The following is a 144,179-nucleotide window of genomic DNA, read 5'->3' as shown; positions in this document are numbered from 1 at the left end:
TTTAAGTAACATCAAGATAGACGGGGCAGAATCAGATTTGCAGCAATCAAACTATTTACATAACTACTGTATAATGAGACTTTGTTTTTATTCCTTTGTTATTGACCTTATTTGTATCTTCTAATGAGACCTTTATTTCAAATTTCTAAATCATGAAACTATATAAGCCCTCTTTTCGCGCTTAATGCGCGATTTTGTTTTTGTTTTGTTTGTTTCCTCGGAGAACAATTCCGTACGGATAATGTCCCGTACTTTAATGCTATTCACACCTCAATTCATTCATGTTGTTTCTCTAGCCTTTTATTTATCGTGTTGGAGGACAGTCTGGATGTATCACTGCCAAAGTAGGATTGTTTTCCTAGATTAATCTTCCTGCTAATAGTTCCGATATATATATCGTGTTTTTAAATTGAAAAATGATTCTTTCTTTGAAAAAACAGAAACGAATCAAAAGTTAAGTTACTTTTCTTTTTTGAAACTGTTTTTTCCAAAAAAATCGGCCGCAAAAAGAAAAATAAAATGCTACCGTTTCTGGTTTTGGAGCATTTAGCTACCCAGAGAACTCGAATGAAAAAAAAAAAATGCTACTTTCACAGAATCGAGGATAATTTCTGGATCCTGAAAAGACATCGATCCTCTTCCTCAAACGTGGAATGAAGATCAATGCTTCAAGTTAATGCCAAAGGATGTCTCGACTCAGATATTGTTGCAAACCTGGCAGGGATTTTTGTAATCATTACAAAACGTTCTCTTGTGAAGGCAATCGTCTTCTTTCTTTTAATGGTCGTATATTTACTGTTCTTATTCACTGTTTTTACGTCATCTTGTTTCAAAAAGGCAAAAGCGAAATTATTTTTTAGTTTAAATGACCTACGAATGGCCTACAAATAGAGGGAACCCACGAAATTCAAGTACAGAGTACCGCATGCACACACATCCCCATGTTCATACATACTTAGTTAACTCCGCAGGCGTCCCTTTCTTTAAGCAATAAATTTGTTCCACAAGATCGTCTAAGACGAAATCGCATAAAGTGAGTAGAATTTAACACGGGTAAGATAGAGAGATAGAGGTTTTCTTCAGAAGGATAAGGAAAAAAAAAACCCAACTTCTCCATTAGCAAAATAATTTTTTCTGAATAAATTAATTATTCAAACTTATAACTAAATCTCGTCAATTTAAGCATTGTGCATAAATAAATTTAATATTTTTCACTTCTGCTTTCACTACTTCTGATCGATTACAGTGAATGAGGATGTTTTCTTTCCTGAGAAGAGCCTGATAACTTTTTTAATGAAAGCAGACGAGAGTGAGAGTCGATCTCTCTTCGTCTCTTTATAAAAACTTTAGGAGCAGTTGGAGAATTCTGAATGTCCCTCGCAAATATGACAATTATAATAGATTCATTGGGATTGTTTTTTTTGGATTAAAAGTCTGATGGCAAGTCGATGTGTTACCAAAAAAAAAAGATGCTCATTAGTGAAATCCGGTGAGATGAATTTGAACGTTTCTTCTCTAGATATGTTTCATCTGCATCAATAAATTCCAACGGATTTTGACATTTTGATTATGTCATACCTCTAATTTGCAGTCCCAGTTTTAGGACCAAAATCAAATTACTGATCAAATTTTGCGAGTCGCAATTTCTAAAATCAACTTTTCAAAATCGTGTTATAGCGAAATCGCGTAAAGCGAGGGATACCTGTAAGTACTACTCTCTAATACTGTACTAAGTTTCAACTACCTGGTCAACTCCAGCGCAATGATATGCGAGGAAGGGTAAAAAAGTTTATTGAGTTGTTTTGAGGAAAGGGTGCTACGGCAGTGCCGTTGATCGATTAGTTATGGTGATGTCCCGATTCGTCCTTTCCCGTTTCATCCTTTTAGCAAAATGGTGCGTTTCATCCGAGGTGATAACGTGATTTTATCCGCTCTTATATCCCCTCTTTGTCATCGTGATTATACCTTGACGGGGGAGGTAGGAGGGTTGTTTCTCTTTTCCATAACATACCAAGTAGTCGAGAGCACTGCCGTGAACCCCCTACCCAAACCAAATTAAAAATAAATGAGGACACGTGTTTACCTTAAACACCGTGTATACGCTGTAGATAATCTAGCATTGCATGCCACTCGAGCTCTGAAGAGCCCAACTTCACCTCCCGCCTAATATTACACTCATGTCCATAAATTAAAGATAATTCAGAATTACACGGAAATTGAAATCTAAGTAAAAACTAATCTAAGTAAATCTAAGAAGTAAAAATTTCACCTGTAGAATTATCACACACATCTGCAAGAATGATATGCAAATTTCAAGAAGCCATTAGATCATAGTCTCACAAACTTTTTGTTCCATCACCCCCTTCATCAGAAATGTTTTCCTCTCATCGCCCCCAACTCACGTAAACCCATAGGATCCTATGTTAAATCAGTAGGTTCTATCGCCCCCTTGGATCATTCCATCGCCCACCAGGGGGCGATATTGCCCACTTTGGTAAACACTGCATTAGATGATGCCGATAGTACGTCACAATGACGAGAGTGTAAGAGGGGGGTATATAAGGAATGGTGGCAAAGAAGTGAAATTGCTCACAAGAGTTCTGCAAGGCGCTCAGTGCCATAAGCGAATAGTTATGAGACAGAGGACGCATGTGGATGATTTTTTACGTGGTAGAATTATCGGTCGCCTGGAATGTGGGCGTACTCAGATGGAAGTATCCGAGGAACTTGGAATTGCCCAAAGTGTCATCTCTAGGCTTTGGCAACGATTCCAAGATAACGGAAATGTCAGTAGACGTTACAGTACAGGTCGCCCCCGAGTTACAACGCCGAATGAAGGCCGGTATTTGGCAGTAACTGCCAAAAGAAGCAGACGGAGCACAGCATCCGACCTGTCTCGTCAGCTATCTGCAGCCACGGGTACCACAGTTTCAAGGCAAACCGTGTACAGACGTTTGGGAGATATTGGTCTATATGCTCGCAGGCCTGTCAGATGTGTTCCGCTCACGGCAACTCACTGTCGGCAGCGAGTAGCCTGGACTAGAGAACATGCACTGTGGACATCGTCACAGTGGGTTTGTGTGATGCTTTCCGACGAGTCCAGGTTTAGCTTGCAGTCTGATTCACGTCGGACTTTCATATGGGGAACGCCAGGTACCCGTTACCACCAAGACAACATCATTGAACGACACCGTTACGGTGGTGCAGCATTGCTTGTTTGGGGTGGAATTATACTGGGTTCCAGAACAGATCTGCATGTTCAAACCGGAACCATGAAAGCCCAAATTTATCGGGACATCATTCTGGAACAACATGTACGTTTGTTTAGGGGTGCCATGGGCGCAGAATTTGTGTTTATGGATGACAACGCCCGTCCTCACCGAGCAAACATCGTAAACGAATGCCTTGAATCTGAGGATATAACCCGTATGGAATGGCCAGCATTCTCACCTGACTTGAATCCGATAGAGCATGTGTGGGACATGCTTGGACGACGAGTTGCAGCCAGTCAACCACCTCCTACATGTGTACCGGAACTTCGGAGAGCATTGCTTGCTGAGTGGAGTGATCTTCCCCAAGATCAGATCGATAATTTGATACTCAGCATGCCTAGGCGTTGTACGGACTGTATTTCATCGCATGGGAGACATACAATGTATTAACCATCATACCAACCATGTAATAGTAAGTTTTTGTAAAGGAGATATTTTGTACAATTGCTCGAGGGAGTAAAAATCGTAGTTTTTATGAATGGTATCATACATACACCATCGTTTTTGTTCTTTATCTTTTGTTTATTAAACATATATGGGCTTTATGAATAAGTAACGTTTGTTTTGTTTCTGAACCTTTATTTGCCGGAGCTGGCATTATCCTTAATTTATGGACATGAGTGTAGATTGAATATGCAGGTTTAAGCTAAATCAACCTGCATATATAGAAGTAAGCCATGCAGTATTAATTTCTGAAATTTGAATTTTGCCGATTTCTTTCACTGCGAAAAATTGCTGATCAAATGTTAAACTCGTTTCGGAATTTTTTCTCGCATGATTATGAAGATAATTATGAAAAGATGGAATTCAAAAATGATAACATGTACAAAAGTCATCTTGTCCCGGCGGAGGAAAGATGACTTTTTTTCCGAGTTCACCTCAGCATAATATCCAGAAAATATCTGTTTCCTCGATATCTTGGGCTGAGAAAAAGCTTTCTATCTCTCTCTACCGTCCCACCTGGGGGCCATTTTCTGAAGTTAAGAGAGGATACTAATGTCTCTGCTTCAGTGCCTCATGCAACAGCGCGTGAAATAAGGAAGGCAGGGTCGTGTCTCCAGTGATGTAGATGGTAGCATGCTTGCCCAGAGTGCAAGAGGGCCCCGGCAAAGTAAATATGACTTTTTTTTCCCGAGTTCACCTCAGCATAATATCCAGAAAATATCTGTTTCCTTGACATCATGTACTGTTGTGAAACATTTTTTTTTCTGATCTCTTGTTTTTTAATTGTTTGATGAATATTATTATTTTGTTGCCAATTGCTACATTTCACCAAAGTATAATCTTAGGAGGATTATGACTTTAAGACACTGGTTCTTAAACTTTTGTTAACTTCGGCTCCCTTGACCTAGTCATCGTATTACTGCGGCGTTTGCGGAACAGTCTAATACAGTGGTTCTCAACTTTTGGAAGCCCTGTTTATTTATTTCTTTTTTATGGGCGGAAGACCCGATCATACACACGACTGATGTAAAATAGGAAATAAATGGTTAAAAAGAAAAGGTGAGCAACTCACGGCCCGGTTTCACTTATGTCAGGGCCCAGAAACACTGGTCTAATAGATATTGAGCATTCATAAGAGAAGCACTGAACAGATAGACCTACACATCATCCGGACGCCCCTGACAATGGTTGGAGCAAATATCAGCGAATAATTATGCCGTTGGTAACATCAATTGCAGCTACCTATAATTCATGTAATCTGTGTACTTTATTGCGCTCAGTATTGGGATTCATCTATTTTTCTAGGTCAGTTATTTTCAACCACTTCTTTATCTAACGGCTCAGTTGCACCTACACTTAAACTTCAGCGTCATAGGCGGAGATTGACTTGGAAGTCGGGGGAGTGCAAGGTCATTATTGTTGGGGGGGGGGGGCACGATGATGATGATGTCAATTCATATATACATATATACATTAGATCAGTCGTTGACGGATCCACCGTTGACGCTGAGGGGGGGGGGGCTACCGCCCATGTTCAGCGGCACAATGAAATTAAGATTTTTTAAAAGCACAGTTTCATTTATTCATTCCCTTAACACAGACAAAATAATTTATTGTTATTTATAATAAAAAGATGATTGACATTTTCTTCAAACAAAACTTTTATTTATGCAACTGTTTATTTCGACATTTAATTAGATATCTAAGATTGAAACTTTTGTAGAATAAATACTATATTTTCTTCTCTGCAAAGTAAAATTTTTGACTGACATCTACCTATACATATAAAATTAATTTTCTGTGCGCACGCGCTCTCTAAACAAATGTACAATTTTAAACCGATATCTCGGGCGTCGCACGTAATTCACGATGCCCGAGTGGAGGTAAGATGCTCGTCTACCACCGTGAAGGTTGCTTTAACTGTCCCGGGTTCGAATCCAACGGAGGATATATAGATAATTTTTTCCCCTAACGAACTGGAGGTGAGACCACTGATAGACATCGTCTTCATTTCCAACGCATTTCATTAATGGCAATAAATACAATATGGCCAGAGTTGGTGAAATAGTATGATAGTTTATTCCTTTATAATTATATAGCTCTTGTCACTTTTTCGATCCTCCCATTAACTGAAAAAGCCCAGGCAGCCCAGATACTATTAGCCAGCTTATATCTATATATATAAAATTGATTTTCTGTCTGTGTGTGTGTGTGTGTATGTTCTCTATACAAATCTATAATTTTAGATCGATCGTCACCAAATTTTGCATATATACCAAATGGGACCCGACTTGAACGACAGGCTACTTTAAAATTCCGTCAGAGCAGGGCAAATGCCCCAAATGGGCAAGAAACGGTTGGGCAACAACGGTTTTTGGGTCTCAACAATCACTTTCCGAACGTTTATACTTTGGTTCCCTAGCAATGTGTTTCAGACGTGATTTATGCCTTTACAATGGTTTATCACTTCTCTAATCCTGTTAGCACATGTATATGTACAATATATAACATGAATGTCGCTCTCCACTTGTTAATACAAGATATACAGAAGACTGGATGTTGTGAAGATATTTATTATTTGAGATGTTAATTAATTTTTTTAAGGTAGGAAAAAACCCATCTCTGCCTCTACCGGGAGTCGAACCCGGGTCCCTCAATTGCCGGACGAGTGCTCTGACCACTAAGCTACAGAGGAGATAGAGATTTTCCTTCGCTAGAGCGTATATATGCCGAGCAAAATTAATTAACATCTCAAATAATAAATATCTTCACAACATCCAGTCTTCTGTATATCTTGTATATGTACAATAGTTTATGCCTTTATAATGGTTGGCCACATTTTCAATACTCTCAGTAATGAGGCTTTTTGAATAGACGTCATAATCATCATCAGCATCGCTTTGAGGGTCAGGAAAAGGGTAATTCTCATAGAAATCAGTGTTAAAATTGCCGATTTTACTGTAGAAATGCTGAACTTTGGCGGGGTTTTCCGCCACACATCAATAATTTTAAATTTTTTTATTGAATTCTAGATTTCTAGAGTTCTAGATATACGAAGCCCAGGAGATTAAATGTGAAATGATTAGCCAGACTTACTTTTGAGTTGAGATCCATGCAATAACATTGATTTCAACTCTTTATTTATATTTTCTCAAGCATGAAAATTAATGTATCCTTATTGTCCAACTGCATAAATTCATATAGTTTAGATTGTTTTAAAATTAATTATGAGCTCATAAAGTACATCGAAGAAATTCCGCAGTTTTAATATATTTTGAAGCAGAAACCGGCAGATGAATAACTAGAACTTCAGGGGGGGGGGGGGGAATCAAAATACTTGACACCCCTTGAAAAAGAAAAAATATATATATATTCATTTCTACGTTTCTTTAAATCTAGATTTTTGTTTATTTCATGAGTCGTGCAGTAAGTCGCCATATTGGTTCATGTCCCTCTCAAAGAAAGAGGGAGATATCACGTGATCCAAGAAGCCTCATTGAAGAAAGCCCGTGCAACGCCGGTTATTATAGCTAGTATTTATATAAAATTGATTTTCTGTATGTGTGTATGTTCTGCATACAAATTTTAGATCGATCGTCACCAAATTTTGCATATATACCAAATGGGACCCGACTTAACGATAGGCTGCTTTCAAAGTTCGTTAGAGCAGGGCAAATGCCCAAAATTGGCAAAAAAAACTAGGCAACAATGGTTTCTGGGCCTCAAAAATCACTTTCGGAATGTTTATTTCACCGTGGTTCCCTAGCAATGCGTTTTAGACGAGTATATGCCGTTGCAATGGTTTGTCACTTCTTTAATGCTGCCAGTGTATATGTTGTTCCAGACTCTGCCACGAAGCTGTGCTGGAAGAGATCTCGGCAACGGGATAAGTCCAGTGGCAAAGTTCTGGCGTTCATTCATGCCAGTGTATATGTGTAACAGTTTATTCCTTTATAAAGGTTTGCCACTTTTTCAATCCTCCCGGTAATGAGGCTTCTTGAATAGACATCATCATCATCACTTTGAGGATCAGGCAAAGGATGATCCCCATAGAAATCGGTGTTAAAATTGCCGATTTTGCTGTAGAAATGGGGAAATTTAGTGGGATTTTCCGCCACATCAATAACTTTGAAACTTGAACTGAATTCTCGATTTTTGTAATATTGAGTTCGCTTAGAGATATACGAAGCTCAGGAGATTAAACATAAAATAATTAGCCATACTTACTTTTGAGTTGGATATCCATGCAATAGCATTAATTTCAGCTTTTTATTTATATGTTCTCAAGCATGAAAATTAATGTCTTCGTATTGTCTTTTGATATTCAACTGCATAAATTCATATAGCTTAGGATATTTTAAAATTAATTATGTCCCGTGAAAAATACATCGAAGAAATTCCCCAGCTTTAATTAAGCATTTTTTGAAGCAGAAACAGGCAGATGGATAACTTGCATGTTCAGGGGGGGGGGGATCGAAATACCTAGCGCCCCTAGAAAAAGTAAAAAATAATATTCATTTCTACGTTTCTTCAAATGCAGATTTGTTTCTTTCATGAGTCGCGCAGGAGAGAGAGAGAGAGAGAAGTCGCCATATTAACAAGGTTAACTTAGACACGGAAGAATCACCCGATTTGAAATGCGTATATTGTGCTAAAAATATTGAACACATAGACACTTACGATTAATTTTATATTACATGGCCAGTCATAAAATATTTTTTACAAACCAAATTAAAGGTGCTCAATATGTCCACCTTGGGATGCACGGCATATGTCTTCACGGTAGTCAAATTCGTCTCAAACTTTTGGAGCATGTTTGCATCCACTGTTGCTGTTAAGCGTATCTTCAGTTCCGCTAATGTAGCTGGAAGGGGAGAGACATTAATGTAATCTTTTATAAACCCCCACAAGAAGAAATCGCACACTGTGAGGTCCGGCGATCTTGGAGGCCAGTGATGTTTAACTGAATCGTCAGGTCTCGTACGACCGATCCATCGTTTAGGATTGCGATATCAGGGAGGGCCCCCCCCCCCCCCCCGCAAGAGACATGCAAATATGATAATATTTCATATTCAATAAATCCGTTGAAAATATCTCCAGTCTTTCATTTTTTTGGTCAAAGTTTTCTTGAATTTGCTATTTAATCAAAAACATTAATACAGATAAACTTTGACCAAAAATAGAAAAATTAAGACAGGATATTTTTTTCAAAAGAAAGAACAGTCTGAACAAAGAAAAAACCTTTTAACTGTCCCGGAAAATACGTATTCACTGTGTATATAATAATATATTTTTCCATTATATAAACACCGCAACAAAAACACCTTAAATCTAGATTTGTTTATTTCATGAGTCGCGTGGAAGGCGCCATATTGGTTAATTGTCAAAAGAGAGAAATACCACGTGATCCAAAAAGCCTCATTGAAAATAACCCGGGCAGCGCTAGGTATTATAGCTATAGTCTATAACAGTGATTCTCAACTGGAAGTTATATGCTTCCCCACACCACCCCTTTGAGTCCTGGAGGCTTCAACACCTATTTTAGGGTATGATGAAGCATGAAGAGCAGCGCCGTCTTAAGTTGCCGCTGTGAGATTGTGTGCGCAGGCATCGTGCTGGGCTCACATCATGAGGATTCAGGTTCGAACCCCGTTGATACACAGTGATGGTCAGCTGAGGATCCGGGTTCGAAGCTCATCGCCGCCGCAGTGGTGGTCGGCTGAAGTTTCCTGTGGTTCCCAACTTCGCGCAAATGCGAGCCGATCTCCGCATTGGAAAGTCTCGCCACATAGAGCAACAGGCCTACAACGATACAATTATTCAATCATTACACTTCACTCATAGTTAGAAAAAACTGGTGGCAGATGGCAGCACTACACATAACAAGCATTACACAGAAACAAACTTGACGTCAGGTTTCACTGCACGTACACGCACATTCCAACATGTACCAATTCGTTGGAGGTTCTGCAGAGGAATATGGACGAGGTGCATGGTTTAGTAGTAGTAGTGATGTTCGGCTGCCGCAGTGGTGGTAGAGTGACCATAGTGACGGATTCGCATCGCGAGGACCCGGGTTCGAACCCCACCGTCGCCACAGTGGTGATCGGCTGAAGTTGATTTTCTGTGTCTCGCCGCAGAGAGCAACAGGTCTACAACGATATACTATTCAACCATTGCGCTTTATGCACAGTTAGAAAAATAGATGGCAGCATTATACATAACAAACATTACACAGAAACAAACTTCACGGAAAATTTCCGCAGGACGAGATGTTTGGTTTAGTAGTGGTGGTGGTGGTCGGCTGCGCAAGTGCGAGCCGATCTTCCGGTTAAAAAGTCTCGCCGCAGACAGCAACAGGCATCAACATATTATTCAATCATTACTAGAGCCCGGATCATATGAATTTGCATATTTTGGCCTTTTTTAGCATTAATGCATATAAATGCATAAAACCAAAGAGTATTCAGAATAAGCGCATATTTTTGATGGGTTATTTAAGCGCTTAATCACTTTTTTATAATTTTTCAAATAAACATCGCTCATCATACAGTAAAACCTCTCTTTTACGATTACGGCGGGACAGAAAAATCCGTTCGGTTCGTAAAAGAGGGGTGACCGTTAATCAGGGGTTTGAAATGCATACTTCTGTTATACAAGGGGGAATATTAGTTGGCCGTAAAAGAAAGGTGACCGCATGCATCATTTTTCTTCCGCAGGTGGAATTTAGTGAATTAATAGATTCGTAATTTTCCAAATATCAACCGTTCTATTTTAAAGGCTATTTCCAGAGATATGTCAAAAACGTTCAATTTTTTTAGAAATGATGTCGAAATAAATTCTTTTGTTACTAGTATTTCGTTACTGGGCACACAGCTGCAACAATCTAGAAATTTAAAAAAAAAATGTCTGAATAAAAAATATGTATGCTTGTTTTTGCATATGCAGGTATATATACATAATGTGGGTATATTTTTTGTAAATGAATATGCACTAAGAAATAGAAAATATGCATTTTAAAAACATATATAATTTTTTTTCATGGTGATATTTTAAATGCATATTTTCTCATTTTTGGTACATATTTCGTAATTTTTAACTATTTCTGGATTTTTTAGTGTGTATTTTGACATTTTAAGTGCATATTTTAGCATTTTTAAATGCCTACTTTTGCATATTTTTGGAGTATATTTCACCACTTTTTTTTAGTGCATATAATCCGGGCTCTAACAATACCGTCTAGAGTAGGTCTGCTCTAGACGGTATTGGCTCTAATCATTACACTTCACGCATGGTTAGAAAAAATGAATGGCAGATGGCAGCACCACGCATAACAAGCATTCCACAGAAACAAACTTCACGCCAGGTTTCATTACACGCAGATTCCAAAATGCACCAATTCATTAGAGGTTCCGCAGAGGAATATGGACGAAGTGCATGTGTGATATAGAAGTGGTAGTCGGCTGTTAGAAAAGTTGACGGCAGATCGCAGCACTACACATGACAAGAATTACACAAAACCAAAACTTTACATTAGGTTCACAACATGAAAACGCACATTCCGACGTGTACCAATTCGTTAGAAATTCCGCAGAAGAATATGGACGAGGTGCATGTCTGATTTAGTAGTGGTGGACGGTCGAAGTTTGTTTTCTGCGGTTTCCAGTTTCAAGGCGTGAATGCGAGCCGGTTTCTCATTTGAAATATTTTCTCTGCAGAGAGCAACCGACCTTCAACATGATACTTACATAACATAAAAATTCAAGCATTCGCCATCTTTACTTCCCAATATGGAACACAGATGGCAGCACTAGCAAGAACACGAAAAAAGCACAACTCCACAACATAAATATGTCAAGGCCAGGCGTATACATACTCATACACGTTCCGATTTGTACTGATTCATTGGAAATTCCTCAGGGGAATGTGTACGAGGTGCATGTTCGGTTAAGTAGTAGTGCTGTCTTAACGCATAGGAACGGGCCGGGGACTCAAGTGCATAAGGGGTCTCGTGATCTGGTTCTATGATTTTCGAGAGAAAGCATAGAAATTTATGATTAATTTCAGCTGATTACGAATTTTTTCACAGAATATCACATTGCCTGAGGACCCATGGTGCTGTTAAGATGGCCCTGATGAAGGGCAGTGGCGTAGTCAGGTTTTGGTCAGGGAGCGAAATTCGGAAAGCCTACATTTTTTATTCTTGCTTTGGGGGGGGGGGCATTCAAGTATTACGTAAGCAGATTTTTAGCCATTTTTGACCTCCTCCCCCCCTTGCCAGCAAAATTTCGTCAGCAGCTTAGTATATTTCATATCTTCAAAAAAGGGTGGTTGATGACGTAAGCAACCTTCAAAACCCCCCTCCCCCCTTGTTATCAAAAGTCAGCAAATCCGAAACCCCCCCCCCCCTCGATGCTGACGTATAACTTGAATGACCCCTTAGTAGAAAGAACTTGAAACACTTTTCAATTTAAAAAATCAAATTAAATTCATCTTCTGTTTTTAATTCATGTTATTTTTCAAACTAAACTAATTGATTCATTTATTTTAATTTTTTTATTAATTAAAAAAATTTAATTCTATTTTATGTTTTGCGTACTTTTACAAATGCAAACGCCAAAAACAACTGGGAAATCGCCCTAAAACTTGGTTGAAAAAAAATTTAGATTAAAATATACAAAATAATAGGAGAACAAAACAAGAAGAAACAAAAATATATTCTTTCTGTTCAAAGGTAATCCAAAATATACAAAAGTACAGAAAAATCTTCATGCTTCCATTCAATTGCTTTCATTATGTTACACTCTTATCATCATTTGATCATTTTTGTCGCAACACGGTCATTTTCTGCACACGAGGGCTAATTAGACCGGAACCTACAATTTATTGCCGATTCCGAACGGCAATCTTGTTTTTTATACTCGCCGAGAGGTTGGTGCGCTAACCCCTGGATGGGGGACTCCCTGAGGTAGCAATTTTTTTTGCTGAGGTCAAGTCGCCGTTTTTTTGCCGGTCAATTTGTCGCAATCAACTTGTCGCGCTCAACTCGTCGCGCATCAATTTGTCGCAGTGCCAATTCGTCGCGGTACAAATTCGTCGCAGAGCCAATTCGTCGCGATACAAATTCGTCGCGGTACAAATTCGTCGCGATACAAATTCGTCGCGGTACAAATTCGTCGCAGAGCCAATTCGTCGCGGTACAAATTCGTCGCAGAGCCAATTCGTCGCGGTACAAATTCGTCGCAGTGACAATTTGTCGTGTAACCAATTCGTCGGGACGTCAATTTATCGCAGAGTCAACTCGTCACGCGATCTGTATGTAGGTTTTTTTGTCTCATACGTGAAAAAATAAACATGAAGAAAAGTTTTTTTCCATCAAGAAATGCACACAGTTTACTAAATTTTTTTTTTTGTCATTTCGAAAAAAATCATCGAAATTACATCGAAATTAAAATTACAATTGATATTAATGTTTTATTATTTAATTATTGTAAATGTTAAAAAAATCATTTTTTCTATGATAAAATTTTAAAATTCTGTAAAAAAATGTCGGTGTTTATGATATTCCCCAAATTACAGTACAGCGGAGGCTGTCTTTAAGTGTAAACTTGTATCTGTCCCATGTGGAATCGAGACTCCCACCAACATTAACCACTACAGTATCTCCACAAGAACCTGAAATAATTAATAATTTAATTTAATTAATATTTCATTTTCACCGGATAAGCCACACTTGTCGCTTTCTCTCGAGATTTGCATTACTCGTAGCGAGGGGAGTTGGGGCGCACACCGAGATGATAAATTGCGATCACATACATTTTCAAAATTTAATTTGCACCGGATAAGTTGCTCAAGTTAAAAACTCAAAAAATCCAACCAATAAAGTTCATAGGTTACATTCGAGCAAATGCAACCGATAATCTTATTGGTTGAATTTTTCAAGTTTTATAAAAGGACTTTTAGAACACTTTCATAGTGTAATGCTAGCCTTAGATATATTGTCGGTAAAAAATTCCTCAAAGATGTATTCCCTACATGGCAGATACATATTCAATAGTGAATTAGGGCCATTCAAGTATTACGTGAGCAGATTTTCAGCCATTTTTGACCCCCTCCCCCTTGTCAGCAAAAATCAGCAAAACACTGACCCCCATCCCCTCCCCCGTCAGCAAAATTTCACCAGAAGCTTAGAATATTTCATATCTTCAAAAAGGGGTGGTTGATGACGTAAGCGACCTTCAACCCCCCCCCCCCCGCCATCAAAAGTCAACAAATCCGAAACTCCCTCCCCGATCCTGACGTAATACTTGAATGACCCCTTAGGCAAATTGTGCTTTGGGATGGGCATTGATCCTAATTTATCATCTTGGTGTGTTCCCGCAACACCCCTCGCTGCGAGAAATGGAGATCCCGCCAGAAAGCGGGAGTGCGGCTTATACGGTGAAAATTTAATTTTGAAAATTTATTTTATCGTAATTTATCATCTTGGTGTGTTCGCCCAACGCCACTCGCTGTGAGAAATGGAGATCCCGCCAGAAAGCGGGAGTGCGGCTTATACGGTGAAAATTTAATTTTGAAAATTTATTTTATCGTAATTTATCATCTTGGTGTGTTCGCCCAACGCCACTCGCTGCGAGAAATGGAGATCCCGCCAGAAAGCGGGAGTGCGGCTTATACGGTGAAAATTTAATTTTGAAAATTTATTTTATCGTAATTTATCATCTTGGTGTGTTCGCCCAACGCCACTCGCTGCGAGAAATGGAGATCCCGCCAGAAAGCGGGAGTGCGGCTTATACGGTGAAAATTTAATTTTGAAAATTTATTTTATCGTAATTTATCATCTTGGTGTGTTCGCCCAACGCCACTCGCTGTGAGAAATGGAGATCCCGCCAGAAAGCGGGAGTGCGGCTTATACGGTGAAAATTTAATTTTGAAAATTTATTTTATCGTAATTTATCATCTTGGTGTGTTCGCCCAACGCCACTCGCTGCGAGAAATGGAGATCCCGCCAGAAAGCGGGAGTGCGGCTTATACGGTGAAAATTTAATTTTGAAAATTTATTTTATCGTAATTTATCATCTTGGTGTGTTCGCCCAACGCCACTCGCTGTGAGAAATGGAGTTCCCGCCAGAAAGCGGGAGTGCGGCTTATACGGTGAAAATTTAATTTTGAAAATTTATTTTATCGTAATTTATCATCTTGGTGTGTTCGCCCAACGCCCCTCGCTGCGAGAAATGGAGATCCCGCCAGAAAGCGGGAGTGCGGCTTATACGGTGAAAATTTAATTTTGAAAATTTATTTGATCGGCGTACTGACTCTGCGACAAATTTGTACCGCGACGAACTGATTCTGCGACAAATTCGTACCGCGACGAACTGATTCTGCGACAAATTTGTACCGCGACGAACTGACTCTGCGACAAATTTGTACCGCGACGAAATGAGTCTGCGACAAATTTTCACCGCGACGAACTGACTCTGCGACAAATTTGTACCGCGACGAACTGACTCTGCGACAAATTTGTACCGCGACGAGTTTGTAGCACGACGAATTGACGCTGCGACAAATTGATTGCGACGAATTGTCGTGCGACAAGTTGATCGCGACGAATTGACCTAGACCCGTTTTTTTGTACCCTTGTGTCAGGAAAGTTTTCTGACAAGGACGAACCGGGTATCGAACTCGCGTCACCTCTAAACATCCTTTGGCACTTTAGGCGAGTATCTTATCGACATGGTCTACCGCGCCCTACACTCTTATCGTAAGCACATATCACATGTACACTACAACTTCTCAAGTGTACATGTACTTACAAGACATCTCTTTTACAGAATTTCTATCAAGCTGGTGCATACCGGAAAGTTCTTATATTATGCGTGACCATAACGTATCTATGATGTCAATGAGTGATTTGTGTTCGAGAAGTTTTGCTATCTCTTTTCCATATTAGAAGAAAAACTGGCAGATACCTGAAGTTTCGTGTTATGAAAATGCCACCGTGAAAGCCTGACTGCTCTCTGCGGGAAAACTTGTCAAACGAAAGATTGGTTAGCATTCGTGCCTCAAAATTGGAAAAATGAAAAAAAAAACACCACTCATTTCACACAGTCAACCACTACTATTCCGCTAGTAGAGTTCAAACTGGGATCATCGCGAAATAAGTCCATCATGATGCCCACACGATCGCACAATGGCTATGACATACTACTGGATTGCAAATGTACAAGGATACAAGGAGAGGGTGACGTGAATCCAAAAAAGTTTGGGAACCGCTTCTTCAAACGAATTGGTGTGTGCCGGAAATTATCGTATGTGTCCATAATGTATTTAAGTATGTCTAAGGCGTGTTTGAAATGCCGCGGCTCAGCTTCCGCATCGAAGTGAAAGTGGCAGGTGAATCGATTCAAATAATTTTTGTTTGATGGTCTACTGTCTACCGGCTTCCTTTGGAGGAACTGTTTGAAAGGGAGTTCTGCTCAAAGTGTTGAAAAACTTAAGCAAGCATTGTGCACAGTATATGTATATTTATTTCCAGTGAAATACCAGGGGATGAATAAAAAATAAATAAATAATTCATGGGGTGCATTTTATAACAAATCAGAGAAGAATGAAAATATATCGAGTGATAAATGGGACGGACTAGCGAAGGGGTTCTCAAACTTTTTCCCATTCACGGTGCCCCCTTATCCTAATCAACGCTTATCCGCGGCTCCCCTGAGAAGCTTAATCTCTTTGATAAAACTTCGAGTTTCTCAACGGTGCCCCCGACAAAAATTGGCGGCGCACAACTTGAGAACTCCTGAACTGGGGAGTTCTTTTCTTTTTCTCCTCGTTGTTTGACCAGAAGGCCTTCGGGTAAGTGCTGGCAAACTGCATGACAGGAAAGTTCATATTAGTTAGTGAAAAATAAAGTTAGAAAAAATATGTCCATCGTAAAAAAGACAATTATTCTGAGAAAGTCACATTTTCAACACAAAATTATGCATCATCAACATATAGAACAATATATTATCGTACAAATATAGAAGACTGTAATTTCCTCTTTCATTTTCTGCATTTCAGAGCACTATTGACCCATGATTATAAGTTTTTTATTTCACCCACCTTTAAGGAAAACTCTTCCAGAACCCTTTTGTGTTATATCTTCGGTTTTTTATGGTTCAAAAGCTCTGAGCTGTTTTCCACTTTTTCCTAGTCTTTGACACTGCCAACACCTTCTAGATCAAGTGCTGTGCTTTAGAAGGTATTGACACTACCCTATACACAAGCTAGTAGCTCTTGCCAAGGCACCTGCAGATAACGTTTCATTTCTAGGCACTATGAATCTAGCTAAGTCCCCCATACACAAAGTCGTATTTCTAGGAGCTCAAACTCTACCTAAAGCGTCCAAAGAAAAGGCGATACTTTTTAGAGCTTGAATTCTAGCCATTACTTCATAGGTTCTGTGGTCTGTCCACAATAGGTTCCCGTGCCTAATTTCTTCAGAAGGGTGGCCCTTCAGAGTGTCATATCCTCAGAGCTGAGTCACCTATGAAAGGTATTTCTAGGAGCTATACCGAGAACGACCAGTAGTGGAGGAGGGAGTCAGGGCCGTCTAAAGAGCATCATGGGCCCCGGTCCAAGTGGCTTTTCTGAGGCCCTACAATTTAAATTCTGGAAAATTTCAACCAAATCTCATTCTTGTGAGGCCCCTCTTCCCTTGAGGCCTCCAGGCCGTGCCCGAGTGGGCCCATGCATTAAGACGGCACTGGGGATGGTTAAAACACGAAGCGGGCAAGATTCTGTCCTTTAATAAAGGTGGGAACAGAGGCTGATCTGAATGAACATGCTTCCAGATGAAGAGCTTGAGAGCAATTTTCAAAAATGGTAATGAAAACCTCCACTTTCTTTTTTTTCCCCTTCTTTTAAGGATTAGTACAAACCCAATAACTATGAAACTGCAAGAGGCGCAAATATAAATGTAGATTTTTTTTTCTTACTCATCATTTTGGTCAATGAAGGTAGAAAATGAAAAAAGTCAATTTTTTTTTTCATCAAATTTTTTAAAGATCAAAAGTCATTTAGGAGAATAGGCACTAATGCAGGCAAAATTTTGCTCCTCCTCCCCCCCCCCCCAGTTACGCCACTGATGAAGGACCCTTCACAAAGGCTGAGGGTTTCTTCAGCCTAATCCCCGCCTTGGCAGAGATTGTAAGTTGTACTCGATACGAACGGTCTGCATTAGGTTCGGTCATTTCATTGTCTTCGATAAGTTTAATCACTTCAGACACCCCCCACCCCTACACACACACACACAGAAGAATTGGCTGTAATGGATCCTTTTTTGTTCCATTTTAAGAGTGAATCACATGCCGAAGTTTGAAGGATGTGAGAGTTCGAAATAAGTTAACCGAGAGACACGGCTGAGAAAAGTAAGAAAACTCACGATATACAGGGTGTCCCATCAAGACCGACCATATTCTGCAGAGCCAGATTCCTCGCTTGGAATACATAAAAAAATGTCCAAAGAACTGTACCTGTACGACCATTGTTTTCGAGAAAAATGCGCAAGAAAAGTATAACGTGATATCCGGTGCTATATCAAAGACTGCTTGTTGTCATTCCACGGTGCGCCGTGCAAGCCTCGACATGCGCGGTGGACATTTCGAACATCGTCCTATGTAGTATGTAAACATGCAAATACCGATGTTCTTGTTTCCAATAAAGTTTTTTTTTCCCTTGCACAGGATATGACGTCATACTTTTCTTTCGCATTTTTCTCGAAAACTATGGATCGTACAGGTACAGTTCTTTGGACATTTTTTACGTATTCCAAGCGAGGAATCTGGCTGTGCAGAGTTTGGGTGGTCTTGATGGGACACCCTGTATATGATTGAAACATACACAACAACAATAATCTTTTCTAAGGGTGATTTTTAAGTTACCCAAAACTGGTCGGATATTTGGGTAAAAATAGAAGTGATTGCAAAAAAGAGATAAACACATTGCCGTATGAGCATCTTTTGCTTCTTGAGTTCTGTATATAGATTCTTTCACAATCTGTACAAAAATTTCAAACACAGACTCTCTGTGAATAGACCTTTTTAAATGGTATTCGCTCCTCGAAGTTGGAAAACCACAGAAAACAAACTTCATCCAGGAGCCCCAGGAATAAAATGGTGCGGTGGGAGAGACATTCTAAAAATCTTTAGTCAGATTCGTTTGAAAATCCAAAAAAGTGTGTTATTTTCATCGTGCGCATTTGACATGACTTTGCAGAAATGTATTTCTGCAATACTTTGAAATCAAGTCAATCCGATAGGAAAGTGAAGGGGATCGGGGGAGCGGAGACGGGTTAAATATTGATAGAAAAGAAAATATTTTTGCTCCCGTGGATATCGATTTGTGAATCCGTCACGTAGATGATAAGCAGAGCTAATTCAAGGGATAGCCGATGCTAGACTCTCTCCATGATTTACCTCATCGTCTTAATTGAATGAAAAAATTTCACAATTGGCATAGACGGGAAGACGGAGGTAGACATTCGTCCAACCCCCCTCGCCATTCACAGTGCACAGCCTCGATTACCCTATCCGCCCCCCCCCCCGTTCGAGAAACCTGTCTCCGCTGTCTCCGTGTATGCTGATACATAAGGTGGCCAGATGTCCCGAAAAACCAAATACAGTCCGCCCCGCTTAATTGGATAACGGATAAAATCCTCTGTACAACCAAAATTTCTTCTACAAATACAATGCTGAGATTTCCTCAGCTTAATCGAATATTACAATTCTCCCGACGACAACTGTAAATCTTATATATAAATGTGAAAGTATGTATGTATGCATGCTCTTTATACAAATCCACAGTTTTAGACCGATCGTCGCCAGATTTTGCACATATACCAAACAGGTCCGGGATTGAACCGTAGGCTACTTTAAAAGTTCGTCAGAGCTGGGCAAATGCCCGAAATGGTCGAAAAACTGGCTGGCAACAATGGTTTTGGGGCCTCAACAATTACTTTCGGAACGTTTACTTTGGTTACCGTGGTTCCCAACAATGCGTTTCAGACATGTATATGCCTTTACAATAGTTTATCACATCTTTAACGCTGCCATCATAACAGTTTATTAATTTGTAACGGTTTGCCACTTTTCCAATCCTCCCAGTAATTAAAAAAAACCCGGGAAGCGCCGGGTATTTTTGCTTGCATGTATACAGGGTGTTCTGTAAGTGCTAATGTGGCCTTTATCTCATCAACCACCCATCGTTGAGGTATAGTTTCAATTTAAAAAGTGCTTAAAAGGAGTTTGAATAATATTCGCTGCAGAAGCTGGACATATGACGTCACTAACAACAGAGAACAACAACTACGACGGTAAAACAGGGAATAAAAATGTTCAACGCCAGCTGATGAACTCAATGCTTGCCTCAAATCATCAGCACTCTACTTCCCCAAACACCAACTCTGGCCAAATCGCTACATTGCAATTTACTGCCATTAGTGAGATGGGTTGGAAGTGAAGGTGCTGTCTATCGGTGGTCGCCTCGAGTTTGTTAGGACATCAACACTCTGGCACGAAGCTAAAAAATTATCATTATCCACCAACATGCGAGTTCAACTGCAAAATGACTCAGCACTGCTATCATTTTCACATCAGTTGATCAAACTTGGCAATGGAAGAATTCCCGTAGACCCAAGCACTGGACTGATAACGTTCCCTAATGGATTTTGCCAGTTATTATATATATAAACTCAGTTCAAGAACTTGCAGACAAAGTCTTCCCAAACATTCAACAAAATGACCAAAACCATGAGTGGCTTTCTGAGAGCGATTCTGGCACCGAAAAATGACAGTGTGAACAAGATCACAGACATTTAGTTCTATATCCTGCAGAATTTCTGAACTCCTTTGGATATTCCGGGTGTGCCACCACACAACTTGACCCTCAAAGCCGGAGCACCTATAATGAATTTGGAGATACCGATACAATGGCAACAGACTCTGCGTGAAGAAATTGCACACTTACATCATAGAAGCAACGATTCTAACTGGATGTGCTGGAGGAGAAGACGTCTTCATTCCACGTACCCCAATTATCACTGAAGAAATGCCATTCACTTTCAAGCAATTACAGTTCCCGATTCGTTTAGCTTTTGCCGTGACGATAAACAAAGCGCAAGGCCAGTTGTTAGTAGTGGCAGGTATCAACCTATGTTTTTCACACGGACAGCTTTACGTCGCCTGTTCGCGTGTTGATAATCCTAAAAATTTGTACATCTACACACCAGATGGACAAACAAAAATATTGTGTATCCACAAGCGATTGCCTGAAGTTTTTAATTAAAATATTTGAAAATGAAAGTAATTTTCTTTTACTTAATGCAGAAATATTTTAATTAAGAAATAATTAATAAGCTACTTATATATATGCAAATTTTTTACAGGGCGGGCAACGTCGCCGGGTATCAGCTAGTCTTATATATAAATGTGAAAGTATGTATGTATGCATGCTCTTTATACAAATCTACAGTTTTAGGCCGATCGTCGCCAGATTTTGCATATATACCAAACAGGACCGGGATTGAACCGTAGGCTACGTTAAAAGTTCGTCAGAGCTGGGCAAATGCCCGAAATGAGCGAAAAACTGTCGGGCAACAATGGTTTTGGGGCCTCAACAATTACTTTCGGAACGTTTACTTTGGTTACCGTAGTTTCCAACAATGTGTTTCAGCCGTGTGTATGTCTTTACAACGGTCTGTCACTTCTTTAATTCTGTTAGTATATGCATATGCGTAATAGTTTATGCCTTTATAATGGTTTGCCACATTTTCAATACTCTCAGTAATGAGGGTTTTTGAATAGACGTCATAATCATCATCAGCATCGCTTTGAGGGTCAAGATAAGGGTGATCCTCATAGAAATCAGTGTTAAAATTGCCGCTTTTACTGTAGAAATGCTGAAATTTGGTGGGGTTTTCTGTCACATCAATAATTTTAAAAATTGTATTGAATACTCGATTTTTGAAATATTGAGTTCGCTTAGAGATAAGCCGAAGCCCAGGAGATTGAATATGAAGTAATTAGCCGGACCTACTTTCGAGTTGGATATCCATGCAATAACATTGATTTCAACTTTTTATTTATATCTTCTCAAGCATGAAAATTAATGTCTCCGTATTGTCTTTTGATATTTCAACTGCATAAACTGATATAGTTTAGGTTGTTTTAGGTTGTGAAAGTATGTATGTATGTATGCTCTTTATACAAATCTACAGTTTTAGACCGATCGTCGCCAGATTTTGCATATATACCAAACAGGTCCGGGATTGAACCGTAGGCTACTTTAAAAGTTCGTCAGAGCTGGGCAAATGCCCGAAATGGGCGGAAAACTGCCGGACAACAATGGTTTTGGGGCCTCAACAATTACTTTCGGAACGTTTACTTTGGTTACCGTGGTTCCCTACAATGCATTTCAGACGTGTATATGTCTTTACAATGGTTTGTCACATCTTTAACGCTGCCATCATTACAGTTTATTCCTTTATAATGGTTTGGCTCTTTTCCAATACTCCCAGTAATTGAAGAAAACCCTGGAAGCGCCAGATATTTTTGCTTGCATGTATACAGGGTGTCCTGTAAGTGCTAATGTGGCCTTTATCTCATCAACCACCCATCGTTGAGGTATAGTTTCAATTTAAAAAGTGCTTAAATGGAGTTTGAATAATATTCGCTGCAGAAGCTGGACATCTGACGTCACTAACAACTACGACGATAAAACAGGGAATAAAAATGTTCTACGCCAGCTGATGAACTCAATGCTTGCCTCAAATCATCAGCACTCTACTTCACCAAACACCAACTTTGGCCATATCGCTACATTGCAATTTACTGCCATTAGTGAGATGGGTTGGAAGTGAAGGTGCTGTCTATCGGTGGTCGCCATCAACACTCTGGCACGAAGCTAAAAAATTATCATTATCCACCAACATGCGAGTTGAACTGCAGAATGACTCAGCACTGCTATCATTTTCATATCAGTTGATCAAACTTGGCAATGGAAGAATTCCCGTAGACCCAAGCACTGGACTGATAACGTTCCCAAATGGATTTTGCCAGTTATTATATATATAAACTCAGTTCAAGAACTTGCAGACAAAGTCTTCCCAAACATTCAACAAAATGACCAAAACCATGAGTGGCTTTCTGAGAGCGATTCTGGCACCGAAAAATGAGTGGGAACAAGATCAACGGAAAAATCCTAAAAATTATTCCGGGAGACTCCACATCTTAAAAATCGGTTGACACTGTCACAGACACAGCGCAGACAGTTCTGTATCCTGCAGAATTTCTAAACTCTTTGGATATTCCGGGTGTGCCACCACACAATTTGACCCTCAAAGTCGGAGCACCTGTAATGCTTTTAAGAAATTTGGAGACACCGATACTCTGCTATGGCAACAGACTCTGCGTGAAGAAATTGCACAATTGCATCATTGAAGCAACGATTCTAACTGGATGTGCTGGAGGAGAAGACGTCTTCATTCCACGTACCCCAATTATCACTGAAGAAATGCCATTCACTTTCAAGCGATTACAGTTCCCGATTCGTTTAGCTTTTGCCATGACAATCAATAGAGCGGAAGGCCAGTTGTTAGTAGTGGCAGGTATCAACCTACTTGAGCCCTGTTTTTCACACGGACAGCTTTACGTCGCCTGTTCGCGTGTTGGTAATCCTAAAAATTTGTACATGTACACACCAGATGGAAAAAGAAAAAATATTGTGTATCCACAAGCGATTGCCTGAAGTTTTTAATTAAATTATTTAAAAATGAAAGTAAATTTTTTTTTACTTAATGCAGAAATATTTTGATTAAAAAATAATTAATAAGCTATATATATATGCAAATTTTTTACAGGGCGGGCAACGTCGCCGGGTATCAGCTAGTTACACTATAAATCGAAAAAACAAATTTGCTTTTTTTAAGAAGTATTGCGAATTTGTTATACGTAGTTATCAAGACATTTTGCAGGACAGGTTCTGGACATTTTTCAAGTAAGCGAATAATATTTTGCTGATAAAAAAATCGCCCCTCTCCTGTCAATTATCACCCTAAAACATTGGTTCTTCCAATTGGCGCCTTCTGCGGCCGCGTAGTTCACAGGATTCAAGATCCGGCCCTGATATTATGTGTCATCGTAGTCATTATCTCTAAATACTTTGGAAAAATTCTGACGGTAACTTTTTTTAATAGCAATTTTTGCAACTGGCCTTATAATTTCTTCCACCACTGTATAGGTGCATGTTTTTGTAATTCTCTTCAAAACGGCCATCTGTATAAGTTTTAACTCTTTTTCTGATAGAAAACATATTGAAAGCTAAATTCAAGAGCAACGCATCTTTTCCCGTCAGTATTTTCATAGCTTTTTCTCATGAGAATAATACTGTGTAATATATACACACTCACTCTTTTCCCTCAGCTTTTCTCCTCAAAAGCTAAACACCTGGAAAAAAGCCCTGATCGGAGCCGCAACTAGGTAATTCGTCAGCCGGGGCTGCCATGAATTTTGTCTCTCCCGTGCAATGTAGAAGGAACAGTTAAAAAAGGTGAATTCGACGCCGCCTCTGTCCAGCGCCTGGGGCATCAGATCAGCCTGATTCCCCCCCCCCTCCCCCAGTTGCAGCCCTGGCCCTAATAACTAGATTTTGTTGATAGCCTCAGATGAATGGAAAGTCTCCGAGCGATTTTTTTCTCCTTTTTAAATTTGAAATGATCTTGCCATTTTTGAAGGAGCAGAAAAAAAAAAACCCCTTAATAGCTGCAACGCCGTCGGAGGACAATATGCATTTGCCGGGAAGCATGTAAAAGTTTTCCCGATTGCTTTTCGGATTTTTGATTATGAAGCTATACAGCCCACACCCATCATCATCAACGAAGACACATTTGTTGGAAAAAGTAGTATTGCGCTCCACAATACAAACTCAAATTAATAACCGCGCGGGAAGTGATGTGTCCATAATTGCAGCTCCGATACATTCACCGCTACTCCTCCCTTATCCCGATAGGTATTGAATCGAATTATCAGACCATTAAAAGTCTCTGCGAGGATCAAACAAAAGTCGAGCCCTTCATGCCGAAAATAAAGAACCAAAAAAGATTGAAAAACCCCGTGTCGGCCCCACGCGGGGCCCCACGAAAGTATGGAAATAGAGCAATCTCTGGAAGGGGTGCCGTCGATCAATAGAACAGCCAGGAAGCGGTCGCTCGGTGAGAGCGCGCCACTAGTCACGGTGACGTCACGGAAGTGGAAGATCGAGGCAGCAGCATTACTGCGGCGGATTTTTTAGCTGTGTGTGACGAAAACGCCAAAAAAAGGGGATTTTTGTAGCAGTGCCTCCGCCATTTAAAAAGTATTGTTATTGGTGTTTGTGCGCGTCTGTCGAACATCTGCGAAGTTGTGCTGTTTTGTTGAATCGATTGAAATCGAACGTGTTTTTTTCAAGTGCGCAACATCATCACCACGAAGCGTTGGAAATCATCAACGCGGTGAGGGTCGTACGACGAAAGAAAGAGGGAGCGAGCGAGAGAAACGGCCCTCTCTTTGTGTTGTGCGGGTCGAAGAAGACAAATCACGTGGTGTTATTAGTGAGTAGTCCCTGTGTGAATGGAGTTAATTGTGTGCATCTCGTTTCGCAATTGTGCGCCGTACATTTGAATGTGAAATTATGGTTTCGTTTGGATTACCGTATGCACATCTTGAAGGTTACCCGTAGCTTAAGGAGGGCTCGGTCGGGCACTTCACAAAGATGATCACGTGGCTTCGTTGTCGAAACGCGCCATTTCAAGGCGTTGACGATTAAAAAAGTAGATTTAGTGTCCGTATATCCGCGTTTCGTTACAGTTATTTGTGGTGCCGATGAGCGGCGTCCGTTGGATTACTATGTACCGCCGAGATCACCCGTTGTTTGTTGGCTGTCGGCCGTAAGTAACTGTTGCTTTACTATTATTATTATTATTTTGCTGCTCCCCCTCGTGTGTGTTTGTTCTTCCACCGGTCGATGGAATCACTTGCATGTTATCGCCGGCAATATTTAGGGTATGTTGTTTAGCCGTTATGGCACCCGCCCTTACGAAGGCGGTTAGACAGGCTGATAGTTTAACTCATCATTTGCTGATGCCCCAGAAGAAAAATTTGGCGCTTATAGCTTCCAAGATTGATCAATTGTGTGGTAGCGACGATCGCACCGCCGCCCTTAACGGCCCGGGTAGCAAGCCGCCGAGGGCGTACAAAGGTGGCGGCAGTGCAGTGAGCAACGGCAACATACTTTCAAATGGAGATCCGCTTCCTTTCAAGCAATTCGCGTACAATCGACCGCTGGAGAACATCAAGCGGCTGAGCGCGAACGGTCTCAAGAACGGCATCTTCAACTCCAAAACCGTCAACAATGTGAACGGCCACTATAGCGATGTTGGCGGTCTCTCTCCGGCTTACGAAAGTGGGGAGCTTACGAATAAAATGAACGAAAACACTGTGGGCTCTGAAGAAAGGATGGGTCTAATTAACGCTAACACGTCGCTAGAAAGCGATTTCCAGCCTAAAAACTATAACCACCAATGTTTGTCTCCTGCTAGTTCAAATATGTCACCTAGTGGATCTGAATTTGTTAAAGACATTCCGACCAAATCTCCCGTCGAGTCCATCTTAAGTCCTATGGGCAGTCCTAAGTCAGCTTCGGGAGAAAGTACCTCCACCGTCACCACTCACAATCCTCAAGTTGTCACCTTCGCAGAACTAGAAGAAGCCAAGCAAGGCCACAGAAACCTCAATAAACGGGGCGAGGAATTGATGCTCAGGCTTCGTAAGTTGCAGATGTTAAGACTAGAGGGACATATGTGTGGTCAGTTGAAGGCTCTCATCAGCCATTACCAGAGAACGTTATCTATTCCGTGCCAGCGGCAACAAAGGCAAAATGGATCCAGGCGTGTTAAAGATGCTTCGGAGCTCAAATCGAGTTTGTTGCAGAGTGAGAATGTTCGAAGTTTATCAACCGCAGCCCTCGTTAGCCTTGTACGCAGCATCGAATCGTCCGATAATATTTCTGACAAAACTTTACAGTCTGATAAGGCTCCATCTGAAACTGGAGACACTCTCTTGGCTGAGTCTGATGGAGTTAAGTTAAGAACTGAAGAATCTAAGCAAGTTAAACAAGCCATTGGCTCTTTATTGATGTGTGTCAGACACCTGGAGTCAGCTGTTGATTCTGATGCTACAGAGAGTAGTTCTGGTGGAGAGAGCTGTGATGAATTCGATGGATGTGATGAGAAGAAGACCAATTATACGCCACTGTGAGTAATATAACTCATCTCATTTGGAAAAAAAATAAATATTGCAAATTATTTTGTTTTTTGAAATTCATATAAAGCTTGTTCCCGTATATTTTCATTTTTTTTCAAATGAAACATATTTTACGAGATTAAACATCTTGAGAAACAAGAAAACCTAAATTTATCTAGCAGATTCTTACCTTTTAACCAAACCTAAGAATGTAGAATTTGTGTCAATAAAACTTAGTATTGTGACCTTGATGTTTTCAAGCATAATTTAAAACAGCTATATGCTTTTATAGTGTTTTAGCACTAAAGCAGCAGCTACAGAATTGGGAATATGTGTTACAAAGGTATGTGCTTGATAGTGGGAGGGGGGGAAGACTTACTGAAATGAAGTATTTCTACGCAGAAGTTGGAGTCCTGTTTTTCCCCCACTCTGAAAACACTACAATATGAGACGATGTTGGGATCTGATTTCGGGTGTTCAGTTTGAAGGTCCCGTTACATGTATGCTTTTACGCGCACGACAGCTGTAAACAAATTCAGAACCACTTTCAAGAGAGTGCATGTAGAGGCGAAAAAAGTGTATGGTTAGGAGTGTACGCTGGAGCTAGTCATTTCAGTGTTCAACTGCGGTCTGTAATTTGCATCTAAAGGCAAACCAATCCTACAGGCAAAAACGGGGTGAATCCCTCGTCTCCTGTGTCATCTTCCTTACACAAATACAACGCCACAACAGGCAAAATGCCTAACGAGGTGGTTGAAAAAATTTAAAAAAGATTTATACAACATTTTTTCAGCGTCAATATATTTTCACAATCTATTTGACAATTCGTATTCCTTTTTTCAACGAATTATAATTTTAAAGAAATGACAGATTAGTTTCAAGTACAGTAATTACATTTATCAGGTTATTATAATAGTTTTCGAACTTTGATTTGGTTCCTTTATCCACAGACATTATCAGATTACTATTATTATTTTGATAACTTTGGAAGCTTTCATTTAGGCTCAGGGTGTGGAAAAATTTAATATAGTTTAAGTAAGGGCTGTTATAATCTATAGTCCTAAGTTCTGTTTTGTTTTTTTTTTAATAGAAAATATTTTAAGAAAGATTAGTTTCAAAAATTTTAGATTAACTATAGAAATATGTACATAATCCATAATTAATGTAAAATAATGCATTGATAGAAATTATTACAAAATTGATAAAAATCCAAAATTGAAGAAATATAATAAATGATAGCTTTTCAATAATTTGGGGTCCCTTTTTGATTTGGGGCGCTGGTTCCATTCCCGTTCAGTCACCCCATCAAGACACCTACCACTGTCCATGGAAATTTTGAAACCAAAATATTTAATTATTTAGACTTTTATTCAATAAGCATATTTTTGAAATTGGAAATGGATCTGGGGAACACAAAGTTAATGTTGATGTTTTTTAAGTCGTGGCTTTAAAAGGTTAAGACATGGGATTTAAATTTGACTTCGACACATTAGAAAAAAAAAAACTTTAAAAGGATTGGGGGTTGGTTGTAGAAAAGAACTTCTATTATCTGAAGGTTAACAATGATACTGTTTAAAAAGAAGCACCCTATTCATTAGATCCAGCCAGCTCTGCATTCATAGCAGGTGTTCAGTGGACAATGTGCGGTACTCTTTCATGATAAGATCATAAAAGATGTCCAGGGTCAAGGGATGTTCAAAATACAAAGTAAAAGGGACATTTCGTATTATATAAGATTATCACAGATTTAATTTAAAACCAAAAACCATGCAATATCACATGAATGATATCCAACTAAAAAAATGTATTAACCTACTATTCGCACTTTTAATTTTATTGCTGTCATAAGTCTAGTTTAGTGATTAGGCCTACTAATTAGGCCTACTAAGTAGAGATGTAAAATTCTTGAGAATAATCTTTTGGAGAATATTCTCTAGAATTCTTCTCTCATCAAGAAAAAAGGAGAACATTCTCTGGAAGGAATACTATTATAAATAATTTGAGAATATCCTTATAATTCTTGATGAGAATATCCTCCTGTTATTTATGATATAGTTACATATAATATCTTTGAGAATATTCTCTGGAAGGACTACTTTCATAAATTACTGGGGAATATTCTTATAGAAAATAATAAGAATTATTCTGAAGTTATTAATAGTTGTCCTTCCAGAGAATATTCTTCAGTTACACGAAAATGGGAATATTGAAGTTTGTAGACCCCAATATTAAAGTTTGAAAACAAGAAAATTAAACCAACAGAGTTGAATTGCACAACTTTTAAAGAAATATGAGTGATACAGAATTTAAGTGCATGTACATTGAAGAAAGCAGTTCAGTATCTTTGAGCGAGTCATCTCGCTTAACACTTTATTGGTGAGCAAATGGCCCCCCCTCTGGTCCGGCGCCAGTGTCACCAGAACTCCCAAGTTCCTCCCTAGTTACGGCCCTGCCTAGAATAGTTTAGAAAAAACACCCCTTCAAAGAAGCACTAAGCAGGCAATCGGCAGCAATGTAGACAGCCGCGATGCCCTAGACAAAGGTTGGCGATGTCTCTGAGGGCTGCGACGCATGGTTTGAAAAACACTGATGTACAGTATTTCGGTTCGTTTTTTTTTCGACAACTTTTCAAAGAGTTGAACTTGATGTATTATCTGCTTTGCTTAGATATGGAAGAAGGGGAAAAAAAGCTGAAAGATTTACGTTTTTTTCTTCTAAATGCTCAGGAAAATAATATAGCAATATTTCAAGAAATAAGCAACGGTGGTGTAATGAGAATTGCAGTTATATATTTAAAAGTTATAACATGATTTTGAAAAATTTAATGTTGTGGGTAATTTTTCTCAAGACTTATTATACAACAATCAAAATGCAATTGAAACCATTGAATTTTTGCGATATTTTATTTGAGGTTTATGGAGCGGGGGATCGTTTTCAAAGAAGTTGCAATTGTTTGATGTGGCCTCTTGAACGAGGTTACATTTGTGGTAAGGAATAGGGAAATATAACCTCAGGCAAGTTAGAAAGTAAAGCTTTTCCTTTTTTTTCTGTCTTAGGATTGCTATTTAGGATTTGATATTGAGAAAAGCGATAAGAACCCAACACCATGAAATTCAATTCGGGATCCCAAGGAAAAGAGGCAGGTGGGGTAGAGGGCTCAGAATACAAAGGAACAATTTAAAAGTTCCGAATCTTTGAATGAAGACCCTCATAAAATCTGCATGTAGGTCTTGAAAGTTTAGGGAATAACAATTCCCAGGAATTCTTGACTGTTGTTGTCTGAAGGACTCGTGTGTGAGAATAGGAAGAAAGAAAAAAGCCAAAACGAATACAGTAATGTCTCCTATGTTCTCTGAATTTTTTTAGAGTACACTTTCTCAACAAGTAAGGAGAAAATTATTGAAGCTACCAGGGTTCCGTCCCCTTTAATTCCACAGAACCCCAAAAAAGGTATCACGTAACCCTACGGTTCCACGGAACACTGGTTGGAAAACCCTGGGTTAGATTGCGTTGGGGGCGATGGGAGAAAAAAATTTCTGAAGAAGGGAGCGATGCGAGACAAGAGGTTGGGAAACTATGGTCTACTTAGTACCCTTTATACTCTGGAGCCCTTTCTAAGCTCATCTTTATTAGACAACCATAAATACATTTTATGGGCATTGCATAATATTTTATCATTTATATAAATAGTTTTTAGCTTTTGTAATTACATTTTTAATTAGGGGTTGCTGTATTTTAGAAATATATGATATCCATATTTGTTGTGAGCATCTTTTTCTCAGTCACCTCGTTGGGCATTTTACCTGTTGTGGCCATGCATTTGTATTTCATGACACACAACAATGTTTTACACGCATAAGAATATGTGTATAAAGTTACAAAAATTTGAAAAAATATATATTTCAATTTATTTATCATTTTTTGTATTGTTATGCTCAACAACATTGATTTGGTAGATTGAAATGAATACGACTGAGAGAAATCTATCAAGAAAAATATCTGAAATAAAGCCCTACAAAATCACACCATGATTTCAAAAAAATACTATGAAACCTTCATGCCTTTAATTACTAATTAACCGTTTAAAGGCCAATGTTCCATAAATGGAACATAGTTTTTATTTACAAAAATATCAGATAAAAATTGATTCAAACATTTCCGGTTTTTTATCGTATATAGACCAGAGTTCAAAGTATATTTTGAAATAAATTCAGAAACTTTAGGTTGATATAAACATTTTTGACAGAATTTTGAAATTTGACATTTTCTGGGCATTTTTTCAGCATTTCAATTAAAATTTGCGAAAATTTCTATTTTGAAGTAAATCGAAAATTATTTTGTGTGTTTCTACCACTTAATATATCAATCACAGTAAATCAATTAGTTTCTTTGTACTGTTAAACGTTAAAGAGCTATTTGCGTTCAAAAATGCATGTTCCATTTATGGAACATTGGCCTTTCAAGAGAGCAGGATATCTAATGTGCAGTGCGCTGCTTCGATTTTTCCCAGGGTATTGTCATCATTCTACATGTTTATAGGGGCTAATTCTGGGTAATTTGACACACAGGAATGTGCTTTCTGGGGTGGATTGTTTATATTGGGTGAGTTCTTTTTTATTCTTGCATTCTTAGAAATGTATGTTTTTGCGAACTTCAGACTAATCAAACCGAGTTCGACAATCCTAGAGAGTCTTGTTGTGTTCAGCTGAGTGTAACCATATCAAAAACATATCTCACATTAGAAGAAGCTGTAGGATATTTAGAAACTCTTTCAGATTCCGAATTAGAGGATGTAGATGTATGCAAATTACATGCTAATGAAAATGAATATAGATGAAGATGATATTGTTGAAAATGATCTAGCATCAACAATTGCAACTGATGTATGTGAAATGCTAAATAATGTTTCAACAAAGAGGATGGGGTGTTAGAAAACTCCTAAAATGTGTTCTTCAAAAGATGTAGGGCAGAAAAAAAGGACAAAAACGTAAGTGCAACACTCAACTTTTAAGAAAAGGCAAAACAGTTTTGAGCAATCCAAAAAAAAAATATTGCATGGGATAAAAAAAGTTCTTTTTAGAATCCGATCGAAACGTTGACTCTGGATTCCATTGGGAAAGATTTGCCATATGACCATTATAGCACGTTGGATAGTTCATTCAAAGTTGCAAGAAGCGGATCATATTTCGCATTTGAAATTCCGAAGAGAAATGACAATGAACATTCTACAAACGAAGGAGAAGTTAATTATTTATCCAGGTCCACGTTGTCAACTGAAAAAAATATGTCAGTTCATTTGATGGCCGTTATATTGTGTCTGCGACGTGAGCACGGTATGCGGTTTGCCAAAAATGTGTATAAATGCTACCAATGTAACAAACGGTCCATCAAATATATGTTTTCTTTCTTTTATCACTGACATTAGTAAAAATTTTGAATTTTCTGCATTCATTTTTATGTTAAAAAAGCCAGTGTGTTGCTTCTCTCCACCTCATCTTACTGACGTTACAGTGGGACTTGGGGTTGTAAGCGTATTTGTTTGTGATCTGGAACCAGGGTTTGACAGTTTTTCTGAAATGGGAAAAGAATGGGGTGGGGATAAACCAGGCGGAAGAAACTAGTTTTCCTTCAATAATTTATCATTTAAGTTAGATTTTATGCTTTATGCAAATGCATATTTTTTTTTGTAATGTTCAGTAAATTTAATTTCACTAATTAGGTATATAGATTTAACTGCATCCGTCTTTTGCAGGGTTAGTTTTTTCTGCCAGGAAAAAACTGTCCAACCCTGCTTCTTCCTTTTGTATTCATCAAAGGCACTGTAGCTTAGGTTAAGATACTGCCCTAAAGTACCAAAGGATGTTAAGAGGTCGCGAATAGAGATATAAAATTCTCGAGAATAATCTTTCTGAGAATATTCTCATCAAGGAGAATATTCAAGAATATTCTCTGGTAGGACTATTATAAATAACTTAAGAATATTCTGATATAAAATAATAAGAATTATTCAGAAGTTATTAATAATAGTGCTTCCAGAGAATATTCTCCTCGATGAGAATATTACTTTATATTAGAGAATATTTCATTCACTCTTTTGTAAAATATTTAGGGAATGAGGGATTCAAAAAAAAAAACCAATTCTGTATAATATAAACAAATATTGAAAAACGAAATTTTTTTATTTTCCAAAAGGTATAATTCCTAATAATTTAAGATAATATTCTCCTCGATGAGAATATTCTTCAGTTACTGCAAAATCTTTCTAGAGAGTATTATCAAGAATATATGTAATAATGTGTATTATAATAAATTATCTCAATAAATAACTTAAGAATAAAATTATTTTTGATAATATATTCTCTAGTAATTTATAATAATAGTCCTTTGAGAGAATATTCTCAAGAATATTGAATATTCTCTATCCACATCTCTTCTCGTCAAGAAGATGAGAACATTGAAGTTTGTAGACCATAATATTAAAGTTTGAAAGCAAGAAAATTAAACCAACATGGCTGAATTGCACAACTTTTAAGAAATGTGAGTGATACAGAATTTAAGTGTATGTGCATTGAAGAAAACAACAGTTCTGTATCTTAGAATGAAGGTGATTTATTTAAGAATAGCTTCCTTTATCAATCAACTTTGATTTAATTTCTTTTGTTGTGAACTTATTTTAAAATTAGATAAATTTTCAGAAATAATTTTTTAAGGTTTTAATCTAAAGGTTTCTAAAATCTTTTTTATAACCAAATTTTTAAAACCTCTCATCATGACCAGGATGATTAATTTGGGGGGGGGGGTGATTATACCAAAAACTGTTTTGTTGTAATGTTTCAGGCAATGAAAACTGATTTATATTTCACAATATAAACAAAATTAGTAAAAAAATTTAAATTATTTAAAAAAAAAATGAATATTCTCGATTATTCTCCAATTTTTACATCCGAGAGAATATTCTCACCTCATATCTTTAGTCACGAATTTGATATCTGGTTTGTCCTTGTAAGAAAATTTCCTGACACAGGGATATTACCATAGACTAAAGATATAATAGACCGCGCACGCTATTCATAAAACTTGTCGAACGTGAAGAAAAGATGAGCAGTATTGTCGGGGAAAGAACAGGTTCTGCGCTATTACATTTGGCTCATTTTCGCAGAACATAGTGATTTCGTGTTAATGCTAGGATGTTGTTGTAACGAAATTTGACTCGATGGAGTTGATGAAAACTTTCCTTCATTTCTTCAATGAATTTCATTCACTCTTTTGTAAAATATTTAGGAAATGAGGGATTCGAAAAAAAACCCAATTCTATATAATATAAACAAATATTGAAAAACGAAATTTTTTTATTTTCCAAAAGGGATAATTCCTAATAATTTAAGACTTTTGAGTTTTTAAATCCTATTATATATATAACCTATCTCTTATATATATATATATATATATATAGCCTATTTCATTTATATTTTTAAATATTCTCTTCTCATTCACTTTGTCACTTTTAATTTCGGAAATGTATTTTAACTAGGGGTTATTAAAATATAAAAATTATCTTCCAAGAACATTAAAATTACTTTAATCATACATTTATTTTGAGTATATAATTATAATGCATCATATTATGTTATGTAACGTAACACATTCACACTCATACCATATTCAGTCATGAGATATTTAAATAATAAGTAAAAGTTTCATTTCCAACATTCTTGAAAAACCTTTTATAACCTTATCACACAAAAATGTAAACACTTACGTAATATTTCAGGAATAAAATGAATTTTTCAAGAAAATTGCAAAACCTCATCGTCAGTACTTTTCTAAATTATAAGAAATGAAATTTCGTGTATCGTATATATGTAATAATTTAGAGTACGTAAATATATGTTACATGTCACATATGTGTAACCTCTTCGCTCCAGAAGTATACATATGTGAATCTTTATTTTTTTTTAGGCGTTAAGTAGTTTTTAGAATGATTCTTTCATTCAATTAATGTCTGAGGTACACATAGTGACTTCAGATCTTAACTCAGATAATCATAATAAAAGTATTGACTGAAAATTAATTAATCAATTAATTAATTGATTTTTGTTGTTTGAGGGCAATTTCACATACAACAAACACAAATTAATAAAAAAATTTCTTTTCTGTAATAGTTTTATCTCAGGCGTGAAGAGAGGTAAAAATACTATTTTTAGAGGTAGTTATACATTTTTATGCAAAACTGCCATTGTCTAGAGGGTGTGTTTTCATTACATTCTATTTAAATATTTGCCATAAATTCCTCATTCTGAAAAGCATATTTTCTTCAAGTTGAGCGAAACCCGAATAAACTCACTAGCTCGCCAAATCTTGCGGAGACGTATATTTCAGTTAAAAGTTAATAAAACTCATTACTTCAATCATTTATTGCCAAAAATTATATTAAAACGTTTAATAATGGCTCATGACATTTGAATTTTACCAAAACTTGGAACTTTAATTGAATTAAATCCAAAATGGAATCGTTAAAAACTGAGTCTGCATCCGAAAGCCATTGAATTGTCAATTTAATATTCCAATTTTTAATTTATAAGAAGGGGAATAAGCAAAAAAGTATTCCCTTGTGAAAGGATGCTGGTCCCCCTTTCTTAAACCGTTCAGAACATCCGAAAGCTGCGCAAGTGTTGGCCATTCTAATCAAAAATAAGACAGCGCGTGTAGATCGTCATACGAGTAGCCATAAGGAAATCATTGAAAGCGAGATTCCCTGACCAACCTTTTGACCGGAGTGACGTGACTCCGATCTTTGCTTCACATTGTAACCCCTTGCGCGCGAACTAGAGTGTGCGCGTAAGAATAATATAGATATATTATTCTTACTCTGTGGATATTACAAAAACGGTGACGTGACCGCTACCACAGGGAGTCTCACACCAATGGGTTAGTGCACCACCCTTTCTGTCAGTATAAAAAAGCTGTTCGGAATTGGCAATAAATTGTAGGTCCCAATCTAATTATCTAATACAGCGGTTCTCAACCTTTTTTGACTCGCGGAGCCCTTTTCTGTACATATTTTTATGGCAGAACCTTGTAGGCCTTTTATTTTCTTATCTATCAAATTTACTGATTCATTTTATTTTCCTCGAGTTGCCGCGAAGCCCCGGGAGGTGCACACGGAGCACCGGTTGAGACCCGCTGATCTAATAAATGACCATGGTGCGACTAAAATGATCATATTCATCATTTACATTAAGATGTAAGCTTAGGCAAATACATTTGAACACCACTAATCAGGGTTGGTAAAAAAATGTGTTTTTGTTTTTTAGGTTTAAACCGGTTTTTTTGTTTTAAATGGTATTAACATTAAAAACAATGAAATTTCTGAAAAATCATTCAAACTTCCAATAATTAACTAAAATAAAATGTTTATTAATGTAATTAACACAGTATTCCCATGCTAATTAATCAATAAATATTTATTACATTTTAACAAAAACCACCTTTTCAAATTTAATTATTTTTTGCTCAACTCAATGGATTATTGTGTGTTTGAAAATCCTTTTAATGTTGTTATTAATCATATAATATATAAAGGTTTTTCTCCAGTTACTTTCAGTATACTTAATTAGGAAGCTATTTTGCAAAAAGTAATACAAATTAAGTGAATATAATGTATTTAATGAAGCATAAATAATGCAGATTAATTAGCAATGATTTACGATATACAGGGTGATTATAACTAAGGTTCTGATTTTAAAACACTGTAAAAAAAGAACAATTGTCAGAATGACTTGAAAATTGACATGAATATTCCTGAAACAATTCAATTTTATTTGATAAAGGGGAAAAAATACTTAAAAATGTAAAATTAATGACACATCATCCAACATGTGGGAAATTTGCTCGCAGAATGGAAACGATAGCCAGTCATGGCAGAATAATACCTTAATTATAGCATTTCACGATTTCATAATTCATGGAAACATCACAAAAAACGAAGTGATTGCACAAATAACTACAACTTACTTAAGAAATGTTAAATATGTTGTTCACCCCGTGTTCTGGCTATGAGATTGAAAGCACAAAAATTCTTGTTCGACAACAGAATCGGAGTATGCCATGGTCATAATGTGGATGTGCTTGCAATTCAGCTTTATTAAACCAAACGTGGGCCCCCCCCCCCCCCGTTAATATTCCTAAGGAACTTCTAACATATAGGGGATGTGCTGGAGATTGCTTATTCACCAAAAGTTTGCAATCTGACCACTGTTTATAACATTTTGAGGTACCCCCACAGCCAGAAGTTGCAAGGGTTAAGGTGCATCCTGTCAAAATGGGTCTTCAGCAGCTGCTATTGCAATGTGCATCTTCATAGAAGTTCTATCCACACACTGATGCTGTGGAAGTGCCGAAATGATGTGGTTGCACAAAATAGATTTATACTGCTGGCAAAGTACAGCATCATCTACTTGCGCATTTTGCACTTTTTTCTTTTGCCAAAGAAACTTCCATTGCAATTTTCAAGTCATTCTGATCAGTACTTATTGTATAGTTTTGGAATCAAAACTTAAATTATAATCACCCTGTATATAGCTGATTATTTTTCATAAATCTGTTATTACTATACAGTAGAACCTTGATTAACTGGGCTTAACAGTGTGTGTGTGTGAAAGTATAAAAAAAAAACTATTGAATATTAAGACTGGGAGATATACAGTAGGAGATATGCTACTTCTTATGGGAAAGAAAATGAAAATGTATGTGAGGTAATGTAACCACTATAGTCCGTTTCAGGTTAACTTTGCAGTGAAGAGGAAGCTACGAGGGAACCGCATCACTCGTTGCTATGACAACGAAAGCCTCTTAACCTATGTATCCATGCGCGGCCTCGGTAAGGTATGGCTGATTCTCGCCAATCTCGCAGAAAAAAATATTTTTTACGTGTAACGTAATGCTTGTAGAAAACATTGCAGTCAGTTAGTAACAAAAAATTAGCTAATGAAAAAAAAAAAAATCACTGTCGATACTTTCAGAAATCAAAGTTGCGGTTTTTGAAATCATTTTTTTTATTGAAAAGTATCTTAGTAACTCCTATTAACCCGGTTTTCACGTTTGAATTTGGGAATAGCCCCAAATAATAATGAAAATGATACAGAAAAATTTAGAATTCTTTTACTCACTTTTCTTGCCGAAATTTTCGTCGCTCACCCACCCGAACGCATATACGTCGATGCCACTTATTATCACTACAGTTTTAGTCATTTTTCACGGATTCCCATTCTATGGAATCCTCACTTGACGTTGTAGAATTATCTGATTCTTTATTACTTATTAATTGTTGTTGCTCCAACATGTGTTCCATCAGGCCACCTGCAACCCAAAATTCCTCTTCTTTTTCAATAACGTGCTTTATGCATTATTGCCAAAAAGAACGGAGAACGTTTTAGCGTGTCTATCTCTGGTGAAAAGCAAGATACAACTGTCACAGAAGAAAAAAATACACTGCAAGCCTAAACCATTGTGGGTCTCTCTCTCTCGCTTATTTATATTTATCTGGAGAGACACTGAAGGGTCATCTGGAGGAACAGCCTCTGCTGTGGGGGAGGAAGTTGGTGTGGGTGAAAAAGAGACATTACTTATGTCAACACCCTCCGCTATCGGCTATTGGAATTCAGAAACCACCCCTATCCTACGAACACGGCAAGAAATAGGTATAAAAAAAAGGGGGGGTCTGGAACCGTAACCTACCCCCATAAAGAGAGCCTCTCACAACGGTATCGGCGCTGTCGTGAAAGAGGGACACTTCCTGTAATCTATAAGTGAATATCTGAATTCGTTGGAGGTTATTTTCGCGAGAAAAAAAAAACCTGATTGAATATTCGTCTGGGTGTGTAGGCCTATAACTACATGCAAAACTGAATGAAAAATTGTATCGGAAAAAATTCAACAAAATGACGATATAATATATATATATAACTCTGTGCAATCAAAAAAAAAAAAAGCACGATAGTAATATTGGCGGGGAAAATTTCTTGGAAATCGCGCCAAAATGTTCTTGAGCTCGCCATAGATTTTTGATAATGGTAACCAATATATTTCTAATTTAAAAATTTTAAACGAATATACATTGGTTCAAAACGGTATTTTTTCAGTATCTTTTTCAAAATCATAAAAAAATTTGAAATATTCTATATAAATGATCATCAGAAACCTCCGATGTATGGGAACTATATTTTGCGCGAAGGAATACACTCTCTACCTTTTTCTCCACTGCAAAGTTAACCTGAAACAAACTATAGTACACTAGTCTTTGTCCTTTAAGGACAGCTGGTGTCTTTATTGGATTATAGGACCACCTGCCCCTAGCATGATGGTGTCACTACTGTAGCTGCTTCTTTGTGAAGGGAAAAAGAAACTCTGTGAGATAATACACCACTACATTTAGATGTGTGATGCAATCCTTATTCATGAATTTGCTAAAAATAGAGCATCAGAATGTAGCCAAAGGTTAGAAAATGTTGTAAGAATGAGAAATTGTGTCTTTTATATATAACTTTAAATGACTAAGATACTTCATATGAAAAATATATATATATATTCTGGCCACTTTTATGAGACTTTTTGAAAAGAACCACTTGTAAAATCTCATGTCATTTAAAGATATACCATCAGAATGTACCGCAAGGATATAAAATGTGGTAAAAATGAAACATTTTGGCTAATAATGAACCAATATGATATTTTTCAAGGGAAAAAATTATATTTAGGTCACTTTTATTTGATTTTTTGAAAAAAACCACTTGGTTAAAACCAAACAACCCTGCCACTAATAAATTTAAATTAGGCCTGTGACAATTTATCAATGAATTATAAAAATTATGTCAGTCCTTTGGCCAAGGTCACATATCTAGATGAAGCTCTTCATTAGACTTGGAGAAATTTCATTCAAAATCTAATTTCAATTTAGTTGACAAAATTATTTTCAACTTATATGTAAAATTTTGTGACAATAGATTTAAAATTGTAGATTTGCATAGAAAACACACACACATATATATTGAAAATCAATGTTATATATATATATATATATATATATATATATAACATTGATTTTCTATATATATATATATATATATAACATTGATTTTCAATATATATGTGTGTGTTTTCTATGCAAATCTACAATTTTAAATCTATTGTCACAAAATTTTACATATAAGTTGAAAATAATTTTGTCAACTAAATTGAAATTAGATTTTGAATGAAATTTCTCCAAGTCTAATGAAGAGCTTCATCTAGATATGTGACCTTGGCCAAAGGACTGACATAATATATATATATATATATATATATGGGTAATTCCATGTGTGACTTACTACACGACATCAATTTTTCAGCAGGGGTGCAAGAGCTGTGCTGAAACGGTTCTCTTGCTACATGGTGCGCGAAGGCACTGAATCCCTATGCATTTGCGCCAATTCTTGTTTGTGATTCGCGGAGGTACCGCTAATGCACCATAGTGTGTCAAATACCCGGAATTTAGGAAAAAGAAGCATGAAAATTTTGTTCACTGGGACCCGTTCTTTCCGAGACACGGAAAAAGATATGGAGGGAGAAACTTCAATTTTTTTTCACTTCCCACCATCTACCTCAATCGTGTTATCTCGTGACCTTGGAAAGTAGTTTTTCCAGCTTGAAGTATAGTGTCCTATACTCTGTTATTGGTTAACCGGCGGGCTATCAAAGTCCCTGAATGAATATGCCGAATTTTCCGATTTTGGAGACCGTTTTTGCTCCTGCGGGTTATATACTGAAAATAATGGTAATTTCGCGGCTGCTAACCTGCGTTCAAAGATGCATACATCGAAAAGGGGATTGGTTTACTCATTTAAATTACCGACATTTTTCGAAGATCGTTGGGGAAAAATGGGATCTGTGAAAACTCCAGCTAAAATATTCATAGTTTTTTCATCTAGCCATTATGCGGTCGTGTGGTTATCATCGACGGTTGCCGATCGTGACAATTTCACATCGCGAAAATCCGGATTTGGTGAACACGGGGCGGCTCGGGGAAAAAATTTCTACCCATTGGGAATCTGTTTTTGGCGCTACTGACTGCGTTTTTTTTTTGGTCAACAAAGCTTTTTTCACCCTTTCAACTCCATTTGGCACCCCTAGAGCGGCGCCCAATATGGCCGCACGGTCCGCCACTGCATTGGTGGGGGAGGGGCATGCTCTTAACAATAGTCAAAGGAAGGAGTTTGTACTAGGAGCATGTACTCATTTTACATAACTTCTGTGAGATACCCTTTTTATATTAATGTCCTACCTTTCCAAAACATAACTTTGGACTAACGTTTGCACTCTTTCTTGTTTTTTGCACTCCCTCTCGTGCATTGCCGGGATGGTACATTACTCCCTCACGTATTGCTGGGATGTTGCTTAACATTGTATTACCAACAGAACTATTAATTATGTGTGATGAATGAGTTGCACTACAATGCAAAGAATTACAAGAAGTGAAATCAGTTCGGAGAATAGATAGATAGATCTTGGGCAGATATATTCAAACTTTGTAACCTTGAAAGCAGCCCAAAGTTCAAAATTTTTGCTGGTTTTGGTGAAGGCTTTTTTATCTTTAGCACGTGGTAATGCAGACAGTGAAAGAGAGTTCAGTGTTAACAAAAGTCTGTTTGAACAGTGAAAAATCTGTCCATCCTATGCTTTAATGGAATAAGACACGAAATCATATGTTCAAGAGCATGAAAAATTTTTCTCGTTTTTTGCATTTTGCTTTTAAATTTAATAATTCCTTCAGATTCTGTGAGAAGCTAATTTTTTTTTTTCACGGAAACCCTTATTATATTCTGCACGCAATTTTTTTTTGCTATATCAGGATGAATAAGATCTTGGTGTTCAAGAAGCAGCAGAAATTCTTGCTGCCTCGGTTTTTAGTATGCATGTTGCTTAATTTGAAAAGAGTAATAATTTTTATTCGTCATTCCAGTAATGCATGTTTTAGTAGTTATAGTTACATAAGATAATTCAGAAAAAATTTAAATGGATTTTAATTTGTGAAGGAAATTTATTTAGACTTATTTGTTTCAACCATTTTTGGCAAAACTTTTGGCATTTCACAGAAAAATTACTCCTTATATTGCAGATATAGTTCGTTTTTAGTTCTGCTCCAAAAATTAAATTTGCTGCTCCGAAATAGATGAGGGGCGCTTGCACCCCCGTTTCAGGCATTATAGGGTGAATCAAAAATACACTCAGCAGTAAAAAAACTTTTTTGTATATCAATACTTTCCTAGGTATGCATATTATTTTTAGCAAATAAAGAGACACACTACCTGAACAGAACTCGTTTTTTAGATTTGTTTTTAAACTGATTTCTTCTGATCTCATCAATGAGAAAAATTGCTGTATCATAATTGTGCTGAAGAGTTCTACATTACAGGAAATAAAATTCAAAAGATTTTAGGAAAATTCATTTTTTAATTAAATTTATTTCATGTTACTTTCACTACAATTGAATTGTGACTTAAACTACACAATTACCATTTATAAATTAAAGCAACAACAGTGTATATAACAACTATATCAACCCATTACATAGTTGGAAAAATCAAAATTTTCAAATGTCAAGTAACATCTACGGTCAAAATTAGGTTGTGGCAGTTTTTTAATGTTCATATCAGTATCAACATCACAAATATCATCTTTTGATGGCCAAGTAAAACAGAACTGACATTTTCTGTTTGTCAACTACTTGGCCTGCAAAATACTTCATTTTGCATTTCCCTGGAAATGGAATTAAAATCCAGTTGCCAACATTTATTTCACACTTTCCTTTGGCAGGCTCATCATTATGCTGTTCTGCTTGAACTTCTCTGGTTTGCAGGTTTATTATAGTGAAATGCTTTGGTTTTGAAGACATACATTAGCTACCTTCAACACATAATCTGCAACTTTTATGAAACAATGCAGTTCCGTTGTATTAGAGTTAAAATGCAACAGCAATGTATTAGAGATTTCATGTTCTTTTTACATTCTCAAAAACGCTTCTTGTTTCACATAAATATGTTGTAGAAACCGAGGTAATTTTTCTTCCAGTTTCGTGAATGTGTCATTCAATGTTGAACAGATTTTTTGTTTCATAACATTTGTTTCATTTTTCATCCACTGAGAAAACTTGACTTCTTCCTCTAGATGTATTTCTAAATCACCAATTATACCATGAATTTTCTTTGAGCTTCCAAGGTGATCACATGATTGGTAATAAGTTTTCATTACTTTCTTCACGTATAATCAGTTTAACAAAACCAGACGTGCAGTCAGGAAAAAAACTCATTCCATCTAGTATAAGTCTTAACATTTTCATGATATATACACAAACATAAATTTGTTGGTGATTCGTGTCTCAAGCAGATGTACGCTGGACGATACTAATAAAACTTAGAAAGACCAATCTTGATGTTAGTTTTCATTTTTAAAAATTTCATGTGCTTCTACAAGAGCCATGCATAGATATCTTTTCTGTACCTTGGATTTTTACCACATGGATCTCTGATAATCAGTCTTTTGTACCAGGTGCCTGGTAAGACAAGAACCTTTTTCAAAAAAAGCTTCCACTTGCAGTTTCACATTCTCGTCAAGTCTTGCAACTTGATTTTGGAAGAGGTGGCTGTACAATACCTGGTAATAATTAATGAGCTAATTTTTAATAACTGCTTTAGATTTATTTGGACTGTTAGATAAACTTCTCTTAACTTTTGCAACAGCTTTTTCAAATGAATGCACACTCTTAGAAGCTTTTGTGGGTGAAATTGCATCAGAGCATTCAGTGTCTTGTTTTTATTGTTATATATATTTACCCTTCAAGATTTTCTTTCAAATGTTGAGCTAAATCATGCTTTCAAACTATCTAGATCAGCGTTTCTCAACTGGTGCTCCGTGTGCACTTCCCAGGGGCTCCGCAGCAGCTCGAGGAAAGTGAATAGTGTATCAAATCAGTAAATTTGATTAATAAATAAAAAAGATCGGAAGGGTTCCACCATATAAGTTATATACTAAAAGGGCTCCGCCATAGAAATTCTATGTTAAAAAGGGTTCCGCGAGTCAAAAAAGATTGAGAACCGCTGGTCTACACTGGTGTAAGAAATTAAGAGAATTTGCAGACTTGGTCGATTATCTCTAGAACTACTGTACCGATTTTAATGAAATTTGATATGTACATACATTGATACAATACAAAACAAATAACCATTCAATACTTGTAATACACACGCATGAACGTGCGTAACACTCGTTGGAGTCGGAAGGTATGCAACAGCGGTTGCAGAATAAACAAAAAATGGGTTAATAGGGGGTATGGTCCCTTTTTACAGATATACAAAAAGGCTCGCAGCGTGATATCATACTTGAAATAAGGCAGTTAATCATTTCCTGTGGCAATTGGTCCCACTCATTCAGCAACGCTGTTTTCATTCCCTGGATGGATCTTGGAGGGGGGTTGCGAGTTGCATTTCCCCTTCCCAGAGCGTCCCAGACATGTCTATAGGGTTAAGGTCTGGCTGGCCTATCCATCCGGCGAATATCCTCATTCTCTAGAAAATCGCAGAGCAGAAGAGCTCTATGTGACCTCACGTTATCGTCCATTAAAATGAACTCTGGGCCAACTGCACCCCTGAAAAGGTGAACATAGGGCTCCAAGACCTCATCCCTATACCTCACACCAGTCACAGTGCCTCTTTCAAAGACATGGAAAGGTGTGCGGCCATCCAACATGATGCCTGCCCAGACCATTAAACCTCCTCTGCCATAATGGTAGATTTCGCGGACATTGGAGGGTAGGTAGTGGGTCCCTGGTTCTCTCCATATGAACATACTGTGAGAATCTGTGCTTAGGCTGAACCGGGACTCATCAGTGAAGGGAACATTCACCCATTGATCCATACTCCAATCTCTATGCTCTCTGCACCATGATAAACGAATTCTCCTGTCCGTAGAAGTGAGCGGGACGCAAACAGCAGGTCTTGCAAACAACCCTCTCTCATGAAGTCTTTTGGAAACAGTCACCCTTGATACACGGGTTCCTGTGGCTGCATACAAGTCACGAGAGAGCTGAGAAGCTGTATCACTACTGTTACGCCTTGCTATAGTCGACAAATGACGATCTTCTCTGGCCGTCGTAGCTCTTGGACAACTTTGCCTCTAGATGGATCCAGTATCTTGGAACTGTTGCCATAAGTTACACACGACGCTGGGCGTTAAATGGAACTCTCTACAAATCTGGACTTGAGATTGGCCTGCCCACAATTCGCCACCTCATTCGATCATCTAAATGTTGGTGGTTACTCATTTTTACTGTTACAATTTGAAATTAACCAATTGCTGCAAAGTAACCCAAAAAATTCGCCGAGGTGTGCTAGCGAACGAAATGTGTCTTAACTTACGCGTGCTTATAAAGCCTCTTTCTCTACTGGCTCCGCCTACACACATGTGTACGCTTACGTATTTGACGTACAAGATTTGCATTTTTGTCTAGAAGCAGTGGTTTTACATTCAGTTTAGTTCTTTTCATGAAATTCGATAAAATATGCAAATTCTCTTAATTTATTTTACCAGTGTAGATGAAGCAGCCATTTTGGAAGCCTGGTGTTGCCACAAAATGCATACAAAAATATTGTCAATATGAAATTTTTAAGGTTTGGTTAATGTACTTTCCCCTATATAAGGCCAAAATCCTGAGAAAAATAGTTTATAAAATACCTTCCAGGCCCATAATTAATTTTAAAACATCCTAAATTATATGAATTTATGCAGTTCAATATTATTAAAAGACACTATGAAGACAAATTTTCATGCTTGAGAAGATATAAATAAAATGTTGAAAAATATATAAATAAAAAGTTGAAATCATTGTTATTGCATGAATATACAACTCAAAAGTAGGTCTGTCTAATTACTTCATATTTAATTTTGTGGGCTTCGTATGGCTAAGCAAACTCAATATTTCAAAAATCGAGAATTCAGTTCAATTTTTTTAAATTATTGATGTGTTGGAAAACCCCAACTAAATTTCCGCATTGCTAACCATAAAATTGGCAATTGTAACACTGATTTCTATGGGGATCACACTTTGTCTGGCGCTCAATGTGATACTGATGATACTGTCTATTCAAAAAGCCACATTACTCAGGATTGAAAAAGTGACAAACCATTATAAAGGCATAAACTATTATACATAATACTGGCAGCATTAAAGAAGTGACAAACTATTGTAAAACTATATGCATGTCTGAAAATTATATCAACTATTATATATGAAAATTATATACTATTATATGAAAAATATATCAAATATTATATATGAAAATACACTGCTGGCCATCCAAATTGCAACACCGAGAAAGACAAGAGATATCGCAACAATATTTATTTTGTAGATAACATGTTGACCAAGCATCAAATGATTAAATTTATAGACTTCTGTGAAGTGTGGTTCCTGCCAAAATCAGTAGCCAGAGTAGCTGCCATTGTTGGAGATCACCGCTGCCACACGCCTCGGCATCGATTCAAAGAGACTTTGGATGTGTTCTTGGGGTACAGCAGACCAAGCAGCTTCCACGCGTTGCCAAAGTTGATCTGGTGTGGCAGCTGGAGATGTAATCTCAGTCAATCGTTGAGCAACCATGGACCACATGTTTTCTATCGGAGAAAGATCCGGAGAGCGAGCTGGCCGGGGAAGCAATTCAATCTGGCGATTGACGAAGAACCTTTGGGCAATGCGTGCCACGTGTGGTCGCGCATTATCCTGTTGAAATATGGCCGTGGGCAAGCCCTGAAGGTAAGGAAGGACAACTGGCTCCAACACCTCTGAGATGTAGCGCTAGCTTTTTAAAGTACCGGCAATGCGTACTAGAGGATTGCGAGAGTGATATCCAATACCGCCCCATACCATAATACCCGGTGCAGGACCAGTGTGGTGGTGCATAACGCAGCTGTTCAGCATCCTCTCTCCACGGTGTCTCCAGACTCGAATCCGACCATCGTGGTGTTGCAGACAGAAGCGTGACTCGTCAGTAAAGACAATTTCATTCCATTGTGCCATCCACATCCTTCTTTCATCGCACCATTGGCGGCGGAGACGTCTGTGGTTCTGCGTCAAGAGTAGACGAAGCAATGGACGTCTTGCGGACAGACCACTCTGCTGTAAACGGCGTCGAATGGTACGCGCAGACACTGGATGATGCGGTACAGACTGAATGTGCTGTGCTATAGTTTGTGATGTGGCTGAGCGATCCGCCACTGCCATACGCACAATGCGCCTGTCATCACGTGAAGTGGTGCACTGAGGTGGATGCGATCGAACACGTCGGTCGTCGTACCCTCCTGCATCCAACGATCACATATCCGCATTACAGTTGTTTGGTTTCGTCCAACACGACTACCGATTTCCCTGAAAGATAATCCACAATCTCGGTAGGCCACTATCCTTCCTCTGTCGAACTCGAATACTTGATCAAAAGATGATCACTGTTTTCTACGAGGCATAATTGATCGCTTTTTTGAAAAAACCACAAGAAAAACACAATTGCCGTACTTCAAATCGTCAATCTCCAATCCTTAAATAGCGCTTTGAAGTGGCGCCACAGGCGCGCGTGATGTGCGTCTGCGCTGAAATTCTAATCATTTGCATATCTCACCTCCGCTAATGCATGTTGTAAATTTCATATTATTTGCATGCTTCCTTCAGGGTGTTGCATTTACGGTGGCCAGCAGTGTATTATCAACCACGGTAAACATTCCTAAAGTGATCGTTGAGGTCTGGGTACCATTGTTGCCTGAAAGTTTTTTGCTTATTTTGGTATTTGTTCAGCTCTGAGAAACTTTTCAAGTAGCCTATCATTCAAGTCGGGTCCCGTTTGGTATACACTATCTACCAATAAGTATTTGGACACCTGTGATAGAAAAGAAAAACTAACTTTATTCAAAATCAATAGTTGGTAGAGCCTCCGCGAGAGGCAATTATATCGTGAACCCTCCGGGGCATACTTTCCACAAGTCCTTGTGTGACGGCTAGTGGTATTTTCTTCCACTAGGCTTGGAGAAGACATGTCAGTTCCTTCACCGATTTTGGACGGGTAGGGCACCCCTTAATTCGGCGATCCAACTCGTCCCAGAGGTTCTCGATAGGGTTCAGGTCTGGGCTCTGGGCAGGCCAGTCCATTCGATGAACCCCATTGGCACCATACCAAGCCTTGGTTAACCTCGCAGTATGACAGCTGGCATTGTCGTCCTGGAAGTAACAGGGGTCCTCCCTGTAAAACTGCCACAACGTAGGAAGCACATTGTCATCCAAAATAGTGCAGTAGGCATCGGCGTTGAGCTTACCATGAATGGGGACCAAGGGTCCCAGTCCATACCAGGAGAAACACCCCCAGACCATAATTCCACCTCCGCCGAACTTGACTGTTGGCACAATGCATTTTGGCAGGAGACGTTCTCCAGGCAGACGCCAGACCCTGCCATCCGAACAGTAGGGGGGAACCTTGATTCGTCGCCCCAAAGAACCCGTTTCCACTGATCTACGGTCCAATTTCGATGTGCTTTGCACCACATTAACCGAGCAACGCGGTTGGACTTCGTGATCAAAGGCTTATGGGCAGCAGCACGACCATGAAAACCAATCAGATGTGTTTCCTTACGGATAGTATTCATTGAAACAATACTCCCGGATGCCTGTTGAAACTCCTCGCGGATGAGGGCCATCGGTTGGGTGCGGTTTTCCGAATTTCTCTGGACAGCACCCGTCGGTCTCTATCTCCCAGTTTCGTTGGTCTGCTGACTCGGGGCAAATTCCGACAATCACAGCTCACCTTCCACTTCTTAATCACATAGGCCACTTGATTTTGGGTACTTCAGCTCGCTGGATATGTCCCTTAAGGATCGGTCATTTTTGTGATACCCGATAATTGTACCTTTCTTGAAGTCAGAGAGCTCCGAACTGCGCGGCATCTTGCATGCGACTAATGCCGATGTTGTTTCCTACACTATATATACCGGCGGAGGGCGTGACGTATCTCAGGACCGCAGATATCGTCATTTGCATAGGTGTCCAAATACTTATTGGTAGATAGTGTATATGTAACATTTCTGTGTGTGTGACGACGATTGAACTAAAATTGTAGATTTGTATAGAGAACATAATTTTTTTATGAATATAAATTATAGAAGAGTTGATCCACTTTGCCCAAGAATATTTAGAAGACACCAACGAATAAGGCAAATACACAAACAATAATAAAAGTCCTAATGCATTTCAACACCAATGGGTGCCGTCTTCAGAGGAAAAATTTTAACCACTAGTTTCGCTGACCGAGTTTCCCATTTGGGTTGAATACCAAATCTTCACGCTCGGTTGCTCAGCGGAAGAAGTACGTCTGTTCACTTCAAACGTCGTGGTCAGAATGAAGCTGTGAGCCTGCGTGAGATACTAATGCAGCGTCCTGATTGGACCTTTGCAGAATAGTGCTATCCGATTGGTCCATTCGAATTTTCTTGTAATTCCCGCTCGAAATGAATTTAAGCCATGGTGTTGCGATCGGGGGTGTAGATTTATTATCGTTCACTAGTATATTTTTGAAGGCCCGAATATATGTGCCTTCGTAGAAATCTAGATCAACTGTGGACTTGACTTTGTGAAAAACTCTCGCTTCTTGAAATTTGAATTTGTGAGAGACCATTCAGAGAAAGTGTAGTCATACCCTACGATCCAATACTCTCACTAAAGATCAAACCGATTCTTAAAAAGTATCTAACAACCATAGATGTGCCCACTAAAAACTTTGGTTTCATGCCCCCTAAGGATGCTATACCGCAGAATAAACAATGGGGCATTTATTACATTCCATGTGGTGATTGCTCTCTTGATTGTATAGGACAGATAAGGAGACCCATAAAAGCAAGATTAAATGAACACGCTCGCTGTGTTAAGAATCAGGAATGTGAAAAATCGACCATCGCCGCTCACTGTTGGCAAGAAGGCCACAAATTCAAATTTCAAGAAGAGAGAGTTTTTCACAAAGTCAAGTCCACAGTTGATCTAGATTTCTACGAAGGCACATATATTCGGGCCTTCAAAAATATACTAGTGAACGATAATAAATCTACACCCCCGATCGCAACACCATGGCTTAAATTCATTTCGAGCGGGAATTACAAGAAAATTCGAATGGACCAATCGGATAGCACTATTCTGCAAAGGTCCAATCAGGACGCTGCATTAGTATCTCACGCAGGCTCACAGCTTCATTCTGACCACGACGTTTGAAGTGAACAGACGTACTTCTTCCGCTGAGCAACCGAGCGTGAAGATTTGGTATTCAACCCAAATGGGAAACTCGGTCAGCGAAACTAGTGGTTAAAATTTTTCCTCTGAAGACGGCACCCATTGGTGTTGAAATGCATTTGGACTTTTATTATTGTTTGTGTATTTGCCTTATTCGTTGGTGTCTTCTAAATAATATAAATTATGTCTGTCTCACACAGGCCAAAAATCAACCATTATTTACCTTCAACTATTAAGGCATCATAAAATTTACTAGTTATTTTCTTATTTTTCCCCCTGTAGATGTTCTTTGTCCCTTTCAGTAGCTCAATAGGTATCTTATATGAGTACATCCTTGAATTTCTGTAATTCATGCTCACACTTCCACTTTATTGCAGTAGGATTCTGTTTTAGTTTTCCTTATCTGAGAAATTCACACTGACATAACCTCTTTCAAAGAAAGGGATATACACCACACAAAATAAAACCAGTGTATTTTAAATTTATCGCAAAAATTCCAATTAATATAATTTCTTAAAATTAGTTTGTTGTGCTTAGATCTACAGATATTCGGACGACTCGAATATTCAGCAAAAGGGCCAAATACAGAATATTTGTCCCATCTCTAGCAACAATGGTTCCTTGACCTCGGGGTTGGGTTTTTGAAGTCAAAAACTCATTTTTGGCGCCAAAAATGACAGAGCCGGAAATGGGTGATCGGTGGACATCTAATCCTTTCAAAGAAGACTATTTTGAACTGGCTTTTGATTGTCGATTCCAGAAAAGGAGAAATTGCTAGAGCTCGCATCAGATACCCCTTTGAACATCCTCTTCAATGACGGGATGGTGAACCTAGTCAGTTTTTGGGCTTGCTGCAGTGACGAATATGTTGAACTTTCTAGAAAAGCCATAATATTTTTGTTGCCGTTTGTTAGCACAGAGCTTGTTGAAAGGGCGTTTTCTTCATATAACTTTTACATGAAAATGAATATAGAAGCAAATTGAACGCAGCTCTGGCTTTGAGTTTGTATTTATCCTCTTTTGGGCTTAATTTTTCAAAACTTTGTAATTCAATACAGTCCCAAACATCACATTCATTTTTTTCCCAATCTTTGCGTTAATTTGTTTGCTTACTTGAAAAATAAAAAAGCTAAATAGTGAGAGAAAAAATAGACCATTTAATTTAATTCAACATGTACCTTTTTTTTTTGGTGAAACAGATTGTGGGGGGGGGGGTTCCGGAGGATTCTGGGTTGTGGGTACGCGGAAAGGAACCGAACCAGCTGGGGGTACGCGGACTGAAAAAGGTTGGGAACCACTGGCTTAGAGGGTGGGTTGCAATGAATTTATTAAAAATAAATTTTGCGTTCACATAGCCTTCAAATAACATTAAAATTAACAAATTGATTATAATAGCATATAAAGTTATTTTCTTTCTAAATTTCAATTTAAAAGAAATATATATTTTTGCATTAAAAAAATAAATTTTTGATCGTCAAGGAGGGGGACACGAGCCCACTATCCTCTCCCCTCCCCCCCACCCCCGTACGTCTCTGATCCCATCAATATGCATTAGGATTCAGAGAAGCAGGGCTGATGGTGAAATTTTGCTGCAAAAGGGGAGAGGGGGTGAAAAATGGCAAAATATTTGCTTACGTAATACTTGAACGACCCCTCACCTATATTCTGATGATTATTTGTTTCTGGAGTACATTTATCACACAAAAGTTTCTATTTTCTACTACTAATTCAAATTTGCAACACATACCAGTTTTTTTAACACAAAAATGTTCTGTGCAGAAAGTGTGGAAGGAAAGCATCTTTAACATACCTGTTTATCACATTGGTGGCATTTATACAGTTTTTTTTTTTTTTTTTTGGAAAACTTCATACTGTCCTTACATCACAGATACAATATAATGGCATCAGATGACCTGACATCTTTTTTCAGTTGACAACATGGACCTGGATGAATAATTAACCCCTTCGTTTGTAGAAGATCCATTGTCACTTCTCTTTATAATTTCAAGTGCAAACTACAATCTGCTTCTAGCAACTCTGAATGACTTTTCCAACTTGCTATAATGGTCATATGGCAAATGTTTTCCCAATGAAATGCACAGCTGTAGCTTTGATCAGGTTCTTGAAATAATTTTTTTTATCCCATGCAATTGGTTTTTCGGATCGCTCAAAACTTTCTGGCTTTTTCTTGAAATTTTCACATTAATATTGCAATTACGTTTTGCCAATGTTTTCTGCAATACATCTTTTGAAGAACGCTTCGGGAGTTTTTAACACGTCATTGTTGCAAAATTGTCTACCATTCCTCATACATCAGTTGGAACTGTTGTCACTAGATCATTTAGGCCTACAACAATAGCCTCTTCACCCATGATGTGCCTAGGTTCATTAGCAGGTAATTGACATACATCTACATCCTGTAATTCAGAATGTGAAAGAGTTTCTAAATATAATACAACTACTTCTCATGATACCATTTTCACATGCTTGCACACAGCTTAACATAACAAGACTATGTATGATTGCCGATCCCTGTTTGATTAGTCTGCAGTTTACAAAAGCATGCATTTCTGAGACTGCAAAAATAAAAAAGTACTCACTCGATATAAACAATCAACCCCAGAAATCATTCTTCTGTGTCATATTACCCAGAATTTGCTCCTATACACATGTCGAATAATGACAACACCCTTTGGTTTGAGCAGGAAAATCGAGGCAGCTCACTACACATAAGATATCCCTAGAATCCTGCTCTCTTGAAAGGCCAATGATCCATAAATGGAACATGTATTTTTGAACACACTTAGCTTGTTCGTGTGTAACAGTACAAAGAAACTAATTGATTTACTTTGATACATTAAGAGGCAGAAACACAAAATTTTCAATTTACTTCAAAATTGAAAGTTTGGCAAATTTTAATCAAAATTATAAAAAAATGTCAAGTTTGAAAACTGTCAAAGAAATTTATATCAACCTGAAATTTTCGGAATTTACTTCAAAAAATACTTTGAACTCTTCTGTATATACAATAAAAAACTGGAAATATGTCTGTGAATTAATTTTTATCTGATATTTTCGCAAATAAAAACCATGCTTAATTTATGGAACATTGACCTTTAACAGTAGAACCGTGGCACTTTCAATATACCTAGAACCGCAGAGTGGGTCAAATTGACCTAAACTGTGAAAAAGCGTGTTTCATAGCAAAAACAGGGATTTCTTTTCGTTTCCTGTGTTTATCTCTACCCTTATCCACAGTTGTTTAATTGCATATTCATAACGGAAAAATATATTTGTTTATGAATATAAAATGGGCTTTAAAATTGATGAAAAATAATGTAATTCAGTAAAAATAAGATGCCGCTGTGGTGGTTAAGTGGTCATAGTGGCGGACTTGCATTGCGAGAATCAGGGTTCGAACCCCACTGTCACCACAGTGGTGGTCGGCTGAAGTTGGTTTCCCGTGGTTCCCAACTTCGAGGCGCAAATGCGAGCCGATCTCCCCATTAAAAAGTCTCTATAAATCATTCAATCATTATACTTCACTCATAGTTAGAAAAACTGGTGGCAGATGGCAGCACTACTACACATAACAAGCATTACACAGAATCAAACTTCACGCCAGGTTTCACTACATGCACATTCCAAAATGTACCAATTTGTTAGAGGTTCTGCAGAGGAATATAGATGAGGTGCATGTCTGGTTTAGTAGTAGTAGTAAAAATAAGATTTAGTATAAATTATTTACTCTATTCAGTCCAAAAAAAAATTTCAGTAATCACATAATATGACAAAGATGTAAAATTGGCATGTCAAATGGAGTATGAGAAAGTTTATAATGTGATTCTGTCAATAAGTATTGATTTCTTACTGTGGAATTTATGATGAGCAGTTGAGCAATTTTTTTTTTTTTTTTTTTTTTTTTTTCATTATTCTTGCTCATTCATCGCATGTTGAAGTGGCACAACCTATGCAAAAATTAAGTTTTGTTTCCACTTTTGATGTTACCTGATATTGGACTCATTTATTTTTATTTATTATTTTGATCACTCAAGAACAGTTATATGATCAAGAGCTCATGAACGTTTCCTTTGGCACAAGAGCAACACATGATGAATGCAGCTCTTCAATAAAAAGGAACTGCATTTGAAAAATAGTTCTGGCCTTCTGTACTGCTCTATACAAAATCCAGGAATATTTTTATAGTGAGATCTAGGATGTTGTAGAAAACATTTGTGATGCTACCTTCACCGAATATTTTCTTTGGGCATTTGGTCGTTACAACTATGATTGTTACATTTTGTTGAATTGTAGTGTGAAATAGTTTGTGTGCAAGCTTTTTGGGGCTACCACTGCCATTATCGACTGCCAGGTGAAGCATGCTGAGTAATGAAAAACTTATATCGCCCTTTCCTTAATAAATTGTTATTATGGCATTGTTTTCCAGTAGCGATGTTTCATACAACTGTAGTTTCACTATCTTTATTGCGTCAGATAATATTGCTCTTCGATTTTGTCTCTACTAAGCTTGTATTTTTTTCTTTTAGTATTTGAACCAGCTTCAGTGTATAGTAAAAAAAAAAGTTTCGGTTGAGGCATTTCTGGCCTTGTTCTCAAATGGCTTGATCAGTTGCATCACTATGTGCTCTGAAGGAAAGATTTGTTGGACGCGATACTTCCCAAGGTTTGGAAATTTGTGTAAAACGTATTTGGTGCCAACCAGAATTTTATTTTTCTGTGACATCATTTGCCTACAGAAATTTCAACTACACATTTTATCTAGAGTTAAGCTTTTTAGTTCTACTGCCTACCCTTTAAAAAAAAAATCTTGTTATTAAATATTAATCTTAAATTGGCCTTGACCTTGAAAGACCCTTATTTATTTAGAAATACTTTTTAGGAATAATACCTTGGGTCAAAATGACCCAAACCATGGTTCTGGGTATACGTGCTTATAGCTCTGAACCAAGAAATGGGAAGATAATAAAATTTTCGAGAATTAATATTCATATGATATCATGAAAGGTCACAATTTTTTTATCGTCTGCGTCTAAGTTTTCGAGATAAATGAAAGCGAAGTTTGATTTGGGTCAAATTGACCCACTTCGCGGTTCTAGTGTTAAACGGTTAAGGCATATATAAGCCATCACTACCAAATTAGAGGACGTTTTGGTTCTAAAATTTAGTATTTTGATTGTTAGATGTATTCCAATGTTATGCGCGCGATAAGGGCATCGTTTTAAGTATCAGGGATTATCTAAATAATTTAATAACAGAAATCAGCATTACATATATATGCTGTAAAAGAAACACCTATTCGTTATGAAAAGAGTACAGCAGATGTTTATATCTATACATGTATATGCAATTAAAGAAATTTTGGAAGGTCAAGAATCGTCTTGAATTGAAGAATATCAAATCATTCCATAGTTTTCTTCAGCTTTATGCTGTACTTTTTTCAAATTGTATATTGTATAAGAAAAAACTATGGGTCATAGCCAAAGAAGTGTACATTCCACATTTTTGAGGAGAAAAATTCAAAGTTGAATTTTTGAAACAAAATTGATCTTAAGTTATAGCCAATGACTTGAACTTTGATAAATTTCATAAATATTTTTCACTTTGATCTTGTAATATTTTATTTTTGAGGTTTTATGACTGAAAATAATGGATTTTGTCTACTCTTGTTACGAAAACAAATAATCGCTGTAAAAAAATAAATATTTCTGTTGTTTTTACCCCTTAAAATAATGAAATCAGCTTATTTCTTACACATGGACTGAAAAAAGAGTAGATTACAAAAAATTTCGACTTTTTTTTCTGTCGTTTTGATCGTTTTTCAACTATTGAAATTAAATTTTTTTATTTCTGGCAGACAATGGATTGATAACTTATAATTTAACATCTTAGTTTGAAGGGCTTTTTAATTTTTTTGCCTGTGAATTGCAAAAGTGCTTCCTGTAACAGAGTGGACACCATTGAAACAGTGGACAGAAATGCTTAACTTAGATTAAGCAATCACAATTATTCTAACTACACTTTTATTTTTACAACAATTATATTGACAATATGAAAGGTATCCCAGGGACTCCTCTATGACATCTGAAAAACATCCATGCTATGAGGAAATTTAAAAAAAAACGCCCCTCCCCCTCTTGGTTTGAATTTTGGCTCTGGCAAAATTTTTAAAATCTGGTCAAAGTGGATGTAAGAGATATCTTATAGATTAAATCAGTTTCCATTCTGTTGGGTTGGTTGAGTTTTTGGAAGATGCAACAAAGTGGACAAATTAGCCTAAATTTTTTTTTTTTTCATTAGAAATTCAAATGAATTGTGAAAACTTCTATATTTTGAAGCATATCTCCATAAGCTATCACTAGATGCTGATATAGATGAAAAAAAAGCTTAATTATTTATGATAATGACGTAACAGAGTGGACATCTGGCAGAGAAAAATCTGGTACTAAAGACATAACATGAATATTAAGTCGTTTCACAAAAGTCAAATCCCAAATTGTTGAGCAAGCATTAAAAGTGCGCCTTTCAATTTGCCATCAGATTTTATTTGGTATAAAAATATATTTCCCAAATGACCGTAACAGAGTGGACATTTTAAAATGGGAAAATTTCGGGACACAAAAAGTTTTTCATAAGAAAAAAAAAATTTTCTCAAAATTTATTGTCAGTTTTGTTCATCTATGGTACGTATATAAAAAAGTGATTCCAAGTTTTCTGAAAAAAAATTCAAGGTTAGCACCAAGTCTCTTTGTTTAACACTTTTTTTGAAGCTGGGACAGCCAGATTTTGACGTTTTGCTACAATGATTTTTTAAAAAAATTATATACCATCTGAAACAAATTAAGAAACACTGCATGACAGAGAATTAAATGAAGAACTAGAAAAAAATTAAAATTACCACCAGAGTGCTCTGAACTTTTGTAAAAAAATTAGTTCGGAAACAGTTTGTACACTTTTTTGGGAATGACCCATACAAAAAAGTAATTTGTCTGCTTTTTAATCAGTGGAAACCCAATGCCACATTGTAATGTATTGAAAATAATTAGTGTAATTATATCTAAGTTTAGCCCCCTACATTTTTCTGTAATTTTTTCCATGCACAAAATCTAGTTAAGTTTATTTAAATTGACGTACCCTGTTCAGATTCTAATATATAATTGTGTATGCACCTTGTGCACATTTCTCTGTGGAATTTAAATCCAGGTTCTACTGTTAGACCGGTATCACACTATAAAAGTTCAGAAAACTTGAAAAATGAGACCAATATGATTATTGGTTCCATTTGCTTGAACGTAACCGATAGTTATTGGTTGCATTTGTCAAGTTTTATGAAAGAATTTTTAAGCGTAGTCATACCTTACTGCAATTTTAACAACAGTTCTTATAAAAGGTGTGAAATATCTAAATGCCTATTATAACACAACATATTGTAATGGGGGGGTATAACACAACATTGTAAGGGGGGGGGGAAATTACTGTTTTAAAATACTTTCTCTGATTATGGTAGAAACAAGTTATCTCAATAAACTAACTTCCCTGTTGCCATAAAATATTCATTTCAATACTCCAAATATATGCATCAGCTGCTGAAAAATGTATTTGCCAAAAACTTGAAACTGTTGGCATGATTTAATAGTTTAGTTATCTTATTGGCTACTTTCATAAATAATTTGATAGAACACTCCCATATCTAGAGCAAACAGAGCTCAACCCATTTGGGATGCTAGTTAATATCTACATATAGCTTTAAAAGGGTTGAAATATTAGGTTTTCAAATTTACTTTCCCAGGGCTATTGTAACAGGTGCTGTTTTTTTTTTCATCCCTTTGAAGTTGTGCTTGTCACCTCAGCTTAGTGGGTGGGGTCTCAGCTGCTGTGTGACGTGATGGCCCTGATACTTCTTTTGGCAGATGGTATCAGCACGTGAAATCTGCTATAAAGATGTGGCTTATTTTAAATTTTAGTTGTTTATTTTTCTATTTTAAGTGAGATTTCTCTTTATAGTATTGTTTTAGTATCACTGATATGCACGTGTGGTTATTTTTATAATCTTTAAAATTATATATCTTAATAATTATATAAATTATTGTAATTATTTTTTATAATCTTTTTATAATCCATAAGCTAAGAAATGGATTAAATCCAAGAAATTATTGGTAAGTTGTAATGCCTTTGATATTAATTAGCACTCAAAATAATGTAAAACATTGTATATACAGTCGATGCTCAATATAACGACCCCTTCATCCTGTCTACAACAGATATTATATTGGGATGGTCGTTATATCAAAAGTTAAACATATATGATAGTTGTTCTATATGGAAACATTTGGGACTTTTCTTACTGGTTGTTGTAATGGACTGGTCACTTAAACAAGGCATCGTTATAACAAGAGTGGACTGTATTAGGCTTTTTTTATATATTTGCTTCCCATGTTTTTATGTTGGAGTTGTATTGGTAATAACGTCAACCATTCTATAAACTACATCTAATTCAAATGAAAACAAAAAATATAATCAAAAATTGTTTGTTATGAAGTTCAAAAGATAATTGAAATTATGTCTCAAGTTAGTTAACTTTTATTGAGTTGATTGAAAGCTAACATATGTGATTCAACTGAAATAGATTGGAGGAAAATATTATTGGAAGTTACCTCATAAGCAAGTGCAAAATTTCTTATTTTAAATGTTTAAATGAAACAAGCCAATAAATATACAGATACTAATGACAATCATCAAAAAGATAATTTTAGAAAGAATTTGGTAAAATGGACAGTGTACAGCAATTGCAAACTATCATAACCAACAAGGTAGCAAAAGCAGGCGCACAGCACTCGGTTCTGTCAGGGCAATGATTTCATTCATGATAGATTATATAGCTCTGATAGATCCCTTGGTTAAATGACACAAAACTGCTGGCATCAGGAACAAAAATTTCATAACTACCTCCAGGTCTTTACAAATGCTAGGTTGCCATGACAACTGAAAAATTCATGTTCCTGCCTAAATTTTTCTGTGTGAGATAACTAAATTGGAGTGTGACCAGAACACCAAATTTTCAGAATTTATGCCAGTGTCAAAATTTTGATCTTAAAACACTGGAAGGACACTGTCATGTGAAAAATTATTTTGGTAGTTGCAGAGATGAGAGGTTCAGCTGTCCTTACTGGCGTACGGAGAGGGGAGTAGATACTTGAGCTTAGATTTAAGTGTTTTTTTACAGTTAAATGTAGCAGCTTCCCGGAAGAGAAAAAAAAAATCACTCTCCCCCCCCCCCCCCCCCCCGAGTATGTCTATAGGTGCCTAACCTTTATTGGGTTGCAAACCCTAAAGCAGAATATTTCAAGATCTGTGATGTACGTCACAGAACAATCGGGGAGAATTTTAACCCTTAACTGGCGTGGTGGAGTCATCTTGATATCCCGCATTGTTCATCTTGCCACCCCTTGCAGAAGAAATGCATCTGGGCCATCTTGTTTATATGTGTTTGACAAATTTCTGATGATGTTTTTCCACTTTTTCCTCCCTCTATATCATTGATCAAAGTTTCTGTGGGGTGATAATGACCCCACTCGCATAAGGTGTTTTTTGTGTGATGACCAGAGTGTTTGCAATTGAAATGGCATCTCAGAAGAGCGGCAGTTTTTTCAATGGTTTCAAATTAATCATGAAACATTGGATATCTAAAGTTGAGCATGAGGATAGAGCTGTTAGTGAATTGTATGCAAGATCTGTGTCATCAACATGTTGTGGTGTTTTTTGAAGGACCGTGTTTCTGACTTTGAATAAGACTAATTTTGATGCTTGTAAAAATATAGTAAATATTATTTTAATTTGTAAATTTTATTTATTTTTTTATTATTTTTTTTTTAGAATAGAAATAGAAATAGTTTATTAAGAGAAAAAAAAAACAATATATATAAATATATAAATACAGTATTCTACTCAAGGGATCGCTTGATCCGTCCAGAGTATACAAACATAAATTTTTCTTAGTATATTTTAGTCATATCTGTTAATTTTTCAATCACAAAAATTGAATTGAAAAAATTTTATATATTTTTTTTAATTTTCAAAATTCAATGTATCCTTCTATTTTTTTCAAATGTGGGTCAAAATAATTAAAGAAATTTGAAAATGTTTTTAGCAGGGTTGGCAGGTTTTTGACACATGGCAGTTTTTGACGGTTTAAACCGCAGTTTGGCTGTCGCGTCAAAAACCCTCCATCAAAAACCTCAAATATTGCTTTTCGATATAAAAATTCTCATTATTGGAAATGCAGACGTTAATTGCATGTAATGTTTAAAGTGACTATGTTATACAAAGAATAAATATTTAATATGATTCTAAAATAATTTTCTACTCTCAACAGAATTATTTTGGACAATAGGCTATGTGTGTTTTTTTATATAAAATTTGAATAAAGCATAACATGAACATTGAAGGGGAAACTGTGGAACAATTTGACGTTCTTTGATTCAAGATGATTCTTGACCTTCCAAAATTTTTTCAACTGCTTATATATGTTGTATTGATATAAACCGTCTGCTGTCCTCTTTTTACAACAGATAAGTGTTTAAAAAAGTTTATTACATCATGTATGTAATGTTGATTTCTGTTATTATTAAATTATCTAGATAACCACTGATACTTAAAATGATACTCTTATTGCGCATAACATTGAAATATATCTAGCGATCAAAATGCTAAATTGTAGGACAAAAATGTCATTTAATTTGGCAATGCTAGCTTGTATGTCAAACTTAGTTATTTTTACTTTTGCACTATGATATGGTACATTTACTAGCATTTCTAGTGCAATGGTTTTCCAATTGAAGCTGTATTCAAACGTGCAAAACAAATGCTTTGGGTATCAAGTCTTGTCAGCTCTGCTTTTGTTGAAAATACTCTTTAAAACTCTGTGAATTTATACACACTGATTTAAGAAATTTTTTGGTAAAAATAAATGAGTTTAATTAGTGCATCAACAGATGCTGCGTGAGAATTTTTGTATGGAATAAAATTTTGGGCAGATCAGAAAATTTAAAATATCAAAATAGATATTTTTCCTCAGTAATTATAATTCTGAATATAAAACCCTTTAATCGAAATAAAAGTAAGTGTTTTGTTATTTAAGATGTCTATCAAGTTAAAAACTATTTGACATCATTGACAGTAAGATTTTGATAGTTAATACAGAGTTAGTTTCTGGGGTCAAAAACCAACTCTGATGCCTTATCATACATATTTTGAATAAGCAGCTCTATTCCACTTAGCAAATTGAACACAGGTAATGAGTAGCTTAGATAAATAAACCATAAAACTATATTTTATATGTTCTAGGCTCTTATGTTGAAGAAATCAAAATTGCAAATTATAATTAACATTTTGTTTTAATTATTGTAATAAATTAATGTTTAAAAATGAAACATTCTGGTATGCAAAAAAGTAAGTTTTTCATGATGTTGTATACCTATTGTGTTCAAAACATTATCAAAATTCATTCATTTAGGTTTTTGATGGTTTAAACCAGTTTTTGAAGGTTGTCATGTCAAAAACTGTTGACATCAAAAACCCAACCCTGGTTTTTAGTGACTTGATTGATATATGAATAGAGTCGTGTGAGAAACCCATTGCTGTTTTAAATGCATTAATACTTGCTGCGATCAAAACGGCACCACAATGTCAGTTGTGCACAGAATTTTCAGAACGCCAGTTAAGAAAAGTGTAGAAAACACGATGAAGGGGAGTTTTACAGCAGAACATTTCTCCTCAACGAAGAGCCTGCTGCAGAACAATGCAAAACATTCTGCTTTTGGTGTTGCAGAATGTTTTTTTTTTAAATTAATTTCTTGTGGTTTAATCCTTTTGGCCTCTCATTTATTTACTGGATGTGGTGTATTTTTCTGGAGGCACCACAGAGGTTGGAAACCTATTAAAAACTGTGACATACACCACAGAACAATCTCTGGAAGTATATTGAGAAAACTCTTCCCTCTGCGTAAAAAAACACTGTAATGGGAATTTTTGCTGCGCAGAACAATTAGTCGACTGAGGACTCATTTCAAACAATGAATGATATTCTGCTTTGGGACCTCAGACCAAAATTCAGTGATCATAAGTAGTATGTTTTACATACCTGAGTTGGGGTATAATCTAGAACAGGGCTTGACAAATCATTGGTGCCAGGTTTCCATGATGACTAAAAAATTGGTGATACCACTCCAAAATTATCATACATGATAATTAAGTTAAGCTTTAGGATACCATGTTTGCTAACTTGAAAATTAGTCTTTTTTTCCTCTCAATTTATCAAGCTCTGGATGTAATAATTTTTGTTATTTAGCAAATGTTTTTTTATTTCATTTTCAGCCACAAGCGATCATTGTGGATGTGGGCTACTGATCGTGCTCCTATTGCTAAAAGATGGACATGGCTTCAATCTCAAGTTCAAGACTTGGAATACAGAGTGCGGCAGTTTGCTGACCTGCTGCAGCAAGCCCGTGGGGCTAAAGGTGAAGTGAATTTTGAGGACTCTTTTCAGTCGGATTCTGTGTCTCGGCATACAGCACTTCCTCCTACTGCGTCATCTGTAGACCATTCTTTTTTATTGAAAAAGGCTCTACGATCAGTGAATGGCTGTTTGGGTCATACTTCTGTCACTTCTAATAACAGTAGCTTTCATCCGTTTTGTGGTGTTCCTCTCTCTGCAGAATCTTGTCTGAGTGGTGTGCCAGAATGTGGCATTGGGCATAATGTTGTTGATGATTGCAGTTCTGTGAGTAGGACACGTCCTCGTGTAGTCTCTTCGTTTAGAAAGAGGAAGCTCTTGAGAACTTCAGCACTTCATGTAATCGGAAAGAAAGCTGCTCGTTTAGCAAATGTTAAGTGTAACTGTAATTCAAGATTGGATGTGATGCCTTGTATACTGTGTGGTGGTCGTTACAATAGCACACAAAGTGTGGACCCTTGTGGGATGCCCCTCCTGGAGAGGGTGGCCTTATTGCAACCAAGTTTCCACCCTATGCTGTCATTACAAAAAGGTAAAGTTGCTTTATCTCAATATTTTTATGCATGTTTATTTTAAAATTCACAAACACCTTTTTTTGAATAATGTAAATGACTTTGAAGTAAATTCTAATTACTTGTGTGTTTAAAAATCTTATATATATATAAAATTGATTTTCTATCTGTCTGTCTGTGTATGTATGTTCTCTATACAAATCTACAATTTTAGATGAATCGTCGCCAAATTTTGCATATATACCAAATGGGACCCGACTTAAAAACGATAGGCTACTCTAAATTTTTGTCAGAGCAGGGTAAGTGCCCCAAATGGACAAAAAACTGTAGGGCAACAATGGTTTTCAGGCCTCAACAATCAGGCCTCAGAACGTTTACTTTGGTTACCGTAGTTCCCTAGCAATGTGTTTCAGACGTGTATATGCCTTTACAATGGTTTGTCACTTCTTTAATCCTGTTAGTATATGTATAATAGTTTATCCCTTTATAATGGTTTGCCAATACTACACAATACTACTATTCAATACAATTACATTTCAATACTCTCAGTAATGAGGCTTTTTGAATAGATGTCATAATCATCATCAGCATCGCTTTGAGGGTCAGGAAAAGGGTGAGACTCATAGAAATCAGTGTTAAAATTGCCGATTTTACTGTAGAAATGCTGAAATTTGGTGGGGTTTTCCGTTAAAAAATTATTGATGTATAGAATTCCAGATTTCTGAAATATTGTGTTTGCTTAGAGATATACGAAGCCCAAGAGATTGAATATGAAGTAATTAGCCGGACCTACTTTTAAGTTTGGTATTCATGTAATAACATTGATTTCAACTTTTTATTTATATCTTCTCAAGCATGAAAAATTAATGTCTCCGTATTATCTTTTGATATTCAACTGCATCAATTCATAGAGTTTAGGTTGTTTTAAAATTAATTATGGGCCCATAAAAAGTACATCGAAAAAAGTGGCAGTGGTGGGGTTCAAACCTGGGTCCTCACAATACGAGTCCGTCACTCTGACTATTTGACAACCACCATTAGAATGCCATTTGGAATATCCACCATATTTAGAATATGCTGTTATTCCCTTAAATCTGCTCAAATAAAAGTTGTATGTTAAACACTTTGAATGTTGTGATAACAACTTGGTTCAAAAGGCAAGAAACAACTTTCACCTGTAGAGCCACAGAGCAGGTAAATTGTTATTAATAAGCACAGCATTAAAAAAAAAAAAAAATTTAAGCTCAATGTGTGTGTGTGTGTGTGTGACTGGACTTGAGTGTGAAATTGTGGCATTATGTGCAAAAATAGCAGATACCTTTCAAGTCTTGTTATTCCATTTCTAAATCGTGACAAACTTGTCATCTTTATATGGGTCATTCCCAAAAAATGTGTAAAAACCCTTTCCGAGACTTTTTGTAATTTTTTGTTTAAATTTCAGAGCACTTTGGCGGCAATTTAAATTTTTTTCTAGTTCTTCATTTAATTCTTGAATTCCGCAGAAATCTTGGACTCGCATTTTATATATGTGCCATAGATGAACAAAACTGACGATAACATTTTGAGAAATATTTTTTTTCTTATGAAAAGCTGTTTTTGTTGTTGTTGTTGTTCGTATCCCGAAATTTTTCCCATTTTAAAATGTCCATGCTGTTACGGTCATTTGGGAAACATATTTTTATATCAAATAAAATCTGATAGCACATTGAAAGGAACAGTTTTAATGCTTGCTCAACAATTTTTGGTTTGACTTTTGCAAAATGACTTAATATTCATGTTATGTCTTTAGTACCAGATTTTTCCCTGTCAGATTTCATTATCATAAATAATTAAGATTTTTTTTTTTCATCCATATGAACATCAAGTGATAGTACATGGAGATATCCTTTAAAATATAAAAAAGTTTTCATCAATTCTTGAAATTTATAATGAACAAATAATAATTTAGGCTAATTTGTCCACTCTGTTGCATCTTCCAAAAACTCAAGCAATGCAACAGAATGAAAACTATGATTTAAAGTAAATTTTTCTTAGTTAAAAGGTTTTGAAGGTTCAAGTTAAATTTAATAAGTTATCTATTCAATTTTAACCCTTTACCATATTCTCCATCATGTAATTTTCTCAGTAAAACACGAAAGTAATGGAGTACAGATCCAGGGAGAGTTTCACTCTGGATCACTAATGTGAGAGACATAAATGCGAGATTTATACCAACATCAAATTGCTATTCAATTTCAACAAAAAACTTTGAAATAAAAGAAGAATCATCCTGATGGTATCATATACAGCTGAGCAACTGCAGTGGCCACTTTGACCAGATTTTAATCATTTTACCCGACTAAAATTCTAACTGGGGGGGGGGGGGGTCGCAGGATCGTCTTAAGAGCATCATAGGGCCCTAGGCCAAGTGGTTTTTTTGCAGCCCTACCTGGTAAATTCTAGAAAATTTTTCAACTGGATCTAATTTTTATGAGGCCTCTTCTCTTGAGGCCCCAGGGCCCATGCATTAAGACAGCACTGGGGAGTGGGGGTGAGCGTGTTTTTAGAATTTAGTCATGGAGTGGACATTTTTCAAAGGTTATAAGAGGAGTTTCTGAGTTACCCAGAGATGCCAGTGTACTTTAATTTACCTGGGTCCCAGGACCCATGTAAATTAGTGTTATAGTAGTTATAGATTATAAACTGAAGAGCCAAAAAAACTGGTACAGGCATGCGTATGCAAATAAATAGATATGGAACCAATCAGAGTACGGCGCTGTGGTCGGCAACGCCTATATAACACAACAAGTGTCTGGCATAGTTGTTAGATCGGTTACTGCTGCTGCAATTGCAGGTTATCGAGATTTAAGTGAGTTTGAACGTGGTGTCGGCGCACGAGAGATGGGACATAGCATCTCTGAGGTAGCGGTGAAATTTGGATTTTCACGTACGACCATTTCACGAGTGTACCGTGAATATCGAGAATCCGGTAAAAAAATTAAATCTATGACATCGCTGCGGCCGGAAAAAGATCATGCAAGAACGGGACCAACGACGACTGACGAGAATCATTAAACGTGACAGACGTGCAACCCTTCCGCAAATTGCTGCAGATTTCAATGCTGGGTCATCGACGTGCGAACCATTCAACGAAACATCATCGATATGGGCTTTCAGAGCCGAAGGCCCACTCGTGTGCCCTTGATGACTACACAACACAAAGCTTTGCGCCTCGCCTGGGCCCGACAACACAGACATTGGACTGTTGAGGACTGGAAACACGTTGCCTGGTCTGACGTGTCTCGGTTCCAATTGCTTCGAGCTGATAGACGTGTACGGTATGGAGACAACCTCATGAATCCATGGACCCTACATGTCAACAGGTGACTGTTCAAGCTGGTTAAGGCTGGTAGAGGCTCTGTGATGGTATGGGGCGTGTGCAGTTGGCGTGATATGGGACCCCTGATACGTCTAGATACGACTCTGACAGGTGACAGGTACATAAGCATCCTGTCTGATCACCTGCACCCATTCATGTCCATTGTGCATTCCGACGGACTTGGACAATTTCAGCAAGACAATACGACACCCTACACTTCCAGAATTGCTACAAAGTGGCTCCAGGAACACTCTTCTGACTTTAGACACTTCCGCTGGCCACCAAAATCCCCAGACATGAACATTATTGAACATATCTGGGATGCCTTGCAACATGCTGTTCAGAAGAGATCTCCACCCCCTCTCACTCCTACGGATTTATGGTCAGCCCTGCAGGATTCATGGTGTCAATTACCTCCAGCACTACTTCAGACATTAGTTGAGTCCATGCCACATCGTGTTACAGCACTTCTGTGAGCTCGCTGGGGCCCTACACGATATTAGGCAGGTGAACCAGTTTTTTTGGCTCTTCAGTGTATTAGTTAATCCATGACCCAGGTTATTCAAAAAATCTGGATCCTTTTTTGAGTGAAAGTGGGTCCCTCTCAAAAAAATTTATCTTGAAAAAACTTATGCCCCCCTATAATTCACTGGTATCTCCATGAATTTTCTTCCAGCATGCCCCAGGTCTTTCATTTCCTGCTTATATTTCTTCGTTGAGACTGAGCGGTGGGTCATGTTCTGGGTAGGAAAAGAAGGTATCTGTGAATCAAGTACAATTCATTTTTAAGGCCGGAATTACACTGTAAAATTTTTAGAAAAGTTCTTTTATAAAACTTGAAAAATGCAACCAAAAAGTATATTGGTTACATTTGCTCAAATGCAGCCGATGTGCTCATTGGTTCAATTTTTCAAGTTTTATGTAAGACTAAATTACACAACTATTTGTATAAAAGGACTTTTTCAAACTTTCATAGTGTAATCCAGCCTAAAAACATGTTCTATCCAAAGGTTCATTTACTTTCATTGTCTACTAGTAGGAAAAGCTTGCAAAGAAGCTCATTAGCACTGAGAATTTAATGTATGGAATTCTGCACATGTAATAAATCTAAAACAAATGTACAGTCAGGGTTGTTGATTTTTTTTATTATTATTGATTTATTTTATTTAGTATTCCATCATACCGCTGCAGGAAGACCAATGCACTTCCACCTTACACATGATACCATGCTTTTGAGAGATGATTGCAGAAGTACCTAAATATACTTGTAACATACTTTGTTACATCTGTTTTAACCAAATCTTCGGCTAACAAGTTTAAAATGTGGGCACTGTACCAATATGTACGTCCCGAAAAGCCAAGCTTTTCATACTGAGTCTTTCTGGAAGAAACCATATTTGCAATAACAAAACTTGATATGTTACATTATTTGAAGTTTTATTCTGTTGACTTCACTGAACTCCGGCTTATAGCCGGATGTGTCAATAGTATCAACATGGATGGTTTCACCACACCGTTTGATAACACAATTGATTCATTATGTATATCCATCACCATGCAATTTTTGATTTTCTAAGTCAACTTTACATCCTCTAACTTCATCATCGTATATCTTGGGTAACTATTTATTAGCTAAATTGGTACGACTATGGCATCTCTGATATTTGATATACATATTAATATATTTATTATAATATTATAAAAATATTTGAAAATATAATATTTTAATTAATTGATATTTTTAAAATAAAAATTTAAATCACTTTAGAGCTGCATAAATAATTTTATTCAATTACAATAGATAATTTTCCATATCTGAAAAAAAAAATGGATTTAAATCAACTGATATTACTGTATATACTTACTTATCACTACAACCCTGTATACAGTAGATCCCATTATAATGTTTCTCCCATTTAGAACATTTTTCCACTTGGTACAACTTATTTTCATGGTTCTAACAATAAGTAATTCTTATTAAGATGTCTCGTTTAAAGTGTTTTCCTATTTCATAAAAACGTTTTTTATGACGGTTTTTTGAAAAACGTTATAAGCAGGATCCACTTTAATTAACAGTTAAAGGCACACATTTATATATATATATACTATTAATCAATGTATAAATTCCCTTCTGATTGATTTTGCATTTCGTTAAAAATATCTTGGCATTTTCAATATCTTCTGATCACATTTAAAGCAAATTAGATTCTCTCTTCTCTCAGACACTTATCTTCTGATTCCCTATTCATACTTCGGTTTTTCTGGTGAAATGATTTTATTTTCTCTCCCTGATGGTTCACAACTCTGATTTGTCGCCATTTAACTGCCACATATTTTCACACCTGAATATGGGAGCTATGTGAGACTTGTGTTCAGTAGGTGGTGCCTTCTATCTAGCGCCACAACTAGATACTTAATCAAACGGGGCAAGCACACATGTTGGCAAACCCATGTAATTTAGAAGCAGTTATAAAGGGGGGATTTGGTGTCCCCTGTAGTCCAGTGACCGACACACTAGACCCACCTGTCCCTCTACCCTCCCAGTTGCGGCCCTGTATCTATCCTCCAAACTGGTAATGCATGCATTTGAAGTTTAATGTATACATATTTGTGTTGTAGGTCTGTGTGATTTTCATGGCAATCAGAGCTTTTTTCAAAGGAATAGCCAACTCAAAATTAGAAAACCTTAGAAAAATCATATTTTTAGCCGATTACCACTGCGCAATCACGGGTTCCAAAACCGGATTTTCACCGAAGGCAAAATCGTCCCCCCCCCCCTCCCCCCAAGAAAATGAGAAATTTAAAATATTTTTGTAGAAAATTTAAATATTGGAGGGAATAGTCTTTTTTATACTATGTTAATTTAAAATTATTTTTGAGCATTAGTGACCCACAATTTCTGTTGAAGAAATCCTTGTGCCCCTTCCCATTATTTTTGCGATGAGAAACACAGACTACCGCATAGCAGCTATGGATGACAAAACTGCAGCTATTCAAGATAGTTTTACATATTCTGGTTTTTTTTTGGAACGATCTCTGAAAATATTTTAGTTTGAACAGGCATTCCAAATCCTTTAAGATTTCCCCAAAACTGTGCATTCGCAATCTTGTAGGAACAAGGCAAATTTATGGCTCATACATGGGTCATTCCATTTCAAATCACCCGGCAAAATGCCAAAATGACACCCATAGTCTCAGATTTCAATGATTTTTTTTTATTTGTTGTATTTACCGTCCTTATTAACCGTGTGAAATATTATTTGCATATCTCTAAAACTTTTTGAGAAAAAAAAAATATTGAAATTTATCAAAAACTGATGCAGATGACTTTTCCGATGCTAAATTTTTAAGCTGCATTGTTTGAGAAAATAAATCATAACTTTTTCAATTTTCAATATATTCAAGTGAAATTTTCACTAAAGTGTTCACAAAAACGTACAGAATATGAATAAATATAATTCATACACTTACATTTGAAATTTACATGCTAAAAAATTATGTAAACTTTGTTGTAGAATTTTTCGTTAGAAAAAATACAATTTTTCAAACATATTTTTAGACCAGAGGCACAGCAGTTACCAAAACAACTTTTATTTCAAATTTCTCCTAAATATATGAAGTAAAATACTGAAGAGAAAAAATAATGGTTTTTTGACCGTTAATGTGCTTATTCTGGCTCGCAACACAAAATTCATCGAAATAAGACTGGATCGTTCCGATTTCAAATCATTCAACTAGATACTGAAATGCAATCTATCATCCCGTTATTATTTTTTATTTATTGCTTCTACCATGCTTGTTGACCATGCAAGGTTTCATGTACATATCTCAAAAACTTTTTGAGAAAAAAAATATTTTCTAACCTCACGAATGACGTCTCTTAGGCTAACCCCATTCAAGCAATATTATTTGTGAAAATATATCATAACTTTGCAGATTTTCAATATATTCAAATGAAATTTCCACTAAAATGCTCACAAAAAATGTAGATTGTGACTAGGAAAGAAAATTTAAACCTTTGCATTAAAAAATTAGATTGCAAAAAAATCGTTGAAATTTAATTTTTGATTCTTTTTATAATAAAAACACAATGGCTCACCTTTGCTTTTTCATTTACAAAAGCTCTCCTGCTTTTCGCACAGCATATTCAGTGACATTGAACTCTTCAGATTTTTTTCCTTGTTCCCCTTTCTTAAAGCAGGTCCCGGAGTTGAAATTTGCAGTTTTTCTCTTGTAGTGATAGTTAAATTAAGTCTTATTTCTAATTAACTTTATCAAAATAATCATATTTTCTTTCTGTTTAATATCTTCATTAAGTGTGCTTTGAGATTCATTTTCTGGTAATTCTTCAAAACTTTACAAACATTTGATTTTAAAGTGTTGCAAGCAGATTTAACTTTTCTTTTGGCATCGTTTGACTGGCACTGTGGAGCTACCCTATGAAGTTTAATTGGTGACTCTTCTATGTTCTGTAGAGATGAATTTATTTCTTCAAGTGCTTCTTGTTTAATAATTGACATTTTTCCAAGTTACTTCTCTACATTACTATCACTGTTCATCTCTTCACGGTATTCAGTTTCTTCACCTAATTTATTGTTGTTTATATTCACTGTCCCTACAGGCATGGCATATTTTTTGCCCTGGAATTGATTTTGTACAACCATTTATTTCATTTATACGTGAAAAATACAAGTTTACTATCCTTAAACCTTTTGTTATTTTTTTCTTATGACATTTTAAAGGATTAAAGCATGCTTTCGGATATATTTCATACTTTGAGAAAAAAGCTCTCTATGATGCTTAAACACACTGTAGATAAATGTTCAGAACATGCTCCACTCCTCAATATTGATGTCTGATGGGTCCAATGATGTAATGGGTAACAGATTTTACACTTTTGCATAATACTTTTTATGACAGTCAGATCCAGTTTTTTTTCCAACACTATAAATTTCGGTGTCTTTTCTGACATTTTACTTTGAATTCCAAAATGATGATATAAAATACTTAGCTCAAATGGAAATTGTGCTATGATAAGAAAAATTTGCTAACCCTGGAACAGGCTACTTTATGGAGCACATTTTCTGTCTTCAGCAAGATCATAATTGAGACTTGCATCATTTGATGGGGGGGGGGGGGGCAGTTTAGTTCTAACACTTTTGCTTTAGTTTTCCCAATGAAGCAGCAGCAGTTACTTTATCATCACCTGCTGGGATGATAAAGTCTTATAATTAAATAAGACACCAGCTGCCCTCTGAAGGACAAAGACCAGTGTGCCATAGTTTATATCTTCACAGAAGCTATTATTATTTTTTACAATCATCATCACAACAAGAAACATCACATCTTATACATCACCACCAGGCATTATATACATTAGGTTTTCAATTCTACTCTCTTCCATCTGCCTCAGCTACAACAATTAGGTTGTAGCTGATAATTATTTCATTATTTGTGATTTAATGCCTCATATTCTGGCTTTTTATCAGCCATTTTAAATTATTTCTTTAGAAAAATATAAATAGAGGCTTGTGTTAAATATTATAATGTAGATTTTTTTTCACACAAGTATAACCATTTCATATTTATCATATACATTAAATATATGTTTATTAAAATATATGCTGTAAAAATCAAAGTAATTAAAAAAAATTTAACACTGTTGTGGTAAAATAACTTTATAATTAAGCATCTTAAAAAACTTCAAAAATTAATATATATATATATATATATATATATATATATATATATATATATATATATATATATGATTAATATTATCTGGATTTATCAAATACAAAATAATTTTTTATGCAAAAATATATCAGATTGCAAAAGTTTGTCTTTGTTGCATCATAAGAAATATTTATAGATCAATTAAAAGTGAAATTAATTATTTGGAATTTGAACACTTCTAAGAATCTGAACATGAAGGTTTAATTTGAAAAATTATATTATTCACCCAAAACCTTTTTTTTTTCACCAACTCCCATTTGACACATTACATTAACATTTCTAATTATTTCATGAATTCATTTAATCCTAGAATTTTAAAATTTATTAATTGTTTTGAATTATTGCATTAACTACTCATGAAACTTAATTTAGTGAATACTGTAATAAATGTATAAGCGTACATGAAAAATAAAATATAAATTCCTTTTTACTAAGCATGAATCATTATATTAAGTCAAAATGTACAAATATAATTAATATAGTCATATAAGTACAATTGTGTTTTGTTACTCAAATGTATTAACTGTCAAAATAATGTTTACTTTTCTACAGTCTTCTTAATATATTAATAGGATTAAATTTGAAAAAAAATTGGAAATTCATGCTGTGCATCCAAAAAAACGTGTTTAAAAAATTGTGTTAAAAATAAAAAAAACAATAAAAAAATTAAATTTAAATGACTTTTTTCCTCTAAGGGTTACATTTTTTCTATTCATAATCTGAATTTTTTTGTGAGCATTTTAGTGGAAATTTCATTTGAATATATTGAAAATCTGCAAAGTTATGATATATTTTCACAAATAATATTGCTTGAATGGGGTTAGCCTGAGAGATGTCATTCGTGAGGTTAGAAAACATTTTTTTTTCTCAAAAAGTTTTTGAGATATGTACATGAAACTTTGCATGGTCAACAAGCATGGTAGAAGCAATAAATAAAAAATAATGATTGGAATCTGGGATAATGGGTTGCATTTCAGTATCTAGTTGAATGATTTGAAATCGGAATGATCCAGTCTTATTTCGATGAATTTTGTGTTGCGAGCCAGAATAAACATATTAATGGTCAAAAAACCATTATTTTTTTCCTCCAGTATTTTACTTCATATATTTAGGAGAAATTTAAAATAAAAGTTATTTTGGTAACTTCTGTGCCTCTGGTCTAAAAATACGTTTGAAAAATTGTATTTTTTCTAACGAAAAATTCTACAAAAACAAAGTTTACATAATTTTTTAGCATGTAAATTTCAAATGCATGTGTGTGAATTATTTTTATTCATATTCTGTATGTTTTTGTGAACACTTCAGTGAAAATTTCACTTGAATATATTGAAAATTGAAAAAGTTATGATTTATTTTCTCAAACAATGTCGCTTAAAAATTGAGCCTCGGAAAAGTCATCTACGTCAGTTTTTGATAAATTTCAACATTTTTTTTTTCTCAAAAAGTTTTAGAGATATGCAAATAATATTTCACACGGTTAATAAGGATGGTAAATACAACAAATTAAAAAAAAATCATTGAAATCTGAGACTATGGGTGTCATGGCTGGTTGATTTTACATGGAATGACCCAGATGCTGTCTTTGAATACCAGCAGATAACCGTGAATATCGTAATTTCCGGTATGTAACCGGAGGGGAGAAAATCAGCATGGAAATAGAAACTCGGAAATTTGAAAATTCTGTACACGGCCCCTTATTAAGGAAAGCAATTAAATATCTTGAACAACCCGCATGTATGTCAATACAGGACAGTATGCAAAGTAGTAAAACCACTTTCTCAAGGTCTGCGATCGTAATGGATTGTGAAAAGGGGAAAAAATTGGGGAGGTTTTTTCTCTATTTTTTTTTCTTAGAACTAGGAAAGAACACGTCCCAGAGGACGCGTGAACCAAATTTTTATGTGTCTTTTTTCCAAAATTTTGGGTATGTGATGCGATATAGCACATCAATGGCATCTCTGAAAAATATTCATTTTTCTTTTAAATAACAATTTTTTTTACTAATTCTGTTTATATTATGAAATACTAGCTATAATACCCGGTGCTGCCCAGGTTTTCTTCAATGGGGATTTTGAATCACTTGATATCTCCCTCTTTCTATGAGGGACATACAAACTGTGCCTCAGTTAACTAATATGGCTAATCCTGCACGGCTCATGAAAGAAACAAATCTAGATTAAGGAGAGAGGTATTTCGATTCTTTTCTCTCTCTCTCTCTCTCCCTCTCTCTCTCTCTCTCTCTCTCTCTCTCTCTCTCTCTCTCTCTCTCTCTCTCTCTCTCTCTCTCTCTCTCTCTCCCCCCCCCCCCCCCGAATTTCAAGTTATCCATCTGCCTGTTTCTGCTTCAAAAAATGCTTAGTTAAAGCTGTGAAATTTCTTTGATGTACTTTACGAGCCCATAATTAATTTTAAAACATCCTAAACTACATAAATTCATGTAGTTGAATATTAAAAGACAATACGGAGACATTAATTTTCATGCTTGAGAAGATATAAATAAAAAGTTGAAATCAATGTTATTGCCTGGATATCCAACTCAAAAGTAGGTCCGATTAATTACTTCATATTTAATTTTCTGGGCTTTGTATCTCTAAGCAAACACAGTATTTCCAAATACTTTTCATATAATTTTAAAATTTTTAAAATTATTGATGTTGCGGAAAATCCCACTAAATTTCCGCATTTCTACACTAAAATCTGCAATTTTAACACTGATTTCTATGGGGATCATCCTTTGTCTTACCCTCAGTGATGCTGATGATGATTCTGACATCTGTTCAAAAAGGCTCATTACTGGGAAGATTAAAAAAGTGGCAAACCGTTATATAGGCATAAGCTATTATATGTATACCAGCAGCATTAAAAAAGTGACAAACCATTTTATAAAGGCATATACACGTCTGAAACGCATTGCTAGGGAACTAGAGTAAACTTCCTGAAAGTGATTGTTGGGGGGCTCAGAAACCATTGTTGCTCGACAGTTTTTTCCCATTTGAGGCATATGCCCTGCTCTGATGAAGTTGTAAAATAGCCTATCTTTCTCAAGTCAGGTCTCATTTGGTATATATGCAAAATTTGGCAACGATAGATCTAAAATTGTAGATATGTATAAAGACACAGACAGAAAATCAATTTTATATGCATAGATAAATCAGTTTTCATTGCCTGAAACATTTAAAACAAAGTAATTTTTGGCGTAATCACCTCCCAATAACAACTTTTTGTTCGATGGGGTTATTATGAAAAGTTTATAAAGTTTGGTTATGAAGATTTTAGGAACGTTGAGATTAAAACCTTAGAAAACTTTATTTTAAAATTAGATAGATGCGGAAAGTTCAAAATACAAAAAATTAGACTAAAGTTGATTGATAAAGGGAAGCTATTTCTTACATAATCACGATCATTCTAAGAAGGTACAGAACTGTTTTTTTCTTCAATGTACATACACTTAAATTCTGTATCGCACATATTTCTCTGAAAGTTGTGCAAATTAAGCCTTGTTGGTTTCATCAATGGTTAATCAATAGTTATGAATGTACAAAGCCCTAAAGCAGAATATGCCGAAATTTGTTACGTAAGTCGCAGAACAATCTGGAAGAATTTTTTAAAAATGTCAAAGCATTATTATGGGAATTTTCACTGCAGAACACATTTCCTGTTAGCCTATTTGTTGCAGAACAATGCAAACATTCTGCTTTGGGGGATTTAAAGCCACATCATTCTTCTTTTGAACAGGGTTTAAGCTACGGTCCCATTTTTCGCAAAATGCGTAAGAAAATTTTAGAATGTGAAAGAAGTAGTAGCCGCTTCCGCAAAAATGCGTAAAGGAGGTACAAAACGAGTAGACATCAAATCATCAATCATTAGCATTGTAGCATTTTACTGAAGCTTTTCCCTCCATTTTTGTTTTTTGTTGAAGGAATTTTTTATCTAGCTTAAACTTTGCTTTGAAATGATACCAAACATGCAGAGATCGTGAAATAATATAATGGATTAAAAACATTCTTGAAGAAAGTTTTTCTTGAGTAAGATATGTAGGTGGCTGCTGCTATGAAGTGACTACACCACTCAATATTGAAGAGTTAATGGGCATGCGCGATATTTATTATTTAATGTAGACGGAAGGCATGATAGAACAGCAATGAAAATTCAGTTTCCCCATCCCCACTGATGTAACATTCTAGTCTCCTCTAACAAATTGCATCAGCTTGACTTGGAACAATAGAATTTGGGTGTTGCATGCACTTGGAAATTATCACAATGAGAATCAAATGATCTGTGCTTCTGGCTGTGGAAGTTTTGCCAAAAAATTGTCAATGCACTTGTGCTTTCTTGATTGTGTTAAAAGAACATATAACTCTATTTGTTTTTCCAATTACTATAAGTAGGTCAAGTTCAAATGATGAGGAGGACATTGTTATGTCAGTGTTCCCAATGGCCAAAGAAATCAAAAATTGAGAGAAAATCTAAAACTAAATAACTAACTGGAGAGAATGTTATGTTTATCAGTAGATAGTGCCTATATATGAAAACCGAATACTTTATCATTACTAGGGTTAGCAGTTTTTGATGGTTTACTGTCCCTGAAAAACTTTTCGTCAAAAACCTCAAATATTGCTTTTCAATATGAAAATTCCCATTGGAAATACACATGCTGATTGCATGTAATGTTTAAAGCGACTGTTATACAAAGAATAAATATTTAATATGATTGTAAAATAATTTTCTACTCTCTACAGAATTATTTTGGACAAAATATATATGGAGGTTTTTTTTCTTATAAAATACGCAATTTGAATAAAGCATAGCATAAACACTGAAGGGAAAACTATGGAATGATTTGACATTCTCTGATTCAAGATTATTCTGGACCTTCTAAAATTTCTTCAACTGCTTATATATGTGCTTTGATATAAACCATCTGCTGTACTCTTTTTACAGCAGATAAGTGTTTAAAAATTTTTTATTACACCATATATATAATGTGGATTTCTGTTATCAAATTATTTATTTCGATAATCACTGATAATTAAAACGATGCACTTATGGTGCATAACATAGTATTTTGATCACTAGATATATATTTCAAAGTTGTAGGACTAAAATGCCATTTAATTTGGCAATGCTAGCTTGTTCATGATGCTTAAGAAACTGTTACTTATGCTTAGTCAAACTTAGTTTATTCTTACTTTTGCACTATGATATGGTATATTTAATATCATTTATAATGCAATGGTTTTCTTCCAATTGAAGCTGTATTTAGATTTGTGAAACAAATGATTTTGGTGTGTCAAGTCCTGAAGATTTTGAGCTGATTTCCTGTCAGCTCTACTTTGGTTGAAAATACTCTTTAAAACTCTGTGAATTTACACACCCTAAGCTCTTAGAAATTTTTAGGTGAAAATAAATTAGTTTAATTAGTGTATTAACAGATTCTGTGTGAGAATTTTTACATGTAATAAAATTTTGGGCAGATCAGAAAATTTAAAATATCAAAATAGATTCTCAGTAATTATAATTCTGAATATAAACCCTTTAATCTACATAAAAGTAAGTGTAGTTTTTATTTAACATATCTATCAGGTTTAAAAAAAACTGTTTGACAAAATTGACAATAAGTTTTTTACTGTTTTAATACTGATTTATAGTTTCTGAAGTCTAAAACCTAACTCTGTGATGTCCCTATCATACATATTTTGAATAAGCAGCTCTATTCCGCTTAGCAAATTGAACACAGGTAATCAGTAGCTTAGATAAAATTAACCACAAAATTACATTTTATATTTATATACTCTTATGTTGAAAAATTTAAAATTGCAAATTATAATTAATATTTTGTTTTAATTATTATAATGAATTAATATTTAAAAATAAAACATTGTAATATACAAAAAAGTAAGTTTTTCAATCATGTTATTATATGCCTGTTATGTTCAAAACACTATCAAAAAGCATTCATTTAAGTTTTTGATAATTTTTGAAGGTTTAAACCAGTTTTTGATCTTTCTCATGTCGTTTTTTGATGTCAAAACCCAACCCTGATCATTACTCATTTATCAATTTTAACTACCACAGGATACGCTGATTTAAAGCAGCTTGATTTTTTTTGTTAAATCATTAATTTAAAACACAAAGCTTAAGTCACTTGATTTTTTTTTTTGAATCATTGAATCACAAATTTCATTTTTTCTTTATTTAACTTCAATGACAATGAGCTAAAAATAACCTAGTATGGATGTTATAGGAATGTGGTAAACTTTCTAGATTAGAGAAGATAGGATAAATTTTGACTTGAACCTAATTCCTAGACATAGTGCAGAAAGATAGCCATTCTATCATTTTTAAAATTCATGCATGGGAAAAAAAATGCCGAAAAATATAGGGAGCTAAACCTAGATATGACTGCGCAAAGGGTATTTGCAATGTATGACAATAGGGTTCCCCTGATGAAGAAAAATTTTCTGTATAAAGCCTTGAATTTTCTATGCCCTAACTGCAGAGTTTAATACTGTTGGACCTGAAATTTTAATGCAAAAAGCAGAATTTGCTGATTTTTTACTAAAACTTATTAAATCTGGGAAAGAACAAAAATACGTAAATTATTAAGCAGGAAATCATGCAAGTCTGAAACACATCATACTAAATGCATCCATTCATTTGGTTGCACGTAGAGTGAATCGAGAACGGCACCATATATTTGATACTGAGCTGCCACCACATACTTTAAAGTGTGGGGAGGAGTGCCCTCATGAATAAAAGCACACTACAAGAAAAATGTTAATCAGTGAAGGTAATTCAGGCTCAACATCATTTCATGTTACCTAAACACAGATTTTGGATGTTCATATTCTTGCTTGTGGTTCGTTTGCTAGCTTATTCATCAATGCTGAATGAAATTTGAGAGATTAGGGGGGAAAAAGCTGGTGATATGGAAATATGTGTTTTTAATGATTAACAAGATTTGTTTTAATTAATTTAAGTACACACGGTCAGTTAATTTTAATAAAAAAAAATCAGATTTGAATTTTTAAAAACACTGATTTTTTAAATCATGATTTTTCGTACCCTGTTCATGAGGGCCCTCCCCATTAAAGCAAATGAGTATTGGCGTTTCAGTATCACACATACGGTGCAGACATCGCAATTCAATCGATACACAACCAAAGGGCCATTCAGTATCAACTACATAAAGCAAATTCTATTGACAAGATTGTTTCTTGCACAGTTAATGGGTGTGTTTCCGACGTGCATGATATTGCTTACTAGTTTACACATTTTTATTCTTTCACAGTGGAAACTGTGAAATTCTTTAACTTCTCATTTTTTGGTAAAAAAACTAGCAGACTCAAAAATTTTAATATGAAAAGTAAAGTTTAAAGCCGAATGATATTTATGCTGGTACAACATCTATTATTATTTTGAATCAGCAGTTAGGGCATAGAATTCAAGGCTTCATTGTTTTGTATAAACAAAAAAATATTTTCTGTGTTTTTTAATCAGGGGAAACTTAATGCCCCATTGTAAGGCATTGAAAATACTTAGTGCAATTAAATCTAAGTTTAGCTCCCAAAATTTTCCTGCAATTTTTTTCATGCACAAAATCTAGAAAAATAGAGCAGTTTTTTTCTTCACTGTAGGTAGGGACTAAGTTTGTCTATATTTACCCCAAGAGATCTTCTGCAGTTCTTTTAAACAAGAAATATGCCACACATCAGTAACATGCATACCAGGTTATTTTTTGCTTCAATATCATTGAAGTTATGTAAAGAAAAAACAAAATTTTAACTAATGGTACACATTTGGATTTTTGACCAGCACACTGTTACACTGTGATGAATATACCATTTGTAGACCAAGCAAGTCTTATCTTAAATTTACTTTATTTCAATTTTTGCATTTGCTAACATAATCTGCAGTATCGATTATGTGTAATAAAGTATCAATTCTTTTCTTGATTCATCTGAAAGTGTTTAATTTTAACCAATTATAAATGGCAGAGAATCTATGCATAAAATTTTGAACTTTTTCATTTTATAGAAAACAAATCCGTAGCAATATGTTTATTTTTCACTGCCACTGCCCTCTCAAAGCTCGTTTATTTTATATAAATATATAAATTATGAAATGTGTCAGTGACTTTAGGCCCAACCTGTATAACCTAATCGGATGTTCGAATATTGACACGTTAGAAAGTGGTGACACTGAACAGAAATTTAAAATCAATAAACTCATGTCCTATGCATTCTGGATCCCTATAAACTGGACTCTGATGGGTCCCAGTCCAGGATTCTTCATGGTCCTTTCTAATTATAAGCTTATAAGTTCATGTGAGAAAGCCAAACCAGTACGATTTGTGACAAGCTCCCAGGCCAGGGCTCTGTTAGCTCCGTGCCCCCCAACCATATGGGCAGAGCCATATTGATAACTTCATGGGGCCTCGCTGACTTGACTTGAATGGTTAATGTCCTCTATACCTGCTGGGGGCTTTAGGACAATTTATAAATCACAAGTATTTTAAAACAAAGAACAATCCAAAGAACTTAAATAAATCAAAAACAAAAAACCACAGACTTATGCAAAGAAAAGGAAGAATAACAACAATAGATATTATAAAAACCATGAAAATAGAAAAATATGCTAGAAAATCTAATTGAACATGAATTGTTCATCTACAATATAATAATAATTATACAGGGATTGCTTTTTTTCTTTTTTCATCTCCTGTCCCTCGAACATTTTTCAAATTTTACAATATCTTCCATCTCGGAACAGAAATGGGTTTTTTTTTCAATAACATTATTTCTTGGATAAATGCACTCTTTCATAATTTTATCTTTGTTATATAATTTTATGAAATCCTGTTTTATTTCTCAGATGTTTCTTGTGGACTTCATTTTGAGAATCATTTGCGGAAAAGTGAAAAATATTATAGTATTCCATCCCCTGGACCTTCTCCTGTGAAGTAAGTCTGATCATTATCTTTCTTGCTTTCTGTTAAATGTTTTTTATGTATAATAGAACCTTCATTTGACCAGGTGCTCTGTGCCAAAAAAATTGGTCCAGTCTGGTGACTGTAAATGCATTGAAATCGAATGCTGGGTGGGGGATAAGTACAGTGAAATCAAGAGGCCACACCAAATAATATATACAGCATAGTTTCCCAGTTTTTTTTTATCTCCCCCTTCTCGAAAAAGTTTTTTCAACCCCCCCTCCCAACTCAAGCCAACCCATTGAAGACAAAGCTTCTACTGTCTCATCTCTTCTCTCCCCCTTAGGGAAACGCTGATATAAATTAATTATGAATTGCCAGAGATGCCACTGCATAGCTGCCAAGTCTCCCGAATTTTAGCTTCATCTCTAGACCTCCCAAAAAGTTCTTAAACCTCCCAAAAAGTTCTTAAATCTCCCAAATTTTTCCAAAAAATCCCTAATTGGCCATAAATATATCCTACTTCATTTAATCCCTGCTTCTGAAAACAATCCCTAAGGAATTTCTTGTGGGGCAAAACATCTTTTGCCTCTGTTTTTTTCCCCCTTTCGAAATGACGTCACACGTCGTAAATGGGGGGAATAGTGGGAAATTCTGTTTTTAATGAAGTTTTACAAATCCTCTGATGGTAACAAGAAAAGTTGTTTGTCTTATCGTGCAGGGAAATAACTTAGTAGCCAATAGTCCTGGATAATAATTGAAGATTACAGTGATGTGCATGTGGTCAAAACTTCCTTCTTTGTTGAAGTTACGTACATGCAATAACAAAACATGAATACTGATAAGCAAAAAAATATTTAATCAATTTTAAAGATATTTATTCCCCGATGAATTTCCTTTCATCAAACGTTCCAGGAAAAGGCAGACTTTTATTTTTGTACAAGTTGTGTTACGGACATAAACATTGGGCATGGTGGAAAGACTGACATCACCCATGAGAAATCAAAAAAACATCAAGCAAGTATCACACAAAAGTCACATGTTCTTCAAAAATTGACACTTTTTTTCCTTCATCTTCCAATGATTTTGGGGGCATTCGCGCAAAATGTTTGTTCACTTCATTTTAAATTGAACACAATATATATATTTTTTTAGATCACCATTGAAGTTTCGGCCTCCAATTTCACTTGTTTTTTTTAGTAGGTAATTTATTCCCTGCATTTCAACTTTTATGTGTGGAAAATCCCTATTTCATTTGGAAAAATCCCTTTTGTATTTATTAGAGAGTGGTTTTAGTATAAAATACTGGTTCGTGTGAAAATCTCCCTAATTTTCATTTTCCAAAGTTGTCAGTTATGCCACTGTACTTTAATTTACCTGGGTCTTCAAAAAAATCTGTGTCCCTCTCGAAAAAAGTTGTCTTTAAAAAAAGTATGCCCCTTCCCCATAATTCACTGGTATCTCTATGAACTTTTTTTTCCATCATGACCCAGGTCTTTCATCACCTGCGTTAAGACAGAGCAGCGGGCTATGTTCTGGGTAGGAGAAAGAGGTATCTCTGTGAATCAAGTAATTCATTTCTAAAAACATGTTCTATTCAAAGGTTCATTTACTTTCATTGTCTACTAGTAGAAAAAGCTTGCAAAGAAGCCCATTAATGAGAATTTAACATACAAAATGTAGCACACATAACAAATCTAAAGTAAATATACAGTTGATCCTGCTTATAACGTTCCCATTTACAACATTTTTCCACTTAGTACAACTGATTTTCATTGTTCCAACTTTAAGTAACTCTTATTAAGATTTCCCGTTTGAAGTGTTTTCCAGCTTGTTTTTTATGACAGTTTTTTGAAAAGCGTTGTAAGCCGGATCCACTGTAATTAAAAGTTAGAGGTTTTACATATTTATATAGGCCTATTTACTAATAAATCAATCTATAAATTCCCTTTTTGATTGATTTTTCATTTCTTTAAAAAAAATCTTAGCTCTTTCAATAATATCTTCTCATTTAAATTTAAAACACAAATGAGATTTTCTCTCTCTCAGACACTCATTTTCCGATTCTCTCTATTCATACAAGCACAGATTTCATACCAATCCTTGTAAAACAATTTCCTGGTAGAATGATTTTATTTCCCCTCCCTGTTGGTCCACCACTCTGATCTGTCGCCATTTAACTGTCACTTATTTTCACACCTATGGGAGCTATGTCAAATATGTGTTGGTGAAACTCAAGTGTTTGTGTGTGCCCAGCATTCAGCTTGTTTTGTGTTCAGTAGGTGGTGCCATCTATCTAGGACTGCAACTAGATATTTTGTCAAATGGGGCAGGCACACATTTTGGCACCTAGTGTAATGTAGAAGAAGCAGTTATAAAGAGTGAATTTTTGACACCCCCATCTAGCCTAGAGGCAGGGGACTAGACCCGCCTGTTCCCCCCCCCCCCCATAGTTGCGACCCTGAATCTATCCTCCAAATTGGCTTTTCATGGATTTGAAATTTAATGTATGTGTGTAGGTCTGTGTGGTTTTCATGGCAACCAGAGCTCAGAGCTTTTTTCAAAGGAATAGCCAACTCAAAATTGGAAAACCTTAAAAAATCGTATTTTTAGCCGATTACTATGCAATCGCGGGTTTCGTACCCGGATTTTCTCCAAAGGCAAAATCGGGGGGGGGGTATAAAGCCCCCCCCCCCAGCCCCAAGGAAATGAAATTAAAAATATTTTTGTAGAAAATGAAAATATTGAAGAAAATGATTAAGAAAATAGTCTTTCATGCTACGTTAATTTGAAATTCTTTTTGAGCATTAATGATCAACAATTTTTTGTGGAAGAAATGCTTCTGTCCTTCCTAAAGCCACCTTTTTTTTTAAGAAATCTCTAAAAATGTTGCCCATTTTGAACAGCGTTCCAAACCCTTTATGATTTTTCAAAAATGCGCATTCGCAATCTTGTAAGAACCAACGCAAATGTACGCCATATAGACCGCTGTCTTTGAATGTCGGCAGATAGCTGCGAAAGTACCGTAATTTCTGATATGTAACTGGAGAGGGAAAATCCCTAGGGGAGTAGAAACTCCGAACTTTCTCAGACACTTATCTTCTCATTCCCTATTCATACTTTGGTTATCCTGGCAAAATGATTTTATTTTCCTTCTCTGATGGTCCACCATTCTGATTTGTCGCCATTTAACTGTCACATATTTTAACACCTGAATATGGAAGCTATGTCAGATTTGTGTTGGAGAAACTTAACAGTGTGCTTATGTGTGTGTGCCCAGCATTTGGCATGCTTTGTGTTCAGTAGGTGGTGCCTTCTATCTAGCGCCACGACTAGATACTTTCACAAACGGGGCAAGTACGTATTTTGGCACACCCATGTAATGTAGAAGCAGTTATAAAGGGTAAATTTGGTGCCCCCTATAGTCCAGAGCGCAGGACACTAGGCTCGCCTACCTCTCCCAGTTGCGGCCCTGCATCTATTCTCATTGAACTGGTGATGCGTGCATTTGAAGTTCAATGTATGCATATTTGTATTGTAGGTCTGTGTGATTGCCGTGGCAACCAGAAGTTTTTTTCAAAGTAATAACCAACCCAAAATTTGAAATCTTTAGAAAATCACATTTTTAGCCAATTACCATTGCGCAATCACAAGTTCCAAACACGGATTTTCACCAAAAGCAAAATTTTGGGGAGGTTATAAGGGGTCTCTTCCTTCCCCCCCCCCCCCCCACCACCACCAGATCAAAAGTTAAAAATATTTTTGTAGAGAATTAAAATATTGGAGTAAAATAATTTATTTTATACTATCTGTGAAGAATTCGATTCTGATGCCCCTCCAAAAGCCGATTCTGCATACACACCCATGCTTTTCGCGATGCGAAACTGTGACTACCGCATAGCAGCTAGATGACAAAACTGGATATTTTACTCGAGTTTTTACACATTCGGTTTTTTCCCATAATATCGGGAAGGTTTTACAATTTGAACGGGCATTCCAATCCTTTTTTTGCAATATTGTAAGAACAAGACAAATTTATGTGTAACGTTACCAAATTAGGCCCCGTGGAAATCATCTTTATTCTAGTCATTGTTTTACCTTTGTCTCCGGGATCGACCGGTAGGATCGTGTGTCTGCCGATCGGCCGCCAATTTGTTATGTTTGGTTGCCAGATTCAATATTATAATGTTTACAATATTTCCTTTTCTCATGAAATTATGTAAATCAGATACAAGTTAATACCGCACCTTCAATGTTGTGATTGGTTCTTCAGTAGGCATTGTGGGAATGCTGCTATATAAAAGCCAGCTAGAGATGTGCTGAGTCTCGACTTCCTTGCTTACGACTTACGACCGACTCAACGATTTAATCGGTAAGGCGTGAGCTAGATCGTGTCATACAGTTACAATAGTAGAAGTGTGCCTTGGCACTTATCCCGTCTCATCGCACGTAAGGTTTCAACGTCGTCGTGATCCAGTGATCGGTTAGTGGCCAGACCGGCCACCCGTGGACCTTCATCTCCAGTTCCATGTGCAGTGGCTGAGCTTTCATCTCAACGTGTGTGTTTACGTTAGAAAAACCTAACTGTGATAATTGTGATAAAACGTTGATCACAGTTAGGTTTTTCTCTCATTGTCACAATGAAACAGAAATATGAATCGATCTCACCGCTGTGTCCAGGTTTTCACGTGTTATCACATTGTCCGGCAGATACTCCCAGGTGTCTGCCACACAGCCAAAGATTCGTCGGCACCAGCTTCAGACGATTTTGGTGTAAACACACACGTTGAGATGAAAGCTCAGCCACTGCACATGGAACTGGAGATGAAGGTCCACGGGTGGCCGGTCTGGCCACTAACCGATCACTGGATCACGACGACGTTGAAACCTTACGTGCGATGAGACGGGATAAGTGCCAAGGCACACTTCTACTATTGTAACTGTATGACACGATCTAGCTCACACCATGACAGGGCGTGACGCCTTACCGATTAAATCGTTGAGTCGGTCGTAAGTCGTAAGCAAGGAAGTCGAGACTCAGCACATCTCTAGCTGGCTTTTATATAGCAGCATTAACACAATGCCTCACTGAAGAACCAATCACAACATTGAAGGTGCGGTATTAGCTTGTATCTGATTTAAATAATGTCATGAGAAAAGGAAATATTGTAAACATTATAATATTGAATCTGGCAACCAAACATAACAAATTGGAGGCCGATCGGCGGACACACGATCCTACCGGTCGATCCCGGAGACAAAGGTAAAACAATGACTAGAATAACGACTATTTCCACGGGGCCCAATTTGGTAACGTTACATGCTGTAGAGACGCGGTCTTTGAATGCCGGCCGATAGCCGCGAAAGTACCGCAATTTCCGGTATATAACCAGAAGGGAGAAAATCTGCAGGGTAATAAAAATCTGAAATTTGAAACTTCTGTACACTGCCCCTCATTCAGGGAAGCAACTAGATATCCATCATCTTAAGCCGGGTTTTCCTGGGAATAAGTTTTTTGCATTGCGTGAACTGATTTTGCGCCAGCCGAAACGTGTTACGTAATTATGCTACGCGTTTGTGTTTTCCCTAGCGTGCCGCAGCAATCAGATCAGGGCGGCTATATTATAGTACATGGCCTTGGCATCAGCTACTCTGTCGTCTGCATGCTCCAGTTTGAAGGGAAGTTAAAGAAAACACGAGAGAGAGAGTGAAGAGAACATTGGCAAAACGCATGGCGCACGAAGCATTTGACTCCTCCAGAAGCAGTGGGCCAATCACGCCCGACGTAAAGCGCTGTCATGAGGCGTATTACGCTCTGTAGGAAAACGGTCATGCTGCTTTTCATATCGGTGAGTGGACAGTGTGTCACGCTAGGTGAATTACGTTGCGCGTAACACAGGAAACCTTCTCCTAGGAAAACCCGGCTTTATTCTTCAACAACCCGCATGTATACCAATACAGTATAGTGTACAAAGTAGTGAAGCCAGTTTTTCAAGGTCGTGCAATCGTGATAAACGGTAAAAAGAAGAAAAAAGAAAAGGAAAAAGTTGGGGAGGTTTTTCTCTCTACTTTTTTCTTCTCAGAACTAGGAAAGAACGCGTCCCGGAGGACGTGTGAACAAAATTTTGATGTGTCCTTTTCCGAAATTCCGGGTATTTATCTATAACGTGTCAATGGCATCTCTGATTACAGCATCGTGACTGCAGTATGATGGGTTGCCGTAACTAACTTGGACATAATTATCACAAAAAATACTCCAACTTAACGATGATCCTGAATCATCTTTTGTTATCATACTTGGGCCATGAATCACCGGCCACTTCATGAACTGGCAGACTGATGTCAGAATTTCGTACATTGGCTGGGGCAATATTTAGCAAAATTAGCCAATTCGCAAAGTAGCAGGCCCCATCACACAAACCAATCTCAGGCTATGGCCCCTACATAATTATATAAATATGCAAAATTTGGCGACAATCCCAGAGCCATTTCGTGCCGTATCAGGCCCAGGGCAGACTTTTTCTTATGACTCCCCTGGAAGGGGTTATTATTATGCAAAATTAAGTGTAAATTTTTTTGGAGGCCATTTTGTTCGGGGCAGTGCCCACCTGCCTCAGCATACCTATGGGCCTGCGATAATCTGTCTAAAATTGTAGATTGGTATAGAGAGCACACACTCAGACACAGTGTTTGTTGTTTCATTGTTAATAAAAATGCATTTTATTATTAATACATTCAATAATATGTATTAAATAATAATGAAATCAATGCTGTAAAAATTAAAAATATTGATTGATAATTTAAAAAAAAGTTTTGTTCATAAAACTCTTCAAAAGCTTCATATTCGTAGTAGTTTTACATTCACAGAATGCGTTTTCAATGAGCGCAAGTGCGCCCATGGAGCTTGCTGTGGAAAGTTTTGCCATAGGTGGCAAAGAAACTCAGATAGGACAAAAACATTGAGGGGTGGAGGTCTAGGGTTGCAAGTCATCTGTATATGCGATTCCCAAGGGCATATGCAGGGATGGGTTACATTGAATATTCATGATAACCTGAGGGCTTAGGTGATTTTGCAAAGTTGATTGAAGCCATGGGGGGGAGGAATGAAGACGGTTGCTCTCTTGCCCCCTCCCCCCCCCCATTAAAAACAATTATTGGTGTAGAACATTAGTCCCCCCACCTGGTTAGGGGAACAACTTGTATCCACTTATGTTTTTGCGGGGGGGGGGGGTGCTTATGTGGCTTGAGTCATTGAGGTTCAGTTTGTATGGGGCGTTGTATTTAAATCAATTTTAAATTTAAAAGTTTTTAAAAATGTAAAACGAAATTCAGGTCTTTTTTAATTTACTTGCATTCCCCCTTTCATTAGGACTCTATATTTCATTAACCCAAACCCCTCTAGGTGATCACTACTCAGTTTGGGAACAACTGATGTGAGAAAACAGTCCAGCATGGCTCATTTTGTCGAATGCAGGGCTCCCACTCGTTTTACTTTTTTTACTTTTTGGTAAAGTGTCTCACTTTTGTCTTACTTTTCCTACTTTTTTAACAAAATTCTATCAACAAAATTTATGTAATTGATTTTAATTGAAAAGGGAATATTGGACATGATGCCAAATAATACAAATGCAATAGATTGTAATTAATGATTCTAGCAAAGCAGAAATTGTATTGTTTTTAAGGTTATTTGGGGGGCATAATTTGAGGATTCTACATGTAGAGTAGTCGTTAAAATCTTCTGCCTGGTTGGAAAGAAATTGTATTTACTACTTCATTGTCTTGGGCAGTTGACAAACAAAGCAGTTGGGTACATAGATGTATTCTAGGTTTTGTAACTTTGATGATACCTAATAGCATTCAATTTTATTCTGTATTTTTAGTGCATGCAGAGGCACAAATAATATTTACAATGCTCCAATAAAGAGCTAGAAATGAAAGTGCTTCATTTGTCAAAAACGATTACACTGGCGTTGACCACTAAAATTTAAATAAATCCTTTTTAAAGGGGATGGACAATGCAGTAAAACCATCTGGTCCACCTTGACTTATTTATCAGACCTTGTAATTTAAACATTTTGCTTTTGGAAGTGGTATCAAATGAGCATTATTCTTAAAAAATTTACATTTTTTCATAATTTGCTGCATGTATTGTTGAAGAGAGTTGACAGACTGGACTGTGGAAGACTCCCAAAAAAGAATGTAATATACGCGGTGATTATAAAAAAACTATTCCGACATATGGGCCCCTAACTATCATACCATTCACAGAAACTGAATGAAATTTTGGCATAAGGTATTTTGAGGTATGCGCTCAAGAATGATATGGAAAACAACAGTGTCACTCTAACAGTTACGGTTACAGTGAGAAAATTTCGAAAATATCAAATGGCAACACCAAGTTTTTTGTATTGGAATGCGATCTCCATACTGAAAAACACTAAATAGCGTTGGAATGGCACCTGTAGCACGAAAATCCCCTGAGCTAGGCAAGGAAAAAGTAAAAAGGACTTTGCCATGCACCAGAGCATTAATGTTCGTTTCATTCATCACACCGTTTGTTCGGCTGAGATCCCAGTCGGATTAGTCCTCCACAAGGTCATGTGGAAAATTTGTGAAACACAATAAAATGCTTTATTTTATGCTGCTTCTCTGTCCTTATTGGTTGTCCTCACTTTTAGCCTATCTACCGCCGGTGATTTTCCTGCTACAGTTGCCGTTCGAACGCTATTTAGGGTTTTTGACAATGGAGATCACATTCCAATACAAAAAACTTGGTGTTGCCATTTGATATTTTCGAAATTTTCTCACTGTAACCGTAACTGTTAGAGTGACACTGTTGTTTTCCATATCATTCTTGAGCGCATACCTCAAAATACCTTATGCCAAAATTTCATTCAGTTTCTGTGAATGGTATGATAGTTAGGGGCCCATATGTCGGGATAGTTTTTTTATAATCACCCTGTATATATTGTGAGGAGAGCAGAAAAGAATTATCTGTGATTGCTAAGACCCTATTTTGGCCAAAAATTGTTTTTGTAACCAAGTCATTTCTGTCATTTTGCTTTGGCTTGAGTCAATCTTATTGGGTACTGAAATAGGGTTACGAAAAAAATAATTTAAAATTTTTTTTTGAAAAAAGGATTTTTTTTTATATTGGCATTGTGTAAGAGAGTCCAATCCCCCCCCCCCCCCCCCAAATCCTACTTATTCTAATTTTTTGAGTGGGAGCTCTGCGAATGGGAGAGAAAAGGTCTCAGAAAAATCAGACTTTTGATATTAGGTAGACACCCTGTATGAGTAGGTTGCATTGATAGAAAAAATCACTGATGTTTTGAAAGCTAATTTTCATGCAAGCTACTCTACCGTAATGCTTTTTATTTTCATTGTCTAGCATTTCCCAAAGTGGGTTTATTATAGGATCCTATGGTTTGGCTTGGGGGGGGGGGCAATGAGAAGAAAAAAATAAGTCTGGTGCTGTGTGGAGTGCTGAGCACGACAACGGTTTTTGCGAAGACATACATTATTAAACTGCATTGGGGAGCCGCAGATAAGCTTTGATTAGGGTAAGCGGCACCACAGATTGAAAACTTTTGAGAACCCCTGGTCTAATCCTTTTGTCTGTTTGAAAGAACAATTATTTGGTTTCAGGGAAAACAAGTTAAGTTTCTCTGAACTTGTTTCCATGAAGTTTGAGTATTACATGTTTTCCAGCAGCAAAAGTAGGTTTATGCCTAGTGAAAAAGATATTCTTCCCCTATTTATTTTTATGAAGTATCGTGTATTTTTTCAAATGCGAATGAAATAGATTCAAATACAAATACAACACCACAACAGACAAAATGCCCAACAAGGTTGCTGATAAAAAAAGATGCCCATAAAAATATGGATGTCACGTATTTCAAAAATACAGCAACCCAATTATAAACAATATATACACATGATAAAATATTATACAACGCCCATAAAGAATACTTATAGTTGTCTTATTCTAAGAATGGATAGCTTCTCGATTTACTCCAACATGGTTATCGTATTTGTTTTTAAACATGTCAATTGTGTTACAATTTACTACCTCCGGAGGTAAGCTATTCCATTTATTAACAACCCTATTAGAGAAAAATTCCCTGCGACACCATAACCTTGCATTGTCCCTCACCAATCGATACTGGTGTCCCCTTGTAAAAGCAGTCGATTGACGGTGTACTAAAAGTTCATGGTCCATCCTATCCATTCCATTGAAAATTTTGAACACTTCGATCATATCTCCTCGACACCTGCGTTCATCCAATGTAAACATATTCAAAAAATGAAGTCTCTCTTCATAACTCAAGCTCTGTGTGCCAATAGGGACACGCGTAGCTCTTCTCTGCACTACTTTAACCAATTCTATGTCCCTCTGTAGGTATGGTCTCCAAAACCTTACAGCATACCCCAGTCCAGGACGAACTAAGCCTCGAAAAAGCGGAAGAATGACTTTAGGAAAACGCAAAGAGACCTTTTTGAAAATGAGACCAGGCATTCTATTCCTTTTTTGACCACCGCTGAACAATGTTCAGAAAACCTAAGTCGCTCGTCAATGAGAATTCCCAAATCTGTGACCCTAGTTGCATCCGGTATAGTCACACCATTCAACTCGTAAGAGAACGGTGGGTTGTTCAAACCAAAATGAGCAACCATGCACTCATCAATGCTAAACGTCATGCTCAATCCATTTGCCCATGCTGCAATCCTGTTTAAGTTGGTCTGGAGCAACTCCCTATCGTTTTGATTCCCGATTAATCCCCATTAGCTTCACATCATCTATGAATTTGCTAGTAATCCCATCGATACCCTGATCGAGTTTATCTATAAAAAGTGAAAAAAGTATGGGGCCTAGGACACTTCCCTGAGGAGCTCCACTTATGACGTCTGTCCAACCAGAGAATTAACTCTTAACCACGATTCTATCCAATTCAGCAAGTTGCCCCCAATTCCAATCTCGTGTAAAGGCTTCAAGAGTTTGCCATGTTGGACCCGATCGAATGCCTTCTGGAAATCAAGGTAAACAACTTTGACATTTTTGCTTTTACCCAAAGCCTTCGTTACATGATCATAGAAGCAAAGGAGGTTAGTTACACATGACTTGTCCTTCCTAAACCCATGCTGATTGTCCGCCAATACATTATTCTCATCTATCCACTTCACAAACTGCCTTTTGATGATAATTTCCAAAATTTTCGAGAGGGAGCTCGTCAAACTCACTGGACGATAATTTGACACCGCTTCTCTACTACCCTTTTTAAATATCGGAACAATGTTAGCAAGTTTCCACTCCCTTGGGACGATACCCTCAGCAACACTACTCCTGTATATCTGTGCGACTGGCCCCAACAATTCATTAGCACATTCCCAGAGGACCCTGGGATAGATATCATCTGGTCCTGGTGCTTTGCTTGCACATACATTTCTTAGAAGATTTAGGACCTCCACTTCTTCTACTTGAATATCATTGAGGGTTTTATTACCCCATGCAACACCCGTATATCGAATATCATTATCTCCATTAAAAACCGACGCGAAAAAGTCATTGAAAGCACTACACATGCCTACATTGCTCTTTACCCTAGAGCCTCCTATCGAGAGGGGGGGGCCAACTGTCCCCTTACATCCATTATTGACATATCAAAAAAATGATTTTGGGTCAGAGTCAATGTTATCTGCCAACCTAGATTCAACTTCCTTTTTACTATCCCTTATCGCTTTCTTCAACAGTCTTCTTTTATCAGTAAACAATGATAGGTCACCTCGTCCACTTCTATACTCTCTGAATGCTCTTTTCTTTTCAAGATAAAGGTGCCGCACGCTATCCGTGAACCATAGAGGGCGCAAACTCTAGTTCAATGATTGATTATATTTCTTCCCTCGGTTTTAACACTTTTTGCTGGTAAAATGACACCCTGGTAGTAAGAGTGTGAATTTTCTAAGTGATCTGAAATCTTTGACTGTGTTGTTAATTTATAATTTATTTATAGTTATATTCTTCACTTTGTTTTGAATTAGAGGGTAACCTCATTTTGCATGACAAAAATTGAAGCAAGTGTAAAGAAATGAAAATCAAGTGATAATAAAAAAAAACACATCAAAGTGAACCTTGCTTATAACATTTTTCAAAAAATTGTCGTAATAGATGTTATAAGTGAAACAAGAAATCTTGATGAGTATTAGTAAGTTGAACTAATGCATGTAATGTGTATCTTTTTCTTGATTTTGTCACTAATATTGATTCACACTCAGATAACCAGGTTCAATTTAGGAGGGAAAATATGTTTGCTAGATTTAAGTAAAAAGTGTGGTATTAGTGGTCACAGTTTCAAGTTGCAAGTGTGCTAAGTGTTCATGTGGGAAGGCAGGAAATGTAGCCAAAGTGTGCCAGTCTGTCAAGAACCGACTAAGCTTCAGGTTCAAAGAGCAAGGAAAAAGTTTTAACAGAGTGTCTACATGTTACCAGAGGTGGTGTGCTCAGTTTCCTTCCACAGAGCCTGTTGACTATCCAGAGACAGTTCACCCATTGAATACAATAGGAGGGGAAAAAACTGACAAAGCTTTTTTGAAGTTTTCATTCATATTGTTAGCATACATAGGAGACAGCCGTCTGTAGAATAAACTATTTACGGCTCGCATATTAGTCACACAGTAGTCAAAGTGTTCATATTCTTATCCTGGATTTCGTCAATTTTTATTTTGTAAAAAGTTTGATTTACTGAATAAAATTGATGTATGTCTTTTATATAAAGTGGAAATATATTTCACATTTTTCTATTTATTTTTTTAGGAAGACTCATTTTAGTCTGAAACCAAGAGGGCTGATTGACCACGCAAGGCATCATAGTAGAAAGTTGGCCAAACATGCTGCGCAAACTCTTCTTTCATCAGAAAGTATGTGAATTAAATTTTTGAGAAAAACTATTGAAATGCATAGTGTTTCTTGTATGTATTGAGAGGGGGGTGCTGCTGAAGGTGGCTAATATATATCAGCTTCCTTTGAGCGTGAGAGCAAGAGGGTTAAACACAGCCTTCATGTTCATGGGCAGGGATTTTATATAGGCTACGTGTACATTCCCCATGATGCCAGAAAATGACTGAGATAAACATCGAGTCCAGGGTCCATAATGGTCTATTGTTCCATCAGTTTAGCCATTCCTAGAAATAAAAATTCAGTCCTCTTCTGAAGGAAAATTCTGGCTTCAGCTGTAATTTTTTTCATTTCTTTATGAAGTTGCTAACATTTGTCCTATCTTTCAAATTGATGAGTATATAACTTTTTATTTTGTTTGTATTTGGGATGTGCTATTCTCTTGTTGAGAGACATTTTATCTGCTTTACATTAATCTTCATTTGTGTTTTTGTAACTTTTTAGCCATGTTTTTTTTCCCCCCTTGTGACCCTCCCTTTGTCTTATGTAGCCCTTTACAGTCATCTAAGAGACTACTTTACCTTTTACTAATCTACCTTCTCTACTTATTGAATTGATTATGTTTAGTAAGTTTTTTTTTTTAATGTATCGCCAACAAGAATTTCGTGAATATGTCTCCAAACCTCCTGGGATAGATTTCAATGTGCTTCCCTCTGACGGGGGGGGGGGGGGTTCACTATGTAGGACAGTTTAAACATTGTTTCCCCTGCCCTAGGCAAGAGTTCTGGGGTCATATAATTAGTGAGAAATAACTTTGCATACTTTGAAAATTATAGTACCAAATTATATATTGTGCCCTCCCTCCTTTTTATGGATATAAGGTCCCTGGGACATGCCTAGGTTGGCTCATAGATTAAGATGACTTTGGCGCTATGGGCAGTTCTGCTGGATTCTGAAAATAAGAGGTTTTTATTTTCGACAAAAAAATGGCACAGCATGCTGCCAACTTGAGCAAAACTACTGCATTAAATTTTGTGGAAAGTTATATAACCATCACCAAAGAGTACTGCCAAGAGATTGTGTCCTCTTTTGTGACGCTGTGAGACACAAGCTGTCGGACCTGTGGACAGCTGAAGCACAATAACTCAACTGCCCATTTCTCGCATTTGGTACAGCATTTCCTGGTCAAACAAAACACACCTGTGCTTCTTCAGGCTCCCTACTTTCTCAACATGGCTCTGTGTGACTTGTGGCTTTTGCCCCAAGCTGGAAATGTTCCAGAGAGGGACCTGATTTTATAAACAAAATTGATTTTAATTGAGAAGGGAATCATGAATATAATGCCAAATAATACAAATATAATAAAAATTGTTTTTTCGGGTTCGAAGACCGTCGTCCGTTTGAGTTTGTTCTCAACGTTTCCCCAACACTAGTGGTTGGCATCATCAGGAGAATTGATAAACTGGATCAAAGTCAAGTTTTCCGGAGTCTCAGGTTGTATTTATGCACATAAGTGGCTTGAACTACACTATTGTTTTGCGATTGGTCAGTTGATTCTATGGCTGGCAGCGTATTGTAAACAGTTGTTATGCTGGTAGAACCTGATTGGCCGAGAGATGTGGAGTTATACAAATATAGTAGATTGCAATTAATGATTCTGCCAAAGCGGAAATTGTATTGTTTTTAAGGGTATTTGGGGGATGGGATGTATGTGGACCATTTGGTGGTTTAGTAATTTTTCATTTGCTTAGTTTAATGGTTCTACAAATAGAGTAGTCAATAAAAACTTTTGCCTGGTTGAAAAAAAAATAATTTTGTATTTAACTACTTCATTTTCTTGGACAGTAACTAACATTCATTGTTTAAAATTATGGTGCCCATTTTATGTATAGTTGAAACAACAGTTTGTATAACAAAACAGTTGGATAAATAGACCTATTCTAGGTTTTGTGACTTTGATGATACCTAATAGCATTCAATTTTCCTCTGTATTTTTAAGGCATGTAGAGGCACAAATAATATTTACAATGCTCAAGTAAAGAGCTAGAAATTAAAGTGCCTCATTTGTCAAAAATTATTACACTGGCATTGACCACTAAAATTTAAATAAATCCTTTTTAAAGGGGATGGACAATGCAGTAAAACCATCTGGTCCACTTTGACTTATTTATCAGACCTTGTAATTTAAACATTTTGCTTTTGGAAGTGGTATCGAAAGAGCGTCATCCTTATAAAACTTACATATCTTCATAATTTGCTGCATGTATTGTTGAAGAGAGTTGACAGACTGGACTGTGGAAGACTCCCAAAGAAGAATGTAATATATATATTGTGAGGAGAGCAAAAAAGAATTATCTGTGGTTGCCAGGACCCTATTTTGGCCAAAAAAATGTTTTTTTTAACCAAGTCATTTCTGTCATTTGGCTTTATGTCCAGTCAATCTTATTGGGTACTGAAATAGGCCTATGGGAAAAAAATTAATTTTACAATTTTTCAACAAAAAAATTCTAGGGATTTTTTTATATCATTGCTATGGTTATGTTGTCTAAGAGGGTACCCTCCCCATCCTACTTTTTCTAAATTTTTTGACTGGGAGCCCTGCGAATGAGGAAAGGTCACAGAATTTTGCTTTTAGTATTTGGTAGTCGCCCAGTATTTTGAAAAATCCTTGCTTTGAAGAAGCACGAAATGTAGGCTTGACCACGTGATTGTTCAACTTTTCTCTGTGGGGCCCACTTATATTTTTGCAAGAGTGGGAAATGAGACATTGAAGGACAGGGAGATGAAAAACTGCCATCTGTGAAGAAAAACCTCTAACCTTTCATTGTTTTTTTCATTAAATCCCCATTGGTATTAGTAAAGTTCCCCTCTTCTTCTTATCGGTCGTAGGTCCTCGGCTGTACCTCCACTACGATTCCAGGGCGAAATAACTGGATTCTAGACTCCCAAAAGGAAGAAAACAATACTTTATTTAATATATTATCCAAAACCTCCCACAAAACCGTCCTGTCTCTTCGGTACAAACTTTTACACTACTTCTTTTTTTCGAATGTCTCAACTCGTTCTCGTTTCTCTCTCTCTCGCGACTCCTGTTTCTCCTCTGCCTTTTTCCAACCTCTTTTCTCCTGAACCTTACAGTATTGAAAGCTACAAGTTTGAATAAGTTAGGCTTAATTGAAAAAAGGATGAAAAAAAGAAAGTCAGTGAAGTGTGGCTCTTGGCATAGTTTTCTCATAAAATGAGATTGAATACTTGAGGTAAGTCCAATGGACCTCATCGGCAGTCTAAGGATTAAGGTATATTCTTATCTGAATTTTCTTCACAGGTGGTCCTCCTCGACTACCTTTTGTGGCTCCCATCCACATGATTTTTACCATGCCTTCTAGAATATCCCAGGGCCCACAGTTGACAACACTGATTTATGCTGTTGGATACATAAGGCACATTATTGGTGTAGTTTTACATGTTTGAAGGATTCATCATATTCCACTTCTTGATCTTCTCAATTATTGTTTAGTCAAAAAAAAATCCTATCTCTAGAAGTTTCCCCCTGACATTAAGCATGTCCATTAGAGGGTATCGTCCCAAGGGATTGGAAACTTGCTAATGTTGTTCCAATATTTAAGAAGGGTAGTAGAGAAGCGGTGTCCAATTATCGTCCAGTGAGTTTGGCTGTCTGAAATTTTAGAAATTTTCATCAAAAGGCAGATTGTAAAGTGGATAGATGAGAATAATGTATTGTCGGATAATCAGCATGGGTTCAGGAAGGACAAGTCATGTGTAACTAACCTCCTTTGCTTCTATGATCATGTGACGAAGGCTTTGGGTAAGGGCAAAAATGTAGATGTTGTTTACCTTGATTACCAGAAGGCGTTCGATCTTGTCCAACATGGTAAACTCTTGAAGCCTTTACACGAGATTGGAATTGGGGGCAACTTGCTGAATTGGATAAAATCGAGGTTAAGAAATAGGTCACAACGAGTTATGGTGAACGGGGAATTCTCTGGTTGGACAGGCGTTAAAAGTGGAGCTCCTCAAGGAAGTGTCCTTGGCCCCCATACTTTTTTCACTTTTTATAGATAAACTCAATCAGGGTATCGATGGGATTACTAACAAATTCACAGATGATGTGAAGCTAATGGGGGGTAATCGGGAATCAAAACGATAGGGAGTTGCTCCAGACCAACTTAAACAGGATTGCAGCATGGGCAAATGGATTGAGCATGACGTTTAGCATTGATGAGTGCATGGTTGCTCATTTTGGTTTGAACAACCCACGGTTCTCTTACGAGTTGAATGGTGTGACTATCCCGGATGCAACTAGGGTCACAGATTTGGGAATTCTCATTGACGTGTGGCTTAGGTTTTCTGAACATTATTCAGCGGTGGTCAAAAAAGCGAATAGAATGCTTGTTCTCATTTTTAAAAAGGTCTCTTCACATTCTCTTAAAGTCATTCTTCCGCTTTTTTGAGGCTCAGTTCGTCCTCGACTGGAGTATGCTGTAAGGTTCTTGGGGACCATACCGGCAGAGGGACATAGACTTGGTGGAAGGGGTGCAGAGAAGAGCTACGTGTGTCCTTATTGGCACACAGGGCTTAAGTTATGAAGAGAGACTTTATTTTTTGAATATGTTCACATTGGATGAACGCAGGTGTCGAGGAGATATGATCGAAGTGTTCAAAATTTTGACTGGGTTGGACCATGAACTTTTAGTACACCGTCAATCGACTGCTTTTATAAGGGGGCACCAGTATCGATTAGTAAGGGACAATGCAAGGTTATGGTGTCGCAGGGAATTTTTCTCTAATAGGGTTGTTAATAAATGGAATAGCTTACTCCCAGAGGTAGTAAATTGTAACACAATTGACACGTTTAAAAAGAAATACGATAAACATGTTGGGGTAAATCGAGAAGCTATCCATACTTAGAATAAAACAACCATAATATTCTTTATGGGCATTGTATAATATTTTATCATGTGTATATATTGTTTATAATTTTTGATTGTGTTTTTAATTGGGTTGCTGTGTTTTTGAAATATATGACACAGGGTTTAAGCTGGATAAAAAATTCCTTTTGCAAAAAAACGAAAATGGGGGGAAAAGCTTTAGCAAAATGCTACAATGCTAATGTAATGATTGATAGTTTGATGTCTTTTCGTTGCATACCTCCTGTACGCATTTTTGCGAAAGTTGCTACTACTTTTTTCGCATTCTACGATTTTCTTTCGCATTTTGCAAAAAATGTGACCATAGCTTAAACCCTGATATGACACCCATATTTGTTATGGGCATCTTTTTCTCAGCCACCTCATTGGGCATTTTGCCTGTTGTGGCGTTGTATTTGTATATTATTTTACCTTTGAATCTGTAAAACCAGCCTCTACTTGTTTTAAATTTCTGCTACGATACTCAGATCTATGAAGCAATCTGAATTTTTAAGAAATAATGCATCCTTGTTGCAGATGATCACCTTATTTGTTAGATCTATCTTTCTTCATCAGTTTCTTCAGCCAATGAGAAGCTTTTTCCAATACTTATTGTGAGTTATAGAGTGAGTCTATGTCATGAAATAAAAGTACTGACCGAATTTCATAAATATAGCTTCAGTGGTTTTGGCTCGGCATGATTTCTCTGTATAACCTTTGAACCCTCTTATGACCCCCTTAGGAGTTGAATTTCGAAAAACCCTTTCTTGGTGTGTTTTTACTTCATAAAAAAACTATTAACTGAATTTCATATTCATAACTCCATGGTTTTGGCTCGGTGATGATGAATAAGTGAATCAGTCAGGACATGTCATTATACATATAGATTGATAAGATAAGGTGGGAATTAAGGAAAAAAAATTGATTAAAAATTTCTTCTTACAAAGTTTTTTTCCTACCACTGAGTTATTTCCTTGAATTTTATCACAAACATTCTCAGAAAATGTTTTCTTTTTTTGTAGGGTATAGAAACAGCAAACATTCAACCCATAATGCTTCAAAATTACGTAGCCAGAGTTATGCTTTCAAGAAATGGAAGGAAATGCAGAAAGGTGACCAAACTTTTTTATTTGGGTTCTTTTTCTTTTCTGATTTTGCAACAAAAAAGTTTCACTTGCAATGACATTACATTGTCTTATTCTTATTTGAATTGACGTATAGATTGCGAAAATGTTTTAAATTCAACAAAATTATTTCACATAATTTTAGCTAAAAATTTCAGGCTTCATAAATTCAGACAAACCCTGTTACTCTTGATACAAATTGAATATTTTTCTATGTTGAACATTATCACTGTCTTGTTTGGTCAGTACAAAATATTTTCTGGGTTTTTTTTGCCAATGTTGATTTTTTTTCTCTTTCAAACCGAGTACAACTCAGGTCTATCACCATCTATGGGAGATTTACTAATGTTGATGATGAGTAGTACTTGATGCTGAAAGAAAGTATAGGGATTTCGAGGCCACCCTGTAGCGGGTGGGAACAGCTCTGTCAACGACCAGCGCACCTAAGAGATAACGACACCTGATTTGTCGGACTACAGTGGCCACACCCACTTCTGATATGCTGAGAAAAATGGGAAAAGAAGATTTGTGCTGTCAAAAAAATTGACAATAAAATTGAAATAAAGAAGTTAGCTAAGTTCTAACTATATCATTCCTGCCAGAAAATGATGCTACTACCAGTGGTGGGAACTCTGCACCAAAATTAACATCTTGCTCCTATAGTGTATTTTTGCATTTTTCTGCGTCAATATTTTTTTTGTGTACTTGGAAACTCAAAATACTTTTATACCTGCCCTGTATGTACCTTAGGCCGGGATTGCACTATAAAAGTTTGATAAAATCCCTTTTATAAAACACGAAAAATCCAACCAATAAAGCTCATAGATTGCATTTGTGCAAATGCAACCGATAATCTTATTGGTTGACTTTTTTTCAAATTTTAAAAAGTTCTTTTAAAAAACTTTTATAATGTAACCCGGCCTTGGAGGAGAAAGAGAAATACTTATATTTCTCCTCTAGTGTGTACAATGACGCGCTCAGCGCATTAAATTCCCAGATTTTCGGAAAAGGGCACAAAAAAAAAGTTTTGTTTTCGCGTGCAATGAAACGATTCTTCCTCAGGAAGAGTGTTTTATTCCTTCATACTTCAACACCACCCCTTTCCCCTATCTTCCAGCTCTCGATTTTGTCCCCAAAAATCGGATTGTGGTAACTGCAGCTCCTTATTCAAATTATCTGGATTTTCATCCTGGAACCCGATTATATCCTTAATCCTATAGCTGAAGAGGGTTTACTCTAGTTTAGTTCAGTGTTTCGCAACAACCGACCACGGTTTCAGTTTTCAAAAAAAAAAATTCCCCTGCAAGCAGGAGAAATTGCTATGGTCGATCGTCATTGCATCAAATCCTAATGTTTCGTGGGAAAAAAAAATTCATTTCATGAATTACAGTATAAGAGCTAGTCCGCCGAATTGCGAGTTAATTTTAAAATTTTGCCAAATAACGAGTGCTAAATCTCCAAACATCATGTTGTATGTCCTGAAATTTGCTCTCATTTTGCAACAATTTCTCTCTGAGTATAACTGAAAAACAAGAAGGAAAATTGAAAAACTTAATTCTAAAGAATTTGTGCATGTGTTGATTTATTTTAAGCGAGAGGTGAATAAAGAGTTGCTCCAAATACACTGCTGGCCACCCAAATTGCAACACCAAGAAAGACAAGAGATATCGCAACAATATTTATTTTGTAGATAACATGTTGACCAAGCATCAAATGATTAAATTTATAGACTTCTGTGAAGTGTGGTTCCTGCCAAAATCAGTAGCCAGAGTAGCCGCCATTGTTGGAGATCACTGCTGCCACATGCCTCGGCATTGATTCAAAGAGACTTTGGATGTGTTCTTGGGGTACAGCAAACCAAGCAGCTTCCACGCGTTGCCAAAGTTGATCTGGTGTGGCAGCTGGGGATGTAATCTGGGTCAATCGTTGAGCAACCATGGACCACATGTTTTCTATCGGCGAAAGATCCGGAGAGCAAGCTGGCCAGGGAAGCAATTCAATCTGGCGATTGACGAAGAACCTTTGGACAATGCGTGCCACGTGTGGTCGCGCATTATCCTGTTGAAATATGGCTGTGGGCAAGCCCTGAAGATAAGGAAGGACAACTGGCTCCAACACCTCGGAGATGTAGCGCTGGCTTTTTAAAGTACTGGCAATGCGTACTAGAGTAGTGCGAGAGTGATATCCAATACCGCCCCATACCATAATACCCGGTGCAGGACCAGTGTGGCGGTGCATAACGCAGCTGTTCAGCATCCTCTCTCCACGGTGTCCATGGACGTCTTGTGGACAGACCACTCTGCTGTAAACGGCGTCGAATGGTATGCGCAGACACCGGATGATGCGATACAGACTGAATGTGCTGTGCTATGGTTCGTAATGTGGCTGAGCGATCCGTCACTGCCATACGCACAATACCCGTCATCACGTGAAGTGGTGCACTAAGGTGGATGCGATCGAACACGTCGTTCCGTCGTACCCTCCTGCATCCAACGATCACATATCCGCATTACAGTTGTTTGGTTTCGTCCAACACGACTACCGATTTCCCTGAAAGATTATCCACAATCTCGGTAGGCCACTATCCTTCCTCTGTCGAACTCGGATACTTGATCAAAAGATGATCGCTGTTTTCTACGAGGCATAATTGATCGTTTTTTTGAAAAAACCACAAGAAAAACACAATTGGCGTACTTCAAATCGTCGAAATCTCTAAGCCTTAAATAGCGCTTTGAAGTGCCGCCACAGGCGCGCGTGATGTGCGTCTGCGCTGAAATTCTAATCATTTGCATATCTCACCTCCGCTAATGCATATTGTAAATTTCATATTATTTGCATGCTTCCTTCAGGGTGTTGCATTTATGGTGGCCAGCAGTGTATAAATAATTTTGTAAAAAAAATCTTTTTGTCAGCTGTGGTTTTTATTTTGAATAATTGGGGGAGGGGGAATGAATATCAATCTCTTAAAATTTTTATAATTTATGTGATGCTGTTACGAGTTATAGTTTTGACCAAAACTTGAAGGTTTTAGAACACTTTGGTGACAACAGAAAAGTATGTATGTGGATTGACTATTTTATAAATTTTTATGATGCTGGGTAACAAATCAAAAGTTGTAGAAAGTTGTTTTGAGAAGATGTAAAATTTGTTTGGCAAATTAAAAGATAAATTTCCGTATGTGCCCCCCCCCCCCCCGCTCGTTTGTTTGTTTGTTTGTTGTTGTTGTGTTTTTTTTTTGTTTTTGTTTTTTTTTTGTAAAACTTGTAAGTTATGAAGTTGGCCATGACTCCTTAAAAACTCCTTATATAATGTTTATTTAGGAAATTTTGTATGAACCCTGGGATATCTATCAATGGCACAACATGTTTAAATGTTATGATAATTTGTGTGAATTCCATTTTTTCTCTTCTATTTTACTGCTATTTTTTGTCGGTGGTGTCCCTGTCTTTCCTACTGCTTCTTTTTTTTTTCTCTTTCAAATTTTCACTTCTAGGCCTTGTGTTGTAGGAAATTTAGAATTTTTCTTAATACAGATAATGCTGCATCTTTTCTTAGGCAGGTTGGAATAGAAATAAATATTTTAAAAAATCATTTGTAAAATAAAAGTGTTTTAAATCTTTATTGATGGTGTTTTGGTACAAGTAGAAGAATCAACATTTTTTTTCTATAATTTCACTAAACGCTTAAAAAAGTCCCTTTATTTCTTGATTTTATGTTTGAATGAAATTTATATTAACAGATTATGAGTTTTTAATCAAATTAGCAAAATTTTCACTGTGTGAATTGTATTCAGAAAACTACAGTACAAAAAAGTGCTCCCAATCTCCTATACATGCATAATTGTAGTTGTGCTTGATAAATCAACCATTTGAACATCTCCCATTAGTCAATGTGAGTAAGTGTATCAAATTCCGATTTTTGGTATTTTACAGTAATATATAATTCATTCTATTCACCTCCAAAATTGTGAGGCAACACCATTTCTAGAAATACAAAAGTGTCAAAGCTTGACTGTAATGATGAGTTTATATGTTTGAGCTTTATGCATTTTATCGATCAAAACTTTATTTCATTCATCTCTTTTTACAGGAGGTTTGAAGAGCAAAAATTTCAAGTCTTGGTCAGTGGCTTCAAACTGCAGCTCAAGACAGGAATCTCCAGTCCATTCCCCATCAGCATTTGAAGATGGCTTTCTTTTGAATTCGTTTTCCGGTATGCAGGAATTTAAGGCTTTATCAATATAGTGATTATACATTTCATTTGTTGACGAGGATTCTATGGGGGTTTTTTTTAACACTAGAACCGCTGAGTGGTTTTTTGTCAAATTTTGTTTTGAGTCAATTTGACCCAAATCAAACTTCATTTTCATTTATCTCAAAAACGTACACGCAGATGTTAAAAAAATTTCGTGACTTTTCATGATATTATATGAATATTAATTCACGAAAATTTTATCTTCACATTTTGTGTTTCAGAGCTATAAGCACTTAGACCTAGAACCGCTGTTTGGGTCATTTTGACCCAATGTACTATTCTATAGGAAAAAGGAGGTGTAGAATTTTCTTGGAAGTGGTTAACCTTTCTAAAATTTTTTGTAAATGAAGATAGTGAAGGATAAAGGTCTTTCAAGGTCAAGGCCAATTCATTGTCAGAGCAGATTACTTTTTTTCAATGGGGTAATGGCACAAAAGTAGAGCTAAATATTTTTTTCCTTTGTAAACTTGAATACCTGGAATTCTGATGGGAATCAATGAAGATTTTGGGAGAGAAAAAGCTTGTGTCTAGAAAAAACGTGTAGTTGAAATTTCTGTAGGCAAACGATGTCACAGAAAAAGAGTAAACATTTGGCTTGCACCAAATGTTTTGCACGGATTTCGAAACCTTGGGTAATATCAGCGTCCAACGAATCTCTCTTTCAGAGCACATAGTGATGCAACTGATCAAGCCATTTGAGAACAAGGGCAGAAATGGCTCAAATACTAAAAGCCAAGAAATACTAGCTTAGTAGAGACGATGAGACGAAATCAAAGAGTAATATTATCTCTCACAATAAAGATAGTGAAACTACAGTTGTATGGAGCAATGATGCAACAATGACAATTTTATCAAGGGAAGAACGATATACATTTTACTCAACACGCCAAAAAGCCAAAAGCTTTTGGGGAGACACACACACAGAAACTATTTCACACTACAATTCAACAAAGTGTAACAATTGTAGTTGTAGCAATCAAATGCCCAGAAAATATTCGGCACCATAGACGTTTTCTATAACATCCTGGATCTCACTATAAAAATATTCCTGTATTTTGTATAGAGCAGTACAAAAGGCCAGAACTATTTTTTGAAAGCAGTTCCTCTAAAATCTTATTGGAGAGCTGCGTTCATCATACGTGTTGCCCTTGCGCAAAAGGAAACGTTCGTACGCTCTTGATCATGTATCTGTTCGTGAGTGATCAAAATAATAGTAGTAATAAATAAAAAATAAACAAGTCTGATATGTCAGGTAATGTAAGGATGTGGAAACAAAACTGTTAATTTTTGCAACATGTGATGAATGTGCAAGAATAATGAAAAAAAAAATTACTCAACTGCTCATCATAAATTCCACTATCAGTAAGAAATCAATACTTATTTGACAGAATCATATTATAGACTTTTTTCATGCTCAATTTGACACGCTTATTTTACATCTTTGTCATATTATGGGGTTACTGAAAAATCTTTTTGGACTGAATATAGTAAATAATGTATACTAAATCTTATTTTTACTGAATTACATCATTTTTTAGCTAATTTTGAAGCCCATTTTATATTCATAAACAAATATAATTTTCTATTATGAATACACAATTAAACAACATTGATTAAGAGTAGGGAGAAACCCAGAAACCAAAAATAAATATCCTGTTTTTGCTATGAAACACTGTTTTTTCAAAGTTTGGGTCAATTTGACCCAGTCTGCTCTTTTGTATGGTGGGTCCAGGCAGTGCTCGCGAGACTAAAAAAGATTGACAACCTCTAGGTTTGAGGATAAGTGTCAAGAACTAAAAAACTCTAATATATAAAGCTAAATTTTAAAAGTTTTAATTGCCTTCTGTTTTCTCTGAGAATTTTATACTATTGTTGATGTCGCATTAGACATTATCCTGGAATAGAAATGTTCTTTAAAATTCATTAAAATCCCTCGTTAGAATGCAAGAAATGATGGTTCTGCTTCTTAACAATAAGCTCTCACTGATATTTTTTTTCAGTTCATGGAATATATATTGACTTTTTTTTTTGCTGTATTCATCTTTTGTATCTTATTTTTCAGGAAAAGAAGGTTTTCTCAATGATATCATTAAAAGACGAAGGGATGAACATCATTTTGATATTGATAATGTGGTGATTGCTTGTAATATGAAGACTTCTTTCCAGCAGTTACAGTACAAAGAAATTGTAACTCCAGGGTAAATGCTTATTTCAATTTTGTCACGTTTAATAATGAGTATGAGTCAATAGCATTGCCATTATGCATTATGGACATATTTTTATGCTGTTGCATTGATGGTGATGCCATCAACTTGTGAAACATATATTTAATTTCTGTTCAATTATTATAGATGGAGGTTTTATGATGCAAATGACGAGAAAGAAACAGAGGGAGAACAAGTGGTAAGATTTTTTTTGTTCTCTTTAGTTTTAAATTGCTTTGATTCTCATTGTTTATCCTACAAAATTTATTAGAGAGCTAATGTCTGCAAATCCAAATTTCCAGATAATTTAATAATTACATTATTAAATTATCTGGAAAAAGATAAATATGTTTAAGGGTTCAAGCATCATCTGGAATAATTAGAGCTTAGCAAATCAAAAAAAAAATTAGATTCCGGCTAAATTTTTTTAAGAGCCTAGCAATTTCTCCCCGGAAAGAAACTACTTTTTAACCACTTTTCCTGACCTTTAGATGACTACCAACATGGAAAGTGCTCACTGGCATAAATTTCAAAATTTGTTTGGTCCTTGGTCTCTAATTTATAAATCAAACATCCCTGAACCATTAACATGGTTACGGTCGAGGCAGACACCAGAGCATGACAATTACCAAATAACAAGCTTTAACATCGGAACTTCTGAATCAAGAAATCTGTAAAGTATAAGGAATATGTAAATTTTGTCCTAAGAAAGGTCCTGTAATTATTACATAGATATAACCCTATTGGCCGTATTCACAGACGGCTGTTAACATGCAAGCGCCTGCTAAAACGATGGTTATTTGGAAAACAGTATTCTATGCGCTTCACAGACCGGTTAGCAGCCGGTTTTTTTGTGAAAATGTAGCCACTGCTATTTGGGTTGTTAAAAAATAACAGGCATGTTAACGCATGCGTGATTAGTGTTTTCAGACTTTTTTCCTTCACTTTTCTTTAATGTTTATTTCGTGGACTTCGATTTTTTGTGGGGTATTTTTCAAAAATTCGAATTTTATTCACACTCTCTGAATTTATTTCGTTTTTTCCTTCTTTCTCTTGGTTATTCAAAGTCTGTTTTGCGGACTGAAAATTATTATTTTTTCAATATTTTTGACAATTCTAATGCAGTCGAATTCCGTTTTAACAAATACCGTTATAGCAAAAATCTTGTTTTAATGAACACTTTTCTCATCCCCTAGCTAAGCTTACGTAGGAGCAATGCGAAAACCTGGAATTACTTCATAACGAAATTTCGTTGTAACGAAGTGATTTCTCCGGTATCTTGGAGTTTGTTATAACGGGATTCGACTGTACAATTTCACAGACTTCGATATTTTTTTGGTAATTTCTTTTGCAGAATTTGAATTCCTTTTTTTTCTTTGGTTTCTTTCTTGGGTACTTCATAGTTTCATGAACTCTGAAATGCATATCGTTTTTGGGCAATTCAAAATTAATATCGAGGATGTTCAATTACCAAATACATATATAAACAGTGGATCCGCCTATAACATTTTTCATAAACTATCATGGGAAAACGCTTTAAACAGAAAATCTTATTGAGAATGATTGGGACCATGCCCCCCCCCCCCCCCCACACATAGGCGGAGATAGACTTGGAAGTCTTGGGGGGGGGGCACGATGATGTCAATTCATATATACATTAGATCAGTCGACTCCACCTTTGACGTTGGTGGGGCAATGCTTTCCCGTATCCCCACCCATGCCCCCACAAGGGCGGGCCTGACAAGTCTCCAAGTCCCAGGACAATTACTATAATTTTTTTCAAACTATAAATGCACTATAGAAGGGCCAGCCAGATCCCAGTCTAGGGGCCCTGCTCCAGGATGTGGGGGACATGAAAATAATTACTCTTAATAATCGAGAAAACATTGTGGGGACGTTATAAGCGTATCAACTGTATATGTAATATTAATAATAATGCAGACATTCAAATTTTATTTTCTGGACTTTGAATCTAATTTCGTATTTGTATACATATATTAGAAACTTGAATTCTATTTCATTGTCTCTGCATTCAATTTTTTCTGTTCATTTGGTAATTTTAAAAAATATATATACTTTAAACCAGCGGTTCTCAACCTTTTTTGACTCGCTGAGCCCTATTTAGTAAAAAAATATATATGGCGGAGCCCTGTGGGAAAATTTTTTAATTACTAATTTATCAAGGAAACAGTTATTTTCTGGATATTATGCTGAGTTGAACTCAGAAAGAAAAGTCATCACGTCTCCGCCGGGACTCGAACTCAGGCCCTCTTGCATACCGGGCAAGCATGCTACCATCTACACCACTGGCAGGGCGTATTTTCGTACTTTTCTGCGCCAAATAGCAAATTTTGCTTCAGTATGCCCAGAATTTCAGAAAGAACAAAAAATTTTTGTTCCTGCTAGCCACCAAACGATTCTTTCTGAAAAAAGCGTGTTTTATTCCACTATACTTAAACTATCACCTTATTTAAACTATCTGGCTTTCCATCGCGAAATCCCAATATTGTCCGTGATCGTGGAACTGAAGATGTTTTTCAGCTTCAAAGTGCAAATGCGAGTCAGTTTCCATTTTAAAAAAAAAACGTCGCCACTGGAAGCAGCAGAAATTACTGTAGTTGATCGTCATTGTGTTAAATCCTGATGTTTCATGAATAAACATTTCATTCCGGGAGTAAAAAGCGCATGTCCACCGAATTAGGAATGTTAATTTAGAGACTTTGCAGAATAACGAGCGTTAAATCGCCATTGTTGCAGAATAAAGAGCGTTAAATCGCCATTGTTGCAGAATAAAGAGCGTTAAATCATCAATATCACCAAATAACCAGTGTCAGATCGCCAATCTCACCAGATAATGAATGTTGAATTGCCAAACATCGTGTTAATTCTTCCGAAATTCTCTCCCATTTTGCAACAATTTCTTTCCAAGTATAAAAAAATTGAAAAATTATAAAAAAAAATTTACAAATGATAATACAATGCCACAGCAGCCAAATGCTCAACGAGGTGGCTGAGAAAAAGATGCCCATAAAAATATGGATGTCATATATTTCAAAAATATAGCAACCCAATTAAAAATGCACGTAACAAAAATTTTAAACTATATATACACATGATAAAATATTATACAATGCCTATAAAGAATACTTATGGTTGTCGTATTCTAAGAATGGTTAGCTTCTCGATTTACCCCAACATGTTTATCGTATTTCTTTTTAAACGTGTCAATTGTGTTACAATTTACTACCTCTGGGAGTAAGCTATTCCATTTATTGACAACCCTATTAGAGAAAAATTCCCTGCGACACCATAACCTTGCATTGTCCCTTACCAATCAATACTGGTGCCCCCTTGTAAAAGCAGTCGATTGACGGTGTGGTCCATCCCAGTGAACACTTCGATCGTATCCAGTGAACAGTCGACACCTGCGTTTATCCAATGTAAACATATTTAAAAAATGAAGTCTTTCTTCATAACTCAAGCCCTGTGTGCCAATAAGGACACGTGTAGCTCTTCTCTGCACTCCTTCAACCAAGTCTATGTCCCTCTGTAGGTATGGTCTCCAAAACCTTACAGCATACTCCAGTCCAGGACGAACTAAGCCTCGAAAAAGTGGGAGAATGACTTTAGGAAAACGCAAAGAGACCTTTTTGAAAATGAGACCAAGCATTCTATTCGTTTTTTGACCACCGCTGAACAATGTTCAGAAAACCTAAGTCGCTCGTCAATGAGAATTCCCAAATCTGTGACCCTAGTTGCATCCGGGATAGTCACACCATTCAACTCGTAAGAGAACCGTGGGTTGTTCAAACCAAAATGAGCAACCATGCACTCATCAATGCTAAACGTCATGCTCAATCCATTTGCCCATGCTGCAATCCTGTTTAAGTTGGTCTGGAGCAACTCCCTATCGTTTTGATTCCGATTACCCCCATTACCTTCCATTACCATCTGCAAATTTTCTAGTAATCCCATCGATACCCTGATCGAGTTTATCAATAAAAAGTGAAAAAAAAAGTATGGGGCCAAGGACACTTCCTTGAGGAACTCCACTTGTGACGTCTGTCCAACCAGAGAATTCCCCGTTCACCATAACTCGTTGTGACCTATTTCTTAACCACGATTTTATTCCATTCAGCAAGTTGCCCTCAATTACAATCTCGTGTAAACGCTTCAAGAGTTTACCATGTTGGGCACGCTCGAACGCCTTCTGGAAATCAAGGTAAACAACATCCAGATTTTTGCCCTTATCCAAAACCTTCGTCACATGATCATAGAAGCAAATGAGGTTAGTTACACATGACTTCTCCTTCCTGAAGCCATGCTGATTATCCGACAATACATTATTCTCATCTATCCACTTCACAAACTGCCTTTTGATGATAATTTCCAAATTTTTCGAGAGGGAACTCGTCAAACTCACTGGACGATAATTGGACACAGCTTCTCTACTACCCTTGTTAAATATCGAAACAACATTAGCAAATTTCCAATCCCTTGGGACGATACCCTCAGCAGCACTACTCCTGTATATCTGTGCAACTGGCCCCAACAATTCAATAGCACATTCCCTGAGGACCCTGCCATAGATATCATCTGGTCCTGGTGCTTTGCTTGCGCATACTTTTCTTAGAAGATTTAGAACCTCCACGTCTTCTACTTGAATATCGTTGAGGGTTTTATTACTCCATGCAACACCCGTAAATCGAATATCATTATCTCCATTAAAAACCGATGTGAAAAAGTTATTGAAAGCACTACACATGCCTTTATTGCTCTCTAACCTAGAGCCTCCTATCGAGAGGGGGGGGGGCCAACTGTCCCCTTACATCCATTATTGACATATCAAAAAAATGATTTTGGGTCAGAGTCAATGTTATCTGCCAACCTAGATTCAACTTCCTTTTTACTATCCCTTATCGCTTTCTTCAACAGTCTTCTTTTATCAGTAAACAATGATAGGTCACCTCGTCCACTTTTATACTCTCTGAATGCTCTTTTCTTTTGAAGATAAAGGTTACACACGCTATCCGTGAACCATAGAGGGTGTGATGTACCAACACGCTTTTTTTGAACAAAGGGTGTGACGTCATGCAAAACAGAGGACAGCTTCGTACTAAATTCTTCCCATTGACTTATCACCCCTACTGATTCCAACCAGTTTTTGAAAACTTCTGCTAACCTTCCTGTCAAAACATCAAAGTTAGTTCTTTGAAAACATGGAACCAGTTGTTATCAACCTTACCCGAGGAAAAGTTAGTTTCGACGAAAAAAGCCGTTTTTTTCGTCTGCAGCTTTGTAATTTGAGTCTTTTTTTAATTGTTTCTTCCGATTAAATGTGTTCAGAAATAAAATATAAAACTTTAAGCTATAATAAAGCTAAAATATAAAACTTTTAAGAGTTCATATACCCAAGATAGAATCACTGATAGCATTCACGAAAGGAATGTAGATGTGATTTCTCTATTCTGCACGGAAAGACTGACATGGAATTATATTCTGCTTAGGGGCAATGCAGAACCTGCCTTGGGGGGGGGGTGTAACTTTTTCTTAATTGATTTTAAAAAAAAAAAATTTCAAAATTTTTTTAATTTCTGGATTTCAAAAGTTGGCACGTCTGCATATGGCAATGCTATTAACAAGCTATTTTTTTTAATGGGAGCCATGAAAATAGTCTGTTCCACTTTCTCAAATTTTTTCATAGTGACGAGTTAACCGAAATTAGTGATGAGTAAACGAGGGTTTAATAACATTGTTGTCTATGAGACGTGGAAGGGCCTGGAGAAAAATGACGACTTATTAGGGTGACAACTTAAAGAGGTTTTACTGTATATTTTTTCTTCAAAATAAAAAATATTTTTTTCTAATTCTTTTTGTCATGCGATGGGTGAGGTTTGAAGAAATCATAATTACTATTCATATAAATTATTAATTTTATGTACTGATTAAATGAAAACATTAAATTGATACCCAATTTTTTCAAACTTCTCAAAAACGTTATTTTAGCCTATGACATCACAGGCCGGTTGTATCAATTAAAATTAGACAAAAGTACGATTAAAATAAAGTACTTAACTCCAGTTTCATTTGCCATCTCTTTTATTCCAGCATTCATAACACTTCTTAAAATTTACATAATCATTTAATTACGCGAGGTGGCAAGTAGGGAAAGAGGGAAGAGTCAGTAGTTAACTTACCGCCACCAGGCAGAGGGGTCCGCACTCGTTGCTGTTTCTTGTCACTCTGTCTCTGTGTTACGGCTTCTTCCTGAAGGTCTCATTCTATCTCGCCAAACACCCTCTTGTGCGCCAACCGACACCCTCTTGTGCACCAAAACAGCGTAGTGTTCCCACATTATCACTTGCAGTTACGGTTAAATTGAGCAGGGAAATTATCACAAATTATTTCTCTCTATCAATATGTTTGGCACAATGTTGGCGAGATTTTGACAATTTGTCAGATGTGTCCATCAAAAGTAAATTTTCAGCTCTTATGGCTAATTCATAGTCGTAGCTCCTCCAGTTATGATTTTTTTTTTTTTTTTCCTCAGTGTTCTGGCCTTGGCCTGCATAAGGATATAGCTGACTGGACTCCACTCAGGGGCCCCCGGGAGCAATTTTTTTTAAAATCTATTTTTATTATTTCTGAATATGAATTCACTATACAGGGAGCTCGTGAAAAATCTGGCATAGGGAGCACATGCTCCCCCTCCCCCAAAAAAAAAGCTGACCAAAAATTTAAAAAAATTATATTTCTGTAAAAAAATTAAAATATATAAAAAACTTTTTTATATGTTATTTCAACCGATTTCTGTAAATTTAAAAAAAAAATTGAATTTAAATTTCCTTTTTAAAGGGTGCTAACTAAAAATTTTTGCTCCTCCTCCAAATGTCAATCTGGAGTAAACCCAGGGCCCCACCACAAATTCCAGTCTTGGGCCCGTGCTGTAGGATCTGGGGGGGGGGAGACACCGCTCTGGCTTAAGGAATTCTAATTAATTTTCATGATGGAAAATTTTTCAGGAATCTTGTCAGTGGAGGTTAAGCACCATATACTTATTGCCAGAGCCCGGATGTCGATGACATTTTTTTTTTTTTCATCTTTTGCATTCTTCTTTTTTTTTTTCCCTCTTAGGGCATTCTCAAGATATTTTTTCACTTCCCCCACCCTTGCAGGGCCATACCCTAACTGATTTACAAATTGTAACTCGTTTATTAAAAAAATTGTTATTTTTGATGAAATCTAAGCAAGAGGAAAAGAAAAATTGTTCACATGACTTTGATGCTATCACAACTGTTTCTTTTGACATTCGAACATTATACAAATAAAACATTAAAGATACAAATGAAACATTAATCGAAAATTTTCTCCACCCTTTGTGCATTATAAGGAACGTGTCACCAAATACAAGGATACCGCACCAAGTTATGGATATCATACTGTTGTTGTTCAATTCGTCATGTGGGAAGTTTGTGCTTTAAAAAAAGGACCAGACAATAGGATGAGCACTCTAGTTAATCTTGTTGTGAAACGACGAGGTGGGGGAACTGGATGCATCGATTATAAGTGGAAGACACTAAGTGTAAGACAAAATTCACTAAACAGCAATCATCAATTCTGCTTTTTTGACATCCGTCTTCAACCATATGCAGGAGCGCAACTAGATACGTTGTCAACTGGAACAGAAAAGCATTTTGGTGCCCCTTATAATATAGAGGGAGCTGTATTGCCGGGTTACTTTGATGCTCCCTCTAATCCAGAGCATCAGACTCACCTGTTTCTCCCTAGTTGCAGCTGTGACCATGTCTTGTTTTGAGCCTGATGATTTTTTTTTGTTGGCAAGATTTGATTTGAAAGTAGTAATGAAAGGTACTGTAATTTAACTTACTCGTTATTGATGATTGCTGACTTGGCACTAATCAGCAATGGCTTGCATGATATCACATTTTTGTAAAGGAGGAAAATTCCTACAAGTTTAAGTTTAACATTCCTGCAATGTTTCAAAAATCTCTTACCATATTTTTTTTTATGAAATCTGAACCTGGGCGAAAACCCCTAATTCTCACATTCTTGAAAGTTGGCAGCTGTGATTGATATGTGTGTGTGTGTGCTCTTCACAGAGAAAAAAACACAGCCTCCATTTTCTAAACATTTATTACGCGTACAAAACATACAAGATGATAACACAGAGATACAACAAAAAAACACTGCCTTTCCCGCCGACTTCTCCCGGCAAACTCACTGTTGCCAAAACTAATCTTTACAATAATGATTATTCCCCTGCGTGCCGCAGTGCCATCTACCGATAACAAAAAGAATTATAACTAAAAATCCGATGGCTCGGCCATCCTGCGGCTCACTGACCTCAGTGACATTTTAAATGAACACAATATTCGTATAAGCATGTACAATTTGGAACATAAAATTTGTATCGGCATAAAAAATTTGGAACATAAAATTTGTATCAGCATAAAAAATTCAAAACACAATATTCATATACATTTGTAATAACGTTTCATGAGATCAGCTGCGGTAGTAGTGGTGATAGGACCTGAATGATCTCCGACTTTCTTGACCTCATATCTATCCTTAGCATTCACTTTTGTCACTTCATATGGACCAAAAAATTTGGGTCTCAACTTCAGTCCGGGGCCGAACTGAGTCCTTTGTATAGCCACCAGGTCACCAACTTGGTATTTGGGTGCCTTTTTTCTCTTTTTGTTGTAAGTACGCCTATTTTCAGACTGAATCTTGTGGATATTCTTCTCTAATGACATTTCTTTGATCGTGGAATTCATCTACAGCCTCTTCCATCAGGAGATCTCTTAGTACAATGTCTTCTTTATTTCTCATTTTCACACCAGTTAAAAGTTCAAATGGCGTGTATTTCATACTTCGACTAGTCGTGCTGTTCAAGACCCTCTGCAACTTATCAACGTGCTTGAACCACTTTGTTGCATCGCGAGAGTCAACTGGGTTAGGACTGGTATTAGAGTATGGTGGATTCTTTCGACCTGTCCGTTCCCATGAGGAACACCTATGGCAATCTGCAAATGCATGATGCCCTCTTAAGCACAATAATCACTGAAAGCTTTCGAAGCGAATGCTGAGCCTCTGTCAGTTATAATCTGGTATGGACTCCCAAAACTCTTCTGCTGAAGCTTCAACTTCTCTAAGGCGTCCTCTGCTGACATAGACTTAACCGGATATAACCAGGTGAATTTCATGAACACATCTACAACAGTTAGTATATGCTGGTAATTCTTATTTGTTGAAGGTAAGGGACCTATGAAATCAACGTGATAAGTTCGTAGTGGTACATCTGCTTTTGGGATTGGGTTCATAAACCCTTCCTTTTTCCCACATTTTTTGTTTGCCAATATGCATGGAACACAACTGAGAATAACTCTTTCTGTCAGCTTGCTCACGTTAGGAATATGGAACTCTTGCTTGAGAACCTCTTCCGTCGTAGATGTGGAAAAGTGACCTTTTTCATGAGCTAATTTTATCAGCTCCATCTGCATGTCTTTTGGAACCACAATGAGTTCACGACCGTTCATAAACTTGTAGACAATGTTGTTCCTTACAAAGTATTCTTCAGATTCACTGTCAGTAAGCAGTGTTCTAAGGGCACAAATCTGTTCATCTTATAATTGGGCATTCTTCAGTTTCAGCGTCAAGGTGTCATTCCCAACTATCATGACTGGGTGTCTACTTAAGGCGTCGACATGCTGCATCCTCTGACCGGATCTATGAGTGATTTCATAGTCAAATTCTTCCAGAAGAAAAGCCCATCTAGCGATTCTTGTAACAAGATCTTTCTTGTCCATGGTCTTCTGAAATGCTGAACAGTCCGTGACAATTTTGAATCTAGTACCCAACAGATATACTCAGAACTTCTTCAAGGCTTCAATAATTGCGAGTACTTCTAACTCATAGGTACTGTACTTCTCAGCGGGGCTTGTTTTTTACGACATGTAGTAAACTGGATGTAAGCTTCCGTCATCAGCTTCTTGTAGTAATACTGCACCGTAACCATGTTTGCTGGCGTCTGTATGAATCTCTATTCTCCGCCCTTGTTGAAAAATACTTAGCACTGGACTTTCGGTTAGTAATGTTTTGAGCTTCTTTAATGCTTCTTCTTGTTCGGGACCAAAATCAAATATATGGTCTTTTCTCAACAAATCACTTAGTGGTTTGGCGATCTTGGCATATCCTGGGATAAACTTTCTGAAATATCCTGCAAGTCCTAAAAAACTTGTGTTTGCTTCATGCTCGTTGGGACAGGAAATATTTTCACTGCTAGTCTTTTCCGGAGACAGGCGTATCGACCCATTTTCTACGATATGGCCAAGGAACTCTACCTGTCGTTTCAAAAATAGACATTTTTTTTAATTTGATCTCGAGGCCATATTTTGACGCCACTCTTAGAACAGTTTCTAACTTATCCAAGCCATCCCTTTCATCAGCCGAGGGGATGATCAAGTTGTCCATATAAATAATAACACCTTTGTTCGTGAGGTCCCTGAAGATGCTGAAAACATACCGCTGAAAGACACTTGGGCTGGTGCTTAACCCAAATGGGACCTTATTAAACTCAAACTGCCCATCGGGGACCACAAAGGAAGTGTACTTTCTGCAGTCTTCATCAACATCTACGTGGAAAAACATGTTTTTAAGATCTAGTGTGGTGTACAATTTTGCACCCTGCAACTTATCTAAAACATCTTCTATCAACGGCAGAGGAAACCTGTCTTTGACGAGCTTCCTGTTCAATTTTTTATAATCGACACACAACCTAGTTGTGTTGTCCTTTTTCTTTACTAATACCACTGGGCTGGCATAGTCAGAAGAACTTGGCCTGATAATTCCTTCTTCCAGCCATTCATGGACCTGCTTATTCACTGCTTGTCTCTCAGGAAATGATAGGCGTCGAGCTCTCCGACTTTATTACGCGCACAAAACATACAAGACAATCACACACAGATCCAACAAAAAATGCAGCCTTTCCTGCTAACTTCTCCCGGCAAACTCACTGTTGCCAAAATTAATCTTTACAATACTAATTATTCCCCTGCGTGCGGCAGCACCATCTACCGATAACAAAAACTGTGGTTCCCAACTTCACTGTGGTTCCCAACTTCAAGGCGCAAATGCGAGCCGATCTCCCCGTTAAAAAGTCTCGCCACAGAGAGCAACAGTCCTACAACGGTAAATCATTCAACCATAACACTTCACTCATAGTTAGTAAAACTGGGGGCAGATGACAGCACTACACATAACAAGCATTACACAGAAACAAACTTTACGTCAGGTTGCACTACACGTACACGCACATTCCCGCATGTACCTATTCGTTGGGGGATTCCGCGGGGGTGGGTGCATGTGTGGTGTAGCAGTAGTAGGTAGGGGCTCGGGGATCCATGATGTTCTTAAGTCAGCCACCTCGTTGGGCAATTTGCCTGTTGTGGCGTTGTATTTGTATTGTATTGTATTAACTTTAACTAAAAATCCTATACATATATATCTGCATGGAATAGCATTCCACAGACATCTGCCATTACCTCATCGTGTGTGATGTTAAAGGTGGGGAAAAAGTTTGATTTTTAATTTTTCTTCTGGCTGGGTTTTAGAACTGTGCTACTGTTTACACCTTGCATCGTATATATTTTGTCCAACAAATATCTTTGTCATAACTTGTGTTTTTGTTGATGCTGCATTTTCTCCTTTAGAACTGGGAGGAGTTTAGTGTTGTTCAACTGGTTAAATTTCAAAGGAAAATGACTGAATTATTTTTAAAGATGTCAAAACAATATTTTATAACAGTTTTTTAAGTTTTATTTCAAGAATGTCAATTACCTTTTTATTACATTAGCAATAGATTTCTTTGTCTGAGTTAGTAATTAAATAATCAAAATTGTGTTTTTTAAAAATGCCACGCGAGATAAGAAAGGTTGAAAAATGCTGCTTTAATATTATATTATGTCTCGCACTGTTCGTGCCTGAAACAAGATGGGACTCTCTTTTTTTCAACTTTTTATTGCTGCAGTATAAAATTCAAACTAATATTGGTGATATTAATTTTAGTATTTATTAGTGTTGGGATATCTTCCCCATTCATATCCATACTAAAAAAATTTAATGTATTTCTTCCATTTAGGAATTTGAGGATTTTTCTGATGAAGCGATAGCCATAAGACACGAGAAGTCTGAAGTAGAAGAACGAAAGCACAACTTGCGTATCTCCACCAAATTGGGCCTGGGTGGTATTCGGAGAGGGCGCAGACGTTTCTATGACTCACGAGCTGATAGTAGTGGTGCAAACACTCCGGATCATCTGTCCTTTTACCATCAAGATATCATGTTTGGAGACTCTAATTCTCTCATCTCTGGAGTTCCTTCGTCTCCAGTTACGTCACCACCCGCAACTCCACTATCTCTGCATACAATGTCTGATGATTCTCAACCTTGTGGTTCACATACATCTGCAGCATCGAGTGAAAGAAAAAGAACTATTTCGTGGAACCCTGCCCTCAAACGGGATAAATCAGAAGACAGTTCCACGCCATTTGAGGAAGCCTTTGAACATCAACCATTTGAACGTCGCACTTTTCCACTTACTGACAAAGAATATGAAGATATGGTCACAGAAAATGAAGCTGCTATAAATGCGGTTGAACAAATCAATGAAACCTGCATTAATGAGCCGAGTAGTCCAGGTTCTGTGGATACTTCTAGCAGCACAAGCTCCGCATTTGAAGATGAGGACGATGAAACTGCTGATCCAGAATGGACTGTGGTTCAAAGACAGAACGAACCAAACAGAACACTCGTGCTGAAATTAGCAAAAAGATAAACAAAATCAACCTCTTAGGGAGAGACCAAAAAAAGAAAAATTAGTGTATCTTAATTACGAACTCAAATGTGAGGAGTTCATTATTATTTTGGGGGGGGGGGGAACAAAATGAAAATAATTCAAGCTTGTATTAAGCCAGTTAAATATATATATATATGTATATATCATGTATGCATATACTGAGCCGGTGTTTGGGCCTCGCAGTTGCCCAACAGTATCTCACATCATCATCACTGTAGATAACCCTTTCTTTTTTGAGTGGTGGTTATGGTAATGCAGTGAAAAGCTTCATGCTTAACATCCCCCTTTATGTTAATTTCATACCCGATCATATCGATTGTACATTATCATTTGTTTGAGAAGTGCATGGTAATTTCATTAGTCATTAGCTGACTAGAGCAGTTGCGATGTATTAATGGTGCATAGCATTTTTTTTATTATTATGTACGATTATTTCAGAATTTGCACCAGGTAACATAAAGATGGGTATGCACACTGCTTACTATAACTAGCTAATTAGCCAAAGTGTAAGATAATTGTAATACTTCATTTCATCATTCGTTGATTTAAAAAAAATTGAACATTGTATTATTATGTATATAGAATCAGTTTTCCTACTGTTACGATAGTGCATTTCACTTTTATGTTAGTGTATAGTTCTCAAAATACAAAGAAAAAAATAAAGAAAGAAAACGATACATAAAGATCATTAGTTGCAGTAGTGTTCTTTAATGTCTCATCTCTTAACCGATCATCTAGACAATTTCTGTGTGCTGCCCGCCCTTGCTGCCTTTTTTATGGAGATAGGAAATAATATGAATTATTTCTCTGGGCTTTTTAGAGAACACACAGAAAATCAATTTTATATATATCTATATATAAAATTGATTTTCTGTCTGAGTGTGCGTGGGCATGTTCTCTATACAAATCTACAATTTTAGATCGATCATCGCCAAATTTTGCATATATACCAAATGGAACCGGACTTAGGAATGGAACGATAGACTACTTTAAAATTTTGTCAGAGCTGGACAAATGCCCGAAATAGACAAAAAACTGTCGGGCAACAATGGTTTTTGGGCCTCAACAATCACTTTCGGAACGTTTGCTTTGGTTACCGTGGTTCCCTAGCAATGCATTTCAGATATGCCTTTGCAACTGTTTGTCACTTCTTTAATGCTGCCAGTATATGTATTATAGTTTATGCCTTTATAATGGTTTGTCACTTTTTCAATCTTCCCAGTAATGAGAGCTTTTTGAATAGACACCATCGTCAGCATCACTTTGAGGGTAAGGCAAAGGATGATCCCATAGAAATCTGTGTTAAAATTGCCGATTTTGACTAGAAATGCTGAAATTTAGTGGGGTTTTCCGCAGCATCAATAATTTTAAAAATTGTATTGAATTCTCAATTTTTGAAATATTGAGAGATACACGAAGCCCAGGAGATTAAATGTTAAGTAATTAGTCAGTCCTATACTTTTGAGTTGGATATTCATGCAATAACATTGATTTCAACTTTTTATTTATATCTTCTCGAGCATGAAAATTGATGTCTGTATTGTCTTTTAATATTCAACTGCATGAATTCATATAGTTGAGGATGTTTTGGAATTAATTATGGGCCCGTAAAGTACATTAAAAAAATTCTACAGCTTAAAATGTTTAATTATGGAAGCTGAAACAGGCAGATGGATAACTTCAGGAGAGATCAAAATACTTAGCGCCCCTTAAGAAAGGAAAAAAAAGTATATTCATTTCTACGTTTCTTTAAATCTAGATTTGTTTCTTTCATGAGTCACGCAGGAAGTCTCGATATTGGTTAACTTAGATACGATTTTTATGTTACTCAAAGAAAGAGGGAGATATCACATGATTCCAAAAGCCTCATTGAAGAAAACCCGAGCAGCACCAGGTATTATTGCTAGTGTTTTATATATATTTAATAAATTATTGAAATTTGGGTTAAATTACCTGGACCCACGTTATATTTCCCATGAAATAAGCAATTTTAAACAGGTAATGGGCTGAAGTAGGACCTTAGGATCTGGGAATAAAACACTTGGAGACATTTTAGTTGTAAAAATGTTTATGTAATGTCGCATATTAAATTTGAAAATCCATGTTCTGTGACGTTGAATGAAATATTTTAGCACTCCTAAAAATCTTCTAGGTAGTTCTAGTAAAGTTAATAATGTACAAAAAAAAAAACTTGACATTGCGACTGAAAACAATTCCCCTTTTCATTAGTTTCGGTGGACGACTAATTTTTAGATCTCGCCACTTGTAGTAAAAAATTACTTTCTCCAGGCCTTTTTGGTCAGTGCATGCAATCAACGATGGTGGTGTTATCAGATGCTCATCACTACTCTTAGAAATATGTTATTCCATGACGCACGAGGACAAAATTCTCCCCCCCCCCACACACACACACACACACACTACAAAAAAAAATTGTCACATTCTCAAGTTTTGTAGTTGTCCTACTCTCTTGTCCCTTTCTTCAATTCTAGCACTGCCTGAAGTTAGTGCTCAGAGTAAGTGGCAGAATTTTTTCCAGGACTTCAGGGAGAATATTTTTAGCACCGATAGTAGCCGTTGTACAGTCGTATGCATTGTGAGGAATTTGCATCACAAGGACCTGGGTTCAAATCCCACCAGTGGTGAATTGATGGCTGAATTGGGTTTTCCAGCTTATATGTCAATCTTCCCATTGAAAAGTCCCGCAACAGAACCTTCAACCATGGCCACAACCAAAAACGAAAATTGACACTGTCACCCAGAGCAAATAGGTACCCATTTTGGCAACCCCTTTCCTCACAATTTTGAACAAACAAAAAGCAAACTTAGCACTCTTCCTGGTCCAGCACTCTGAGGCCTCTTTTCCCAACATTAGATATGCATGCAAGGCAGTTAGGTGTAGTACATACACACTTTCGGTTGAACTCTCATGTGAAAGCGGATAAAATGACAGTAAACCAGAGTTGTGCTCTGTGTAAAAGAAAGGACAGATGGTACCACTGTATTTAGTTGAATGTGTTAAAAGTTCCAGCACATCTGCTTTATGAACAAGCAGCCTTAAATATTGTTCCATCTGGTAATCAAACTTTTTTTTTTAAACTTTACCAAGTCAGTTTCTTAAAAAAAAAAATCCTTAGAAGGAACTACAGAGTAGATCAGTTTTTTTTTTAACGTATGAAACTGCATTTCATGAAATTCAGTGCGATTCTAGAACATACTGAAGAACAGTTATTGTGTGGGATGTAGGCGTAATTTTTATTTGTACCCGGTGAGAGAATTTCAGTTCAGAAGGTATAAATTGATGTTATTTTTTTAACTTAACTAACAGGGCAAGAAACAATAAACCTGAAAAAAGAACAGATGAAATAATGGGAATATTATACAATTAATAATTAATTAATCATTCGCTAGCACACCTCGGCGAATTTCTTGGTGTTATTCTGCAGCAATCGGTTAATTTCAAATTGTAACAGTAAAAATGAGTAACCACCAACGTTTAGATGATGGAATGAGGTGGCGAATTGTGGGGAGGCTAGAAGCAGGCCAAATCTCAAGTCCAGATTTGTAGAGAGTTCAATTTCACGCCCAGCATCATGTGTAGCTTATGGAAACAGTTCCAGGATACCGGATCCATCGAGAGAAAGCCTGGGCAAGGTCGTCCAAGAGCCACGACGGCCAGAGGAGATCGCCATTTGTCGATTATAGCAAGGCGTAACAGGAGTGCTACAGCTTCTCAGCTCTCTCGTGACTTGTATGCAGCCAACCCGTGTATCAAGGGTGACTGTTTCCAAAAGACTTTATGAGAGGGTTGTTTGCAAGAAGACCTGCTGTTTGCATCCCGCTCACTTCTACGGACAGGAGAATCCGTTTATCATGGTGCAGAGAGCATAGAGATTGGAGTATGGATCAATGGGTGACCGTTCTCTTCACTGATGAGTCCCGGTTCAGCCTAAGCACCGATTCTCGCTGTACGCTCATATGGAGAGAACCAGGGACTCACTACCTACCCTCCAATGTCCGCGAAATTGACCATTATGGCGGAGGAGGTTTAATGGTCTGGGCAGGCATCATGTTGGATGGCCGCACACCTCTCCATGTCTTTGAAAGAGGCACTGTGACTGGTGTGAGGTCTTGGAGCCCTATGTTCGCCTTTTCAGGGGTGCAGTTGGCCCTGAGTTCATTTTAATGGACGATAACGTGAGGCCACATAGAGCTCTTCTGCTCGACGATTTTCTAGAGAATGAGGATATTCGCCGGATGGATAGGCCAGCCAGACCTTAACCCTATAGAGCATGTCTGGGAAGGGGAAATGCAACTCGCAACCCCCCCTCCGGGAACCATCCAGGGAATGAAAACAGCGTTGCTGAATGAGTGGGACCAATTGCCGCAGGAAATGATAAACTGCCTTATTTCAAGTATGAAATCACGCTGCGAGACCTTGTATATCTGTAAGAGGGTACCATACCCCCTATTAACCGATTTTTTTGTTTATTCTGCAACCGTCTCGACCAAGTCTGCAAACTCTCTTAATTTCTTACACCAGTGTATATACTCATAAGTTTCACTGTGTTAAGTATCGGTCTCTATCGCTAAAACTATAAATTAGTGTTATAGTTTTAGCGATATATTGTATTAAATTATATATGAAATGAAAATTTTTCTCATTACCTTGCGTGTGACTGCAACGTGTGAAACGGTAAGGAGGTGAAAGTTATCAGGTCACAAATTCATATTTTTATCAGAGCAGCATAACCTGAACTAGGAAAAGGCAGGAACGTAGTTTAGTGTCTCCGGCACTAGTTAATACTGCTACCTGTTGGAGAGATGGTGAATCATGTCTATATTTTCATGACATCAGACCCAGGAGTGATTTAACCGTTTAAGCGGTTTTTAAAATTTTCCTAAAATTATAACCGCCACATTTGAAATTGGGAAACCTTCATAAATTGCCACCTATTTTCAAGAATTTTTTTCTTATTGTGAGCTGATAACTGCTTTCCCCCCCCCCCCAAAACAAGAAATTTACTTCACCCATCACTTTTATTTCCCTCACTGATTCAAAAACATCTGCCATGACGTGTGTGGTTTTCTAGGAAGAGATGTTTTTTTGGAAAAAATTTTTTTGTATTATTTATACTGAGCGTATAATTCTTTACAGTTCTGAAAGAAAGGAGGAGGAAAAACACTCTCTTATCTAACCCTGAGCAAGAGCCGATTCCACCCACTAGCAGTTGATTGATTGGGACTGGAAAACATGTTTTACAGTAAAAGCTTCATTTTTTTAGAAGACACAATATTTTGGGATTGCTGCAGAAAGGGTTAAAAAAGTTCTTCGTTTTGAGTCCAGTTGCGGTATTAGGTTTATCATGTTCTTTGCTGTTTTTAAAATCATAGAAAAGAAATTTAAGCAATTAATAACTATTTTTCTAAACAGAAATATTGAATTACTGGAAATGTGCATCTGTGCTATTCTGTCATGACCAGATGACTTGAATTAAATTTTCTCATTCAAAATCGTGTTTTTCCAGGCTAACCCAGTATAAATTGTTTGCAAAGTTAATTATAGTTGTATAGTGTATTATGCTGTGAGAATAAGCATAAAATATATACAACTGAAGACACACATGAATTTGAATGCACACTCATTGCCATAAAAATTAGCGCACCAAGAAGTAATTGTCAAACCGTAACATAACTTGGCATGAAGATACGTGTCAAAGTATGTACGCAAATATGCAAATGATTATATGCACAATGTGTAATGCCACCAGAGGGCATTGAACTTCATTCTCCTTGGCATATAAAAAGGTTCGCAGAGGAATTTTGCCTGTACTTAATCTGTTATTACTCCATCATCGAAGACAATATGATCAGCTGTCAGAGTTTGAGAGGGGAAGAATCATCGGAATGATGGAAGCTGGGTGGTCAACTCGGCGAGCAGCTGACCACTTAGGCCAATCTGACTTTACAGTTAGGAGGTGCTGGGACCAGTGGATGCGAGAGAGATCGCATGCACAGCCATGCTCAGGACGCCCTCAGCAGACCAATATCCGAGAAGACTGTTACATCATTTGACAAGCATGCACAGCACCAACTGCATCATTGTCTGGGACACATTCTGACACAGGCAGCAGCTTCACAGCAGGCCCCTGTGTCTGTCCGTACCATCGTGCCCATTATGTATGCTACCAATGACACCCACTCACCATTGCCTCCATTTTAAGTGGTGTTGAGCACGAAGGGATTGATTGGACTGCAATCGAATACAACCAGGTCATCTTCAGCGATGAATTGAGATTCAATTTTGGTAGTGATGACAACCGTGTACGCGTGTTAAGGCCCCGTGGCGAACGCTTCAATCCTGCCTTCACTATACAGCAGCATAACGCTCGCACAGTTGGTGTGATGGTGCCATCGCATGCAACACCCAATCACCTCTAATATTCATCCATGGTACCATGACAGCCCAGTGGTATGTTCGTGACGTCCTTCAGCCACTTGTGGCAGAGCTCCAAGGAGGAGTTTTTCAACAAGACAATGCTTGACCACACACAGCAAGGGTATCACAGGAATGCCTCCGCCACATTAACACCCTTCCTTGGCCTGCCAGATCTCCAGATTTGTCATCAATTGAGTACATCTGGAATCACTTGGGACAGCAAGTTGGGCAGCCTAGGAGTTTGATCAAACTAGCGGCACAGTTACAGCAACTGTGGAATGAGATGACACAGGGCACCTGTATCCATTGTGTATTCATACTAGAGGTGGCCCAACGGGTACTAGAACTTCCATCCATTTGTAGTTTTTCCTTTAACAAATAGTTCTTTTGCTTTAATTGTGTAATCACTAGTGTATGATCAACGTTGTACTCACATATATAAAATTTTGTTCCACTTGGAAAACTTTCTTGGTGTGCATATGAAATAAAAACTACAAGCATTGGGTCATGATGACCGAAGCACTAATTAGAGCAGGCATCTTCATCCCATTGCTCGCATGCACTACGGTGCTCCCTGAAGCACCCAGAGTGCTCGATTGACTTTGATTTCGTGCTCGCGAGCACTTGATCAACGTTGCAACTAAACCATCATGTACAAATTGCATTCTAGGATTGAAATCATCCTGATTTCATAAAGTCGTATGTCTAACCTACCGAAAATTCAAGCATTTTCCATCTTCACGTCAAAATACAAAAGTCAGATGGCAGCACCAGCAAGAACACAATAAATAAAAGCGTAACTCTGACAACATAAATATGTTGGTCATACATGTAACTCAGAACATACACTTGGCATGTACTGATTCGTCAGAAATTTTGCAGTAGAATGTATGTCAGGTGCATGTACGGTTAAGTAGTAGTGGTGTCTGAGGTGTGGGCAATCTATGAAGAGGCTAAACCAGTGCTTTCCATAGTGTGCATCGTGACTCCTGGGGGCAACACAGTGAGCTGGAGGTGTTAATCGGTGTGCCTATTCAAGCTTTTAAGTGGTTCTTTTGTAAATGCATAATATCTACTGAACTAGTCTGGGGAGCCGCAGAAGAACTATATAGGACAAGGGAGCCACTAGGTTCTCCTAGACTTCATTCTAACTTGGGTTCTGATGTAAATAAACCGCTATACACCAATTTTTGATATCACTCTGCATCCCTTACCGCTATTGGTTGTAATTTTACCCGCCCCTTCATTATGTGTTCCGAACACATGTTTTTTTCCTCAAACGTGAGATTGCAAATTCGTTATGAAGAATTTTCCTGAGATGAAAATCTTTTTCACTGTTCTTCAAATTTTGTTGAAATAAAAACTGTTGATGACACTAATTAAAACAGAGGTATATATCTCCCCAAAAAAAATTTGATAAGGTATTCTGTCGTTATCATGGCACACTCCTCAAGAGTTGGGATGACAGGGCTCCAGCCCGGACATTGCCTGCGACAATGCTTGTCATTTTTTTTAATTTTTTCATGCTAAAAGTTTACTATATAGAAGGGCTTTTGAAAGGTTGGTCTGAGGGCCCACCAAAGATCACATCCTGGGGGGGGGGGCCTTGCGGCAGGATGTGGGGGCCATTATCCGCGGGCTGTAGCAGTTCCAATTTGACGAGAAGAGTCTCAACATTGTTTCATTTCTTTACTTCAAGCTGTTATCCTGCTTTTGTCAAGACAATTTCAGTTTTTTATTCGTGCGTAGGTTGCGAGCCATGACCCCAGCAGCAGGAGCCCCTGGACTGGGATCTTCAATGAGCCCCCCCCCCCAGGCCAGGCTTTCTCACGGGATCTATAGTGTCTGTCATAATGAGGCTAACTGAATCGAAAATGAGCAGTACTCTTTGGAATCTGATTTTCAAAACTTTACCTTCATGTCTTCGTGATAATCCTCAGACTTTTTTGAATAGACACGCATATTTCATTTGTCATCAAATGATACAGATCCACCCTGAAGACAGCAACAAAAATGCTTTGTGTATGTGAGACCGATCTTTAAAAAATATTTTTTCCCAAAACTTTGAAATAATACGGAATAAATATTTTTAAAAAATAAAAATTATGAGGGGCAAACGACTATATTTCAGGCAGTGTTGTACTATAAGAAAGGTGAAATGTTCTTCCAACAATCATTTTGGGCATCGCACATGTGCTTTTATTTACATTAGGACCCAAGTTAGAATGAACAGCGTTTAGTCAGACCATAACATTTTTATGAAGTTTTTGATTCACCTGTCAATTTTTAAAAAAAAAATTAAAAATGTGCATTATGTTAGTATATATAATTTTGAGTATACTCGGGAGTCATGATAGTCAGAAAATATTGTTATACCCAAACTTATGATAAGCAATATGAGCAAGTCTGACTGTGTTAACAATAAGTTTGTAAAAAGATGCTCAATGCTAATGAGTCATGACAGAAGACTCTTCTCTTCTAAAATAATATGCAAATATTTATTACTTATTCGAAAGAAAAGAATTTGACTATACAATATAGCATCATTTCTTGACGATGGCTTGAGGCTGATGTGAACTCACATCTTTGTTTGATTCGACAGATGTCCCACTGTCTCTTGATAAAAGATTATCGCTAAACCAAGCTGGCCTCTCTTTCTCCAATTCGATTATTAGTTTGCATTTGGTGGAAGCTTTGCTCCTTGCATCATCTTTATAAAGGACGATTACGTCTTCCTCAATAGGATCCAACTTGAGATGTTTGAAAATTGCTTCTTGCATTATTTCTGTTTCGCTTTTGACTCTCTCGTAACATTTGCCTAAAATTTAAAAAATATATCAATTCTTGCATTTAAAAAAAGTGCAGCAATATAAATATTGTGAAATATTGCCACAATGATACTCCATATAATAAATATTTATTCAAATCTTTTTTTTTGGAATGTCTGATATGTTAAACTGTTATCAATATATAATGATATCCTTTACATGAATAAATCCCTCTACGAGACAATATTTTTCAACAACTGGACAAATCCTACAGATCTCTTGGGAATATGGGGAGTATGTGCAATTGTCACTTTGCACGCAAGAAATGTGTCGTGCGCGTAAAATAAAAATTGGAGGTAACGTTGGTGGGTTCATGGGTGTGAAACATGCAACTGAATTTTTTCTTGCAAATAAATACTCATGAGTGCATTTTTTAGTCGCAGGAAATTTTTTAGTCGTTCCCTGGAAAGTTCCTTAAAGGGAAAAGAAACAAACTCGAAAAACAAAAATTCGCAGTCTGGAAAAAATTATGATTTTAAATTATATTTATTTCTTCCAGAGTATTGATGAAGCAGATTTTGCTGGAAACACTGTAGCAGTGCCGTCTTAAGGCATGGGCCTACCCGGGCACCTCAAGAGAAAAGGGGCCCCACAAAAATGAGATCTTTTTGAGATTTTCGAGAATTTGCCTGGTAGGGCCTCAGAAAAATCATTTGGCCCGGGGGCCCACGATGCTCTTAAGACAGCCTTGCACTGTAGTGGTATAAACGAATGCTGATTGAACAGATATCACTAACAGCATAAATTTGATGGTATGTGACGATAATTGCAGCCTCTCAATATCGCAATCACTAGTCAATAATGTTCTTTTCTTGGTCTGTAGAATATTGTTATAACACGACTTCACTGTAAATGCATAAAATTACAGCAATAACTACATGCATCAAAATTTGCAGAGATTTTGAATACTAACCATTAACCTGTCTCATCATAGCCTGCTGAATCACTTTCTGATAAATAAGGGTTAAAAAAAATTATCTCGTGGACAGAAAAGGTCTGATTCCAACAATTGACTCGGCCAAAGGGTTAAGCAGTTCTCTTAAACTGTTCTCAACCACCAGGCTGTGGGAATTTCCACGAAACACTTTTGAAAGAGTGGGGGAGCAGATGAGGATTTGGCATATAATCATTGCAGACGAATGATCTCCAGCAAGAAATTGATTCTCCCATTTCTGCCCATTTAAAAAGATTCCAGAACACTGACCCATACGATAACAAATCTTTATAAACTAGGGTATCTGTAATAATTGGTTGGGTGTTTTTAATTAGTTAAGTGATGTCAATTTTTAATAATATGGAAAGCTCCCAGCTAACTTCTTGCTAGAGCCCAGAAGTTTAGGCATTAATAATGGTCAACATAGGCAGGCAAAATGCCTAAAATGAACATTAATAAAAGGCATTTATTAATGCAGCATAAAATTGCTGAGAAAGAGCAAGTTTGACAGGTTTCTTTCTAATGGTGGACAATGGCATCGTCCTCAGATCACTTAAAATCATTGAAAATGCAGTTAGCAGATATTGGCAACTGGGCGAAGCAAGCAGGTCTGGTGCCCCGAGCACTGAACCAGAATGGACGCCGAATTCACCCTTTAACTGCATCTTCTACATGGCAAGGGATGTCAAAATGTCGGTTTGCCCCAGGTGATAAAGTATCTACTTGCGGCCCTGACTGTGGTGGTCATAGTGATGGACTCGCATCACAAAGACCCTGGTTCAAACCCTACCGTTGCCACAGTGGTGGTCAAAAAGTTTGTTTTCTGTGGTTCCCAACTTTAAGGCATGTTGAAAAGTTTTGCCACAAAGAGCAACAGGCCTACAACGATACAATCATTACATCTCACTCATAGGTAGAAAAATTAGTGGCAGCACTACACATCACAAGCATTACACAGAAACAAACTTCACGTCAGGTTTACTACAAGTACACTCCACCGTGTACCGTTCTGAAGTTTTTCAGAGGAATATGGATGATGGGGGGTACATGCATGGTTCAGTAGTTGTTGAAAGCTATCAGAATCATTCACCATTAGTCCCATCGTCAACTCTTCTCAATAATAGATTGAGAAAAGTTGATTTCAATCTTCGTGCCCTTTTCACATTGATCATCTTTTGAAACATCGTACATATCTTATTCAAGAATATAAATCAAGCAAGGAATATGGATATACTACATTTAAAGCATTTTTTTATTGTTTTTCAGAAAATCTGAGGTGGCCTCAGTCCCATTTACCTCCAATTATTGAAACACTACTGTGTTTCTTGATCAGCGTTCAAAGCAGTTATTTACATAAAAATTCTGGAAACGTTTCACTTTGAAAGAAAATTGGTGGAAATATATTATCCTTGATCAAAATTGACACTGGTTTTCTCGGAAAAATTAGAAATTTCTACGCCACCCATTGAGTCCAAGAAAGTTTGACCTAGCTCTCTAAATTACTATTCCAGAATAACAAAAAGCATGGTCATTCTACAATGGAATCTCCTATAACGCACACTTTTTTCAATTATGTCAACAGGATTCAATGTATTTTACTATCCATTAATAGACACTCCTTGTTAGTGGGCAAAATTTTAAGTCCCATGGGTGACAGTTATCAACAGGTTCTTCTGAAAAATGTGCCATTTGGAAAAAAAACCCTTAAGGCCAATAAAAAAGCCACTTTATGTCCCCTTTTGATAGAAATGACCCACTTTACATTGTAATTTCAACTAAAAAATATTCCTGTTTGAATAAATCTTGTTGCATAATTCAATAGAGTTCACCCCAAAGATTTGGAAACTGCGGAAAAGTGTAGCCTATTTCGAAAAAAAGTACAAATGTTCCCTTTTGAAGCTCCTGAATTTAACAGTACAATCTGCCCTCAGTATTCATGGAGATTTCTTATTCCTGGTCAAATTTTTTTTTTGGAAAACACTTGAGATACAGATTCTTGTATCGGAACAAAATATAAGTTATACGTGTTAAATGTTTCAAAAATCCTCCTTGAAGGTTTTTCTGGTGATCCTGAAAATATTTATACGAAACTGTTGTATATAAATGTTTCTGAAATGAAAACTTGCAAGGAAAATTCAAAATATTGACAAAGGTTAGCTTTATTGCTGCAGTTTCCCGTTATTGTGGCATCAATGATTCTACAGTTAAATATATCAAGAAATAAGTAGGCTACTTAAAATTTTATCAACCATTACTGTAGCTACACTTGCTACTATATATAGCCACATGTTTCTAATGTAGAAAGTGCTATTTTTCTGTGGGTGTGAAACAAAGTACGCAAGTTATACGTTGCATAACTTATGAACTATAGCCATCAATATCTGCAAATCCTGAGAATTAGCAGAATTTTTTTTATAGAAGAGTTGATTCATTCTAGAACTCTTACAATCATGGGGTGAATGGTATGGCAGAGATGAAAAGTATTTCTCAACTTCTTATGCCTAACACCAATTTTCCTGTCTCAGGCACCTGCCCTTATTTACATTTGAATAAGGTCAGGAGAGGGGGGGGGGGCTGGCTGATAAGAATTAATGAAGTTCATCCCCATTAACATAAAACTCAAGGTCTTGCTAAAATTTTCCATGTTATACAAATACAATGCCACAACAGGCAAAATGCCCAACAAGGTGGCTGAGTAAAAGATGCTCATAACAGATATGGATGTCATATATTTTAAAAATACAGCAACCCAATTAATGCAATTAAAACAATATACATGATAAAATATTAAATACAATGCCTATAAAGAATACTTATGGTTGTCTTATTCTAAGTATGGATAGAGCTTCTCGATTCACCCCAACATGTTAATCGTATTTCTTTTTAAGTGTGTCAATTGTTACAATTTACTACCTCCGGGGGTAAGCTATTCCATTTATTAACAACCCTATTAAAGAAAAATTCTGTGACACCATAACCTTGCATTGTCCCTTACCAATTGATACTGGTGTCTTCTTGTAAAAGCAGTCGATTGACGGTAAAAAATCCCCATGTTCTGTAATAGTGTTTTTTTTCACTTTTTCTTAAAATTCTTCCAAATTGTTCTGCGACGTATGTTGCCGATTTTGGCACATTCTGCTTTGGGGGGGTCAGTTGACGCTGAAATTGAAATAAAATAAAATTTATTAGGCCCCTTTAATTAAGAAAAAAAGTGTAAAGTAGGGGCCAAGTGTGCGCTCAGCATGCCCACTGTTAAATCCATCTCTTTTTACAGTTCGAATGCACGTTAAATGAGTTTTTATCAGCCTGATGACCAATTTTCGTCTGATTTGCAAATCACTGTTAAACTAAATGTCAAATTGCAGGATTCTGTAATCGTTTCATAAATAGTTCTCCTTTCGATCATATTTGGGGCTATGGTTTCTTGCTGAGATTCAAATCCAGGTAGAAAATATAGCACAAATTTTATTTCTAGATAGATCATCATTTTCATTCAGATGATTTTTTTTCAAATTTTTTTTTATATTGTAAGTAAATTCAAAATATCTGCTTGGCCAGCTACAAGAGTATTCCCCCACTGCACGCAACTTATTTTCTACATAAATTTTATTTCTAGATAGATCATTTTCATTCAAATTTTTTTTCAAATTTTTTACACAGGCCCTCTTAAATCGTTATTTCAAATAACATTTTAACAAAAGTAACGATAGAATAAACAAATGTAACTTGAGCAATGCTCCAAGAAAGAAATTCGGCCCTTAGGACTAAAACTTTTGAAAATCAAATAAAATAAAGCATGAATTTTAAAATAAGATGAAAATGAAAGAATGAGCGAGCATGTGGGAAAATAAGAAAGAATGGTAATAGAGGGGGGAAAAATTCTTTGTTGTAGTACGCCTTTAATGCTATTTTGTTTCCAACCGGCTTTTCTATAAAATGACAATTCTTTAACCACGGAGCTTTCATTCTAAGCGCCTTGAAATCAAGTTATGCTGACGTCACACGGGATGCTCCCAGGAAGGGAACCAACGATAATAGTTCAATGAAGGGAGGGAGAAAATTAGCGACTTTGAACCGGTAAATTTTCTCCTTAAAGAAAAAAGAAACACTGACATCAGAAAAGCACGAGAGACCGAGGTCGCAGTTCTTTTTGCTTAAAAAAGTGACCTGGGCCTGAAAATATGTAATAAAAGTGACCAGTTTTTAAAAAAGTGACTTTTAGTGGGAAAAGTGTCCTGTGCCAAGCCCTGTATTTTGTGTAGCCCCCCCCCCCCCCCCCCCCCCCCCCGCTGACCAAGAAGAAAGTTAATCATTCTCAAGTCAATACACACAAATTACTCATTGATGTTTGTGAAACTATCTTCTCTATGACCAAAGTGATAGTATAGTATTCCTCTTTCATTTTGGTTAGTGAGCAATGGGTATTGACCCCATTTAGACCTCCTCTTCCCACCACCGTCAGAGATGTTATGTACATGTTTTACACACTGTGTATGGAGTCCAAACTTTATCTTGGTTGCCAAGCCTAACGCCAAAATACCCAAGGCAAGCTCTTTTAACAAAATCAGAAAAATAGCTTGCTCTTTTAGGGTGTACTCGCCACATCTGTAGCAAAATACATCAGAATGATCACTACAACTTCTCTCCGACTGAATGTATTCTTTTTCCCTCTTTTCTTTTGTTCATGTTCAGCCCTCAAAACAAAGACCTTTATAAGTTCTTCACGACTGCGAAATTTTTTTGCGAAAGAATGAATCACCCAGAGTTGTACGAATGAACTCTGAAAAGGATTTACCTTCAATTTCTTAACTGATATAATAACTGAACCTGATTATGATTGTAAAATTATTACAAATCTGGATGATATAAGTGCATTCTTTACCTCCCAAGTATAGTTTAAATATATTTCATACAAATATTCAGAGTTTGCGAGCTAACTACAATTTTTTAGCAGAATTTTCAGGTTGTTTAAACAAAATATCTTTATTAATTTTTTCTGAAATCTGGATTTATAGTAATGAAGTGAACTTGTATAATAAGTTGGATAATTTCAACTCATTTTTCTGTTACAGAGAAAGTAGCAGGTCGGGGGGGGGGGTCGCAGTCTTTGTACAGAAAAATCTGATTTTTAATCAGATTGATATTCATTTCACTACGGCTGAATGTATCCTATTATTCAGTAGGGAATTTAATATTGCACTCTTATCTATCTATCGTTCTCACCAATTCACAATAGCTGAATTTAATAATGAGCTCCAATGTTTTATCCAACCTTAATTTCGATAATATTATAATTATTGGAGATTTAAAAATAGACATTTTTAAAAACAGTATTGACGTCCATGATTACCTTAACTGTCTAAGCCAATATGGTTTTAAGTGTCTAATAAATAAACCTACTAGAGTGAAAGATACATCCACTTGTATCGATCATAATTTTTTTTAAATCACAAAATAACTTTTTCTGATTTTCATTAATGATCTTTGTAATTTAGAATTTGACGGTTTTATGATCACTTATGCCGATGATTCTGTATTAATGTATTCATGTGATGATCTTGACAGCCTTAAGAATCATATTAACCATGATTTAATATTAATTCAAAAATGATTCTATGCTAATGATTTAAAATTAAATTTACAGAAGACAAAATACGTTAATTTCAATCTTATGCAATCTGATTTACATCTTAATCTTAAATTCCACACCCTCGCTTGTGATTTTCAACCTCATTGTCATTGTGATGCAATTCAAGAAGTAAATACTATTAAATACTTGGACAGCAATTTAAAATGGAAATCTCATGTTCATGAACTACTTAAAAAATTTGTTTTATATAATTTTTATTATATATGTAAGAAAGTTTCCGCTAATTTCTTAAAAGACCTTTACTATGCTTGGTTTTATTCACTTATAAATTATGGTACAATTATATGGGGTAGTGATTATAAAACTAATTTATTGCCTTTATTTTCAATACAAAAGAGTTTTCAAAATTTTTAATCAGGGTCAATCTCATTCTTCTATAATTTTTAGAAATCGTAATATACTTCCTTTATGCCATAATGCTCTTTTTCGTATTATTCTTTTCTTAACCTGTAATATAGGCTTATGCAGTTTAAAAGATGTTTCCGAGCGAAGACCTCATATGATTTACCGTATTCCTACTTTTAGGAAAGAAATTTTTCGTAAACATTTTTATTATTTAGCTCCAAAATTATATAATTCACTACCACTAGAAATGCAAAATACACCCACACACGCGGTATTTAAAAAAGCATTATTCAAATTATTAATTTCAATAGACGATGTAGACTCTTATTTTGACCTTTAGGAGGAGCAATAAAATTTATTCAATTTAGCTTTGCCACTTTAATTATGTATATTTTTTCAATTAAAAAAATTGTTCTTGTTTGTGTTTATCTACGTATGTGTGTGTTTCATTTTTTTTTTCATATATTTTTTATGTTTTGTTTTATTTTACATTTCTCGCCATGCATTAAGAACTTTGTCTCTTTTATGTTGTACTAGTATGAGCGGGTCCATTCCACTCATAATTATTCGTAATTATTTGAATGAAAAGGTAATTAGTGTAAATTGTAAAAATTTTTAATATATTTAAATGGGTAATTGTTTAAGGATGTTTTGTATTTAAAAGATTATTTGGAAGGTCACTAGGTAACAGGTGTGGTATTAATTGAGGCTTGACTTTGGGTAGTTGTAAGGAACACGTGCAGGGCGGCCATGAGTGATAAAAGATTATGTAAGAAAGGAAGAACATGGTCTGTGTAGTATCATCTTTGTCCAACAATGCTTCCAATTCCACATCTTTTTTTTTGGCGGTTTTCCATGTTCCTTGTCTGCAACACTGAAGTCGCCACTTTTGAAACACCGAAACCATCATTCACACGTATCTTGCGATGGAGCATGTTCACCATAAGCTTCTCAAAGTAATCGGTATGATTCAGCAGCAGTTTTCTTCAAATGAAAACAAAAAAATTAATGCTGTCCACGAATGCTCTTTGTTCAGTATAACTTTCGACATATTGAACACAGCAATACAACACTATGCACACACTTTTCCAATTTATCACTCGCGCGCATCTGACACTTGTTGATGACACAACAAAATGGTGCAGTGTATTTTATAGCACAAACTGCATTGGTGCACCATCTGTTTTCTGAAATCCGCATTTCATACTTGTACACCTGGTAAGAGAGAAAATATAAATAGAAAGCGGCATTGCCCAGTAGAGCATCTGTGCTCTGATTGTAATGTGGGGGTCACCTTAGATATTGATATGAAGGTGCACGTAGGCATTCTAAGTATTTAGGAAGGGGCAAAATTTATTAGGGATGAATAGCACAGATCTTCTCCAGAATGGTCACGCGAAAGTCCAACCGAATTGCCCCTTGCTTGAGGCCTCAAATTGAAATGTAGCACGGAAAGAAAAATTACAAGAGGGAGCGAATCCTGGTTTCTAGGGAGAAGCCGAAGAGGATGAAAGGAGATAGAAAGTGAGATGTAATTGAAAAATTGGTTTTGGAGAATGAGGGAATAAAAGGTGATATGTGAGAGTCTAACGGAGAGTTGAGGTTCCCCGAAGTTTGGGTTGCGGAATATGTAAGAAGTACCGGATTGCCGGAGTGGAGTGTGTAACAAGTGCCTAGTGACGGAAGTGCCGTAGTGTGCGGGAAGCAGCTGCACTTAGGATGTTGAGGAAATCACCAACGATGACTGGGGTGAATACGCTTACTACTTTTCCTGTGACCTGAATGTCCAGTAAATAATCAGGATGTTACATGTTCTCAGATGCATAAGGTAATACCTTGACTCATCTGTCGGGTATGGTAATATACATATTCTTAAATAGATATAGGATGCATCTTTCTTAAGGTTGATGATTGTAATTGATATTTATAAATTAAAGAAATTTTTTTTTTTACTTTAACTTGCCTCCGTGCGTTTTATCCCTGGATTACGATAATTTGTTTTTATATGTCTATAACACAACGCAACTATACGATAGAATCTTGAGAATTAATAATTGATTAAATACTTAGTTACATTAAGTAGAAGTCAGCCTGGCGGGCTGACACTAGCTGATACCCGGCGACGTTGCCCGCCCTGTAAAAAATTTAAAAACTTATTATTTTTTAATTAAAAGAAATTCTGTATCAAGTAAGAAAAAATTACTTTTATTTTTAAATATTTTAATTAAGAACTTGAGGCAATTGCTTGTGGATACACAATATTTTTTGTTTTCCCACCTGGTGTGTAGATGTACAAATTTTTGGGATTACCAACACGCGAACAGGCAACGAAAAGCTGTCCGTGAGAAATACAGGGCTCAAGTAGGTTGATACCTGCCACTGCTAACGATTGGCCTTGTGCTTTGTTGATTGTCATGGCAAAAGCTAAACGAATCGGGAACTGTAATCGCTTGAAAGTGAATGGCATTACTTCGGTGATAATTGGGATACGTGGAATGAAGATGTCCAGTTAGAATCTGTGCTTCGATGATGTAATTGCGCAATTTCTTCACGCAGAGTCTGCTGCCATTGCAGAGTCTCGGTGTCTTCAAATTTCTTAAAAGCATTATAGGTGCTCCGACTTTGAGGGTCAAGTTGTATGGTGACATACCCGGAATATCAAAAGAGTTCAGAAATTCTGCAGGATACAGAACTGTCTGCGCTGAGTCTGTGACAGTATCAACCGATTTTAAGATGTGGAGTCTCCTGGAATAATTTTTTCGTTGATCTTGTTCACACTGTCATTTTTCGGTGCCAGAATCATTCTCTCACAAAGCCACTCATGGTTTCAGTGATTTTGTTCAATGTTTCAGAAGACTTTGTCTGCAAGTTCTTGAACTGAATTTAACAACTGGTAAAATCCATTTGGGAACGTAATCAGTTCAGTGCTTCGGTCTACGGGAATTCCTCCATTGCCAAGTTTGATCAACTGATGTGAAAATGATAGCAGTGCTGAGTCATTTTTATTCAAACACCTAAGTATTTTTTAAATTCAAACTACACCTCTACGATGGGCGGTTGATGAGATAAAGGCAGCATTAGCACTTGCAGGACACCTGTATATAGGCTAACACAAATACCCCTAGCACAATCTTCCCGGGTTTTCTTCAGTTACTGGTAGGATTGGAAAAGAGTAACAAACCGTTATAAAGGCATAAACTGTTACAATGGCAGAATTAAAAAGATGTAACAAACCATTGTAAAGGCATATATACACGTCTGAAACGCATTGTTGGAAACCACAGTAACCAAAGTAAACGTTCCGAAAGTAATTGTTGAGGCCCCAAAACCATTGTTGCCCGACAGTTTTTTCCCCATTTCGGGCATTTGCCCAGCTCTTTTAAGTAGTAACGAACTTTTAAATTAGCCTACGGTTCAATCCCGGTCCTGTTTGGTATATATGCAAAATCTGGCAATGATCGGCCTAAAACTGTAGATTTGTATAAGGAGCAGACAGACATACTTTCATATTTATATATAAGATATGTGTCTTTTTTTTAATGTTTCTGTTCATGTCGTATGCTTTATATATTTTATTCTTTAATGACATAAATTTTCAATCATCCGTACAGGCATCACAGCCTCTGGGAAACATGCTGTTTATAGGAATAAAATCATTCACAACTAAAATGTGTTTTCAAAGCAAAAATAAATGTGTTATTGCAATTCCACTGCAAAGCTCTGGTGACAAAAATGTTAAAAAGCACTAAATTTCAAAACTCATAGTAAAATATTTAAATGACTTACCACACACTGTGTTCACGATATGGAAATTGCCACACATGTCGCAAGAGATTATGTTGTTCTTGGGTACATGCATCTTCCCATAACCCATCTTTCTAATTAAACGCTTCTCTACCGTCCTTCGCCTTTTGGGAACTGCATATAAAAAACCATCACCACCTATATCTTTTGGAACGAGTGAATGTCCTATCAATCTTTCACCTGCCAAAGACCGTTGATCTGGTATGTCTAACGCAACACCTGAAAATATTATACAACATTGACTGAAAAATACAAAATAATGAAACATGCCATCCACAATATATAATCGAAAAGTGAACAAAATTTGAGGACACTGAAATCCCATTAAGAGGTTTTTTCCAAACACTTATCACACATACTTCACAATCACTTAGTCTCGTCCAAAAAGATGCTAAATTACAAATGACATGATGTATGTTGCACGATTTCCATGATATGTACCATTTTCTGTTGCTGCAGTAGCCATCCTGAAGATGTTTTGAAAATACGCTTTAAAAATTTGTACTGATGACATGTACATAAATCATGCAGTAAAACTTTTCTCTCATGGCAAGCGAGGGGATGTATCTACAGGACGACAGTTAAGGAGGTCTGCACAGCAGACTCTCACTAACCTGGCACACATCAGACTAGAGTGTGCTGCCCCAAAGCAGAATGTTTAGTAATGTTCTGCGACAAGCCCTCGGCTGACTGGAAATGCTCTGCGGTAAAAATCCCCATACATGTAATAGTGTTTTTTGCACTTTTTCTTAAAATTCTTCCAAATTGTTCAGCAGTAGCGGTAATTGTTCTGCGACGTACGTCGCAGATTTCGGCACATTCTGCTTTAGGGGTGTGCTGTATTATTGGAAACTATTTGAAAAAAGCCTACCTAAATAAAACAGACATGCAGCGACATGTTCCCTTCTGCTTGAAGAAAATCTTCCTAAAACCGCTGGATTACTGGATGGGCCAGACTAGCGTGTGGACGAATCATCAAGTCTTCCTTTATAGAGAATTTCTTTTCTCTATGACTTCTGTAATGTTAAATTACAAGTACGCAGTGAATTTCACTTGCTCTCTTCCCAATGCAGCAGCTGGATTAGAGGGACAGATCTGACTGAGCGACTAGAGTTCAACGAACGGCAATCAGTCCAAAAAGATTACAGAGCAGTTAAAGTTCTAGATAAAAATAATCTCATAAACAATATTAGGACAGCTTTATTTGATGTAAAGGCCCATTTACACGCTTCAAGTAATCAACTAAATTTCAAGTCGTTAAGTACTTTAAAACAGGACTGGACAAAAATCTGGGTGCCAGAAAATAACTTTTATCCGAAGAAAAAGATCCAAAATACTGCTTCTTTTGACTTTTAATGACCCTCTTTCATGTTGACAGACACGCTACTATAAATTTCAAACATTTTGTGCTGCTTTCAGCCTGCAATTTAATAACCACACAAAGAAAATTTTAGGTGTCAATACCAATTTATTAATCGCCATGGTGTCCTGGGATTCATCCAGCCCTGCTTTAAAATGTATGCAGATGTAAAGGGCCACTAACACACCGTTTATTTGTTAAATTTTCAATTAAATAAATTGGATTCTATTGTTTAGTAAAGTAGGCATTACACACGTGCCAATAGATGTAGCCTTGGCTTATCCAATGCGCACTGACTACTTACGATGGGATAGTTTTTGATAACTTGACTTAAAATTTTGTTAACTACAATAGACTCAGTAATGTGGGTTATGGCGGATTACTGGAAGGTCTTCAAAAAACAACGAATTAAAATTATTTAATCTCTGTACATCAGATTTTTACTAATAAAACACCATATAACGCCAAAACCGAACTGAACTTAGAATACAAATTCAGAATATTGTATATGTTATAAATTTACTGTAATGAGTTCGCACAATGAATCTGTACATTCTGTTCGCACAAAGAAATGTACAAGGAAAAACAAGAAAAAAACGCAATTCTTCTTGGGAGTAAAAAGGATTGCTCAGGGAATGGGGCACATTCCTTGGCAAGGTCAACAACCTTTCTCGAGCTTTTTAATGATCTCATTTTCTGAATTACTGTTTTACGCTTTCGTTTCCACTTTAAGGATGAAGTCAAGACACAAAATGAAAGAGAATCAAATCGAAGCAAAGACTAAACTGTATAGTAGTAACTATTATAGGCATAAGTATCTCCCATAAAAAAAGTGGTCTTCCTTGCACTGGCAAGGAAACGCCGGATTAACGCATAGTGGGATGTTAATCGTAATGTTTACCCCCCATCAAACAAGTTAATGAAAATAAAACTTGAAAGAGAACCTGGGAAAGTGTTTTGAAAAAAAGTGTCTATCAACCGAGCCACCAGGCGTCGCGCATTCGCTCTCGCAACAACTGCTTTCAATAGCAACGAATTCATATCCGCCCGCAACAATGTTATTTCGCTTTCGCTGAAATATTCACGTCCGATTTCACAATTCAATGGAAATACTTGTAAACAAACAATCTTTGGTCGTCTCGTCACTAGCGGCTAAAAATCCGACATTCCCTGGTGAACTTGGCCAATCACAGAGGAGCGGGAGTGAGTTACTCTCGAACCGGTCATTACTTCGTGTAAATACTTCGGAAACTGTCGTGACTTCGGAAACTGTTCGGAACTTACAATGCGCAAGCGCGTTCTCCGTAATTTTGTAATATTCTGCGCTCTTTTCTCATTTTTTTCTGGCTCTCATCTTTATTTTTTACCATCAATATTTTCTACATAGTTCTCTTTTTTTCATCAATTTCCTGCATTAAATACATATTCCTGTTATTATTTTTTCTACATTACTTATATTTTTTTATTTTTCCTGCATTACGTATATTTTAATTATTTTCCCTACATTAAAAGTACATTTTCCTGTAATTTTTCCTACATTGTGTATTTTCCCGTAATTACTTTTCCTACATTACATGTATTTTTCTGTTCTTATTTTTCCTGCATATTAAGTACATTTTCTTGTAATTATATTTTCTACAGTAAGTATACTTTCCTGCAAAGATAAAAAATCTGAAAATCCTCTTCTTGAGAAAATTCTACGTACACCTATGCTTTCCTGTTAACTATGTGTTTAATTTCTGTCCACCCCTTTTAAATATGAATCAATAGAATTAAAGAAATCTTAGGGATGAAATAAAATAGAATTTACAATGTCTAAGTCTCTTCGCGCATGCCGTTTCCATGATTTATTCAATGTGGGAATAAAAAAGGAACCAAAAACAAAATAAAGCTGTCTAAATTCATTAACATTTTTCGAGCACTTTCAAAGTGGTTTACTACAATTTCTGCTTGTATCGCTGAACTTTTGTGACAAGCTTATGACTTTTGAATTTAGAAAACTAATCATTTCCACAACCCGATTAGTGGTAAGTTATTAAAAGTTGTTTTAGCCCCACTGTTTGGGATTGTCAGCTCAAGTTGGTTTTTCAATTTTAAGGTGCAAATCTAAGCCAAACTCCCATTTAACCCTTTAAGTGGTTTTTGAAATTTTCCTGATCAGCATTATAATTGCCACATTTGAAATTGCAAAACCTTGCCATTACGTGTGTGGCTTTCTATGAAGAGAACCCTTTTTGTATTATTTATATATTGAGCATATATTTCTCTTTTTTTTCTCGCTTCCTCTACTTATCTAACCTAGAACAATAGCTAACTCTGCCCACTAACAGTTGATTGGTTGGAGGGGAATGGAAAACATTTTATTGTAAAAACAGTTTCACTGCATTTTTATAGAAGACAAAATATTTCGGGGTGGCAGAAATAAAGCAGATCAGGTTTAACAAGATATCTCGGGATTGCCACTGAAAGGGTAAAAAAGGTCTCTTTGGGCAGAGCAACAGGGTCTATAATATTAAAAATTTAATTCATGATCATGTTTATTTTTAATATTGTAGAATCGTGTCTGCAATGTCTTATTGATGGCCTTATCCGCTCGGCTGTTAGAATAATTGTTTATTCTACAGTTTATATCTGTTTATCTACTGTATATATATGTTTATCTTCAATGTTACAGAATGTCTGATCTCATATTGATTTTGATGGTCTGATCCTCTCTACTATATCAGGAAATTGCTTATTCTATAATTTATAAAAATTCAAAACACCACGTACATCTGCACAGTATTACAGAATACTATGAAAAATAGCATTTTCAATCTATGGAAATACAAGCAGCAATTAAAAAAAAAAATTTAATTTCAAAATATATAAAATCATGTTTATTTCTAATTGCCTTTGGGACTATGACATAGTGTGTGCAACTTTGTTTATTTATGTTAAACGTCATTCAATAACATATGGCTTAATAAAAAATTTCGTGTTCAAAAATTTTTTCCCTCTCACTGTGTATAATTATATATTTGTACATTTCTATTATTCTCACAACCGTTCAAATATTACGTAAGCACCAATAAGGAAAAATAGGGTTTTATATTTGCTTT

The 144,179-nt window shown here is 36.5% G+C and overlaps 2 protein-coding genes across 2 annotated transcripts; one reads left to right on the top strand and one right to left on the bottom strand.

Annotated features, from left to right (window-relative positions):
- Positions 1-25,000: 25,000 nt before the first annotated feature.
- On the top strand, positions 25,001-120,406 carry nsl1 (non-specific lethal 1). The gene is made up of 9 exons (XM_089236557.1): positions 25,001-27,042; positions 62,766-63,436; positions 81,385-81,472; positions 94,251-94,354; positions 100,282-100,371; positions 104,473-104,595; positions 106,700-106,835; positions 106,989-107,040; positions 119,002-120,406. Exons 1-9 carry the CDS (start codon positions 25,769-25,771, stop codon positions 119,695-119,697), a joined length of 3,234 nt encoding a protein of 1,077 aa, XP_089092683.1. The 5' UTR covers positions 25,001-25,768; the 3' UTR covers positions 119,698-120,406.
- An 8,222-nt stretch (positions 120,407-128,628) lies between these two features.
- mRpL32 (mitochondrial ribosomal protein L32) lies at positions 128,629-142,319 on the bottom strand. Its single transcript, XM_089236556.1, has 3 exons — positions 142,023-142,319; positions 139,701-139,937; positions 128,629-128,975 (listed from the first exon to the last, which is right to left on the bottom strand). The coding sequence occupies exons 1-3, from the start codon at positions 142,117-142,119 to the stop codon at positions 128,701-128,703; spliced, it is 609 nt and encodes a 202-aa protein (XP_089092682.1). The 5' UTR covers positions 142,120-142,319; the 3' UTR covers positions 128,629-128,700.
- Between the last annotated feature and the right edge of the window lie 1,860 nt (positions 142,320-144,179).

The sequence above is a fragment of the Pholcus phalangioides genome, unplaced genomic scaffold, assembly GCF_987345545.1.
Source record: "Pholcus phalangioides strain wild (caught in Gottingen) unplaced genomic scaffold, Ppha-v1.0 ptg000009l_1, whole genome shotgun sequence".
Classification (NCBI taxonomy): domain Eukaryota; kingdom Metazoa; phylum Arthropoda; class Arachnida; order Araneae; family Pholcidae; genus Pholcus; species Pholcus phalangioides.
Note: the sequence above shows the minus strand (reverse complement) of the source record. Positions and strands in the feature narration are given on the sequence as shown.

Excerpts from the sequence above, each read along its gene's own strand:
- nsl1 (XM_089236557.1), top strand. The coding sequence starts at position 25,769 with ATGTTATCGCCGGCAATATTTAGGGTATGTTGTTTAGCCGTTATGGCA. Across the intron at positions 63,437-81,384 it reads TATGCTGTCATTACAAAAAG|ATGTTTCTTGTGGACTTCAT; the intron begins GTAAAGTTGCTT and ends TTTATTTCTCAG. Across the intron at positions 104,596-106,699 it reads TCTTTTGAATTCGTTTTCCG|GAAAAGAAGGTTTTCTCAAT; the intron begins GTATGCAGGAAT and ends CTTATTTTTCAG.
- mRpL32 (XM_089236556.1), bottom strand. The coding sequence starts at position 142,119 with ATGAATTCGTTGCTATTGAAAGCAGTTGTTGCGAGAGCGAATGCGCGA. Across the intron at positions 139,938-142,022 it reads TTTTCAAAACACTTTCCCAG|GTGTTGCGTTAGACATACCA; the intron begins GTTCTCTTTCAA and ends TAATATTTTCAG. Across the intron at positions 128,976-139,700 it reads TATCGTGAACACAGTGTGTG|GCAAATGTTACGAGAGAGTC; the intron begins GTAAGTCATTTA and ends TTTAAATTTTAG.